The sequence below is a fragment of the Platalea leucorodia genome (assembly GCF_965183815.1).
Source record: "Platalea leucorodia genome assembly, chromosome: W".
In the NCBI taxonomy this organism is placed as follows: Eukaryota; Metazoa; Chordata; class Aves; order Pelecaniformes; family Threskiornithidae; genus Platalea; species Platalea leucorodia.
The window spans coordinates 15,364,494-15,508,672 of NC_138859.1; the positions used below are offsets into that span (position 1 = coordinate 15,364,494).

The 144,179-nt window shown below is 42.9% G+C and overlaps 1 protein-coding gene across 1 annotated transcript; it reads right to left on the reverse strand.

Annotated features, from left to right (window-relative positions):
* Positions 1–22,367: 22,367 nt before the first annotated feature.
* On the reverse strand, positions 22,368–115,212 carry LOC309601640 (ankycorbin-like; the record flags this gene model as incomplete). The annotated part of the gene is made up of 18 exons (XM_082334796.1): positions 115,146–115,212; positions 103,092–103,183; positions 67,248–67,378; positions 48,419–48,507; positions 45,189–45,253; positions 39,135–39,192; positions 38,567–38,637; positions 37,576–37,682; positions 31,602–31,780; positions 30,890–30,918; positions 29,290–29,376; positions 28,554–28,640; positions 27,808–27,865; positions 27,339–27,457; positions 25,297–26,823; positions 24,354–24,503; positions 22,704–22,769; positions 22,368–22,445 (listed from the first exon to the last, which is right to left on the reverse strand). Exons 2-18 carry the CDS (start codon positions 103,125–103,127, stop codon positions 22,368–22,370), a joined length of 2,937 nt encoding a protein of 978 aa, XP_082190922.1. The 5' UTR covers positions 103,128–103,183; positions 115,146–115,212.
* Positions 115,213–144,179: the final 28,967 nt, after the last annotated feature.

The window sequence follows — 144,179 nt, forward strand, 5'->3', positions numbered from 1 at the left end:
CCTCCAATTATTGAGTTGTGCTTTTCAGAGTAAGAACTGACCTCAAGTCTTCCAGAAGGCACCTCTTTTATGACTTTGGCTCCCAGTCCTGACAATCTTTGTGCAACAAAACACTGAAGATGCTAATATTATCTCTTACTTCCCAACACGTTAAGTTCTTTGGTCTCTCTGGCTTTCACATGTTGAGGCCCATCCACAACCATTTGAATCTGTAAGAGCTGTTAAGCACAAAATTCCCCAAAAGGAATTAAGTTCTATAGCTCTGTTTCAAAATTAGTCATGGGAAAAAAACAGTTAACATCTAATTACATATGGATTTATAAGGAAATATATTCTTGTATTCTTGACATCATTGTTTAACCCCAGTCAGCAGCTAAGCACCACACAGCTGCTCGCTTACCCTCCACCCTGCCCTCGTGGGATGGGGGAGAGAATCAGAAAAAAAAAAAAAAGTAAAACTCGTGGGTTGAGATAAAGACAGTTTAATAGGACAGGAGAAGAAGAGAAAACAATAATGATAATAATAATAATAATGATAAAAGAACATACAAAACAAGTGATGCACAATACAATTGCTCACCACCTGCTAACCAACACCCAACCCATTCCCAAGCAGCAATTGCTGCCCCCTAGCTAGCTCCCCCCAGTTTATATACTGAGCATGATGTCATGTGGTATGGAATAGCCCTTTGGCCAGTCTGGGTCAGCTGTCCTGGCTGTGCCCTCTCCCAGCTTCTTGTGCACCTGGCAGAGCATGGGAAGCAGAAAAGTCCTTGACTAGTGTAAGCACTACTTAACAACAACTAAAACATCAGTGTGTTATCAACATTATTCTCCTCATCCTAAATCCAAACCACAGCACTATGCCAGCTACTAGGAAGAAAACTCTATCCCAGCTGAAACCAGGACACTTGACTAGGAAGGGTCTTTGGTGAGGTTAGCGGAGTAGTTAGAAAAGTTGAGATAAGCCCCATGCTGTTTCCTGTAGGTGGCTGTTTTGAACTTCATTTTGTAGCAGCTTGTAAACCCCTAAGAATCCAACAGGTGGGTCTTACAGAAATAAATATTTAGAAATTGTATAAAGAATTATAGAACACTAAACAGTGCTTTTGCTGATAGAACACTAACATTAAACTGAACAAATACAGAATTATTTTAAAAATTTGAGCTATTACAGAATAGAGGCTTGATGCCTTCCCGTTGAGACAGAAACTCATTTTTATATGAATCTGTCTTGGGAGGGGGTGGAGGGGTGGCAGGACTGCTTAGGTAGAAATAGAAGCTAAGGTCCACAACAGGCTGCTTCATCCTCTTTCTACTGTGCTTCTCTCCTTAGCTGGGCTCTAACAACTAACGTGGCAGTGTATTAGCATTGGTAAATCCAATTGTAAGGGCTCTGTAAGGGAGTGAGTTTTGTAGGGAAATGCAATCAAGTGCCCGCAAAGCTCTAATCTCTTTGCGGCATTAATACACAGTGAGAAGTGGGCTTGAATATCCACCAAAAATGTGAATGTCATTCTACTCAAGTATCCTGGGCCTCCATGGAGAAATACACCCAAATGAAGTCTAGAAAGATCTCAACTACCTTTAATAAGGGCTAGTTTTGATGCAATAGCCTCTTTGTAACTGTCTTCATTTACATTTGAAAGACAGGTAATAACTAAAAAAAAAAAAAGCAAAGTGTGAAAGTGTGGTATTATACTTACCTTACTGAATACCTTATAAGTTTATCCCATCTTTCCATCTGCTAGACAGATGCTGCTCATTATAAGGTAAAGTTCAACCACCTTCTCACTAAAGTCCTCATAGGCATCTGCTTTTCCTTTTAAGAAGTCTTTCAGTGGAGTGTAGGCCTGCTAGAAAGAGAAAGATGCAATATATCACATGCAAATATACTAATTTTATTAAATATATCAATTTTTAGGAGGCTTTTTTGAAGTCTTGACTGGTGCATGCTCAATGCACTGCAGTTCACTCAGCCATTCCCAGAGATGAGGTACTTTTGTCAAGCTGCACAACAAACAAATCCAGGAAAAGTTCTCCTTTTGTAACATCAAAAATCTGAACCTCTGTGAGGCTGCTCACCTCTTAGGAAATGCCTTGCTTGACAACATCCATGTGCCAAGTCAGCTGTACTTAGGACATGTCTTATACTTTGCCAATAAGTATGGTCAAGGATTTACCAATAAGTCAAGGATTTTGAAGCACAACAGAATAGAATAGACTAGACTATTTCAGTTGGAAGGGACCTACAATGATCATCTAGTCCAACTGCCTGACCCCTTCAGGGATGACCAAAAGTTAAAGCATGTTATTAAGGGCATTGTCCAAATGCCTCTTAAACACTGACAGGCATGGGGCATCGACCACCTCTCTAGGAAGACTGTTCCAGTGTCTGACCACCCTCTCGGTAAAGAAATGCTTCCTAATGTCCAGTCTAAACCTCCCCTGGCACAGCTTTGAGCCATTCCCACGCATCCTGTCACTGGATACCAGGGAGAAGAGATCAGCGCCTCCCTCTCCACTTCCCCTCCTCAGGAAGCTGTAGAGAGCAGCCTCCTTTTCTCCAAACTAGACAAACCCAGAGTCCTTAGCTGCTCCTCATAGGACATGCCTTCCAGCCCTCTCACCAGCTTTGTTGCCCTCCTCTGGATGCATTCAAGGACCTTCACATCCTTCTTAAGTTGTGGGGCCCAGAACTGCACACAGTACTCAAGGTGAGGCTGCACTAACGCCGAATACAGTGGGATAATCACCTCTCTTGACCAGCTGGTTATGCTGTATTTTTAATGCACCCCAGGATGTGGTTTGCCCTCTTGGCTGCCAGGGCACACTGCTGACTCATCTTGAGCCTGCTGTCGACCAGCACCCCCAGGTCCCTTTCTGCAGGGCTGCTCTCCAGCCACTCCTCTCCCCATTTAGACTTGTGCCCAGCATTACTCCATCCCAGGTGCAGAATCTGGCATTTGGACTTGTTAAATTTCATCCCACTGAAGATTGCCCAATGCTCCAATCTATCTAGATCCCTCTGCAAGGCCTCTTGTCCCTCAAGAGAGTCAACAGAACCTCCCAGTTTGGTATCATCAGCAAACTCGCTAATGGTGCATTCGACTCCTGCATCCAGATCGTTGATAAATATATTGAACAGAACTGGCACTAGAATTGAGCCCTGAGGAACACCGTGCTGGCGACCGGTTGCCAGCCAGATGTAGCCCCATTCACTAGAACCCTTTGAGCCCTGCCCTTCAGCCAGTTCTTCACCCAGCACACCATGAACCCGCTCATCCCACAGTTGGACAACTTGTCCAGAAGGATGCTGTGAGGGACAGTATCAAAAGCTTTACTAAAATCCAGAAAAACTACATCCACTGCCTTCCCTTCACCCACTAGGCGGGTGACCTTATCATAGAAGGATATCAAATTAGTTAAACAGGACTTTCCCTTTGTGAACCCATGTTGACTGTGCCTGATGATTGAATTGTTCTTTAAATGCCTTTCAATAGCACCCAGTATAATCTTCTCCATAATTTTTCCAGGACTGAGGTTAGACTAACAGGTTTGTAGTTCCCTGGGTCTTCCCTCACGCCCTTCTTGTAAAATTGGAATAACGTTAGCTAGCTTCCAGTCAGCAGGGACCTCCCCAGACTCCCAAGACATTTGGGAGATGATCGAGGGGGGTCTGCTGTAACATCTACTAGCTCCTTCAGTACTCTGGGATGAATCCCATCAGGCCCCATGGACTTGTGAACATTCAGCTGATCCCTTACAATTTCAGTGTCCACAAATGGAAAGTCACTGTTCCCACACTTGCAGTCCTCTGACTCAGGGGACCAGGCATACCAAGGTCTATCAGTATTATTAAAGACTGAGGCAAAAAAAGCATTGAATGTCTCTGCTTTTTCTTCATCCCTATTAGTCAGATGACCAAAGTATCAGTCCAATGTTTTCTTTAGACATCCTCTGTGGGATATCTGAAAAGCCAAGGACATGTAGTGAGCAACCCAGACTCAGACTATGTGGACTTAATCTGCATTTAACGCAAGAGGAATTCAAGGATGCTGCGAAGGTCGACTGCGGTTTGGAAGACATGAAACAAGCAGATTAAGAGGAAGAAACTATTGGCTTGCAATGTTGAAAACAAGATATGGGAGAAGCGGGCGGTGCGTGTGAACTATTGTTATGAACGAATCAGAATATCGCTAGTAGCGCATGAACAGCATATTGCCAAACATAGTTAACCAATTAGCGATAAGTTTATGCATGATCAGGAAGGCCAGAAACTATATTAACTAAGCTGTGTATGTAATAAACCGACATTTTGCTTGATCATATTGATCGTGTGCTGTGTCCGTGACTTCCGCGTCAGCAGGTGGCGCCCGAACAGGGACCCTCAGATCGGAGTTGGATTTTCTGACGAAACCGAGAACGGAGGGGGCGGAAGCCGGCCGAAGGTGAGTGCTGCCCCGGCGCTCGGGAAACGCTAGCGCGAAAGGTGGAATCTCACCCTGATCAGGTGACAAAAGAAGAGTCAGCGGTGGTTAAGCTCCTCCAACATATCCTCTCAACGAGAGGTATAAGTTGTGACTCGTCTACTCTGAAAGCATTATTGCTCTGGGCAAAAGGAAAGGATTTGATCCCCACGGTTGGAGTTGCCTTTGATGCTATGACATGGGAGAAAATAGGGGCAGAACTGTGGGAAGAAATAAGTAAAGGATCCAAAGAGGCGAGCAAATTCCCCACTGTGTGGAGACTGATTAATGAAACTTTAAAAAGCATGGGGGAGGAGCGGCAAGTCGCTGCATCGGCATTCGCGGCTTTGACTCCAGGTGACGGGCCCACCTCTGCAACCAGTATGTTGTTTTCGGGTCCGACAATCCCTGCAGCGACCCCGGCCCACGTTGCAGGAGGGGTCCGGATCCTAGCAGGGACTGCAACTGCAGCTCCCACCACCACCGAAGTGCAGTCACCAGAAAAAACCGCTGCGGAGGCTACTCCACCATTGCCCGATGTACCACAGTCGGATCGCCCTCCGAGTTATGATGAGGCCGATCCACCAAATCGACCTCCCTCACCGGTGGCGACCACCTCACTTTACCCTCCTTTGCCACCAGGTGGCGAAGAGGAGGAGGAAAACAATGGTGTTCTAGAGGAGAAAGCTGAATTACAGGAATTGATAAAAAGACTAGAGACTTTAGAAGCGCGATTGGCGGCCCCGCCAGAAAACCCACCAACGTCATTGTCCGCATTATACCCAGGATGGTCAGCACCCAACGTTTTTGCTCCGACTAGGGCACCGGTGGAAACTGGTGCTTTTCCGTCTTTGCCACCACAACAACCATCGGGGGGGGGCGGGGGTATTCGGGCAAGGGATGTTGGTGGGAGGAGTTGGGGATCCGTCAATGCGATGGAAAGGTGTTATCCGAGATGCCATGATAGAGGGACAGTTTTTACCCATGGCTTTTCCTGTTGTAGTTGATAATAACGGGAGAAGTGTATGGGAAGCACTGGACTGGAAAATACTGAAAGAAGCGAAAAGTGCTGTTACTCAATATGGTTTAAAATCACCATATACTCAATCTATATTACAGCACATTTTTTCAGCACAGTTATTAACTCCTTATGATTCTAGAATGATTGTCCAGATGCTCTTACCACCATCGCAACAATTACAATTTTTCCAACATTGGCAAACTGCCTGCGATAGGGCAGCTTCAATACCTCGACAACAAGGCGATCCGTTATTCGGAATCCAGGCTCAAATGTTAATGGGCGCAGGGCCTTTTATGCGACTTGATTGGCAAGCGCAGTTTGCTACCGAGGCATTGCAATTGAGTCAGGAGTTAGCTTATAAAGCTCTTATTAACGTGCACGATGAGAAAATTAGACCTGCTTTTACCGCTGTAAGGCAGGGACCCACTGAATCGTACGGCAAGTTTATTGATCGTTTGCACGCTGCAATTATGGCTCATCCAGATATGGATGAGGGAATGAAAGTAAAGTTCTTAGATATGCTTGCTTTTGATAACGCTAATGAAAAAACAAGAAGAGCGCTCAGTGTGTTGCCAAGAGGATCCAACACAGGACAGTTGCTAGAGGCTGCTGAGCGAATGTTAGAACAAGAAAAGGCTACGATTATGGCCGCGGCTGTAGGTGCAGCAGTGAAGCCGTTGGTATCAAAAAAGCAAGGGGGAAAAAAGGACAAGAAGTGCTTTAATTGTGGAAAACTAGGCCATTTTAAAAAAGAATGTAGGAGTCCAATTAATACTGAGGGTCGGAAAGAAAAATGGTGTACGAATTGTAAAAAAGATAATCACGGCACCCAAGAGTGTCGAAAATCGGGAAACACGGCGCGGAGCGCGCCACACCCACACGTGAAGACACAAGTGCAGGGTGCTTGGACCGCTGCGCAGCCGCCACAGCCGGTAGCGCCGGAGTGGACCTGGCAACAGCAGTAGACATAACCTTAACAATGTCTGAGGTTAAATTAATTGATTCAGATCAACAAGGACCTCTAGGGCATGGGTTGAGTGCATTGCTCATAGGCTGTTCTTCAATATCACAAAAAGGTATATTTATAGTACCAGGACTCATCGATGCGGACTTCTGCGGAACCATAAAGATTATGGTATATACCTTAACGCCACCACTTACAATACCAGCACAGTCTAAAATAGCTCAATTAATACCATTTCATGCGTGTGTCCCTAAAGCGCATTCAATTGTACGTGGGCATGGAGGTTTTGGATCCACAGGAGTACCAAATGTGTTATTAGCAATAGATATTGCCAAGGGAAAACCTGAAGAAAGGGTAACATTAAGACATCCTAATGGACAATCTTTAGTACTGTCAATGTTAATTGACACGGGGGCAGATGTAACTGTTGTCCCTATCACAAAATGGCCTCGTAATTGGCCACTGGTACCTGCAGCTACCAGTGTTGTGGGAGTCGGGGGGGCACAATGCACGATGATTAGCAAATTACTGATAGCATTCAATTTTGAAGACGGTGCCACTGTTACCACAAGGCCATATGTAATGCACTTGCCTGTAGCTCTTATAGGTCGGGATATATTATCCCAAATGGGAGCCAAACTTGTAACCCAGCATTTTTAGGAGCGGCCATGGTTGAGCAGCCCATCTTAAAACTCACCTGGACTACAACAGCGCCAGTGTGGGTAGACCAGTGGCTGCTGAAACAGGAGAGGCTGCATATTTTACAAAATTTAGTTAAAGAACCATTAGAAGCAGGTCACATTGTGCCTTCCATAAGCCCTTGGAACACACCCGTTTTTACCATCCCGAAAAAATCTGGAAAATGGCGATTGTTGCATGATTTACCAGCGGTGAATGCTGTAATGCAAAATATGGGGGCATTACAGCCAGGATTACCCTCCCCTGTGATGATCCCAGAAAATTGGGACTTCCTCATCATTGATTTGAAGGATTGTTTTTTTACTATTCCTTTGCATCCTGAAGATGCAGAAAAATTTGCATTTACAGTACCATCAATCAATAAACAGGAACCGGCAAAAAGATACCATTGGGTGGTACTACCTCAAGGAATGAAAAACTCACCTACTCTGTGTCAAAATTTTGTAGCATGGGCCTTACAACCATTCCGAATGAAACATCCATTTTTACTAGTTTTTCACTATATGGATGATATCTTAATTGCTGGAGAAAAAATGGATGTGGAAGGAACTTTACAAAGGTTAATAGAAACCTTAGAACCGAAAGGTCTTAAAATTGCTCCAGAAAAGGTACAACGACAAAATCCATGGCAATATTTAGGATGGACAATTACTGGGAGCACAGTCAGACCACAGAAGATCATACTCAAAACAGACATTAAGACGCTCTCAGATGTTCAAAAACTAATGGGAGATTTACAGTGGGTAAGGTCAGTTAGTGGAATAACTAATGATGATCTAGCTCCCTTGATGCCTCTGTTGGGAACCTCAACCAGAGCCGATGAACGACGAAGCCTGACGAAGGAACAAGAGCAGGCATTGGATCACATTATAAAAAAGGTTTTGACAACAGTTGTACAAAGAAAAATTAGTGATTTGCCTTTGCAATTTTTAATTGTTAACTCATCACCCAACCAAAAACACTTCATAGGACTGATAATCCAAATAGATAGCCCACGCATCAACATTTTAGAGTGGGTATTTTTATCCTATCAGCCAAAAAATACCGTCTGTACACGGATTGAACTATTAGCTAATATGATCATCAAAGGTAGAAGAAGGATTTGTGATCTGACAGGACAAGAACCTGAAACCCTGTTTGTACCTATAGCACAGAATTATTTAGATTGGCTTTTAGCAACATCAGAAATGTTTCAAATCGCTTTAGCCGAATATCCAGGTACTGTAACCAATAACTATCCTTCCACGAAAATTTTGCCGCTTTTACAAAATCAGGACTTTGAAGACATCCCTTATAGATCAGAAGTACCAGTTGAAGGGCTTACAGTATTTACTGATACTGGTAGAAAATCGAAACGAGCTGCTATTGCTTGGTATGACAATAATCAGTGGAATCATCAACTTCTTACAGGTCATACCGCCGACTCTTTACAAACCCTCGAGCTGAGAGCGGTGTTATGGGCCTTTCAACGCTGGCCCGACAAACCTCTAAATGTAATTTCAGATTCGCTCTACGTAGTAGGAACAGTACAGCGCCTGGAACGCGCTATGATCAAATCACTGAAGAATAACACCTTATATATGTTATTAATGCAACTTTTATTTTTATTGAATCAACGCACTAAACACTATTTTGTGACACATATTCGTAGCCATCAATTTGATCAAGGCTTGTCGATTGGAAACAACGTAGCCGACAAGTTGGTTGCTACCATCTGGAAAAATCAAAATATTAACCTGTTTGAGCAGGCCCGTTTATCTCATGAATTTTTACCTCAATCTGCAAAAGTATTGGCGAAACAATTTGATTTAAAACTATCAATCAGATGCCCGAGGCATCGTCCAATCCTGTCCTGCCTGCCAAAAATCAGGATTCGGTTTAGGTCTTGGGGTCAACCCTCGAGGTCTGGGAGCCCTACAATTATGGCAAATGGATGTCACCCACATCACAGAGTTTGGACGGCAAAAATATGTACACGTTAGCATTGATACTTATTCGCATGCAATCTGGGCCACTGCTCAAACAGGGGAAACAGCCAAACATGTTGTAAAACATATGTGTGCAGCCATCGCTGCTTTGGGGATTCCTCAAGAGATAAAAACAGATAATGGCCCTGCATATATCTCTAAGACATTCGAACATTTCTGCCACTTGTGGGGCATTCGCAGAATCACAGGCATACCACACTCTCCTACAGGACAGGCGATCGTAGAACGTGCACATGCTACGTTAAAATCGCTGTTGCAAAAACAAAAGGGGGGGGAAATAGCCCCTGCTGAACGTCTTGCAAAAGCGATTTACGTTTTAAATTATTTACGGTTAACAGGGGACCGTGAATCTCCTCCAATTGTTATACACCATATGTCATTTCAATCGGGAATACAGAAGATCGATTCAGTATCGGTAAAAGTACGATATCGTGACTTAAAAACTGGAGAATGGAAGGGTCCTGCAGAAATTAAGATGACAGGTCGAGGATATGTTTGTGTTTTGACAGACGAAGGTCCGAGGTGGGTGCCTAGCCGCTGGGTGAAACCATGGAGAGAAGAGTCGGGACCACAACAGGAGTTACCATGATATGTTTTCTCACGTCATTCCTCTCCATCATTGGTAGTGGTCACTCATGGATTTCAGTACAACCACGTAGAAATGTTTGGGTAACTCTAGCTAATAAAACAGGGCAAGATTCAATCTGTTTAGTGGCAGCAAATGCAGGCAACCCATTTATGACATGTTTAGTGGGGACTCCGATTGGCGGTAAAGAGTGGGAGTATGTTTGTAACTCCTCCACCATCAGGCATGCATGCAGAGATATAGCTAACGACGTCAATGATTTTGAATATTAAAAAACAAACTGTCCTGGTTTCAGCTGGGATAGAGTTAATTTTCGTCTTGGTAGCCGGTATGGGGCTGTGTTTTGGGTTTAGGATGAGAACAATGTCGAGGATACACTGACGTTTTGTTCTTGCTAAGTAGTTGCTAAGTGGCGCTCACAGTGGTAAAGGACTTTTCAATTGCCCATGCTCTGCCGGGTGCACAAGAAGCTGGGAGGGGGCACAGCCAGGACAGCTGACCCAGACTGGCCCAAGGGCTATTCCATACCATATGACGTCATGCTCAGTATATAAGCCGGGGGAAGAAGAAGGAAGGGGGGACATTGGGCATGATGGCGTTTGTCTTCCCAAGTAACCATTACGCGTGATGGAGCCCTGCTTTCCTGGGGATGGCTGAACACCTGCCTGCCGATGGGAAGTAGTGAATGAATTCCTTGTTCTGGGGAGCACTTCGGTGCCCATCGGTGCTCATCTGGGAGTACGGTGCATTCGGTGCTCATCTGGGAGTACTTCAGTGCTCTTTCAGGGGCACTTCGGTGCTCATTTGGAACGCTTGCATTTGGATATATTGGATCTTGGCTTTGGAACTCGGTTATTTGATTTTGGGATTGTGTTTGGCATGTTATAAGGACAAGTAGTTGCTCTGTGTTTGCTTTTAGGATTTTTGTTCATTGTATTGGTATGTGAGCTTTTTGTTGTCAAAAGTGTCTATGCTGTCCTGCGCGCCTGTGAATGAGACATACATACTTTGTATTGGAATTTGAGTGTTTTGTCGTCAAAAGTGTGTATGCTGTCCTGTGTGTGTGTGAATGAGACGTACTCTTAGTACGAAGCGAGTGCGGAGTCCCGATCCGCGGTTTCGTTGTCCCGCGAGGGAAACGGCCGGAGACGGACGAAGCGAAAGAAAAAGGTTGTAAGGATGTAAAACAGTAATTCTGTAACCCTCTAAGTGGTAAAGTGTGGACCGTGGAACTAACAGTTAAGATACTGCGGGAATACAGGAAAGAACTGGGACCAATAAAATGGGAGGGTCACAGCAAAGTAAAGAGATACCAAAGAAATCTCCATTAGGTTGCATTTTATATCACTGGAAGGACATAGGGGGTCCTCCTGGAGGAAACGTGAATAAGAAAACTCTAATTAAGTATTGTAATCAGTGATGGCCATTGTATAAATTAGATGATGAAGAGAAGTGGCCTGTGAATGGGACTCTGAAGTATAATACCTTGTTGCAACTCCTGTTATTTTTAAGGAGGGAGGGAAAATGGGACGAAGCTATGTATGCGGATATGTTTTTCACCCTCCGAAATCACCCTGAGTGGCAGAAAGATTGTGGTTTTAATTTTGCCCCCCAAGATCCCATGGTGTTGGCTTTGGAAAAGGAAAATCAGAAAGAGTCAGGGAAGTTGAAGCAGTGTTGTTCAGCATGTAGTATTGGACAGAGGTGTTTGAAGGTGAAAGAGAAACCCAGAAAGGCAGAAGAAAAGTGCCTTTCCAGATGGATGATGTGGATAAGTGGAAGGATGCAGTTAAGGGGTACAGGGAGGACCCAAGCGGGGTTGCGAAAAGGTTTGAGTGGATTACTAAGAATTTGGACCCGGATTGGAAAGATGGGGATCTTATGCTAGATGATATGACTGAAACTGAGAAGCAGCTTGTATTAAAGGCAGCCCGAGCTCATGTAGAAACATAGATTGGGGGACGAGTGTTACAGGGCACGGCCGAAGATCATGTGCCCTCCAGGGACCCGGGTTGGGACCCTAATGATCCAGCTCAGTACCGTTTGTTGCAACGATACCAAACCTGGATCAAATTGGGAATAGAACATGCGATCCCAAAGGCAGTTAACTGGTCTGCTCTGTATGCTATCAAGCAGGGGCAGACTGAAACGCCCACGGAGTTTTTAGATCGCTTACAGGCTGCTGTGAGAAGATTTACTACTATGGAACCAGAGTCAGAAGCTGCCACACAGCAGTTGGTATCTCTGTTTCTGGGACAATCCGCTAATGATACCAGAAAGAAACTTCAGAAACTTAGGGAACCAGATATAAGGAATTTAGAAAAGTTGCTGGAGGAAGCGTGGAGAGTATATCGGAATGGGGAGGGGGAGGACAGAAGGAAACTGGGAAAGGAGATAGTGGCTGCATTAGCCACATTCTCTGTTTTGAATCAAACCTTGTTACCTACAAGTAAACAAAATGTTAATGTTGTGGGAGCAACTGGGCAGGTTGAAAAAGCTTTTTTCTTGACACCATTAAAATTTAGAATTGGAAAGAGTGTGGGGATTCACGAATTTCTCTACCTGCCTGAGGCTCCTAGACCATTACTGGGAAGGGACCTATTAGAACAACTAAATGCCGAAATAAAATTTAGAAATGGGGAAATTGAATTTAAAATACCAGACAAAAATCACATTGGAATTTTAAGCTTGGTTCTTACTGAACCCCAAATTAGAGAAGAAGAAATTATACAAGAAATAAAAGACCAGGTATACCCAGGAGCGTGGGCCTCAGGAATACCTGGAAAGGCTAAAAATGCTGAATTGGTTGTTGTTAAACTCAAAGAAGGGGCACGACCTGTTAAGATAAAGCAATACCCCTTGAAATTGGAAGATAGGGGAGGGGTAAGAAGTATTATAGAAGAATTTATAAAAATTGGACTATTAATTGAATGCTCTTCAGAATATAACACTCCCATTTTGCCCGTCAAAAAGCCTGATGGCAAAACTTATCGATGGGTGCAAGATTTGCGGGCAATAACTCAAATAGTTGAAGATTTGTATCCGGTAGTGGCAAACCCATATACTCTGCTGACTGGTTTAAAGGAAACCTATGAATGGTTTACTGTATTAGATTTAAAGGATGCATTCTTTTGCCTTACCTTGGCTCCAGAAAGTCACAATTTATTTGCCTTTGAATGGGAAAACCCTGATACAGGACGAAAAACCCAACTGACCTGGACAGTGTTACCCCAAGGATTTAAAAACAGCCCTACCGTTTTTGGAAATCAATTAGCTAAGGAATTAGAGACCTGGGAGAGGCCCCCAGGAAATGGGATTCTTTTGCAATATGTGGATGATATATTAATAGCCACAGAAAGGGATGAAGAGTGTAAGGAATGGACTGTGAGCTTGTTGAATTTTCTGGGATTAAGTGGTTATTGATTCTCATTACAGAAAGCCCAAATCTTGAAGAAGGAAGTAATATATACCTGGGATTCATGATTTCTAAGGGACAAAGACAGCTCGGGAATGGACGAAAGGAAGCTATCTGCAGAACTCCAGAACCGACCACGGTAAAAGAATTTCGAACCTTTTTGGGAATGACAGGTTGGTGCCGATTATGGATCTATAATTATGGACTTTTGGTTAACCCTCTATATGAACTGTTGAAAAATAGCCAGACACAATTAATATGGACTGATGAAGCTAAGAGGGCATTCAAGGAAGTGAAACTGGAGCTAATGAAGGCTCCAGCTTTGGGCCTACCAGATGTAACGAAACCTTTCTGGCTGTTCTCGTATGAAAGGCAAGGAGTGGCTCTGGGAATTCTGGCCCAGAGGCTGGGTCCTTATAAACGAGCTGTAGCATACTTCTCTGAACAATTGGATGGAGTAAGCAAAGGATGGCCGGGATGCCTCCGGGCAGTGGCCGCCGTTGTTTTGATTATCCAAGAAGCTCGAAAATTTACTTTGGGACAAAAGATGATTGTGCACACTTCCCACACTGTAACCTCCGTTTTAGATGATACAGAAATCGTAAGCGATAAACAGGAAATGGAGACTGTCGTGCATGATTGTATAGAAACTATTGAAACTGTATATGCAAGCAGACCAGACTTGAAGGAGGAGCCGCAGGAGGAAGCCTACCGAATGTGGTGTACTGATGGGAGCAGTTTCGTAAAGAATGGAGTTCGAATGGCAGGATATGCTGTAACCACCACAGACCGACTGGTGGAAGCAAAGTCACTCCCTAAGGGCACATCTGCACAACGAGCTGAAATAATTGCCCTAGTGAGAGCGTTGGAGCTAGCCGAAGGGCTGCGAGTAAATATTTGGACGGATTCAAATTTGGACGGATATTTGGACGGGGTTGCCTTTGCTGTAGTCCATGCCCATGGAGCAATTTGGAACGAGGACTCTTAACTGCTCAAGGGAAAGGTATAAAACATGCTGATATAATTTTGCGACTTTTGGATGCTGTACAACTTCCATCAGCAGTGGCGATTATGCACTGCAAAGGGCATCAGAAAGGTAACACTGACAGGGAATTGGGAAATAAATTGGCTGATCACGAGGCAAGGCGAGCTGCGGAACAAGGTGAGGTATTAAGTATAATTCCTGAAAAATCTTTGCCACTACCTGAGACAAGCATATGATTTAGATCTTTGTGAAACCACCTCTGACGGTATCTTATGTGGACAACAGTCTCAATTATATGAACCATGCTTATTAGAACATTCTGTTAACAATTGCAGATGGATGATCCTGTCTCTTGATGTGTTTGAAATGTTTGTAGAAATTAATGCCAGACGTGTGTTTAGTGACTAATAACTCATCATCGGTAGTTGAAGAATATCACCTAATCACTCCCTTTATGTGTTCGCATATACAGAAGAACAAGTGGCAATGTTTTGGCTTAAATATAAGTCGTGCAAACATATCTCTGGAAAAATTAAACAAAATCTTGACCCAATAATAACTAAGGAAAAACTTATTGGACTGTCTAGTCAAATTAAAGATGATACCGCCCATCATTGGTGGGATATCTTTTGGGACACTCACCCTCTGCAGAGAAAACTTTGAATGTTCTAGCCCACCCACTCTTGATATTATTGGTGTTTGTTATTATACTAACAGTTATCAATTGCCTTTTGTGGTATAAGCTGAAGAAATTGGCTATGAGAGTTTGGGCCTTGAAAACTTAAGACCTTTGTAAAGAAATTTACAAAGTTTAAAGAAAAGGAGGGAATGAAAGGATTAAAGCCAAGATAGACAAAGCCACTGCATCAAAATGCCTCCTGAAAAGCCTAGGGGCAAGGAGTATATTTAAATATCTTAGTCACTTTTAACTAAACAAAAGAAAGGCCTTTGTGATTTAGGGAGTAGTTAGAATGGTTGTAAGATAAGGGGGCTCCAGGATAATCCCATCTCAGACAACTGGGCCTTGGGAGAACAAATGCATGGAAGATCACAAAAGAAGTCACAGAAGAATGACAACAGCAGCCTTGAAGGACACTGTTTACGTGATCCTCGGACTGAGTTTGCGCAGAAGCAAAGGTCAATCAGCGAACACAGTGAAGAAGACTACGAGCCTTCATCCGAAGACCCCCAAAGACCACCTGAAGACCACCACGGGAGACGACTGCGCATGCGGATCGGACATTTGCATATGTTAATAAGTTCCAGGAAACCTCATGTTTATGTAAATGATTTCTTGGAAATCCTGTGAATATGTAGGATTTTATAGTATATAATCTCTGAAAGTCCACCAAATTGGTGGAGCACTTATGGTGGAGAATCCCCAGTGCTGCCCAGCGCTGCAATGAAGGATACCTGCTTAATAGTAACTTCGTTGCTATTGAGTTTAATTTCAGGGACTCTGAATACTCCGTTTCTCCCTTGGGGAGATTCGGAGTGTGAGGAGAAGCATCCGTGAATTTTTGTATCATTATCACCTCTTGGTGTCCTCTTTGCTCAGACTTTACCTCTCTAAATCCATAAACAAGACATTCTAGTTTTAGAAATACACTCTCAGGGTCAGACCTACACTGAATATTTTCAAGCTGGATTTCCAACCCCACTGGGATTTGGGCTGTTTATGCTCAAGAGCTTTGCTTTGTGGGTATGTGAAAACCAGGGGCTTTTCTTATCACTCTGAAGGTCCAGAAGTAGGTTTTCAACATAAAGCTTTCAAGATATTTGGCTCAGACTAACCTAAGTCTTCCTATATATTGATGTATCTGCATTAGTTACTTTAACATGGTCTAACCAGTTGACATGATCACCAGGACCTTTCCCACCTGTAGTAAGTAACTTATAGCACTCTCATATAGTTTTACTTAAGATATTCAGTTTGGGTAAGGTCCTCATATGGAGGTAGGAGTTCAGTTGCATTTCCATCAGATGGATGAAATGACCACATCAGCCGCTTGTTCAAAGTGTAGCAGATTCCAGCTTGGTTTTTTGCAGACATGCTCTGGAAAAGGAGCAGGAAACCAGACACTGCTTGAAAGTCAGCAGGTATTTCAGTAGCAACCACTGGTGCTGGGCTGTTTGCATGTGCAAATTCCCACTGATGATGACTTTTCTGCCATTTGAGCTATTTTCACAAAAGCCTGCAAGTGACATCCATATGTAGTCTTTTGCTTTTTACGTGCCCCGTGCAAGGAGTAGCGCCTTCTCAGAGACTTTTAATCCCTGGTTCACACCACTTCCCTGGGCAGTCTGTTCCAGTGCCTAACCACTCTCTCCGCGAAGAAATTTTTCCTAATATCCAACCTAAACTTCCCCTGGCGCAGCTTGAGGCCATTTCCTCTCGTCCTATCACTTGTTATTTGGGAGAAGAGACCAACCCCCACCTCACTACAACCTCCTTTCAGGTAGTTGTAGAGAGCAATAAGGTCTCCCCTCAGCCTCCTCTTCTCCAGGCTAAACAACCCCAGCTCCTTCAGCCGCTCCTCATAGGACTTGTGCTCCAGACCCTTCACCAGCTTCCTTGCCCTTCTCTGGACATGCTCCAGCACCTCAATGTCCTTCTTGAAGTGAGGGGCCCAAAACTGAACACAGTACTCGAGGTGCGGCCTCACCAGAGCCGAGTACAGGGGCGCTATCACCTCCCTGGTCCTGCTGGCCACACTATTCCTGATACAAGCCAGGATGCCATTGGCCTTCTTGGCCACCTGGGCACATTGCTGACTCATATTCAGCCGGCTGTCGACCAACACCCCCAGGTCCTTTTCTTCCAGGCAGCTCTCCAGCCACTTCTCCCCCAGCCTGTAGCATTGCATGGGGTGGTTGTGACCCAAGTGCAGGTCACATTTACTCCATAAATGCTAGCAGAGTGCAGTGATTGATTTGCAGCACTAAGGGAGGCGTGAAGCCACTCCACCCAGTCAGGAGGACTGGGGGTTTTGCAGCAACACCAAACTGCAGTGTCTCTGTTTGAAAAACCAGACAGCCGTCCAAGGAGACAGACTCCTCTCAATATTTCATACACAGATCAATGCAGTCTAAAAATCAGAGGAGTGAGCATTTATGTTCAAAGCTGTTGCCGCGAACCGCAGCAGTGCAGACTGAGGGCTCTGGTGCTGGCTCCCAGGCTATGCCTGCCCATGCAGATGCCATGTGGGCAGCTCTGGGGCATGGAGGAGTGAGGCGCTGCACAGTTGTGGTTTGCACTGTGGAAACCTCACCTTGCAAGATGAAGGGCCACCTGCAAAGAGGAGCAGGCTGATCTGGAGACGTGCCAGGCAGTTATTTGCAAAAACTGCTGGTTGGCCTGGGCCAAACCCATGGCAGGGCCCATCCCAGTGTAATGACAGGGGTGGTCTCGTTCCAGCATCTGAGAATATTCCCAGCCGGTTTTATAGACGTAGCCTGATGAACCACCAAGAATGCATTTCTTCTCCCCATAGTTTTACAATAAGCTGTTTATCTCAATGCAGAGAGCTCTGTCTCTCTTAAACACTGCCATCAGCTAGTTGGAGACATTCGTGCTCCTAATAAACTGAACAGAGGCATGAAACAGGTCCCAGAGGAGCTGGGGGTAAACCCAGGCTGTTACCTTCTTGCAGCACAGGGGAGCACATCCCCTGCAAGCAACTGCTCTGCAGAGGTGACTAAGGGTCCTAGAAAGGCTCCAGAGAGGCACTGGCTGCATAGAGCTGCTCAAGGGCAGCTGGTGTAGCTGCATGTCCTCCTCTTCCCTGCTACAGCCCAGACTGGGTGATCATGCATGGCTTTAATTATGCAGATATTTGCAAGGGAACATACTGCCAGAGACCCATTAGCCAAAGCATCTGCAAAGGAAACTGCCAGCCATCAGTCAGATGGTGATGTGATTTCTTCACGTGGCAGCAAGGGCAGGAATTTTAAAAATGTTGTGGATACCACACAGCCACTCTCAGGCAGCACAGGGCTTCAGGGAGGTCGTGCTCCCAAACCCCCCCGCACATGTGTTGCGGGGGACGAGGCAGGAGCAGCACTACTGGGGAGCATGCTGCCTTCCCCTCAGGCATAGGGACCCCGCTACCCCTCCCACTGCGACCTTCCAGCTGGCACCCAGCTCTGCAACATCTGGCCAGCTGTGCTCACACCCAGCTGTGGCCCTGCCAGCTGCTGAATGCAGCACTGCTCTTTTGGGAGCTGCACTTTGAACAACGAGAGCCTAAAGGATCTATTTCTAGGAATGGGTCAGTCCAGACCTTTGTGCTTTGCGTCTTCACTCCCCACAATGTTTTCCAACTGCAAGGGAGGTTCAGAGGGGAAGGAATGCCAGGTTTAGCTCTCTGTCCCTCCCCTACTCTTTATCCAGCTCCCCCCTTGCTCCCCAGCCTCTTCTTATGGGGATGCCTCCTGGTGGGCAGCAAAGCATTTATGGAGAAGCAAATGCATCCAAACATTTTTGGACAGGGCTTCTGAGCATGCAGCCAGGTGGGGGACTGTTGCTGCTTTAGGACAGGGGATGCAAGAAGAGCACTGTGGGTCCGAGCCCAGCCATCACCGGGGAGTGTTTTGGCTAATCTGGAAGGGAAGAGTGACCACACTAGAGCAACAGCTTCCCAGACAAGCACATTTGCCTTCTGATGGGGTTGCCTCCCGAGAGCCACCAAGCACAGGGTACCACCTGCAGCACTGCTCCAGAGCAGGGTTAACAGCATACTGTGAGCATACAGGGCCTGGGGCAGGCAGACAGGAAAGGAAAACAAATGGCAATTCAGATGGGAGATACTAGGCAGCAGGCCCATTGCCTGTGATGGCACAAAAGCCATCAAAGATGATATGATCTGCCCTGCCAGGTGATCCCACCATGCACAGATTCTGCATATCAGTTTGTCAGCAGCCTTCTTCAAAGGAAACCCAGTACTGAGTAGTTTACAGAAATTTTCTACAAGAGGCTAAAGAGCTACTTGAGCCCCAGGATGTAACCAAAAGAGGTGCAATACCTGCCATTTGTGTGTTCTGCCATCAGATAGGAAGATATTATTAGCAAATAAGTTACTGAAAAACTAGTTTCTGAAATAAAACTCAGGAGAGGGAGAGATGATAAAAAAACAACAGGGCTGACTGTAACTATTGCTAAGGTTAAAGAGAAGTATACATATCCATATGCATATATATACACACACATATATATACTTTCACTGTGTGGAATGAAGTGCTAAGTGACAAAGAAAGAACCGCGGTTTTGAAAAATTGTGGGACCACCAATCTGTGTTACTGGTCTAAGGCAGTTTTAAACTTAGTTGGAATGCATCCAGTGGCAAATGGGAAATCTGCATTACCTCTAGCAGGATGTCCACGTGAGAAATGGCTCTGAACTTAGCAATCAGATAGAAGGCATAATTTGCAAAACTGGTTGCATGGGGTTTGGAGTGGATTCTATTCTACCTGACAGATCAAGAAAGTTAATAATCAAGTTGCAATTTCAGGGAGGAAAAGATGGTACATCCGACAGCTATCTAAACTGGAGATATAGAACATATTTGCACTACATTAAAATGGTGTAGTGAGATTTCCCTCAATACAAAAAGTAAATGAAGGCACAAAAAGAACAAAGATGAAAAAATCGGAAATAGTTTATTTGCCACATAAGGAAACTTCTTGTAAATTACATATAAAGAAACTTGCTATGATGTAGTGTATAATTTTCAATATTCCACAAAGATAATTGCAATAAATATACAAACCAAAACAAAGTAGACAACTAAATCCATCAGGCAACCTACAAAATGGTTCATCAAGTTTTATACTTTGCAGCATTAGCATGCTTAAAATCTTGTTCATTTTGAAGTGCTGCAGCAAAATTCTTTTCACATTTCTTTGGAGCATTTTTAAAACCATCTAACTATAAAATACTGTTCAAAATTAGCAGGCATTAGTTAAACCACCCAAGAAAAGTAACACCAAGGTCTAACTGATGCAAAGATGTGATTTTGGGTTTTGTTTTTAAAATCCATTTTAGTTTTGCCAGGGTTAGAAATTATCTAAATGCACTATGAGTCCAGTCAGCCTGAGGCACTGCTGACTCTTGTCATATTATGACTCTATGTAAACTTCATAGATTATATAGCTCTGGAGATTTCTCTAATAGAGACATATCCACTAACAGGAATAAAACAAATACCATAGTGAAGCTGCAAGCTAGTTAGAATGGTTGTACCCTCAAGTGCAGTGTGTTCTTAGAAACATTTTTCCATAGTTTCATACTATACCACATCAGACATTTTTATTTGACTTTTAAATTTAGAAGTGCTGATAAAGGCTTTACTGATGCCCCGGCCTCTAGAAACAACACGTAGAAATTTTTCACACCTTTTTCTGTTCTCTGTCTATCATTTCTACATTTATTGAAACAGCAGGGTGAATTGCATTTTACACTTCACTGCTCTGGACCACACTGACAGACAGGTCTATTATTCCATACAGATCTTTTTCATACTGAAAACACTTCACTATGCTTCACTATTACTGAATACTTGAGGGTATAAAAAGAAACTCTCTAAAACACTATTACCTAAAAATATCTGTTAATAAGCTTAATGCAAACATTATGTAGAAAAAATGGTATAGTTACAAAAAAAAAATCATTAGAAGGCAAATAAAAATATACTGAAGAGAAATTCTTTACAAAAGTGAGGTTAGGAAGTATGAGGCATTAACATTCACTGTAAACATCCTGTGTTCACTAGAATCCCTTGTCTAAAGTATATATTTTTCTGGTTTTGTTCCTGAGCTTCATGGCCAACACTTGCATAGATAGCTAAACCTATCATAAAGGGTTGTTTATATACAGACCTTTCTGTACTGCTTTGTACAGAACTTCAATAAACTAATGATTTTACATTTTGAAATAGTTTCATTCCACTATCAGGCAGTTCAAGGAAACTATGAAGCATGGTATGATTTTTGTGTACTCAGTGCATTGGATGGGTTGGGACAGCTACCTTATGGTGTGTTAATCTTAAATATTACATTAAGAAGTGTAGCTGTTTGATGTTCTGGCTTACCATAAATATTTACTTTTGCTCACTGCTGCAAGGCTCACTTCTGCTCTCCCAAAGTCTGCATATGGCAAAATGTCAGGAATCTGAGTGCTACAACATCAAGCAACTAAATTACTCCCCAGTAACAAGATGCAGCTTATAAACAGTATAGAAGACCTTATGGAGAATTTCACCTTTACCCAGGCAACATGAGTGCTTTCCTCCAGATTAACCTCCCTCTATTTGAGGAAACCAGAAAGTACTTTCAGGGTAAACATGTGTCCTGGTTTCAGCTGGGATAGAGTTAATTTTCTTCTTGGTAGCCGGTATGGGGCTGTGTTTTGGGTTTGGGATGAGAACAATGTCGATGATACACTGATGCTTTGGTTCTTGCTAAGTAGTGCTAAGCTCTCTCTAAATAGGTGCTAAGTGGCGCTCACACTGGTCAAGGACTTTTCAGCTTCCCCTGCTCTGCCGGGGGCACAAGAAGCTGGGAGGGGGCACAGCCAGGGGGAGTGCTGGCCCAGACTGGCCAAAGGGCTATTCCATACCATATGACGTCATGCTCAGTATATAAGCTGGGGGAAGAAGGAAGGGGGGACATTGGGCATGATGGCGTTTGTCTTCCCAAGTAACCATTACGCGTGATGGAGCCCTGCTTTCCTGGGGATGGCTGAACACCTGCCTGCTGATGGGAAGTAGTGAATGAATTCCTTGTTTTGTTTTGTTTGCGTGCACGGTTTTTGCTTTGCCTATTTAACTGTTCTAATTTATTTTACTTCAATTATTAAACTGTTCTTATCTCAACCCACGAGTTTCCTCCCTTTTACCCTTCTGATTCTCTCCCCATCCCACTGGTGGGGAGTGAGCAAGCAGCTGCGTGGTGCTTAGTTGCTGGCTGGGGTTAAACCACGACAACATGACATGGAGTGGCCTAAGTAAAAAGTCTGAAGAACACACTTGGATTTTGGATATGAAAAGCAGGCATGTGTTTAGTCACTGCACACACAAATGCACATGGGAAGTGGTAGAGACAGACAAACAAATCCACCTCACAAACAGCACAATAACACAAAAGCAGCAAATTGCCAATTTTAAATCTTATGTTAAGGCAAATCTAGATAAACACCCATAACAAGATTAATAAAAATGGGGAGTTTTCCTTAGCTTTTTTCTTTACTTTTTCTGTGATTGGCTTTTACACATCGATAAAATTTGTTTAAGCACTTTCTGGACATCTTCATCCATTTGACCCTAGACAAGGGGAGAAAGAAAAAAATATGATTGAATTCAAGCATCTCTCTACTCTTTAAAAAGTTTTACAAACTATTTTTGAGGTACAGTAATTACATCAATTTCCCAAAAGGAAGCAGTGTTAAATTTGTGCTTAAACAGTCATACCTTTTGGATAGGATGTCTTAGATAAAACATGCAAAGTTCTTACTAGATCTGCAGAAGAAACATCTTTCATTAAAATACCAACACTCTGTAACTGACAATATGCAACCATACCTGCACAGCATAGAGAAGATGCATCCTGTAAACTGAGACAATTTCCTGATGTTGTTTCTTTGTTTCCTAGAAAACAGTTAAGCAGAAAGTCGCGGAGCATTCAGAACTGTTGAATTCAGAACTCCCAACTAGATTTAGGGAGCTCTGGGGAATTACAAACCATAGTCTTACGCATGCATGGAAAACCAGCTCAGACAGTACTGTGCCACTAGCCATCCAAAACATAATTTTCTCGGAAGCGTAGTCCACAGAAATGCTGTAATTCTACCCATCCTAGTAAAAAAGCTGGTGAGATGACATCAGTTGTAAGAAGCGCTGAGCTGCAAAGATGTGGAAGGAGCACATACTCTACTTCTGAGCTTATCAGCAACCAGAATTGAGGAAAGCCAACAATATTCTGACAAATCAACTCTCAACTGCAACTGAGCTCTTCCCTGATTTCAGTGACCCATCTGTCAGCTAATGCCTTCCCAGGGAAGAAGAGGTGCTTACAAAGGTCTTAACCATGAAATCCTCAGCTAATTACTATACATTCAAACAAGGAAAGCCAACCTCCTTTTTCATGATCACAGACTGCCACATCCCAGAAGCCATCTTTCCAAATAAACGTGAAGCTGTTAGGAAAGCTAGCCTACCAAGAAGGAAAGAATGCTTCTGTCCTGTTTTAAATCCTACCCGCTTTCCTAATGTGTTGCATATCTTTGCACCTTACACTACTTTGCTGGTCCTTGAGCAGTGGGAGATGAAGGTTCCTTTTGGACTTGGTGGACTGGGATAAGAAACAGCTATGGGCCTTTACACTGACAGGATGCAGTGTTTAACTGTCTGCTTATTTATTTCTCCCCACTGCAAGGGAATTTTTCTGGCTCATATACATATTGACTCTTCTGTTTGTCTGCTGGGGAGGGTAGGAGAGCAGACACCAGGTAAGCCATTAAGGCTGGGGATTTTCTTTTCAGAGTTACTCCAGAGCTCTCAAAGGCCTCTGGTGGACAGTACCTTCTTTTCACCCTCTGCAGTGAATTAAAATGCTCTTTTGGACAGGCAAGCTCTTGGAAATAGCAATTATGGCTCAACCCAGCTTAGAAGACTGGACCTTTCATGCACGAACAAGTACAATCTTAAAAATCTTTAAGCACTTCAGAATTTCAGAGAATAAACTGTGCTCCCTTTAAACACATGGACTTGTTTGATTTGAAACTTCTCACCTTCAGTGACTATTTTCTTCCAAACAGTCAAACTTACTTATTTTAGCTTAAAAAACCAAAAAGACTTCAGCTGATGAATCAATCCACATGTTCCTGAGAAAACACACAAATCCACTGCACACTGTCCATATTTTTCACAAATCAGGGTCTCAGCAGCAGGTCTGGCCACTACATTCCACTACAAGTACAGGAACTTTGCTCCACTATTGATCTGAGGAAATATATTGGGGAAAACAGCTTTCTTTAGTTAGACTATTTCTGAGGAGCAATTTGTGACTTGCAGATTCCTAAATGTTTCAGACCATTATAGAATTTCTGGATGAAAATTCCTTTCCTTGTACTCATTGACTGTGCTCCATTTTAAATAAGGCACGATCAAGAATGGCACACACATCTTGGGAGAACTGGGAATAATGGTGGGTTTATGAATTATCACACTTACAGTCAGTTGGTTTTGCAACTGCTTCACTTGTTGTTGTAATGCCTCCAGCTGCTGGCTTTGTCTTTTGGGGGCACTGGTTGAGTAGGAAAGCTGAGAAAGGCTGTTCAATGCTTCTTTTAATTTGCTAACTTCCTTGGACATTTCATTGATCTAGGGAGGCAAAAAATAGGTTTTTATGAAAAGCTACAAGGCATACTGTATACTTGTGGGTCTCATCTTGGGGGTATTTGTAACTTAAATTTAAGAAGTGGGGAAAAACAAGATGTAAACTCAATGGACAAACAGAGACATCATGTAAGCGAAGGGTTACAATGCTTCTCTATCCCCCCTCCTATCCCAGTCAATTCAAAATGCATTCCTTGTTCTGAAAGCCAGCAATATTTACAAACAAGGATTGCATTTACCACCTTTACAGACACTGCTGCTGAACACAAGACAGAAACATACCAAACATAAGCCAGCTATTCACAGCCAGCAAAATACATAGCTTTTTATAAAGAAATTTGTAGTGACAGATATGGTAGTTGCAGAGTAAAAATAGTCAAGTCATGCTGAGGTTGAGATGATATAGTAAACTCAGAATAGTGAATTTTTGTTCCTTTCTGATATTTTGTTTTCTTGTCTCCTCTGGAATCTCTTCCTGCTGTAAATCCCACTTCTTTGACTTCAGTTGCCTGAATAGTGTGAACCCAACCTAAGAAGAACTTAAAAGAGGTAAAATGAAAGATCATGCATATCTCCACAGAGGAGGGAAACCAACTGTAAAGTCAAACATATTGAAAACTTCTTTGACTTTGATATCTGAATTTTTCGATGGGCAAATGCACTCAGAAGTTATCCCGCTCTGTGACACTTGACACAACATTGTCTATTAGGTCACCATTCAACATGTTTTGCAGTCTGAACTCATGTACTACCCCTTCCACTGTAGTGAATCACTAACCTTTTTATCTTTATCTTCTTCTAGTTTTGATGAGCTTTCAGAATATCTTTTCATTTCAAGAAGATCATCTTGAGCTTGATGGTACTTTTGGTGAAGACCAGCCACCTCCCATTCCTTTGCTTCAAGCAGAGTATGCATACCTTCCTTCTCTTCTTTCAAGTGCAAAACTTCATTTCTCAGTTGCATAGCATCTAAGGACACATTTTCCTTCTCTTTGATTACATCCTTCAGTTTGGATGACAAAACACTAACTTCACCCTCTAATGATGACTGGAGCTTTTCATATGTAGCCTTGGGGACCATTGCTTCATTAATTGCAGCTTTTTCTTCCAGTAATTCCTTCTGTAGGTTTCTTACTTCACTTTCCTTGTTGGTAAGCAGTGCTTTGAGCTCATTTATTTCTTCTTCCATTTCCTTCACAGTATTTCTGAGTGCATTCATCACTTGATGGTGTTCAGTAATTGGCAAAGAGTTTTGTTTCTGAGTGTCTAACAGTTGCTTTAGTTCTTCTGCTTCATCTAATACTTTTGTGTACTGGGATTTCATTTCTGATAACTCATTCTCTGCTTTGTATTTCAAAGAATTTGTTACCTGCATCAGTTTTTCATGTTCATCTCTAGGAATGTAGTCCGAAGCCATATCATCTAGAATTTTTCTCTTCCTATAGTCTTCAAGTTCTCTTTGTGCTTCTTTGTACAACTGAGACAATTCACTAAGTTGTCTGTTGAGCTCATCTATCATTCTGTGCATTGCATCTTTCATTTCTCCAGCTTCAGGACTAGATTCCAACTGTGTCTGATTTGTCAGCTTGTCCTGTAGCCTTTTAATTTCCTCTTGCCCTTCTTTGTACCTCTCAATCAACAATGCTTTCTCTTGATTAATGTTATCAATAACTGAACAATATGAATTCTTTATTTCCTCACACTCTTCCACAGACAATTTGCTTACCACTTTCTGCTCTCTTTCTTCAAACTTTTTCTGTAGCTCTCTCACTTTCTCTTTTTGTCTTTCACTTTCCTCCAATGCTCTCTTCAATTCTTGCTTAAGCATTTCAACTTCTTTACATGTAACCTTCAACCTACTCAGCTCAGAACTGGTTTCTTCACTTTCAGAGGAAACAAGACCCAGCTTCATTTGCCTTTGTACATTCAAAACCTCTTTCACAGCTTCCTCATACCTGTTTTGAGTTTCTTGGAACTTCAGGTTAAGATCAGAACCATTTTCTGAAATGTCTGTGCTATTTAAATGATCTGTTTCTGGGACTCTAGACTGGACCTGAGCTTCTATGTGCTTTCTTTTGGCTTCAGAATTCTCTAATTTCCTCTGCACATCCTTTAAGTCTTCCTGAAGGTACTTCATTTTTACTTCACTGGGGCTTGCCAACTTTTCTTGAATTTGGGTGGCATTTAATGTAGACTTCAGCTCCTGAGCTGAGAACTCACTTTGTCTATCTGTTGTTTGATCAAACTCTGTTTGGGTTGAATGATAAGATTCTATGGTTGAATCCACTTCTTTAGGTGTTCTTTCCTGTACAAAAAGAAACCCGAACAATTGCACAATAAAAACAAGTACATGATTATATTTTTTAGAATAGAGTAAGTGAGGAAATCTTGCCACATCCTACAGAGACAGACAATTAAAGCACCATGAAAAAAAAGTTTTTAGAAAAATTCAAAACCCAGCTTCTCCCATTTAGTCATCTACAGCGAGAGAAGGCAGTAAGTGCCAAACTCCTCTGAAAGTCTGGGCTGATCTCCATAAGCTAATAATCAAAGCTATGCAAATTAAAAGTCTGCTAACACAACTGTTAACAACATCTTTTAGAATGTGGTTATCATAATAAACAAAGTTATTCAGTAATTTATGGGAAAAGTGAGAAGATCAAAACACCGATTTAATCCTTTGGGGCAGAGTGTTTCCATGATCTTACCACCACCAAGCTCGTTAAATTATCTTCACAGCACATCTCTCTAAAATGGTAAGCAGCTCTTTGTTCTGCTAGCAGATTAACAGAGCACTAGAACAGCACAAAAATATGCCACCTGTAATTTGTCCTGTAGCTCCTTATTGTGCAATGTCAAAGAAGCGATTTTTGCTTGCATCAACAGAAGTAGATCTTGCTGGTCAGCTTCAGAACTTACATCTAATAAACTATCAGCACCTTTGAAGAAAAAAACAAGATTCAAAAGCTTTCAAAAAGATGAACTGCTAGCTAGTTAGTTATTCTAACCTTTCAAATTAAACAGTTTGCTCCCATGACCACTAAGTGTAGTGAGCAAGTGAACTGTTCCTAGAAACTGTTTCCCAAAAAAATGTGTTAGATCATCCAATAGAAGCAGGAGGTTTTGGTGGGGAGCTGCTAGTGAAATTACAAAACATTACTCCCAATACTTATTGTGTCTCACATTCTAAGCGGAAAGGCACAGAGGATTTCTGATCAGATTTCAACATTTCACACCACCTAAAACACCTAACCAAATATGAAAATAAGGATTAAGTGTTATTGCATACCTGTTGTGCTGTCACTCAGTCTGTCTTTATTATCTCGATGCAAGGAGCTGAATTTTTCCTGCTGAGACACCAAAAGAAAACACTTTCACAGAAAGCAGATGTAAAGTTGGACAGTTCACCAAAGACATAGACAGTATAGATCTTGCCGGATAAAGCCTGGCAAAGTGGGTTTCTTTTATTTCTGGGGTCTTGTTTAATTGTAGCACGTGGCCAGTATTTCAAGGTCTGCTAAAGGCATTCAAGTTCCATAGCCCAGTTCTCATTAAATGTTAATGAAACATGGGCAACTATCTCATAGATAGTTTGGAAGGCTGCAGCCCTTTTGATAAATAATTGCAATATATTGTGATGCATTAAAAAAAAAAATCTTCAATATCATAAGGTAAAGATCAGACAGAATACACACATCCATTTCCCTGATGTATTTGGTGAAAGGGTCTCTACTTTTTGCATTGCACAATGCCATGCACTTCACTGGTATTAGGTAATGAGCTCTCACAGCATTAATACTTTCATAACCATATTCCTAAATGCTTACTAATTTATGACTAATTCTATTTACATATTCAGTAAACATTAAAGTAATCCACACTTGCTTTATAAATTAATTACATTGAAACAGATTTGGATTCCTTTTTGTTCCTAAAACTCAGCTAATTAATTCACAGGAGACTCTGCAGTCAGCAAACTAGATTATTAAGGGACTTTCCTTCCCCAAGCTTAATAAGAACAGAAAACTTTGATACCTTGCACATTTGGTCAGCAAAGAAAGCCTGCTCTTTTCCAGTCATGGGAGTTGAAGTTGATGAGTGTGGAGAGAACGAATCACTAAGCTGTAAAAGATTTTATATAAATATGTATGTATACATACATGTACGTATACCTCTCTAACACATGCCCATATACACACACACACACACACACACTAAAGAGTACTTTTCCCTGCACTAATATAAGTCACAACTCTAGGTTAGTTTCAAAGAGCAGATCTAATTATTCAGTGCTCTTCTGAGTCAGTATTACATATGCAGTATAGCTGCTATACAGGTAACATTCCTGTTTAACATTAAATCTAACTGTTAAACTGCATTTTGATACTATATAAATCTATTTAACTATTTTATTTTCATATGCATATATGCATATAATAATGTGTACATATATATGTATATTTAAAATATACATAATTATTTACTTATGGAAGTCGGCAAAACCAGAAGACCTTCAACTTTAGATGGAAGAAGCAACTGTACAGTAAAATTTGTACAGCTGTATCTTAGATCATGCTATATTTCAAGCAATTTTCTTAGTCAACCTAACCAACGTGTTTTCATGGTGTCATCCTAATGTCAGGAAAAGCACTCATGGCAAGACAGGCATATAAAATAACATTGACAGAACAAATCCAGCCCACATCATTCACATAATGCTCAAAATGCTTTTCACCCCCTAAAAGCATCTCAAAATTGGTATTTTCTTTACCTGAATAGGACTGAGAGGAGGAGGTGGGGCTTTGCGTTTTTTTGGAGTTCCACTTCTTTCTGAACTTAATTTAGAGCCTTGATCATGCTGAAAGTTTCACCGGCCAGAAAAGGTAGGTTTGTTAGTTTGGTTAGTAAAGTCCGAGCAAGTTGTTTTATAAAAAAAAAAAAAAAACAACAACCCACATTAATATCAACTTTAGCAGCTCATGCAGTGCCTTATCATTTTTTTTTCTATGTATGTAAAGACTACATCTCTACTTACACAAAGATATTAAACATGCCTGACAATAAGAATCTGCCCCCTTGTAATCCATGCTTTGGTGAAAACAAACAAGTTTTAGTGAAAAAGCAGAAGCTGACAATAGGTTTAGCACCAGTGATCTTAAATACTTCCATTCATACATAGTCCAGTCATGTAATTCTTAACAACTACCATCTTTCCTCTCCATCAGCTTCTGCCTGAGCTCCCTGAAAAACCCACCTCTCCACTCAGAGAAGGAATGAACCAATGCATTGCACCCTCATCCACTTTCCAGCCACCAGCAGGTCTACAAGATACTTGCACTCCAAGATATCATGATACTAAATAAAAAAATGTAAGAAACTTATTTAATTGCCTAAACCTGCTGAGATTCTCACAGGTGGGGGTCTCCAGTAAGATGTAACCAGGTATAACCTTGTCATGGTTTTGGCTGGGAGAGAGTTAATTTTCTTCCTAGTAGCTGGTATAGTACTGTGTTTTGGATTTAGGATGAGAATAATGTTGATGACACACTGATGTTTTAGTTGTTGCTAAGTAATGCTTATACTAGTCAAGGACTTTTCAGCTTCCCATGCTCTGCCAGGTGCACAAGAAGCTGGGAGGGGGCCCAGCCAGGACAGCTGACCCAGACTGGCCAAAGGGCTATTCCATACCATATGATGTCATGCTCAGTATATAAACTGGGGGGAGTGGGCCAGGGGGTAGTGATTGCTGCTCATGGATGGGCTGGGTATCAGTCAGTGTGTGGTAAGCAATTGCATTGTGCATCACTTGTTTTGTATATTCTTTTATTATTATTTTCTTCTGCTGTCCTATTAAACTGTCTTTATCTTAGCCCATGGGTTTTACTTCTTTTTTTGATTCTCCCCATCCCACTGGGGTAAGGGGGGGAGGGTGAGTGAGCAGCTGCGTGGTGCTTATTTGCTGGCTAGGGTTAAACTATGACAAACCTTTAATTATGTGTTTTGGAAACAGAGAACTTTTCTAGATCATCTTCTCTACAGTTTGAAGAGATAGGGAGTCCAAGAGCCAAGATCCTGCATTACACATGAGAAAAGTGGATTATCTTCTTGGCACACGTGTGCATACACATACATCCTTCCTTCCTTTTCTCACTGAGGGTGCTGGCTGCTATTACAGAGAGAAGCTAAGTCTAAAAGTGATGTTCCTGAAACACGTTTCTTAAGCAACAAAAACCTTTCACGTTACAGAGTAGTCGATGGCAGTACATCTCACAGTGACATTTACTAGTGCTTCTAGTCATGTCAATTACTGTTTTTTCTTAAGTTACAAGCCTATATAGCCCGAGTATTTTTAAAACTAAAAGGACAAATACCTGCTTTGCTTTTGTCGGTGACTTTGTATCTGTGAAGCAAAAAAGAAATGGAATTAAGAACAGCTATCAAAGAAAAAGTTATTTGCCATTCCTAACCCATCTCTCAGCTCTACTTCCCACACCATAAATGCCTTGTTTGTTTTTTAATTCCTGTCTGAAATCTGAGAAACATGCTTTAATTTCCAAATTCCATTTGAACCATATCCTTTCTCTGCCGCTTTTAGCGTTTCATACTGAGATAAAATTCGAAGGGTTGTGACAATTATTATTCTACTATAGTCTCACACCATTCTTGCACATTAGCTTCCTACTTTAGAAATCCATCTTAGTTTGACCATAAAGCCCTCTGTCTGCACTAGTTCCTTCTCCAACCCCTCTACTGAGGAGCTATATGTTCCACTTACTCTTTCACATAATAAAAGAGAATCTATTCCAAACTGTATGCAAGACTTCATGATGCTGCTACATCAGCTTACCTTTTCTTTCTCCAAAACATCTGTTTTTGCCCTGCTCAGTGCTTTATCCCATGCTAATTATTACCATCTATGGCAAAGACCACATTTTCCTGCTTTTGGGAAGCCTCAGCCAGACCATCTTGAAGATGGCTTTTGAAATTTTTCAGGCTACCTCATGAAGTAAATTTGTTCATTGCTAAACATACATGTAGCCAATTCAAGAAGTGACAAACTGCAGATCGTCATCTCTTACATACCCACATCCTGAGGTAACTTTGATGATAGGAGGTTCTGGATCCCTGTATTCTTGGAGAGCTTGGAGTAATGCAGGGCATTCTGTTCAAAGACATCTACTAAACTGACATCTGCACCTTTCCTAAGGAAGGCTTCCACCATGTTAAGGCTACCAGCTTCACAAGCCATCATCAAAGCAGTTCTGGACAAAACAAATGCAGAGTAAGTGTCAAGACTGTACTCTTTAAGCAGCAGCTCATTTTTTCAGGAAAAAAGTGTGACAGTTATTGCGCAATAAAGTCTAAGATTTTATTAATGTGTATTGACACATACATGTAACTGTTGTTTCTCCTTACAAACACCTGTCTGCCCCTCCCCCTCTTCCCCATACTCCCCAGCTGGACATTCTGCAAAGATCTGGCTTGCTTTGCACATGTCTCCAAACGTTTCTAAAAACGGGTTCCCGACTTTAAGAGGAGACTCATAGATAGAAATGGCTGCAGGATTAAGTCAGACTATCAAATCTCACTGCCACACTCCAATTACAGCTCTGCAAGTGGTAGTACAACAAAGGAAACTTTGTGGTTGGTGTCTACTACAAGTCACCCGATCAAGAAGAGAAGGTTGATGAAGAGTTCTTTCTTCAACTGCAGGAAACATCATGCTTGCAGGCCCTGATCCTGATAGGGGACTTCAACCACCTGGACATCTGCTGGAAAAGTGGCACAGTGAACTGCAAGCAGTCCAGGAAACTACTGGAGTGCGTTGAGGACAAGTTCCTAGTACAGGTGATGGAGAGCCCAACCAGAGGAGAGGCACTGCTGGATCTGTTGCTCACTAATATGGAAGAACTTATCGGAGAGTTCAAGACTGGAGGTAGCCCAAGCTGCAGTGATCATGCCCTGGTAGAATTCTCAATCTTGAGGGGTACAAGACAGGTAAAAAGTAGAGTCAGGACCCTAAACTTCAGAAAGGCAAACTTTTGGCTGTTTAGGGTGCTAGTGCGTGGGATCCCTTGGGAAACTGCCCTCAGAGGCAAAGGAGCGAATGAGAGCTGGGAGATACTTAAAGACAATTTTCTTAGGGCATGAGAGCTCTCAATCCTGACGTGCAAGAAGTTGGGCAGGGGAGGCAGGACCTCTTAGCCAAGCTAAAACGCAAAACCAAAATGCATAGGCAGTGGAGGCAGGGATATACATCCTGGGGAGATAATAAGGATATGGCCTGAGAGTGCAGGGAGGGGATCAGGAAAGCCAAGGCACAGCTGGAGCTGAACTTGGCTAGGGACGTAAAAAATAACAAGAAGGGTTTCTTCAGGTATATAGGACAACAAAGGAAGATGAAAGAAACTGTACCCCCACAATGAGTGAAACGGGAGACCTGGCTACAACTGACATGGAGAAGGCTGAAGTACTCAACTTTTTTGCCTCAGTCTTCACCAGCAAGTGCTCTAGCCATGCCACCCAATTCACAGAATCCAAAGGCAAGGACTGGGAGAATGAAGAATGCCCACCATAGATCAGGCTCGAGATCACCCAAGGAACCTGAAGGTGCACAAGTCCATGGGACCTGATGAGATGCATCCAAGGGTCCTGAGGGAACTGGCCACTATCCATCATATTTGAAAAGTCGTGGCAGACTGGTGAAGTTGCCAGTGACTGGAAAATGGGAAACAACCCCCATTTTTAAAAAGGAAAAAAAGGAAGACCCGGGGAACTACAGGCCGGTCCATCTCACCTCTGTGCCCAGCAAGATCATGGAGCAGGTCCTCCTGGAAACTATGCTAAGGCACATGATGAACAGAGAGGTGATTGGTGACAGCCAACATGGCTTCACTAAGGGCAAATCGTGCCTGACAAATTTGGTGGCCTTCTATGATTGGGTTATAGCATTGGTGGATAAGGGAAGAGTGACTGATGTCATCTACCTGGACTTGTGCAAAGCATTGGATACTGTCCCGCACAACATCCTTGTCTCTAAAATGGAGACATATGGATTTGACAGGTGGACCACTTGGCGGATAAGGAATTGGCTGGATGGTTGCACTCAAAGAGTTGTGGCCAACGGCTCAACGTCTGGGTGGAGATCAGTGACAAGTGGTGTCCCTCAGGGGTCCATATTGGGACCAGTATTATTTAACATTTTTGTCAGGGACATGGACAGCGGATGACACAAAGCTGAGTGGTGTAGTTGATTCGCTGGAGGGAAGGGATGCCATCCAGATAGACCCTAACAGGCTAGAGAGGTGGGCCCATGCGAACCTCATGAAGTTCAACAAGGCCAAGTGCAAGGTCCTGCACCTGGGTCAGGGCAATCCCAAGCACAAATACAGGTTGGGTGGAGAATGGATTGAAAGCAGCCCTGAGGAAGAGGACTTGGGGGTGTTGGTTGATGAGAAACTCAACATGACTCGGCAATGTGCGCTTGCAGCCCAGAAAGCCAACTGTATTCTGGGCTGCATCAAAAGAAGCCTGGCCAGCAGGTCAAGGGAGGTGATTCTGCCCCTCTACTCTGCTCTGGTGAGACCCCACCTGGAGCACTGCATCCAGCTCTGGGGTCCTCAGCACAGGAAGGACATGGACCTGTTGGAGAGGGTCCAGAGGAGGGCCACAAAAATGATCAGAGGGCTGGAACACCTCTCCTATGAGGAAAGGCTGAGAGAGCTGGGGTTGTTCAGCCTGGAGAAGAGAAGGCTCCAGGGAGACCTTATAGCAGCCTTTCAATACTTAAAGGAGACCTATAGGAAAGATGGGGAGGGACTCTTTCTCAGGGAGTGTAGTGATAGGATGAGGGGTAACAGTTTTAGACTGAAAGAGGGGAGATTTAGATTAGATATTAGGAAGAAATTCTTTACTATGAGGGTGGTGAGACACTGGAACAGTTTGCCCAGAGAGGTGGTAGATGCCCCCTCCCTGGAAGTGTTCAAGGCCAGGTTGGATGAGGCTTTGAGCAACCTGATCTAGTGGAAGGTATCCCTGCCCAAGGCAGGGGGGTTGGAACTAGATGATCTTTAAGGTCCCTTCCAACCCAAACCATTCTATGATTTCATTGCTGCTGTCCTTCACATGTTGCTTTTAAGGTAAAACAGACAAACAGATTTCAACCAAAAAGCCAAATAAATCTCAAATCTCTTCAATGAAACTGAGAGGTTGGTTTGACCTCAAATCCTGAGCCACTCAGTTAAAAAAAAAAGTTCATTAGAGCATGATCAATTCCCTCTCCAACTCAGGGCAGCTAGACAGTGCCAGATCCTAGAGTAAGGGTAACATCCAGAAGGAGCGTTTTCCTAATATGTTGCATCTGTTTTTCCTCAATGAATTGAAGGGATCATAAGAGACGTATAGAATAATAACAAACATACAGAAACCCCCACCTTTCAAGCATCCTATATTATCACTTTTAATTCATATAATATTAATACAGAATTCTCCCTTCTCAGTGTGAAAACATACATAATAGGTTGGTCAAGTTCACTGGCAAACACATTTCTCAGTGCAGACATGAAATCAAAAAGTTGCTACAGTGACAATGTTTACTAGATATTAAAATAATTATTGCACTGACGAATTAAACATACTCCCTGTAATAGGTGAGCCCTGGAGAAGTGATGACTGTTGCAGTGCTGTGCTAAAAAGTAGTGCTGAGTGGTAACTTGGATAACACTTTCACAGTGATATGAAATTAGACATGTGTAGTGGGTTGACCTTGGCTGGACACCAGGTGCCCACCAAGCTGCTCTATCACTCCTCCTCCTCAGCTGGACAGGGGAGAGAAAACATGACAAAAGGCTTGTGGGTCGAGATAAGGACAGGAAGAGATCACTCACCAATTATAGTCATGGGCAAAACATATTTGACTCGAGGAAATTTAATTTATTACCAATCAAAATCAGAGTAGGGTAATGAGAAATAAGACCAAATCTTAAAACACCTTCCCCCCACCCCTCCCTTCTTCCCAGGCACAACTTCACTCCTGATTTCTCTACCTCCTCCCCCCGCCAAATGGCACAGGGGGACGGGGAATGGGGGTTGCAGTCAGTTCATCATCACATGTTGTCTCTGCCCCTCGTTCCTCCTCACACTCTTCCCCTGCTCCAGCGTGGGGTCCCTCCCACAGGAGACAGTTCTCTACAAACTTCTCCAACTTGGGTCCTTCCCACAGGCTGCAGTTCTTCAGGAACTACTCCAGCATGGGTCCTTTCCACGGAGTGCAGTCCTTCAGGAACGGACTGCTCCAGCATGGGTCCCCCACGGGGTCACAAGTCCTGCCAGGAGCCTGCTCCAGCGCGGGCTCTCCACTGGGTCACAGCTTCCTTCAGGCACATCCACCTGCTCGGGCGTGGGGTCCTCCATGGGCTGCAGGGGGACAACCTGCCTCACCATGCTCTTCACCACAGGCTGCAGGGGAATCTCTGCTCCGGCATCTGGAGCACCTCCTCCCCCTCCTTCTTCACTGACCTTGGTGTCTGCAGAGTTGTTTCTCTCACATATTCTCATTCTTCTCTTCCGACTGCTGTTGCGCAGCAGTTTTTTCCCCTTCTTAAATATGTTATCACAGAGGCGCTACCACCGTTGCTGATTGGCTCAGCTTTGGCCAGCAGTGGGTCCATCTTGGAGCCAGCTGGCACTGGCTCTCTTGGACGTAGGGGAAGCTTCTGGCATCTTCTCACAGAAGCCACTCCTGTAGCCCCCCACTACCAAAACCTTGCCATGCAAACCCAATACAATATGCTGTTTTCAAAGGTTCTCCCCTTTCTCTCCCAATAAGGCTTCTCCTTTTTCAGTAAAAACTTAACTACTTTTGTGAACAGGAGATGCAAGAGTAGTCACTCTCCTTACCAGAAGGAAAGTAAGAAGTAAAACGGTATATTCCATGTTATATCCTTTTCCTTGCTTCTACACACAGTACTTCCTTAAAAAAGCAAATACAAAAATGCAAGCCTGTACTATCTGTGACAGAAACACCTTCATCCAATTAAACTAGAAACTCTTAACACTGTCTGTTGATTAAACAGTAGAGTGAGTGAGGGGAAGGCAGAGGTCCCAGTGGGGAGCACCTCAGGTTCAAAGCACCGATGAGGCCATTTAAATCAACCAAGATGACAAAGGGGTTTTCTTTAGACAACTTAAAACAAAGAGTGCACTAATAAACTTCGGAGTGATTAAAAACAAGTTAGGGCCCAGTCTTATCCTCCCAGTTGTTGCCAAAGAACAATATGGGCATTGTGTCACATAAAATAATCAAGACTGCTATCAGGTGTAAGTGCCAAGTCTTCTCAGCATCCTGCTTTACCTTCACAGTTTAACTAACTGTTTATAAAACAGTACATAATTTTCAAAGACTCCTGAACTTCACCAATATCATCAAAACAAGTGAATTTTTCATTATAAGAATGTTGCTTCTTAAAAACAGTTTTCTGACACACTATTAATGCAACAAATCTCTAAATGGCACCTTCTAAGACGACAGAATCTCCACTATATAGCTTTACTGTATTTTTCTTTTGCTGCTGTGGCTGCATTATGGCAGAAAAAAGAACCCTCCACGGATGTTGCTCCTAAGTAACAGTTTTAGGATTTAAATTGGAGAAACTAACTCACGCCAAGAAGAGAGCAGCATTTAAAACTGGGACACGTACAAAGTGATGTGTGGGTAAGTGCTATCAATCAGATCTTTGTAGGAATTATTTAAAAATGGGATTTACTGCTCTGGTAGCCCAAAGGAAAAAAAAAAAAAAAGTCTTACAGGCACATCTAGTTTTATAGTTGCATAGTTTCTGTTTCACCTTTCCCTTTAGGCAGAATTCTGTAAGCCTTCTCAACAATCAGGATATGCTGTCTAGTAAAGGAGGCATTATTTCACATAACAAGAACTATTTTGGGAAGGATTTGGAAAGAGAGTTTCATTTGATAGTCAGCTTTGGGGAGAAGTATTTGGAAAGAGAGTTTAATTTGATAGTCAGCTTTGGGGAAGAATTAACATGTTAACCTGTTGTACCTTCCATTTTTATCTCTGGTGTTGATGTCTGCTCCATGATCCAGAAGGTATTTGCAGACTTCTGTATGACCATTTTGTACTGCAAGCAGCAGAGGTATGTTCCCATTCTATGGATGCATTTAAAAAAAACCAAAACAACTATGAACAATAATCCATCCACTTACAAATATCATTCTGAGATTTAAAGGTCAGCTACAAACTTTCCTTCTACATAGCACAAACAAGGTGCTATCATTACATTTTTCTCGTGTACCATAAATGTAGCTGGGTTTACTTTAATTACTTCTTTGACCATGGGGGATGCAAAGCATTAGCATGCTTTTTGCTGTCTGTACTCCCTTTGCTGTTTGCTTAATGCTATAACATGATTTTGGAACTACAGAATACCTTTACGTAGCTCCACAACAAAAATGATAATTTTACTAACTACAAGACAAAAATACAAAATTTCACATAATCACAGAATAACTTAGTTGGAAGACACCTTTAGAGGTCATCTGGGGTTTTTCCCCCTCTGCCCTCAATCCAAAGCTAGGCAAACTTCAAGTTACAGTACATTGCTCAGAGACTCATTCAGTCAAGTTTTAAGCATCTCCAAAGCCAGAGACAACATGACCTCTCTGGGTACCAGTTCCAGTGCTTGACCACCTTTGTGAGCATTTCACAGCACTTGGCCACATAATGGGCCTTTTCCAAAGCCTACTGGAGTCAATGGGAAGACTTTTAATCATGTTTTGAATATATCAGAATTGATTCTAGCTACTTGTACCAATGCCTCAATTTAATGAGCAGCAAATCCTGCCACTAATGTATTAGATTGTGAAGTACTTCCCCACCTCTGCTATAGCAAGCTGCAAAAGGAACTTTCTCTGCCAGGGAAATCCAAGAAGAAATATAAGCATAGTATTGCTTTGAACTGCTGCACCTGAGATTGACTGGAGTGGAGGGTGGTAAAAGCTTTGAAGTACACAATGGGAGAAGAGGTACGTACCAAATCTTTGACATTAATTGGACATTTGTGTTCACACAAAAGTTGAACTGCCTGAAGACAACCACATGCAGCTAGAAAAAAAGAAAAAGAAAAAAAGACAAGCAAGAAACTCCATTAAACCCCATTTTCAAAATTTGTGTTCTGCACTTCCACTTGCAATACTGCAGCATTACAGCAGGGTCTAAGAAAAACAAATTAAACTGTATTTCTCTGTTTTAAGAAGGAAGGAGAGAAAGACTGAAACATGAACAGCAAGCTGTATGCAAAAATATAGCCAATATTCATGGTCCAAATTAGCATGAGAAGATATAATCTTCAAGGACTGAAATCAGAATCAACCTAATCTTAAGTATTACAATAGCTCTGCACTTGCAAGTGTGAACTTGTTAACTGTAACTGAAATTCAGTATTCACAGTATTTATCTAAAAAAATACCTGAAATTTGTAAACCATCAGGTGGAGTCACTAGATTTATGCAATTAGAGCCTAAAAAGCTCCACCAGGCTGAAGAGCTAGGAATATCAAGCACAACAAAATAGACAGTACAAACTTTCAACAAAGTTGTTACCTGCATAATGTAAAGCTGTTTTCCCCAAACTGTCAGTGCTGTCTGCTGGACATTTACTCTGCACAGTTCAAAAAGGAGAAGAAAAAGAAAAGCAATTAGAGAAACACCAAGAAAATAAAACATATGTTTGATGCTAAGGACAGAGTGCTGAACATCTTTGAGAAATGTTTTATGAGCTACTCCAGAAAGCTCAGTCCATATAATAAAAAAAGAATACTGAAGAAAGGCACAGCTTTCCTCTCTACCAATCTGGTCTCTCCTTTCTTGGTACCATCTTATACTGAAGCCATAGGAAACGCTCATAGTGAGGGAAATATCCCTAAAAAATGTTATAGTTTTGAAACTATTTAAATCAGGAAATAAAAAAGGAAAGAAACTCTCTCCCTTGTCTCACAAAAACTCCATATTTTACATTACAGTAAGAGCTAAAGCAACCACGTTCTAAGGCAATTAGTCTTGATTTATTTCTGTCAAAGGCAATAATGCTTCATTTTCATTTGTAAAAACTAAAGTGTCAACAATCCAGTTATATTTTGTAGTATTATAAGCCACTACCTACTACTGATCAATCTAGACTTTGAAGTAATAAATAAATGAATAAATAAAATTACAAATCTTTATCAAGACTTGTTTTGCTACAGAAGATTTTAGTTTTAGTTTACAGCAAAGAAAGAAAAGACATCACCCTGAAATAACGGGCTTCTAAAACATTAAAGCTTATGACCTTCAAATGTAACACTGCCTCCAACACTTCTATGATTTCCTAGGAAAACAGGTTCACATAGATTACTGCATTCTGTAACAAAAATGTCAAGATTCTGCCTTTGTAAAATAATTATTTAGCCTGTTTTAATTCAACTCTAGCATGTTAAAATTAGGCCTCAGTCGCTGAGGCGAGCAGCTCCGGGGCCGGCACGATCAGCAGCAGAGCGCTCTAGCGCGGTGCACAGGGAGATTTCCCGATCCCGGGGAGCCTCAGGGGAGCTGAGAGAGCCGCCAGGAGCCCGCAGCTCGCGCGACAACAGCTAACAAGACCTGAGCGGGGCCAGAAGCAACAGTGACCAAGCCCCCCACACGTATAAAGGAAGCCCATAGGGAGCGCTGCGAAAAGGGCAGACAAATAGGGCGTGGCAGTTTGCGTGGAAGGGCACTGAAGCTCTGCCAGCTCGACCAGAGAGCAATGGTCTCCGCTTAGCAGAAAGCCACGGCCTCGCTGGTCTCCGCACCCACCACAACTGACACAACTGCCCAGAGAGAACTCCGGCGGGAACATGCTGCCACCCAGGTGTCAGGCTGCAGGGTATGCCCTACTCTTATGCCAGTATCGGATGGCAGCAGTGAGCACACCTGTGGGAGGTGTGCCCAGGTAGAGGAGCTCCTCTGCTTAGTGACAGAGCTCCAGGAGGAGGTGAGTAGGCTGAGGAGTATCAGGGAGTCTGAGAGAAAGATAAACTACTGGAATTGCACCCTACCTTCCTTGAGACAGGCCCAAAAGGCAGACAGGACACATGATATGGAGGACTCCCTATCCTCTCTCCACCTGGCTGAACACAGTGACTTAAGGGATAGGGAGAAATGGTGACAAGTTCCTGCCTGCAGGGGGTAAGACCTACCCTGCAGGCATGTCTCCTCTGTGACTGCCCCACCTTCTGAGGTGCCCTTGCATAACAGGTATGAGGCTCTGCAAGTGGAACCAAACAATGATGGGGATGATGGCACATCCAGCTCGGAGGTGTCGCCAAGGTTAAGTCGGCCTACACCCTGCATCAAAACAGCTTCCACAAAGAAAAAAAGATAGGTTGTTGTCATAGGAGACTCTCTTCTGAGGGGAACAGAAGGCCCAATATGCTGACCGGACCCACTTCTTAGGGAAGTCTACTGCCTCCCTGGGGCGCAGGTTAAAGACGTGAAGAGAAAGCTTACTAACCTGGTATGGCCCTCAGATTACTACCCATTATTGGTTTTTCAGGTAGGCAGTGAGGAAGTTGCAACTAGAAGTCCAAGGGCAATCAAGAGAGACTTCAGGGCCTTGGGACGAGTGGTTAAGGGTTCAGGAGCACAAGTAGTGTTCTTTTCTGTCCTTCCAGTTGCAGGGAATGATGAGGGAAGAAACAGGAAGACCCAGCTGATCAATACCTGGCTCTGAGCCTGGTGTCACTGGCAGGATTTCAGGTTTTTTGATCGTGGGTCAGTTTACACGACACCAGGCCTGCTGGCGACAGATGGGGTACATCTGTCTCAAAGGGGGAGAAGAATCCTTGGACAGGAGAGGAAACAGTCTAGGAGGTTCCTGGAGTGTGTGGAAGATAACTTCCTGACACAGCTGGTGAGGGAGCCAACTAGGGAAGGCGCCCCGCTGGACCTGTTCTTTGTGAACAGAGAAGGACTGGTTGGTGATGCAACAGTCGGAGGCCATCTTGGACATAGTGACCATGAAATGATAGAGTTTTCGATTCTTGGAGAAGTAAGGAGGGGGGTCAGCAGAACTGCTACCTTGGACTTTAGAAAGGCAGACTTTGTCCTGTTCAGGAGCCTGGTTGACAGAGTGCCTTGGGAGGCAGTCCTGAAGGGCAAAGGAGTCCAGGAAGGCTGGATGTTATTCAAGGAGGAAGTCTCAAAGGCACAGGAGCAGGCCGTCCCTATGTGACGAAAGACGAGCCAGTGGGGGAGAAGACTGGCCTGGCTGAACAGGGAGATTTGGCTGGAACTCAGGAAAAAAAGGAGAGTTTACGACATTTGGAAGAAGGGGCAGGAAACTCAGGAGGACTACAAGGATGTTGTGAGGTTATGCAGGGAGAAAATTAGAAGGGCCAAAGCCCAACTAGAACTTAATTTGGCTACTGCCGTAAAAGACAATAAAAAATGTTTCTGTAAATACATTAGCAACAAAAGGAGGGCTAAGGAGAATCTCCATCCTTTATTGGATGCGGGGGGAAACATAGTGACAGAGGACGAGGAAAAGGCTGAGGTACTTAATGCCCTCTTTGCCTCAGTCTTTAATAGTCAGACCAATTGTTCTTGGGGTACCCAGCCCCCTGAGCTGGAAGACAGGGATGGGGAGCAGAATGAAGACCCCATAATCCAAGGGGAAATGGTTAGTGACCTGCTACACCAATTAGACCCACACAAGTCTATGGGACCAGATGGGATCCACGCAAGGGTACTGAGGGAGCTGGCAGAAGTGCTCACCAAGCCACTTTCCATCATCTATCAGCGGTCCTGGCTAACTGGGAAGGTCCCAGTTGACTGGAGGTTAGCAAATGTGATGCCCATCTACAAGAAGGGCCGGAAAGAGGATCCAGGGAACTACAGGCCTGTCAGCCTGATCTCAGTGCCAAGGAAGGTTATGGAGCAGATCATCCTGAGTGCCATCACATGGCACGTAGAGGACAACCAGGGGATCGGGCCCAGTCAGCATGGGTTTATGAAAGGTGGGTCCTGCTTGACTAACCTGATCTCCTTCTATGACAAGGTGACCCTCTTACTGGATGAGGGGAAGGCTGTGGATGTTGTCTACTTGGACGTTAGTAAGGCCTTTGACACTGTCTCCCACAGCATTCTCCTGGAGAAACTGGCTGCTCATGGCTTGGATGGGCATACTCTTCGCTGGGTAAAAAACTGGCTGGCTGGTTGGGCCCAAAGAGTTGTAGTGAATGCAGTCAAATCCAGTTGGCGTCCGGTCACGAGTGGTGTTCCCCAGGGCTCAGTACTGGGGCCAGTTCTGTTTAATATCTTTATCAATGATCTGGATGAGGGGATCGAGCGCACCCTCAGAAGTTTGCAGATGACACCAAGCTGGGCAGGAATGCTGATCTGCTGGAGGGTAAGAAGGCCCTACAGAGTGATCTGGACAGGCTGGATCCATGGGCCAAGGCCAACTGTATGAGGTTCAACAAGGCTAAGTGCTGGGTCCTGTGCCTGGGTCACAACAACCCCATGCAACGCTACAGGCTTGGGGAAGAGTGGCTGGAGAGCTGCCTGGCGGAAAAGGACCTGGGGGTGCTGGTTGACAGCCGGCTGAATATGAGCCAGCAGTGTGCTCAGGTGGCCAAGAAGGCCAATGGCATCCTGGCTTGCGTCAGAAATAGTGTGGCCAGCAGGACCAGGGAGGTGATTGTCCCCTTGTACTCAGCACTGGTGAGGCTGCACCTCGAATACTGTGTTCAGTTTTGGACTCCTCACTACAAGAAAGACACTGAGGTGCTGGAGCGTGTCCAGAGAAGGGCAACGAAGTTGGTGAAGGGTCTGGAGCACAAGTCTTATGAGGAGTGGCTGAGGGAGCTGGGGTTGTTTAGCCTGGAGAAGAGGAGGCTGAGGGGAGACCTTATTGCTCTCTACAACTACCTGAAAGGAGGTTGTAGGGAGGTGGGGGTTGGTCTCTTCTCCCAAGTAACAAGCGATAGGACAAGAGGAAACGCCCTCAAGTTGTGCCAGGGGAGGTTCAGATTGAATATTAGGATAAATTTCTTCACCGAAAGGGTGGTCAGGCACTGGAACAGGCTGCCCAGGGAAGTGGTTGAGTCCCCATCCCTGGAGGTATTCAAAAAACATGTGGATGTGGTGCTTAGGGACATGGTTTAGTGGTGGACTTGGCAGTGTTAGGTTAATGGTTGGACTTGATGATTTTAAAGGTCTTTTACAACCTAAACGATTCTATGATTAAACATTCCTCACACGTACAAACAGCTTATATCACAAAGCCAGTCCACAGAAGTGAAAAAGCAATCCAAAGAGCATGAATTACTGGAGAATATTACCAATGGGTTTGCACTTACAAACATATTTAGAAATCTGCATATTATAATAAAATTAGCAAAATATCAACAAAAGCACTCTGTGGTTATAGCTGGTAAGTGAACGGGCAGCATATATTTGGTATTAAACACACATCTAGTTTCTTAGTTGATCATGTTGATGCATGTGATACAATCAGCAACAGCTTGATGTCTCTGTTTTTGCTCTAAATGGGTTTGCATTAGAAGTAGTAGGTATTTGCAATGATATCCCAAAGAGGGGAGCCTCAGTAGTTAATGATAACCCCTTCCAGGTGTGCCGGAACAGGGGAGTCAGCTTGCAATGAGTCTGGAGGTGGGACTCAGTGAAATTGGACCCAATATTGTCAGAGACATTGACAGGGGTCAGTCACAGAACAGTTGGAGAGCCCTGAGGTAACTGGGGAAAAGGAATTTGGAAGTTGGGATATGGGATCCATTCTCTTTCTGTACCACTGTGCTGGAGCGGGGTTATTATTCATTATTTCATCTGTAGTCTGAGCCACAGTCATACTGATAACTCCAAGCTCCTAAAAGTCTGTCCCATTCCTCTGATCACCTCCACCAAAACTCACCTGGCTTTCTGAAATGGAGCAGAGATGGACAATGTCTCTCCTTGCTTACTAACACACATCTTCTGCCTCAACACCATGGGAATCTTCTCTTCATCTTCACTTTTGTTCTTATTTTCTTTCCCCATTCTTTCTACTCCCTTTCTAACCCCTCACTATACTTTGCCTCATTTCACTGAGGATTTGAGTATTTCCATATTTTAGCATCTATACTACTTTGGTTTCTTCTCCCTTTGACTCTAAACTTGACAGACATTTCTATGGTCAACAACAGATTCTTTAAGTTGCACAGACAGAAAGCATTCCAGTAGAACAATATCAAAATCCCACCACAAGTGAAAAATTCTTTTCCCCTATACCTCTTAACCCATCTACTTCCAAGCCATCCAACCACGCAGCCAAAAGACAGGAAGTTAGACAGAAGCTGCAACCTGCTTGAAACTCAACACTGCTATGTCAGATCAGCTGCACAGGGAAAACCCTATTTGTGGACCACTCAGGGAAGATACCACACTATTTTCTATCATCCATTCACAGTGCCTAAAAGGTCTTTAAACTCAAGCACCTCTCTTAATTGCAAGGAGACAGGACAACAGTATAGGAGTGTGATGTGGATTATTAGCAGGAAATGCGTCAATATCTAGTGGAAGCAATCTAAAGGAACAAAAGAAAAACTTCAAAAATCAAAATTAATTTCATTTTTACTTTACCTGAAGTAACCTCTTAATGCAATCAGGGTGGCTGTTCTTTGCTGCAAGATGTAAAGCACTGTGACCTAAAAGAATAAAAGCAAAACAAATTAAGTATTCAATCACTCCAAAGCACAGATGTATTGGGTTTGCATGGCAAGGTTTTTTAGACAGGGGGTCTACAAGGGTGGCCTCTGTGAGAAGATGCCAGAAGCTTCCCCCATGTCCGACAGAGCCAATACCCGCCAGCTCCAAGACAGACCCGCCGCTGGCCAAGGCTGAGCCAATCAGCAATGGTGGTAGCACCTCAGTGATAACATATTTAAGAAGGGGGGAAAAAACCCCAAAACTGAGCAATGGTAACTTCAGCCGAAGAGAGGAGTGAGAATATGTGAGAGAAACAACTCCGCAGACACCAAGGATCAGTGAAGAAGGAGGGGGAGGAGGTGCTCCAGGCGCCAGAGCAGAGATTCCCCTGCAGCCCGTGGTGAAGACCATGGTGAGGCAGGCTGTCCCCCTGCAGCCCATGGAGGTCCACGGTGGAGCAGATATCCACCTGCAGCCCATGGAGGACCCCATGCTGGAGCAGGTGGATGCCTGAAGGAGACTGTGACCCCATGGGAAGCCTGCGCTGGAGCAAGTGCCTGGTAGGACCTGTGATCCCGTGGAGAGGAGACCATGCTGGGGCACGTTCGCTGGCAGGAATTGTGACCCCGTGGGGGACCCACGCTGGAGCAGTCTGTTCCTGAAGGACTGTACCCCATGGAAGGTACCTGCACTGGATCAGTTCATGAAGAACTGTAGCCCGTGGGAAGGACTCATGTTGGAGAAGTTCATGGAGGACTGTCTCCCGTGGGTGTGACCCCACACTGGAGCAGGGGAAGAGTGTGAGGAGTCTTCCCCCTGAGGAGGAAGGAGCGGCAGAAACAACATGTGATGAACTGACCGCAACCCCCGTTCCCCATTCCCCTGCGCTGCTTGGGGGGAGGAGGTAGAGAAAATCGGGAGTGAAGTTGTGCCCGGGAAGAAGGGAGGGGTGGGGGGAAGGTGTTTTAAGATTTGGTTTTATTTTCTCATTATCCTACTCTGATTTGATTGGTAATAAATTAAATTAATTTTTCCCCAAGTCGAGTCTGTTTTGCCCGTGACAGTAACTGCTGAGTGATCTCCCTGTCCTTATCTTGACCCATGAGCCTTTTGTTATATTTTTCTCTCCCCTGTCCAGCTGAGAAGGGGGAGTGATACAGCAGCTTTGGTGGGCACCTGGCATCCAGCCTGAGTCAACTCACCACACCCACACTGGAGCAGATTTTCTTGATGGGAACAGCAGCCCATGGAGAATCCTCATGCTCTTCCCCTGCTCCAGCATGGGGTCCCTCCCACGGGCTACAGTCCTTCAAGAACCACTCCAGCGTGGGTCCCTTCCACGGGGTGCAGTCCTTCAGGAACGGACTGGTCCAGCATGGGTCCCCCATGGGGTCATAAGTCCTGCCAGGAGCCTGCTCCAGTGTGGGCTTTCCACAGGGTCACAGCCTGTTACCTGCCTGAATAACAGTCTGTCGTAAATATATTCTGCTTGATGCAGGTTTTTATTTTATTTTCTCTATCCTTACTTTTCACGTGTTGTGATAGGAACAAAATGGATAATTCAAAATCTTGCCTTTGTCATGGAAGAGTTCAGGCAGATAACAGAATAATCTTAATGTCTAGCTTCATATATAGGAATGACACAAACATTGTGTCAGACTATATACCTTGGCAGAAGTAAGTCTGATTGCACAGTTCTGCTTTGTTTCTTAAAAAACAATTTTTCTGTATTACTCAGCCTCCCTTGCAGAGAGATGTCTGTCAAGTGTCTTCATGATTTCTGCCATTTGGCAATGAAAAAGGAACCCAGTGCTAAGAGCAAAACCAGCTAAATTCACCAGCTACCACTACAACAAATTGGTATCATCCACGGAGTGCATTCAGAAGAGGATTCAGAACACATGCCTACTTAGGTTTGCATCTCACAGACTCCCTTTTCTGTTAGTTTACTTAGCATCTGTGAGCTCATATTTAGTTATGCAATACAGTGATTTACTGACTATGGATTTATGATCAAAGATTGCAGTCTCTCCTCTAGTTTCATCTTACAAAGCATCTGAAAAATTAAAGAGGCCAAGACAGCAAAAGAATAAATTATCCATGTAAGGAAGAAAGAAGGAGCCAAGATTTAGTACTCAATACAGACAGCAGAGCCACTTGTGACAGTAGAATCTCACTGTAAATAACATGACTATTACAGACAAGGCTTTTCCTAAGGAATACTGAATCAACACTCTCAGGTGAGAGCAGACAACCTCTTATTATCCAAACAACTAATAAATCCTGAGGCAAGATGAAGTATGAATTCTGAATAGTAGCCTGTATCAGGTACATATATTCACTTATCATTATGTATAATCTGAATGCTTCTTCCAGTATCACAGACACTTCCTTATAAAGGCAAATCATTTCCATGTATGACAGAAATTCCCTCAGGCTGCAATTGGTGGCCAAAACAGACCCTGTGAGCCCACCATTTACAGATCATTACTGAAGAGACAGAACGCTGACAGCTCATTCAGGTGACTGCTAGCCAGAGAAAATGCTGGGCACAGATTCCACAGATATGTCAACTGAAATCTATTAAGAAGAGTTTGCCAGTTTCAAATTCAGCTTCCATCATTCTCCTAGTAGAGTAGTAATTAAGGCATAGGACTTCTGAGGGCTGAAACAGCATATTTAATAGCTCTCAGCTCTGTTTTGGCCTGTATCAGCTCTTTTTACTATGTCATCCTGAGGAAATGTCTTACTGCAACTCCTGTACAGTTAATGGAGTTAATAGCTTGGATACACATAAAAACAACACTGAAGATCTTGATTTAACCTATGCAAAGCCTCAAATGAAGTTAACGAAAAGAGTCGGGGGAGGGGGATTTAAAAAAAAAAATCGAGCAACTATTTTGCAAGTGGAGTCCACTATAAATGCTGACATTTATAGTATTAGGGCAAAAGTTTTCAAGAGCTTTAGAATCTGAATTCTATGTGCAGAAAAGCAAGTATGCCTACACCTGCAAATGTTACAACTGCTTTTCCTACACAGGGAGGGGGGGAGGTGTGGGAGGGAAAAGCAGTGTTGTCAAATCTGTGGTTGCACGCTGCGCATCAAGAACTATATAGGCAAATTGAGAGTATTATGTTACATTTGTAGGTTCACAGAGGCATACCTGCACCATCTTGGGCTGTCACATCTGCACCATGTGTCACCATGATTCTGAGGCACTCTGCATGCCCTTTCGTGGCTGCCAGGTGAAAACTGGAAGAGAGCATTTATATGTCACTTTTATTAAGACCTCCTTTCTCTTTCATTCACAAACCAAGTACTGGCAAGTTCTCCCCTCTCTGTCCTTAGATCTTTTGGCATCCCTCCACTGCTTCCCAAGAAGATAATAGCTCTCAAAGTGAAAAGGCACATCGAAAAGCTTTTGTAGTCATACTTTTACACAGGCTGCTGTCTCATTAACCCATGCTGTATACCTTATGTACATCTAGTCCTACACAATTTCTAAACTAATGTCCCTAGTGATGTAATATATCCCCACAGAATGCCTGGGTTTGGGGAATTAATGAAGAAAACATTCACAATGACTGACTTTGCTTTAGTCGTATCCTGATTTCCTCCTCTCAGTGGACAAAATTTAGTTCCTCTAAAAGGTGATTTAGTTCCTAAATTAAACTAAATCAAGTTCTGCTTCTGAACTGTCCTTTACAGAGCCCATCTTTCTTCTCTGTAGAGAGGAAAAAAAAACCCTCAGTGTTTGTGAATATCACCTGGAGAAATCAAAGCTACTGGATATTTGTTAGACTATGCTAGAGATGTATTTTTTTCAACTTTTGGTTTTACTTTTCACCTCAAGCATCTGCTTGTTTGAACAGTGGGAAATTGCAGAGGTTACCAACCACACCATGGCAGGATGCACTTAACAGCATCAATTACCAAAGATATAATTACAGAACAAACCAAAGAAGTTACACTGAATTCAAGCCTTTTTACAGCTGAAGGTTCATCTTTGACATCCTTAGCACCTCAAGATTCACAGCAGTCCTATACATATGCTGCTAACTTAATTTTGCTGAGAAGCAAAACCGAAGGAAAATCTTCTGAAAACAGAGAAGTTTATATCCTCTTGATGCATATCATGCCAACGTAGGCGAGTCTCAAGATATAGTCACAGTACAGACAGACATACTGCTTCCCCGTGGGTCCTACTAATATCAGCTTGATATACAGAGCTGTTTTCCAGTGGGAGTAATGTAAAAAACAAATTCAAGACCAACACTTCCAATTACTATTAAATTGCATGTGAAAAGTTGTGACTTTCATGAACATGCCCCAAACTGAAGCCAGTATTCCTGGGATGTTTTCTAATATCTTATAAAGGAGATGTTAATTTTTAACATCATGCACCCCTGTGTTAAGGGTTTTTTTTCCCCTGGAATCTAAAGGGAATGTTACAAATCACATAGCCACACCAACTACTGTATTTAAAAGTTTATATTTTGAACAACTGCTTCCTTTAAATGTTAAAGCTAACACTGAAAGCTCAACCTGCTAACCAGGGAAACTAAGAATGAAACAGATATTTCTGGCACAAAGTATGTGAACTGCAACACTGTGTTTCTCTAAGCTGTATACTTTTCTTTGCAGCCTTCTTGAAAATCCAGCAGAGAAAAAAACCTACAGACAAGATCTGGCAAAGGGCAGAGAATTAATCAAAACAGGAGAGCTCCTGGAACGGAGTCCTATATCAAGTACAGCAACTACCTCACTTCCTATAAGGAGTCCTTCCACATTGGCTGCTGCTGATTGCAAATGGCAGACAGGCAGCGCTTAAGCTTTGAACCATTCTCTGCAAATATAAAAATATCCTGTGTGCTCATCCTCATGCTTATTACTGCCATAAACAAACCGAAGAGTTCACTTCCAAGAGCATAAAAAGCACTGCTGTTGGCTGTTCTCTAGTCATTCAAAATCAAAACTTCATGTATTTGGTGACCAATGCAAAGTTGTGTAAACATTCTTCTTTAGAAGAGGAGGTTTCTCAGGCTCTGGGAAAATGGCTGGGGGAGGGGTGCAAAAGAAGTCTGACAAATTCCAACACCTCTAATTTAGCCAGGGCAACGTACCAGCAAATACTAAAATACATTCAGATACATTTGTGTAGACACAATACAATCAAAGTCACTTAAATATTAGGAAGGCTGTGAAGCATGCACTTGGCTCACTTACATTTGACAATATTCATAAGAATAATAAATAACTGAATAATAATAACTTGGCTAAATCTGGGACACTGAGGTTTTACGGACAGACTGTGTAGGATGGTGCCAAATGCAACATGAACACACAAGTGCAAAAGCAGTTTTATTTAGGTAAAATCAGACTGCAAAGAAAGCATCAGAGAGAGATGAAAAACTTAACCCCTTTCAGGCTACGCACCTATGAACACATCAGTCCCACCAACACAAACAATTCCCATGGCAGTTCTCAACAAATCATCACACACGCAGATGCTTCGTTTCATGCAGCTGAAAATATTTTCAAGTAAGAAAGGCCTGGTTAAAAATATTTCTTCTCCCAAATTGATGGGATGAAAGAAACATCATCTGCAAGCAGCACAGGTGGTGTGAAAGATGAGAGAACATGTATGAAGGATGTAAAGATCTAATGAGAGCAAAAATAGAGAAGCTATCTGGAGAGTCCCGTGAAAAGAGAAGATGATAAGGTTTAACTCACAGTCATTTTATACAGTGACCAAAGCCAAACAGCATTGGACTGCTACAGATCCATCCCAATTGCTTGCTGTGGGTCCCCTCCCCACGTCCTTGTACTGCTACCATCTCTCACATAATCCTGTAGTGAGATGTTTTTTCTTAATAATCTAGAAGCAATTGGGGGGGAGGGGGGGAGGGGGGACATGGCTAATTAGCTGCTGGTTTAGTAAACTGAACTCGCTCACCAGGAAATCAGCCCTGCTCATGAGAAAGAGGAGAATGACTCCAGACTAGGATGAACCTATTATAGTCATATTTAAGTCAGAGTATTTACAGAGCACTGGGCAAAAACTAACCCTTGAGGAGTAATTCTAACTGATTTAAAATTTAATAGCCCCTACTTTTTTTTCCTTTGTTTTTTTTAAACAAAAAAACCCTTTAGTAGTAGATACTGAGGGCTCCTGTGTAGCAAGGGAGGCTCTTGAAACAAAGAAGCCTGTAGACATTAATTTCAGTACAGAATAATTCTTCACAAGCTACATAAACTTTCCCAAAATATTTGAGGCAAAAGCAGCAGGTTTCTAAACACTGGAGTTCTCACCATCTGGAAGCAGTGGTGCATTTTACTTACATCTTTCACAAATAAACCTCCCTTTATATGAAAGCAAAAAAACTTTTCTTCCCACTTCCTGGTTGTGCAATGACTTAGGCAAACAAAACAAACAAAAAAACACGTAAGGCTTGATTTGGAGCAAGGGCCACACTGAGGGTTAGACTCTCACTCATACTAAAATCCCATTCTAACATAGTTAATTTTCCCTTCACAAAAGATAAGCCTGTTGTAACCACTTATAGCTGCATCTTGATACCCCAGCCTGAACTGATTTTGTCATTAGTGTACCATTTGAAGTTAACTATTGCCAGGGACTACAGGGCAAGCTGACCCTGGAATTGTTAGAAGTGATTTAATGAGAAACTTCTAATCAGGAACGGTCGAACCTTGAAGAAGAAACAAAAGACTGATAAAGAGGAGTCTCCCAGTCACGGAGCTGGAAAGTTAGTTACAACACAAGGATTAAATTATCTAAGGAGGACGCTGTAAGACAGTCAAACAAGGAAATACCAAGATAAGCATGAGCCACTAATAAAGCCGAAGTGAGAATCACTTGAACCATGAGTGAACTATTCTAATTAACATAGTAAAACCCACACCTCCAGCAATAAAGCCCCCGGCCCAAGCAAAGACCCCTACCCACTGAGCATGCTCTGTAAATTTAAAACACACTGTACCTTTAAGTAGGAGACGAGGCTTGCGAGAACCAATAGAAGCAAGGATGAATAAACAGAATTGTAAAAACACTGATAACAGCTACTCAGAATGTATAAAATGGCACTGTACATTAATCAAGGTGTGCTAGCTTTGTGGAGTTACCACCTAGTAACCATCTCTGCGCAGACATGGAATAAATCAATATCTCAACTCTGTGCGTTATTTGGCTTTTTTGCACACCGGGTAAAAGAACCCTGCTTTTGGGACAAAAATTTGAGATAGATTTCTTTTATTGCTGTAAAACATTACTCTTCCTGAGGGGCGGGATGGTCTTTTATTATTGTCTCCAGACTTGTCAGTGAGTCAGAGGAGCAGCTACCCTTCCAAGTGGTTTTCTCACTGCATCCAGAAATGAAGCAAGTCAGCATTTGAGACCCACCTCTATAGCAGCTGATAAACATCAGTTAGTTGACACTGCTTTTTCCTACTGGAAATGTAGAGGTCCAGTAACTACTCAATCCTTAACAAGATTAAAGAAAAAATGAAGTTCTTCAGGAAGAACACAAAGCCTGGTTGGAGTAATGTCCTGGTTTCGGCTGGGATAGAGTTAACTTTCTTCCTAGTAGCTGGTATAGTGCTGTGGTTTGGATTTAGTATGACAATAATGTTGATAACACACTGATATTTTGGTTCTTGCTGAGCAGAGTTTACACTAGTCAAGGACTTTTCAGCTTCCCATGCTCTGCCAGGTGCACAAGAAGCTGGGAGGGGGCCCAGCCAGGACAGCTGATCCAGACTGGCCAAAGGACTATTCCATACCATATGATGTCACGCTCAGTATATAAACTGGGGGGAGTTGGCTGGGGGGCAGCGATCGCTGCTCGGGGACAGGCTGGGCATCGGTCGTTGGGTGGTGAGCAATTGCATTGTGCATCACTTGTTTTGTATATTCTTTTATCATTATTATTATTATTTCCTCTTCCTCTGCTGTCCTATTAAACTGTCTTTATCTCAACCCGCGGTTTTTACTTTTTTTTTTCTGATTCTCTCCCCCATCCCACCATGCGCGTGGGGAGGGTGAGTGAGCATCTGTGTGGTGCTTAGTTGCTGACTGGGGTTAAACCACGACAAGTAAACAGCCTTGTGAGTAAGAGGGAACACACAGCAAAATTTCATCAGATACGGGGTTAACTGGAGAACAGTTGCAAGATTATCACCTCAAAGTCCCATCAGGTATAATTTTTATGACCAGAAATGTTACTCAAATAACATTTTTCAGATGCACTGAGAGATGCTTTTTATGAATGCTTGGTGACTGAACAGAGTGGACAGCTGTATATGACATCCCTGAACTATTTTAAAGAGCAGATTTCTTACAGATTGGAGATGTCAACTGGTGAAGCACTTAAAACTGTCCTAAACAAGCCCATCCCTCATTCAGGGCAAAGGACCTTTTCTGCATTTTTGTTTTAAAGTCAAGCTAGCAAGGGAATAGAGATTTCTTTAATCGGTGCCTGACAGACAGAGCACAAGAGTTCACATAAAGCTGGTCTTTGCTAAGAGGCTAAGAATGAGTGTTTCCTGAAATTATTTAAATACCAGACAGACTAACTTAAATAGAAAAGTGCTGTAATTCTTACTACTTAGCTCACATAAAGCATTTCTTTACAAATAATTTCCCCACAGGTAGAAGAACAGGATTAATCCACCTTTAGAGGTTAGACTTGTAAAAATGGAGCTAATTGAGCTTGCTGAGGTGATGTTAGTAATAGGACACGGGTCTGCCAAATCCAGGTTCTCTACTTAACCATTTACATAGCTACATCCTGCAAAACTGAGCACAGTCCTCTTACTGAATGTTATTTTGACAGCTGGCTTAAAACAACTGGGTGGCCCATATATCTAGGGAAAATACCACAAAAGTAGAGTGGAACATGATAAAATAAAATTAAAAAAAAAAAAAAAAGTCTTAATTTAAGACAGTCGCTTTCTAACTAGGAAATATTCTTTTGCAAAAAGAAAAACAAAATAAAAAGAGCAGAAAAATTACACCCTGTCAGGGGGCTCCATCTGTGTTTAGCAAGGTCACGCTCCAGAGATTTTTTTCAGGGCAGAATTAGCATTCTCTGTAACTCAGAATTTCTCCAGGGCCTGAAAGTAGTTTGACACTGTATTTACCAAAATCAAAATCAAATGAAGAACATGGCTGAATTATGGATGCTAAGTGAATACAAAATAGCAAATACAATATTATGACAAACATGGAACAAAGTCAAACATATATGCAAGCATACAATACTATTATTCTCTCCATTTTAATCTGAGTGCTCTGAAAATATTTTAAGTGCAAGAATGTTTGAAATACACTATGAACTCACATACACTCATTGTCAAGGTTTATTTTGAGTAAAAACATCCCTCCCCAAAGCAGATCATACTTCTTCATTTTCTAATGTATGTCAACTCTTTGTCGACTTTCAAAAAGTCTGACTTGTCTGCCAACAGTTTGATGATTTAGTTTCCCGACTGACCAATACCCTCACACAAACAAACAAGATGATTGATAAAATAAAGATACAGAGCTGTTTGGAGTCTTTGTAATGCTGACTAAACAAATATAGAAATGGAAGATATTCAAGGTTCGCTGCTACCAGATCAGACAGGCAAGTGATTCGTCAGCTATCTCAGTCAGGAAGAGACCCAGTGATAATCTGGCTGATTTTCTCCACTGATTTGAGCTTTTACATGTTTCAGAGGCAGCATCTAGCTTACAGTGTCTATAGTGATATTCATAGACAATATTATCCATCAAAGCTTCAATTCCCACTTCAATAACAACATCAAAAATAAATATATATCTGGCTTTTGATTGTTTTCCACCACAGTGGCAACTAAGTGGCAGAAGTGCTAGAGCATGCCAGAGACCTGACCTGGAGGAGAAAGGACCATGAGTACCACTAGAGCAGCATATTCTGTGCATGAAGTGCCTGCAGTCACTCAGGAGGAAGTCCAGTGTGGTCTCCTCTCACATGTAGCACGATGACCAGTAATTAGAGAAGAATACAGTTTACTTTTCTGTGAATGGTTTGGGATTTTATCAGCATAAAAACAGTGATGAAAGTAAGCCTTTTACACAAAACAAAATTTTTGACACATCCTGAATCTAATACATAGAAAAATAATCACCTTCAGATTTAAAGACTAGGAAAGGCCCAGAATGGTCCTGAAACTGGAGGTGTTTTCTGCCTTCCTCTGCCAACCCAGACAGGGCTCTCAGCAAAATAGTAACTCTCTGTTCCAGCAAGGATTATGTTTCTATGACCAGCACCTGCCTGGTTCTGCTTCTTCCTTGCACCAGCACATGTAGGTAGGTACCTGCATGGTTGGTGAGCTGATACAGGGAACAAAAACAGTTGAAAACCCATGCTGCTTTCCACTGTTTCATCACACAGTCACAGGTGTACGCATCCTGTCAGTGCAAAGGAAGGAACAGGACCACGACAGCATCAACTCAGAGCAGTTTAAGCTGACATAGACTTTTGCACGGCAGTTCGTGCAGGCAGGGCTCTGCAACCCGCCTGTAGGTCCACAGCCCAGGGAAGTGCTCTAGGCCTCTGGCAAAATGGTGGGCACTTGCCTCAGGGCCAAAACCACTGTTCCTACAGAGAAAGGCCCTGAGACATCTGACGCATCCACCCAGATGGATCTGGTAAGAAAGGAAACATCAGTACAGGCGGTAGGTTGTAGCACGTGCCCAAACTCTTCTCCTGATGAAGAGGTAAGTACCTGCATAAGGTGCGCACAGGTCAATGATCTGTTACGTCAGGTGGCCGAACTGCAGGAAACAGTTAAAAGGCTGCGCAGTATTAGAGGAGCCGAGACAGAGAGAGATAGGTGGCTTCAGAGCCATGTTCCTGTGGTGGACACCACCGAGAATGAGGCACCTTGGACCCTGATGACTCACAAAAGCAGGACTCCACATCAACCTGCACCCTCCACCATCACAATCAGAAACAGATATGAAGCCTTAACAGCTGAGGACACCCATGAGCAAGGCCTGCAAAGCCCCCTGCAAGGGGAAACTGTACCAGCAACACACAGTGGACACCGTAAAAAGAAACGACGAGTACTCGTAGTGGGTGACTCTCTGTTGAAGGGTACTGAGGCACCCATCTGCTGACCTGACAGGGAGTCACGAGAGGTATGCTGCCTTCCGGGAGCTAAGGTTCAAGACGTGGCCGAGAGGGTGCCACAACTCATCAAGAAAACAGACTACTATCCGTTGTTACTATTTCACGTAGGCATGAACGACACTGAAAGCCGAAACCTGGGTAAAATCAAGGAAGACTTTCAAGCCCTGGGGGTGCAAGTGAAAAACATTGGTGCCCAAGTTACCTTTTCTTCCATTTTGCCAGTTCGAGGGAAGGGGGTAGCCAGAAATAGGCGCATAATGCATATCAACTCCTGGCTACGTGGCTGGTGCCGTCGTGAGGGTTTTGGCTTTTATGACAATGAGGCATTCTTTGATGATTATAACATGCTAGGGAGGGATGGAATCCACCTGTCTAGAAGGGGCAAGGGAATCTTCAGCAACAGGCTGGCTAACTTGGTGAGGCGGGCTTTAAACTGAAGGACTTGGGGGCTGGGGTCCAAAACAGAAATGCACATGCCATCACATCCAACTGGGGAGTAAGTCAGGCCAACCAGAGCGACGACAAATGTTCCTTAGCTGTCTCCCAAGATGTGTACCAGAAGAGCAACCACCTCAAGTGTATGTATACAAATGCACACAGTGACTGGAGCTCCGTGCCCAGTCAGAAGGTTATGATATCATAGGAGTAACTGAGACATGGTGGGACAACTCACATGACTGGGGAATCGCGATGGACGGTTATAGGCTGTTTCGCAAAGACAAGCAGGGAAGAAGAGGTGGAAGAGTCGCACTCTATATTAAGGAAAACCTCGAATGTATCGAAGTCAACTACAGTGATTGTAAATGCTCTATCGAATGCCTCTGGGTTAAAATCAGAGGGGTCGTCTCCAAGCGGGACCTTACAGTGGGCATCTGCTACCGACCTCCAAACCACGACGATAAAGCCGATGAAGCAATATTTGGGACACTAAGGCAAGCTTCTGGTCAACAGAACCTGGTTCTCATGGGTGACTTCAACTACTCAGACATTTGCTGGAAGAACAATACAGCAGCTTGCATGTCATCTATCAAGTTCCTGGAATGCGTAGAGTACTGTTTCCTCTTACAAATGTTAGATGTGCCAAGCAGGAAGGAGGCACTGCTGGACTTGCAATTCACAAACCAAGAAAACCTGCTTTGTAATATCTCGGTCAGTAACAACCTTGGCTGCAGTGATCACAATATTGTGGAGTTCGGGATCCGGCTGAGCATGCTGAAGGTTAGCAACAAGACAAGGGTTCTAGATTTTAGAAGAGCAAACTTCAGCTCGCTCAGAGCTCAGTTGGGAGGGATTCTGTGGGAAGCTTCCATGGAGGATAAAGGAGCCAGCGAGTGCTGGGAGTTCTTCAAGAATGCTCTCTTGGAAGCACAAAACCAGTTTATCCCCTATAAAAGAAAGGGAAGGAAGCGGAGCAAGAGGCCCCCTTGGCTCAGCCACGAGCTCCTGGGTCTGCTTAAAACCAAAAGAGATGCGTACCAGAGATGGAGAAGTGGAAGATTATCCATTGAGAACTACAAGGGCATTGCCAGAGTGTGCAGAGATGCAGCTAGAAAAGCAAAAGCTCAGCTTGAATTGGAACTGGCCAGAGATGGCAAAAATAACAAGAAAGGGTTCTTCAGGTATGTAAATTGCAAGCAGAAACAGAAGGAAAACATAGGCCCACTGTTAAACAGGAGAGGTGAATCAGTCACCAACAATGCTGAAAAGGCAGAGGTTCTCAACACTTTCTTCACCTCTGTCTTTACCAACACTGTTGGATCCCAGGCACTGGGAATGAAAATCCAGGAGGATCCAAACATAGACCCACCATCAGTGAAGGAGGAGTTAGTATGTGAATTATTACAGGAGCTTGACCCCTACAAATCAATGGGCCCTGACGCCATCCACCCGAGGGTGTTGAGAGAGCTGGCTGAAGTCATTGCAGGGCCATTCTCTATAATCTTCGAGAAGTCGTGGAGATCGGGGGATGTCCCAGAGGACTGGAGGAAGGCGAATGTTACCCCTATCTACAAGAAGGGCTCAAGGGAGGATCCGGGTAATTATAGGCCCATCGCTCTTACTTCAATCCCCGGGAAAGTTATGGAGTGAATCCTCCTGGGGGCCATCACAAGTCAAATGAAGCACGTGATTGGGAAAAGCCAACACAGCTTCACCAAGGGCAGATCGTGCCTGACAAATCTGGTGGCCTTCTATGATAGAGTGACCTGCTCGGTTGACATGGGGCAAGCAGTGGACGTTGTCTACCTGGACTTCTCCAAGGTCTTCGATACGGTTGCCCATGGCCTCCTCCTAGAGAAACTGATGCATTATGGCCTCAACAAGAGGTCTGTGCAGTGGGTGAGGAATTGGCTGGCGGGCCGCACCCAAAGGGTGGTGGTAAATGGCTCTTTTTCAAACTGGCAACCCATCACAAGTAGGGTCCCCCAGGGATTGATATTGGGCCCAACGCTATTCAATATCTTCATAAGCGATCTGGATAACGGGATCAAGTGTAGCCTGATGAAGTTCGCAGATGACACCAAATTGAGTGGGGAAGTAGACACTCTGGAAGGGAGAGCCACCCTGCAGGAAGATCGGGATAGGCTGGAAGAGTGGGCTAACAAGAACCTTATGAAGTTTAACAAAGACAAGTGTAAGGTCTTGCACCTGGGAAAACATAATCTGGGAGTGCAGCACAGACTGGGATCCACCTGGCTGGAGAGCAGCTCCGTGGAAAGGGACCTGGGGGTCCTGGTGGACAGGAAGCTCAACATGAGTGAACAGTGTGCTGCTGCGGCCAAGAAGGCCAATAGGATGCTGGGTTGCATCAACAAGGGCATCACCAGCGGAGATAAAGAAGTCATTATCCCACTCTACTCAGCACTTGTCAGGCCACACCTGGAATACTGTGTACAGTTCTGGTCCCCGTTATACAAAAAAAGATGTGGACAGGCTGGAGGGGGTCCAGAGAAGGGCCACCAAGATGATCAAGGGTCTGGGAAGCCTGCCGTATGAGGATAGGCTGAGAGAGCTGGGTTTGTTCAGCCTTGAGAAAAGGAGGCTTAGAGGTGATCTCATCACCGTGTACCAGTACTTAAAGGGGAGCTACAAAGAAGATGGAGACTCCCTTTTTACAAGGAGTCACATGGTGAGGACAAGGGGTAACGGGTACAAGTTACTCCCAGGGAGATTCCGATTGGACACAAGAGGAAAATTTTTCACAATGAGAACAGTCAATCATTGGCATAATCTCCCCAGGGAGGTGGTTGACTCCGCTACGCTGAACACGTTTAAGGCTCAGCTGGACAGGGTGCTGGGCCATCTTGTCTAGATTGTGCTAGAAAGGTTGGACCAGATGATCCTTGAGGTCCCTTCCAACCTGGTATTCTATGATTCTATGATACTATAAAATCTTCTGGAGTACAAGCAGGTTAAGATTTTAAGAAAGTTGATATAGGCAGGTATGGATTTACTAGGAACTGTGGGAGATTTTTTCCCCTCTCTCCCCCTTAGCACCAGCCACTGCAAAGTGAAGCAATGCACACAGCCTGTGTTCTCCTATCTTCTATTTAAACATGAGATGGCATCTGCCCTTCCCCAATACGCACAAAACCCTCTAGCAAAAACCCTACATGCTGCTTCTGTGTTAGCATATATTATGAAACAGCTTTCAAAAAAACCCCACACAAAACAAAAAAACAATACAATGCAGTTTTCATATAAAGTTTCCAGCTTTGCCCCATAGCATAAGGAGTCTTGTTTCAATCATACACACCTCGAGGTATAGGACATTAATAAAAGGCAAGCCTGCTGAACAGCTGTTTTCTTAATAGGAAAGAAGCAATTGCATCATGCAACACAGGAGCTGGCAAGCTACAGACTCCTAATTTTAGCCTTCAGACTCAGCAAAAATATCCACCCAGCTGCTCTTCAGAGAGATTTCTAGGATCCCCAGAAGCTTTATACTTTTCATTCTTAGGTTGTGTTCCAGTAGTTCCATTTTCATACACAGTTTTCTTTGGCAAACTCTATTACCACAAACTCCCACTTCAAGTCTGAAACGTATAGACTTTTCTTCCATGTACCATTAATTGTAAACATAAGTGCTTACAATTTAAATTTATCATGTGAAGTTTCCTGCAGAGCATCTATTTTTAAAGCCCCTCAGTAACTAACATCAGCAAATTACAACAGATATTCTCCCAAGGGTGAGCTTCAGGGCACTCCTAGGTGTTGACAGAAAGTATGAAGTTTTGAAATGCTACTTTTATTTTTGGTTTTGTAGGGTAGGAAAACAGGCAAAGTAGAAAAAACACTTAAGTCTTGAAAAGCTTAAAGAGCCTAGAAATGAGAGCAGTCACCTGTGCCTCTACAGCCAAGTTCAGAGGGATGGAAGAAGGCAGAGGAGTGGGGAAGCTTCCTTCTGATCGTTTCTTTAAAAAACACATCCCACATCTAAAGCCCAAAGAGGTGCAAAGTTAGCTTCTCAATATATATACCTTCTGGCAAAACATCTTTTTAGCATAGGGTGAAATCCCTGAGGATGCCATGGATATGTCCAGATCAATGTAACTTCCTCCCTGAGTTAGGTAAAACCATCTACCAATCTGCTGCACTTTCTTGCAAGGCCAGAATAGAGTTCAAAGTTAAAATTAAGCCCAACAATGAGAGCAATGACTAGTGTCTCCCTCAGCCTCCGTCCTCCAACACAACCCACTTGGTATTGCTGCCTATGGGCCAGCAAAAGCTAATAACCACCTTAGTACATGAAAAGTCATGAAATTAGAGCAAGGAAATCCCAAAGCATGTTAGCATAACAAGAGGCCAGGAAAAGGCTGGAAAGGCTGAGAACAACTGGGTAAAAGTTAATGTAAGAAAATATTTTTGTTGCATAAAAATCCAGCAAGGCTTAAGAACTGCATACAGTGCTTAAGAACCAAAGAGCATGGATCTCCTTATGTGACATTAGGGATGTCGACAAAATATAGCTCAGGATTATATGTGGTGTTTGAAGTTTCTGTGACTTTTACACTTATTATACTTCAGATCTTTTCAGATTTGAAGCAACAGAACTATTTGGATTTTTTATTAAACTGTATAAAGTGAACTTCTCTTACTTCATAGGGGAATTACAAACCGAATGCAATAATATGTACTTACAGCAATTAATCTACTAGTAGCACATTCTTCAGAGACTACTGGTTAAGATGACCTTTTAACATTTGTTTTAGAAACTCTTTAAATGATTATGGCAATATATTTTTATTTAGCATTTCAGAATAACTATACTAAAGCTTTTAAGACTCTGCATTTCTGCAGAAGAGTAGGGACTGGAACATAGACACGTGCAGGAACGGCCAACTTCAGAGCTTTCCTACATTTTCCAGTTAGTATTTTCCTAACACAGAATGCACCTGTAAAGCGGATAGCAGAAAATGCAGAGTGATATATAAACCAGATGATAAACAAGCAGCCACCAGCATATTCTATTGCCTGAGACTTCATTTTGAAGCTAAAAAAAATTAAAGAAGTCCAATGTTTGCATGTTGCTCTGTTTTAGCTGTCTGTTCCCTTTCCCTTCCTAGATTGGAGTACTTTTTTAAGCCAGTAGCAGCCAGTTGGTGTAATTAAAATCTACATGTATAGCTCATTTGGTTGCATAAGTCTTTGAAAAACATAAACCAACTGCAGCCCATTATGTAGATATAAATCTGAAAAACAACTACAGCCTTAGACCTGTCCCCTCCAGCCACAGAAAGCCTGGTTCTAGCCTGACCCATGAGAGGCATGCTTCCCTCATGCTCCCCGCCAGCTCAGATAAGAGGAGTGCAAGGAGCAGCCACAACATTCGTCACGCGGAAGTGGGGCACTGGGTTCTGCTTCCACGTGAGCCAAGCTGCAGCTGTTTCAAGCCAGGCATACAAAAACTTCCAACCATCTAGGCTATGCTCTGATCCAAGCAACTGACAAACTTCTTGAAACCTGGCCAGGTCTGGTAAAATCTGGGTATTTGGCAACTCTGCGAATGGAGCTGCTTTACAGGGAATTCCAGTGGCTGCCTGATGCTCATTACAGGTTTGGCCAATCCCACCCGTGAGCAGGAGTGGAACGGGCAGCTCACAGGCTATCTGAACATGTGTACAGGGGCCCTTCAGAAGGCAACTTGCTTTCTTCTGAGATGACAGCCCTACTAAAGAACATTAATTTCTGTCTCTTCAGAAGATGGCCTCACTTTTTTTTTTTTAATAACATGAAGGTATAAAAATACTAAAATGTCTTACAAAAATTTGCTTCAAAAATGCATATAATAGAACTTGAATAGAACGTTGTTGATTTCAAGTCCTGTCAAAAATATAGCTAAGAACTAAAAATTAGATCATGGTGCATCTCCAAGTCTAAGTGAGGGGTCATGTACTCAAAACCATCAGAAATTATCTACACAGAGTTTCAGTCAAGAGACAGGAACAAACCATTGACATGAATTCCACTCCACAGATCTCATTTAAAAGCCTGCATGATTCTCAATACAGTAATGTTTGCATGAAATGTGGATTTTTTTCATGTATTGCAAAATTATAAAATCAAAGTTAAGTATTGCTCCTCCATTATGGAGATACGAGCATTTCCTCTCACTGTACATTAACAATTGGCTCATACTGAATGTAATAGAAAGTTAATTAGCCCAATTTACTATCCTGGCAGAGGACGGTTTCGCCCAACCATGCCCAGATGTTTCATTAACATTTCTAAGAGTTAGACTAAAGTGGAAAGTAATTTTTCAGGAAATTTAATATCAACATATTAATTGAATTATATTCATAACAATGCTGCAGGGGAGAGGAGGAACAAAAAGGAACAATCAGGATTTGAACCTGAAAAGAACTTCAGGAAAGTTTTGGAAAGACAAAAGCTTTTACACCCAAATCTCCCATGGAAACAAACTTCAAAAGAAATTTTGGAATAAGAACCAGATTTCAGCCATCTGTTAGCTAGAAATAAAACACAGGTAGAGGTCACTGTGGTCTTCTTTATTTTGTCCATGCTCTGAAACCTAGATGTTGTGACCATCTGGACCACCATAAATTAAATATCATGATAAAAGTAAATAAAAAAAAATATTTTCTGTCAGGGATCATATCAGATCACTGGAACACCAATGAACTCCATTCCTAGAGAGGTGACAATCCTCAGGCACTAGACCCATCTTGCAGCTCCTATCCTGGTACAATTTTCAAAAGACAATATGCTAGTATGCTTTTCTACTTAAGTGTTTGGGCAATTTTAAGAGATGACACAGTCTGTGCAAAAGAAACATCTTCTAGAGCATGGTGTTAAACTGAGGACCCCCAATGTGCACAAGAAAATAATGTAGAGACTGCTTGAATTTCAAAGGTCTCCTAGAGGATTTATAGCAATGTGGAACCAAGAAAGGGAGGATGTTAATCAATTCTTCTTCCATTTCATAGGCACTAGGCTCACCTGACTTCTCCAGTTTTGAAGATCAGCTATCTAAACCATTTCTATGGCTTGCTTTCTCAACTACAACAGTATAACAACTGTAGTAAGTCTGTATTCTTCCAATAGCTACCTTTAAGATAAATATTATTACGTACAAGGAAAGACTCTCAAAAGTTATTTAAAACCTGATTTATTTTTTGAACAGTGATGTCCTTTATGCCACTCATCCCACCTCATTATATAATAAAATGGGCAAAGGAGTCCAGGAAGGCTGGATGTTACTCAAGAAGGAAGTCTTAAAGGCGCAGGAGCAGGCCGTCCCCACGTGCCGTAAGACGAGCAGGCGGGGGAGAAGACCGGCCTGGCTGAACAGAGAGCTTCAGCTGGAACTCGGGAAAAAAAGGAGAGCTTACCACCTTTGGAAGAAGGGGCAGGTGACTCAAGAGGACTACAAGGATATTGTTAGGTTATGCAGGGAGAAGATTAGAAAGGCAAAGGCCCAGCTGGAACTTAAACTGGCCACCACCGTTAAAGACAACAAAAAAAGTTTTTATAAATATATCAGCGACAAAAGGAGGGCCAGGGAGAATCTCCCTCCTTTGTTGGATGCAGAGGGAAACTTTGCCACAAAGGATGAAGAGAAGGCTGAGGTACTTAATGCCTTCTTTGCCTCAGTCTTTAATAGACTGGTCATCCTCGGGGTTTTCAGGCCCCTGAGCTGGGAGATGGAGATAGGATGCAGAATGAAGTCCCAGTTGTTGAAGAGGTGGCAGTCACTGACCTGTTCCTCCACCTGGATGTTCACAAGTCCATGGGGCCAGACGGGATCCACCCAAGGATACTGAGGGAGCTGGCAGAGGAGCTGGCCAAGCCACTTTCCATCATTTATCAGTAGTCCTGGTCAACCGGGGAGGTCTCAGATGACTGGAAGTTAGCTAATGTGACACCCATCTACAAGAAGGGTCAGAAGGAGGATCTGGGGAACTACAGGCCTGTCAGCTTGACCTCGGTGCCAGGGAAGGTCATGGAACAAATCATCTTGAGTGCCATTACGCGGCACGTGCGGGACAACCGGGGGATCAGGCCCAGCCAGCATGGGTTTATGAAAGGGAGGTCCTGCTTCACTAACCTGGTCTCCTTCTATGACAAGGTGACCCGCTTAGTGGATGAGGGGAAGGCTGTGGATGTTGTCTACCTGGACTTTAGTAAGGCCTTTGACACTGTCGCCCACAGCATTCTCCTGGAGAAGCTGGCTGCTCATGGCTTGGATAAGTGCACTCTGCACTGGGTAGAAAACTGGCTGAATGGCCGAGCCCAGAGAGGGGTGGTGAATGGAGTCAAATCCAGTTGGCAGCCGGTCATGAGTGGTGTTCCCCAGGGCTCAATATTGGGGCCGGTCCTGTTCAATATCTTCATTGATGATCTGGATGAGGGGATTGAGTGCACCCTCAGTAAGTTTGCAGATGACACCAAGTTGGGTGGAAGTGTTGATCTGCTGGAGGGTAGGAAGGCCCTACAGAGGGACCTGGACAGGCTGGATTGTTGGGCCAGGGCCAACTGTATGAGATTCAACAAGGCTAAGTGCCGGGACCTGCACTTGGGTCACAACAACCCCATGCAACGCTACAGGCTTGGGGAGGAGTGGCCGGAAAGCTGCCTGGAGCTTTTCTTTCAAAACTGAGAAAGCAGACCTGCTCAGGCTATTTCTAAGTTTCCCAAAGTACTGGAAACAGAATGAGAGTTGACAAACTGTATTTCTGTATCACAGCAATACTATTTTTATTCATTCTCTCTCAAGCTTTCTTTTAAACCACTACACAGAAATACCTAAAAAAGTAAATGACAATTAAATGATTATATGGAACAAGCAAAAGCAGAGATCTTCATAGCATTAATTCACATTTGTTCCAAGCAATTAAAAGAAGTACTTGTATCTGCATTATTAGTAACTGCATCATTAATATAAATATATGGTAATCAACTTCTTTGTAGTTGCAAATAAAGAGGAAAAAAAGGGGAATTTTGTAGTGTATCCCTGTAAAGCTGAAAATCATTGCACCAGATCCCTACAGTTACAACAATCCCATTTCTTAGAGGTAAGAGGCTTGTGCATACTCATTGATCATTTCAGTCTTGGTTGGTTCCCTAGAAAAAATTCATAGTATCAAATTATATATGAAACTTGCAAAATAGGCGTTACACTGGATACAGTGCAGCTTAAGAATCTAGCTCTAAAGTTATGTTGACTGTAAAAACATGAGATGCTAGACATAGCTGTAATTCAGAAGATTCAATGGAAGTCATGCTTTGATTATGTTCAGAAGAAAAACACACGTATGCAACTTCTTTAAATTAAAAACATATTAAAGTGTGGAGAAAGCCCACTTGAAGTAATTAGAGGACTTGGACTTCTGCAGTAAGAAGTTGCAGGTCATTATGAGTCACTGCCATCATTCAGTTTCCTCAGATGCAGAACAGGAATAGAGCAGATGTAGGAAACAAACAGACCAAGCAAGAAACAGAGTGTGACTCAATAAATGTAACCCAGAGGTAATTCGTTAGAACTTATTATTTGGTGTAAGCTGCCTTGTGCTGCCTTTCCCAAGACTAGAAACTGTTTTCCTTTCTCCCCATCTATCCAGAATTTTATGAAGGCTTTGGTTCTGTCATGGGATACCTATTTCTCATTTATCCATTTAATCATCTTTCTATGCCATAAGAAAGTTAAGGATAGCAATCTCTTGGCTGTAATTTTCTTACTGGTGTCTTTTATCTTCCACAATTCAGAATGTTTACAGGAGAACAAGAGGAAGAATATAAGAAGAAAATGCTATATATGAAATATATTGAAACTGCAAGAGGAATCTTGTTCACTCAAAACTTTCATTGCCAAACTTCAATCAAAACAAGGAACAGTTGCATGAATCATTAGCATCTGCAATATTTTAAAACCCAGTCACCATAGTTTCAGTTCAAACTAACCCATTAGAAAATTTATCTTCATTTCTATGTCACTAAACTCATGTGCATGGGAAAAAATAGTCCCAAAGATTAATGCCTTTTGGAGCACGCAGTCTGCAGTGTGCTATGAAATTCCCGAGTTCCAAAATGCCCTGTCCTAAAATGGCCCCAATCTACCCAGCAATCCAGCTTCAAGTTACCTCAATGGGTTTGTGATTCTAAAATGGAATTTTAAATGTAGAATTACAAATATAGACTAACAGAAAGAAACTTTCCAGAATGTATTGTGCTTCAGGTGAAAAAGAAAACTTAATTTGGTCTCCAGAATGGTCTCTGGTTCTTAATTCCTGTGGCATGCACATCCAAGGCTGTTTTTTCCCCCTCCCTTGTGCTTAAATCACAAGTTTAAGTTGGACTTACGCAGTTTTGCCCTCACTATCTTGTTTGGTGGTAATGGCTCCCTTTTTACCCAGCAATGAAGCCACTTTCTCAGGATCACCATTCTCCACTGCCTGCAGCAGCCGATCATCATTCTTATTCCACTCATTGGTCTGAGGTAAAAGAAAAAGAAGTGAGAAAGATTATTAGTACCACCACTGTGCCCAGGCTCTCCTGAATGATCCTGCACACATTTATTACCATTGAAAGCTGAAACAAATGGAGTGGGGCAGAGTGCAGGAGAGAACTGATTGACTTGATTTATACCATCAGTTTATGATTAGTCATTAAAAAGTGCACAATAATCAAGCCAAAAGAAGAATGCTCACAATACCTTCAATGATCACCATCAAGATAGGTCAAACTGTCAAAACTGCAGCTCCATCAGGCACAGACACACACTTTAGCAGCGGTTACCAACAGTAATTGTATTGACAGTTGTTGACTGTGTGGCTCCTCTAAGCTTCCTCTATGCACAGGTTATTTCCTCTGCAAACCTAGGGATGATTCTATGGTTGCAAGATACTAATAAAGTAGTTACTATACACTTGGGGCTGAAAGTGCCCAGTAAAAATCCTTCATCACTGGGATCACACACAGTGTGTTTAGTTGACAAATTGCTTTGAGTCCAAAGATAAACCTTCATATCAAAGCCCATTTTTTGTAGTTTAAGCTTGCATTACCTATTTTACGCAGTTTTCTCTGTCACAAAGTGAACATTTTCCTTTCCAGAGGAGAAGCTCAAGAATTAAAAGATGTTAAAAAAGGTACCGACTTTTTTCATCACCACCACGTCAGGATATTAAACCTCAGTTGTCTTTGAGATTACCAGTAAATGTCACGCAAGAAATGACAACATATAACAATAGTTCTACTTAGCATTTGTACACAGTGTTTTCCATGTGCAAAGACCTGAGTAAACATTAACTGGACAACTGTGTTTCTTTATCTTTGGCAGGCAGCCTACAGAAGATGATTTAAGTGACCTTGCATTATTGCAAACCTACTGGAGACAGTGTTATCTCCACTGAAATCAGAACTGCAGGGAAGCTGAGTAGCAAACTGAAATTCTTGATAATTTCAAACTCAGCAACTCACTGTCTGAAAAGGAAAGGAATACTTAAAGATTGGCATCACAAACAATCACATGGCAAAGACACTGAACACTGCTATATCACAAGGTCATACACGAAAGTCTGCATGTGATGGACTTCCCAAGAGAGTCTTAAAACCAAGAACAATCCTATTGTAGGGAATGCATTCACTAAACAAAACATCCCTCAAACTTAAAACAACAGACAATGGCTTTTCTCAAAAGAATGGCTTACCTGAAAACATTATAACTCAGGGGTCAGTGATAAGTGGGTAAGTAGCCTACACCTTTCCCTGCCCTCCATCCCCAATTTAGAGACTGTATTTGCCAGTAGCAAACTTGCGTGGTGGGAGTGGAAATCTCCCTTGCAGAGGGGCAAGATGTTGCTGAACTTATCAGAAACAGCTTGTCCAAGTCTGTGGCAGCAGCTCCCAGGACATTCAGAGCTTAGCAAATGCCAGAACTGCTGCCTCCAAGGCCCCTTTCAATTGCTGCGGCTCCAGCTCTTTTCTGTACCTTTCAAAATCTGCCCATGGAGCATATATGGCACCAGTGGCATTGCAAGCTGACCTCTGTTGCACTGCACTCCACTGATGCAGTGCCCTGAAGGCCATGCCAAAAGATGTAATGTTCATTAACTTTACCACAAGTAGTCTTGACCTCTAATTAAGTTGTCAAAAAAGCAAAGCGTGACAATGGCTTTGAAAGTAATTTATAGCAATAGTATCTAAATGTCACTAATTGCTACAACAGAAATAGTTTTTCCAGCTTCACTTGGCCATCCACATTCCCTATTTTAGGTGACTGATGGCTAATAATATTAATTATTTTTACATAAGACAAAACATTTGCAGCTCACAGCGCTTACACATGCATTTTTAAAGGCGAAACAGTAGCAGCAATGCAAGTAACCTGTGAATATTTTACAACCAGAAGCGTTAATCCATTGTCCTCTTGCTTCTTGTGCTACTGTGCTGTGGTGGTGCATCTTCCCCCCCCCCCCCCCCCCCCCCTTTATGATCTCAGTAATTCCCATCAAGACTTGACCTTTGTGCAATGAGTTTGACGGTTAAGCGTCCCTTGACCATATCAGGAACTCTTGCATGGCTAAGGTGGGAGCAGCGCTGACCGTACCAGGAATAATCAGTCACCCCCGACAGCCTTGGAACATATCTTATCTTGGTCGTAACTCGGGCGGATCAGTATGGGTGGATCTGTACCAGTGTCACTGGAATTTTTGAGAACTCCAGTAATTACTGACCCGGATTGTGACAACAGGATGGAAATTTACTGATGCCTAAAGTCAATCATCTCACGACCCTATAAAACAGCAGTACCAAGTGAGACCCTTTGAGCTCTCCTGGACTGCAGCAGGCTGTGCCAGCATCTTCCTCTGAGTGGGATGCCTCTCAGAGTTTGCCAACTCTTACGTTTGCATAGTACAGAGGCCTGGCAACAGGACCTGGGCTGAACTCTGCCTGCCCCCCCCTTCGAGGCTCAACCTTCGCTCATTGAGACAATATTTGAAATGAGTATTTCACTGAACTCGAGGGGAATTTTTAACAGGTACCTTTATATGCATATTGTGTGTGTGTGAATCAATTCAAATATTGTAGTAAATCCTATCTAATCACTTTATAGATGCTAAATTAACCAATGATTAATTGCTGCTAAATTCCTGTGATTGTCTCTTTAACTGTGAATAGACCTTAACCTGCTGCTAGCTATTTTTTTTTCTTTATATATATTCCATTCATTTAATAAGTAATAGAGTGAACCTTGCCATTGAACTTTGTTAAATCACACTTTTATAAATTTCTATTAAAATCACTATTTGCAAATATCTTTGACAGTGATACTTTAAGTGACCTAACCACTCATCCGTGACATGTGCCTAGTTGGGGTAATTGTCCACGCAAAGCGCACGAGGTCTGTTTGACACTGGAGACTGTATTTGTGTCAGACCATGAATTCCGTTTGAACAGGAGATAAAAGCACCATGGGGAAGGCAGGAAGCAGTTGGAGTGAATGAACAAGGAATGGTAACAAAAGAGTAATAGTAGATTGTCAGTAAACTTTGATAATTACCCATTCATTGGGTGGCTTCTGTGGATAAAGAAATGATTATTATCCAAGCAAACCATTTTTTCATGCTGAACCCCAGAATAATGCAACTGAACAGCAAGTCACTCAGCAGGGCGCTTCTATCAGCCAGTGAGGCTGCGCGGAAAGCTTCCTGGCAAAAAGGGACTATGAGCTGTGAAATTAAAGGGTCTTTCACCAGCAGAGAAGGGGAAAGATGACCTGACTGAAATGGTAATCTGAGACTACAAGTGGGGGGGGGGGGGGGGGAGGTTGTACAAAAATGTTAGTGTGGTCTTTGCTTAAATAATGACTGGAATTTGCAGCAGGCTGTGAGCTGTGCTCCAAGAAGGCAATGAAAATGGAAAGAAATGCATTTAAGAGTTTGCTGTTTTGCTGAGATATTTGTGTTTCTTGTAAGTTTCTTGGGTTTTGTGGGGGGATTTTTGACAAACCTGTGTTTGCTTTCACAATTTCAGACAGGCTTTAAGTACAGAGTAGCCATACAGTCAGCATAGGGAATCTGCACAGTTAATAGAGATAAGCAGCCTCTTCATAAAAACTGTGAGATTTCATTTCTGTAAGAGTAAGAAAATGAAGAGGCTGAGCCCAGAAGTCTGCAAGGGAGGCCAAGAGAGCATAATACAGTCCACAGACCAAGGAATACACATCTAGTGAGCTTAAAGGCACGTAGTGGAGTTCTGCGTGGGTTGGGAGGCACACAGCTCACAGATGCTGCTCATTTCACTTCCTAGTAAAAGCCACGATGTATTTTTCCTTCAGATACTACTTTTAAGCCTTTTAACAAGATAAAAGAAATCAATCTTGGGCCACCAAGATGATCAAGGGTCTGGGAAGCCTGCCATATGAGGATAGGCTGAGAGAGCTGGGTTTGTTCAGCCTTGAGAAAAGGAGGCATAGAGGTGATCTCATCACCATGTTCCAGTACTTAAAGGGGAGCTACAAAGAAGATGGAGACTCCCTTTTTACAAGGAGTCACATGGTGAGGACAAGGGGTAACGGGTACAAGTTACTCCCAGGGAGATTCCGATTGGACACGAGAGGGAAATTTTTCACAATGAGAACAGTCAATCATTGGCATAATCTCCCCAGGGAAGTAGTTGACTCCGCTACGCTGAACACGTTTAAGGCTCAGCTGGACATGGTGCTGGGCCATCTTGTCTAGATTGTGCTAGAAAGGTTGGACCAGATGATCCTTGAGGTCCCTTCCAACTTGGTATTCTATGATTCTATGATTCTCTGAATCTTTGCATTTGAGAAACAGTGAGATTTCCTGTTAACATCATATCTAGGTACATCAGGGCTTCTATATTCTTTTAAGCAATCACTGCTGTTTTCAAGTAATCAATTTCATTCCAGTGGAGATAAAGGAAAAGTGATGAGCAAAAAGCTCACAACATGCGAGGCATTAGAACAAAATAAGAAAAACTACATCTAAATCATTAGTAACATACAGCCAGAGCATTGGCAATATGTCCAACTACTGCCCATTGTTTATCACCTCGCACATCACTGATACAGCAACTGGAGATTTATCTTTACTTTCAGATAGTGAAGGATGTAGAAGTAACCACACCACATGCAACTGATCATTCTCAATAAGACAGAAGAAGGTAAAGCCAAGAATTAATTGTGTATATTTGTATAAATGAAACAATGTTTATCTTAACACAGGAAAAAAAACCACAACATAAGGGACTGTTTAAAAATAAAAAAGCTAAATCAATCCTGTTTGAAGTGACCATCTCCCATTGTTCTGCCTTTTCTCATAGTTCTAAAGATTTGAGCTACAATGAACTCATATGACTGTTCCTTCTCATCTTGAAATTACTCAGTAAATGTTACTAAAACCAAAATACATCTAATAGACTACTGTTTACTGCTGTACACATGGCAGCTCTTTCCTTCAAAAAAAAAATCCATGGGGTGTCAAAACACAGACTTAAAAAATCCCCACACTTCTCAAATAGTTATCCAAGGACCACCAAGAATCCTCAGGTTTTCCTTACACTTAAAAATAAAAATATATAAACAAGAATCTGATCATCAGCATGAGACACATGGAAAAGACTGCTTTCTAACAAAGTTTTAAGATTGAAGAACTACTGAATCAACAGATTTTAGCTATGTATCAAGGTCAAATTGCAACTCACATAAGGGACATTTAGCCTTTCAAGTCTTCAGGATTTCTGCTGCACAACTGCTTCACAGTCAGTTGGGAAAAAGAGAAATCATGAGATTTAAAGTGAAATCGGCTGGGCAATCTAATCTCACGTTTTATCTGGTAAATATATTTCAGTGATAAGCAGGCTGTAAGATACAGGGACAATGCCAACTATGCAAGCAAAGTTTGTTTATTCAGCTATTGTGTTGACTGTCTTGCAGTCTGCAATACTGTGTTAGACACAATGGTCTGTGAGGATCAGAGTGTGCCTAATGACCAGGGTATACATCTGAACTCTCTGGTTAGTGACAGAAACAGCCTGTCAACTTTCAACATTCAATGCCATACACATACCACTTCCTTAGTGGATTGTTTTTAAATTCAGCACCACTTATTTATTGGTATGAGTATGTGAGCTGACTACATCCACCCAGATTTTTAGTAACACCCTCCAGTTTCTGTTGATTAGTAAATTTAGTCAGAGAACACAGGTACTTGATGGATCTTCTTGATCCAGATGGGCAAATGGACATCCACCCTGCTGGAACCCACTCAACTGCAACATTACCTCACTTATTAGGACTGGCACTTTGTAGACCCATGGATCCATCTTTCCTCCTGTCTACTGCTAAACCTCTCCAAACATTGCTTATCTTGCCACTTCTGCATAGTAAGCTGGTTTTCATTAATTTTAGAGCTGCTGCCCTTTTCTCCTCACCATTATTTTGCAAAGGGGAACAGAGACACAAAGGCTAATTATGAAGTCTGCAGACAAGAACAAAAATTTAACACCAAGCAGAACTGCACACAGTCCAGAATTACATTAATTGATCAGTGTTACCACTGCTGTAAGATGTATTCATAAGGTACCAGCCACCGTGGCACCTTATTTTTGTATTACAAATATCCACATGATATCACAGCTCACAATGAAAGCTGTTTCCCTTTTTTTTTTTCTACTAGCAAGACTAAAGTAGATTACTTGACAAAGCTCCACCATCTTAATATTCTCCACAAGCACCAGAAAACATCTTAGATGGTTGTTTTTAAAACCACTTCACATTATTTCTTATACCTACTAGAATGCCATTGTAGGAAGCAATACAATTTTAAAATTTGTAACAAAATATATATTAAAATCTCAAAACTATTCAGAGTAGAAACACAGTCTATTTATAGTTGAATTTGTCATTCTTGTAAAGGACACATCCACTGTTACTGGGTTATAGCCTTCTATTCTGAAGCCCATGACACAGCCAAACAAAACACAGTGCATACAGAGACAAATCCCTATTCCAAGAAATTATTTTGTTTGGAGTCTTCAAGGGCTCAACTCAATCTCTAAAAGTACTTCATGACTACAAAAGAAGTCAAAAAAGTTTCACTATCTATCTGATCTTCATGAGGCCACTGAAGGATGTTTGTGCCATGGATTGACCTCTAGATCTAATATTTGTCAGTCTCCAAAATCAAATATTAAAGCAGCAAGCTTAGCTGCTTAAGCTGCTTAAGCTTAGCTGCTTAGCTGCTTAAGCTGCAGCAAGCTTAGCTTAGCTTGCTGCTTTAACTTCCATGGGTGCAATGAAGGATAATACAAGAGTCATAGGAAAGTTATACCTAAGATATATTCCCAGTTGGACTTCAGAAATTGGGAAAGCAAGCAATTGTTTTGCATGAAAATAAAATCCACTTCAGCAGCCAGAGAAGAGCACGTGAGATTTCACACCACCACATCTTCCCACGTTGTTTATCCTCCACATCACATGCACTGAGAATCACACAAGTCTTTTATGCATCAGACTCTCTGTATGCGGAACATCAACTGCACACACATGGCAGGCCTTAAATAAAAGGACAGAAAGAGCAAGCAGGCACTCACCCTGGTTTCTTCCCTTGGGCCTCATCTACAGAAGGAGCTCCATTTCTCTACAGGGATGAATAATAACACACACAGCCCTATGCAGATTTTCTGTTCAGCAGGCATTGATGGCCTCACCTTTCATCTGATCAGGGCCACAGCTGGTACACTATCCTCCAGGCAGCCTGTGGAAACTCGGCTACTGCTGCCCCAAGCTAGTGCTGGGGTTTAACTCTTGCCTGTTTGAACAGTGATTGAGATATCTGCCATCTGGCACAAACCACCCCAGCTCAGTATTAATGGACCAGTCTACACAAAGAGCCCTCTCATTCTCATCTGAATATTCTTATCCATGTGTGATTTACTAGAGCGCTAAGCGCTATTGCTACAGTGCTCTTGCTAATTTGGATCTCACCAAATATGCTAGGATTATTCATACCAGATGACAGAAGCCACAGACAGACTTTTTTTTTCCCCCCCCTTAAAGATTCACTTGGCTCCTATTAATTACTTCTAGGCTGGATTATATTTGCATGCCACAATCATCAAGTTACTCTTTTCTTATCAGAGAGAAGTGCCGCCAATGGTTTGACTGTTGTAGTCTTGATCCCACTCTGTGAGGAATACTGTTGCTGCTACATCAAGAAACCCTACTTAGGGTTGCCTAGCTTATATTCTGATTTCTTCACAAGATCCATGAACGTTTTCTATAATGAGAGAGCTCAGCAGCTCAACCTAGAGATTTTTACCTTCCCAGTACAAAGCCACTGCAAATTAAAAATCTACAATGAAACATGCACAAAGCATAAAATCCTGAAGGGCAGTACAGTGCCCATAGTCTCTTTGGAGACAGAGCACACAATCCCATGTAAAGTAAGTGGGCCTGCTGTGCTACCAGCCCCTTTCCCATCATCGAAAACATCCCTGTTACAGCCATAACCTCTTTGTCAGGGTTCATGGAGGGGCCAACATGAGAGAGAAATGCCTAGTAATGATATAAATCTTATAAAACATTTCCCTAAAGCCACCCTACCCCTTTGATGCTTACAAGTAGAGCAACCTGACAAATATCCCTAGATAGTCACACTGCCTATTACGTTCTGTTTACTCCACATACTTTTCAAAGATTGAGACTGCACACCAAGGCCATGCTGGATTCTGTGGAGTGCATCTAATGCAACAACTATGAATGAATAACTGCTGAATTCAGACTGTTCCCAGGAGCAAATGGCCAGTCAGCAGCAAGTTAATTCTCATCCTTTTCAAAACATGCTTTTTAATAATTTATGTGAAAGAGTGGAGTGAGAGAGAGAGAGCAAGGATTTGTAACAGTTTTTAAGTCTTCGAAAAAGAAATGATAACGCCTAAGAGCTTTGTGGGTCATGACAAAAAATGAAAAGAAAATGGGTTTGTTGTTTTTGTTTGGTTTTTTTGGGGGGGTTTGTTTTGTTTTGTTTTTTTAAAGAATCCACATCACATACCTTTGGGGTTCCCTTCCATCTCATGAGATATGAAACCCAAAATAACATACAAGCATCTTTTTTGCATCCTGTAACAGCATCTTTAAGAGATTAAGTTAATAACTGCAAAGGATTATATAAATAATAAACTGAAAATGGGGTAGTTTTCATTGCCAGAGACAGCAGAAGGTTTCCAAATTTTTTTGGGTTAAAAAAGCCAATATATTTAACAGTCTTTTGAAGATGCTAATATAATCCTTCCAAAACTGAAGAGAACAGATGACTCAACCATATGGCCAAGTTCCACTAAAATTCTGTCTTGTAATCATAAAATACGATGTAATGTAATTTGGCCCCAGGAGAAGGAAAGGCATTAGACACATGTGACATGCACAGGCATTCCCTGGATCCATCTGGTTAGCTATTTTAAAAAGGTATTACACAAATAAGCAGGGTTTTTTAGAAGTCTCCAAGATAAATATTCTTAAGCCTTCTCTTGGAAAAGAAGTGGGTATTGCTCTTAAAATCTACATTAATGCATCAACCATTATTGTTACAAACACTGCTCAGCTAAATAGGTATAATGAACTACTTACTTGTTACATCTTTCTGCAGCAATGCAGCTTTAAAAAAGTTTGCCTTTATAAACTTTATAAACAGATGCCTTAACTAAGCATGCAATGTCTAACAGGTCTATGAAATCCTCCACTTTTTATTGTAGGTAGTTTAAATCCACCCATGACTCAAGTCAGGCTACCAGAAATAAGCAGCAATAATTTCATTTCTCATAGTGACAAAACTAGCAAGGGAAAATTACTGGGGACTGAGATATAATTACTCCAAAGCCTTTCTAAAACCGCCATGTTACAATTCCCCACTATGTAATAATACCTTGCTCCCCAAAAGAGACAGGGCCCTGGCAGCCACTACAAGTGCATACACTGGGTATCCTTTTCCCTAAGAGTGTGCACACTTAACCACACTGGCATAAAAGTTTAGAGAACCAGCAGAAACTAAGAAGCCAAGTGACTACACAAGTGAGGCAGGAAAAGCATCCAAGTTTCCTGACTTCCAGTCCAATCCCTATCAAATCAAAGTGTTAGGAATCATCAGGTAAGGCATAAAGAAGAAAACAGAATCACCATGGACTCTACACCAACTGTACATTCAATCTGTTCACCAATGTGCAGTATTAGTCTCTTTCATCTGTAAAATGGCATTAGAGCTGGAAAAGGTTCAGAAGTTCAAAGAGAATCCAAAACAGCACCTGTATGAAGAACAAATAGGCTAGGGTGCCTCAGCCTCAAAAGAGAGGCAAGTTAAGGGTGATATGAAGTTGACAAGTCAGTAATATGGGGAAGGTGGATGGGGATCAACTGTTCAGTATCTTTTCCTCCACAGCGAGGGACCATCACATGAAAGCGGGACCAGGTCAAAACCAAACAAAAAAAAAAGTCAATAGTAGACTTGTGGAACTCCTTTCAAAGGATACTGCAGATGCAATAAGTTTATATGGGTTCAAGGAGGGACTAATCATGTATTAGGTAGAAAGATTCACTACAGATTTAGAAGAGAGATTCATTCAAACCACAAGGAATGAATTTCCATGTTCAGGAAATTGCTTGAGCTGAAAATAGTCAGCAGCTAGGAAAGTATTATGGAGAAGTGTCATATGCACTTGCTCAGTGCTTGCTCTTCCCTAGATATGCACTGACAGGCACTACTGGAAAAAAAAGACTAGGGATCCTCAATCTGAACCAATAATTGCTGTTCTGTTCTTAACAGAAATCTGTTCATCCCTGTTGCTTTTTGCATCACAGCTCCTATTCTCTCTCCTGCTCTGCAGAACAAAAATCAACAACAGTCATACTGGCATCTGTACAGCCTGATGGGCACCAGGACCAGGTCACGCTATAAACACTGCCCTAAAGAAGCAAACCACACATGATGACACTCCTTTTCTTCAGTAGTGAGATGAAAAGCAGAAAGAAAAAACAAGCATTGCTACCCCTCATCTGTGTTTCACCTCAGCAACAAGTACACTTCTAAGGAACCTCTGTGCGCAAGCAACCTGTATGCTATAGGTCCCTTATGTCCTTCCCAAGTATCCAAAGATAATGAAGAAAAACAAGGCAGTAATCTTGAATTCAGCAGGCCAGCTCTATATCACCAGTCCAACATTTTTAACGCAACTGCGGAACAAAAATGATTTAAAGCCACCAGATTTGGCCATACTGCCTTAACCACTGAGAACCACTCAGGCGGAAGGCTGGAATGCTTTATAGAATCATAGAATTGTTAAGGTTGGAAAAGACCCTTAAGATCATCGAGTCCAACCATTAACCTATCGCTACCAAGTCCATCACTATACCATGTCCTCGAGCACCACGTCTACCCGTCTTTTAAATACCTCCAGGGATGGGGACTCAACCACTTCCCTGGGCAGCCTGTTCCAGTGCCCGACTACCCTTTCGGTGAAGAAGTTTTTCCTAATATCCAACCTAAACTTCCCCTGGCGCAGCTTGAGGCCGTTTCCTCTCGTCCTATCACTTGTTACTAGGGAGAAGAGACCAACCCCCACCTCGCTAGAACCTCCTTTCAGGTAGTTGTAGAGAGCAATAAGGTCTCCCCTCAGCCTCCTCTTCTCCAGACTAAACAACCCCAGCTCCCTCAGCCGCTCCTCATAAGACTTGTGCTCCAGACCCTTCACCAACTTTGTTGCCCTTCTCTGGACATGCTCCAGCACCTCAATGTCCTTCTTGAAGTGAGGGGCCCAAAGCTGAACACAGTACTCGAGGTTTGGCCTCACCAGTGCCAAGTACAGGGGCGCTATCACCTCCGTGGTCCTGCTGGCCACACTATTCCTGATACAAGCCAGGATGCCATTGGCCCTCTTGGCCACCTGAGCACACTGCTGGCTCATGTTCAGGCGGCTGTCAACCAACACCCCCAGGTCTTTTTCTGTCAGACAGCTCTCCAGCCACTCCTCCCCCAGCCTGTAGCGTTGCATGGGGTTGTTGCGACCCAAGTGCAGCACCCGGCACTTAGCCTTGTTGAATCTCATATAGTTGGCCCCGGCAATCTATGGTCTTCTATTACTTCTATTACTTCTATTGTATGGTCTTCTATTACCCCAGCCACCCATTCCTATAATCTTCTGGCAAGAGCTTTTAATGGTAACTTGAGTCAAGGATTGAAGTCCAAACTGAGGACGGGCTGCAGCCACACTTGTAAATCAGGGATTGAATAAAAACCTAAGGATGGCTAAAGCAGTCATAGAATCATAGAATATCTCAAGTTGGAAGGGACCCATAAGGATCATCGAGTCCAACTCCCTGTTCCTCGCAGGACTACCTAACACTAAACCATATGACTAAGAGCATCGTCCAGATGCTCGTCGAACTCTGACAGGCTTGGTGCCGTGACCACTTCCCTGGGGAGACTGTTCCAGTGACTGACCACCCCCTCAGTGAAGAACCTTTTCCTAATGTCCAACCTGAACTTCCCCTGACGCAGCTTCGTACCATTTCCTCATGTCCTATCGCTGGTCACCAGAGAGAGGAGATCAGCACCTCCCCCTCTGCTGCCCCCCCTTGAGGAAGTTGTAGACTGCGATGAGGTCACCCCTCAGCCTTCTCTTCTCCAAGCTGAACAAGCCAAGTGACCTCAGCCACTCCTCATAAGTCTTGCCCTCGAGACCTTTCACCATCTTGGTCGCCCTCCTCTGGACACACTCTAATAGCTTGATGTCCTTCTTATATTGAGGCACCCAAAACTGCACACAGTACTCGAGGTGGGGCCGCACCAGTGCAGTGTAGAGTGGGACAATCACCTCCCTCGACCTGTGCTCCCTATGCTGTGCTTGATGCACCCCAGGACCCGGTTGGCCCTTCTGGCTGCCAGGGCACACTGTTGGCTCATGTTCAACTTGCCATCCACCCAAACCCCCAGATCTCTTTCCGCAGGGCTGCTCTATAGCCTCTCATCCCCCAATTTGCACATATAACCAGGATTACCCCGTTCCAGGTGGAGAATTCGGCACTTGCTCTTGTTAAATTTCATACAGTTGGTAATTGCCCAGCTCCCTAGTCTATCCAGATCTCTCTGTAAGGCCTCTCTAACCTCAAGGGAGTCCACAGCTCCTCCTAGTTTAGTATCATTGGCAGGCAAACGTACTTAATGTGCATTTGATTCCTGTGTCCAGATCATTTATAAAAACATTAAAGAGCACTGGCCCTAAAATTGAGCCCTGGTGAACCCCACTGGTGACTATCCGCCAGCTTGGTGTAACCCCATTTACTATAACTCTTTGAGCCCAACCCATCAGCCAAACGTTTACCCAACATATTATGGACTTGTCTAGCTGTGTGCTGGACATTTTGTCCAGAAGGATACTGTGAGAGACAGTATCAAAAGCTTTGCTAAAATCCAAAAAGAAACCACATCTACTGGCTTCCCTTCTCCACAATTTTACGAGGCACTGAAGTGAGACTGACAGACCTGTAATTACCAGGGTCTTCCTTTTTACCCTTCTTGAAACCTGGGACAACATTTGCCAGCTTCCAGTTAACTGAGACCTCTCCAGACTCCCAAGACCATTGAAAAATAATGGATGGAGGTCCCGTGATATCAACAGCCAGCTCTTTCAGTACCCTGGGATGAATCGCATCAGGCCCCATAGATTTATGTGCATCCAGCCAGAGCACCAAGTCTCGAACAAGTTTAGGGTCAGCTGGGTGTTTATCATCTCCCCAGTCACAGTCTTCCAACACAGGGCTCCAGGGGTCCCAGGGCCCATCATCGGTGTTAAAGACAGAGGCAAAGAAGGCATTAAATGGCTCTGCTTTGTCTATGTCCCTATTTGTGAGGTGAACCACCTCATCAAGTAACAGACCAATGTTATCTCTCATCCTCCTTTTGCTGTTGACATATTTAAAAAAGCCCTTTTTGTTGTCCTTCACAGTGCTGGCCAGCTTGAACTGTCATCGAGCTTTGGCTGCACGAATGTTCTCCCTACAGTGGCAAACAGCATCTCTTTAGTCCTCCCGCGTAGCCTGTCCTTGCTTCCAATGTCCATACACTTTCCTTTTCCGCCTAAGTTCTAGATGATGATCCCTGCTTATCCAAGCCAGCCTTCTGCCCTGCTTGCTTGACTTCCAACACTTTGGAATTGCCTGCTCCCATGCTCTTAAGAGATGGCTCTTAAAAAGTGACCAGCATTCATGGACCCCAATACTTTCAAAAGCACATTCCCAGGGGACCTTACTAACTAGCTCCTTCAGCAGCCTGAAGTCTGCTCTCCCCATATCCAGGGTCAAAGTTTTGCTGGCAGTTTTTCTCCTATCTATCTCCAACAATTTGAAACTCAACTACTTCGTGGTCACTGTGACCAAGACAGCCACCAATCACCACTTTGCCCACACGAGTCCCTCTCTGTTTACAAACAACAAATCTAGCAGGGCACCTTTCTTAGTTGGCTCCCTTAGTACCTGCACCAAGAAGTTATCTTCAGTGTGCTTCAGGAATTTCCTGGACCTGCTTGTGTCCGCTGTATGATATTCCCAGTTAATGTCCGGGAAGTTAAAATCACCCATAAGGACAAGGGCAGCTGATCTAGAGATATCCCTTAATTGCTTGTAGAATAACTCATCGGTGTCGTCGTCCTGCCTGGGTGATCAATAGTAGACTCCCACAACAACATCCGCTTTATTTGCTTTCCCCTTCATCCTTACCCAGGGGCTCTCAACTGCGTCATCACTAACTGCAAGCGCCATACAATCCAACCCCTCCCTTACATACAGCACCACCCCCCCACCTTGCCTGTCCTGCCTATCCCTCCTGAAGAGCCTATAACCATCCATCACAGCACTCCAGTCACAGCACTCATCCCACCAGGTTTTGCTTATGCCAATGATGTTGTAGCTCTGGCACTGTGTTGTGTTTTAACACCAGTCAGCAACTAAGCACCACACAGTCACTCGCTCGCTCACCCTGCCCCGCCCCGCCCTGCCCTGGTGGGATGGGGGAGAGAATCGGGGGGGAAAAAAAAGTAAAACCCGTGGGTTGAGATAAAGACAGTTTCATAGCACAGCAGAGGAAGAGGAAATAATAATAATAATAATAATAGTAATTGTAATAATAACAACAACAAAAAAAGAAAATACAAAACAAGTGATGCACAATGCAATTGCTCACCACCCGCTGAACGATGCCCAGCCCATCCCCGAGCAGCAATCACTGCCCCCCGGCCAACTCCCCCCAGTTCATATACTGAGCATGACATCATATAGTATGGAATAGCCCTTTTGGTTCCTTGAAATACCCTCTCCTGAGGTAGTCTATGCCAAGGATGCACGGGGCCTCTGGGCCAGTCACAATGGGGTGCTTTCGCCACTCATTCCCAGTTAGGCTCACTTCAGCCTCCAATACAGTCAACTGTTGGGATCCCCCTGTCACTCCAGAAATACAGATGGGTTCTGCCCCTTTATAGCTTGATGGCATGAGGGTACACTGTGCACCGGTGTCTACTAAAGCCTTCTACTCCTATGGGGATGTGCCAGGCCATCGAATCCACACAGTCTGGTAAACCTGGTTGTCCCTTTCCTCCACCTGGCTGGAGGCAGGGCCCCTCTAGTTCTGGTCATAGTATCTGTTACTCACTTCTTGTAAATACGAGTGAGTAGTTCCTTCATTACAGTCAGGAGTAAGATCAGCCCTTCTACTCTGTCTGGGTAACTGCTCAATGGAAACTGGAGCAGCAACTTTCCTGGAAGAACCCCCTTTTGTAATTGTTTTTCCTTGCAACTCACATACCCACGCCTCTAGGGTTGAGGTAGGTTTTCCATCCCACTTCCTCATGTCCTCTCCGTGGTCACGCAGGTAAAACCATAGGGTGCCCTGCTGGTGTGTACCCTCTATACCCTCTCTCTTGAGCAGAAGAATGCTGACTCCTAATGGCTGAGATACTGGTCCATACAGGTGGAGAGTAGGACCTATTCTCTTTGAGTTGCTGGAACTCCCGGGACAGTTTCTCCACAGCCGAGACAAGGGAGGAAGAGAGAGAGACTTTCTTCATGTTGTCGGAGTTGGCCAGCCATTTCATCCACCATCTGTCCCTCTCTGTCTTTCCAGGTCATTACTGCCAATGAGTTTGCGTGCGATACTGGTACGCAAGGTGTCCCTCCCTGTCTCCCCCATAGACTGGTTCTCCAAGGAGAAGAGGTAAAAAGTGTAATTATTAATAGTTTCTGAGAGATGGCTCCCAAAGTACAGGGATGACTGCAGCGCTGAGTACAATCTCATGACCAATAATTTTATCATACCATAAGCCAGTGTTACACATTACAGCAAAGCAACAACTTTAATCCAACTACTAGAGGTGATAAACAGCACTACATGGAGTGCATACGGCAAGTAAGGTGTTACATAACACAACTCTGAGAGCAAGCACAACAACTCTGAGAGCAAATAAATCAACATTGCAACCAGCGACTATTAAACTAGTATAATGACTGCTTATCACAAATTTGTTTTAATACACTCTGGTCAGATCTGTCTTTATCTCGAACCCTTCGAGCCCCACGTTGGGCATCAAAAAGGACTGTTGTGGTTTAACCCCAGTCACCAACTAAGCACCACACAGCCACTCGCTCACCCTCCCCCCGCCCACGGTGGGATGGGGGAGAGAATCAGGGAAAGAAAAAAAAAAAAAAGTAAAATTCTGGGTTGAGATAAAGACAGTTTAATAGGACAGCAGAGGAAGACGAAATAATAATAATGATAAAAGAATATACAAAACAAGTGATGCACAATGCAATTGCTCACCACCCAATGACCGATGCCCAGCCTGTCCCCGAGCAGCAATCGCTGCCCCCCAGCAAACTCCCCCCAGTTTATATACTGAGCATGACGTCATATGGTATGGAATAGCCCTTTGGCCAGTCTGGGTCAGCTGTCCTGGCTATGCCCCCTCCCAGCTTCTTGCACACCTGGCAGAGCATGGGAAGCTGAAAAGTCCTTGACTAGTGTAAGCACTACTTAGCAACAACTAAAGCATCAGTGTGTTATCAACATTATTCTCATCCTAAATCCAAAACACAGCACTATACCAGCTACTAGGAAGAAAATTAACTCTAGCCCAGCTGAAACCAGGACACACTGGGCCAAAGCTTCTAGCTCCTCTTGTTTACTCCTCATGCTGCATGCGTTAGTATAAAGACATTTCAAATGTGCTCCAGTGAACTCAGCACATCGTGGAGCAGACTGAAGGACCTCACTAGCACACTGTCCCTCAAACACTGGCATGCTGCCCCCAGGCTTATTTCTAGCACCTTGAGTACTGTGTTCAGTTTTGGGCCCCTCACTACAAGAAGGACATCAAGGTGCTGGAGCGTGTCCAAAGAAGGGCAAGGAAGCTGGTGAAGGGTCTAGAGCACAAGTCTTATGAGGAGTGGCTGAGGGAGCTGGGGTTGTTTAGTCTGGAGAAGAGGAGGCTGAGGGGAGACCTTATTGCTCTCTACAACTACCTGAAAGGAGGTTGTAGCGAGGTGGGGGTCGGTCTCTTCTCCCTAGTAACAAGTGATAGGACGAGAGGAAACGGCCTCAAGCTGCGCCAGGGGAAGTTTAGGTTGGATATTAGGAAAAACTTCTTCACCGAAAGGGTAGTCAGGCACTGGAACAGGCTGCCCAGGGAAGTGGTTGAGTCCCCATCCCTGGAGGTATTTAAAAGACGGGTAGACGTGGTGCTCGAGGACATGGTTTAGTGGTGGACTTGGCAGTGTTAGGTTAATGGTTGGACTCGATGATCTTAAGTGTCTTTTCCAACCTTAACGATTCTATGATTCTATGATTCTAGTGAGCCTGGTTTTATCCCTTCCCCCCTTCAAATCTAGTTTAAAGCTCTTTCAATGAGCCCTGCTAATTCCCGCACCAAGATCCTTTTCTCTGTTTGAGAAAGGTGCACTCCATCTGTCACCAGCAGTGACGTGTAGACTGACCCGTGACCAAAAAACCCAAAATTCTACCGGTTACACCAGTCACCAAGCCAGGTATTGATCAGCTGGGTCTTCCTGTTTCTTCCAACATCATCCCGTGCAACTGGAGGGACAGAGGAAAATGGTACTTGTGCTCCTGAAGTCATTCTGACAGAGGCTGAGGTCACATCTTTACTATGAAAGGATACAACTTCAGTGGACTATCATCTCTTACGTTATGTATATTTTATACCATGCACATCCAGCTATAGAAATAATGAACTATTTGTTGAACACAAAACCATTTTGAAAGTTAAATATCTTGTTTATGTACCTAAATATGGATTTGAAAAGGAAGCTCTCAAGGACTTGGCTGGGATGTTAGCAAATTTTTTTTTTTTTAAATAGTTGAAGTGTCAGTTACCATGTATCAACTTTGTTTTATCCTTCTAAAATACTGCACTCAAAAAAAAAAAAACCCCAAAGGAAAATCAAGGATTTACATTTATTTACAATACTGCACATAGTATTTCACAACATCCCTGCAATTACATCTGAGAAATCAAATTTTAAAGATTTTGGCCCAGTATGCTGTTTAAATGGGAAGAGACTGACAAAGCTAAGAAAGCGAAGTCAACCTCCTGTTACTTTTCCAGAAAAGGTTACAGTGAAGATACTGCTGTAAGCAAAATATGGGAGTAATATTACTGTAGTGACTACAGAAATTACAGTGAAGTGTGAACAGAGAAGTCCTCCATAATCTCACCACAAAGCATCACTGTCCACTTGAGAAAAAAAGAACAAAGTGCTCTTCAGCATCTCCAAAGAACTCTACAAGGCCGAACGATTATGCACTGGAAAGTGTTTCCTTAGGAGTGAGGAAAGTTTTAGCACACGCTCTGCAAGTCACTATAAATTAAACCTCTGTGCTGCAGCTGTCCAAGGCTTTGTACTCAGCTGCTGACAACACGTTGCCTCAGGCTGCTTGCTGCATACCTGCCCAGCCACTGAACTGGTTTTACTATGCTCCCCCCTTTGTAAAACTGGGCTGTTATGCTCACTACAGGCTGGCCACCTCCAATGCCACTTTCATTTAGAACAAATGCTGTAGATGAAACAAGGCATCAAACACTGGGCCAAGGCTACATGATTGCTGGAAGATTACCTGCAACCTCCACAGTGTGTTAAGAAGAATAGGGAGAGTTTCATGCACTAGCTTTTCACACTGGAAATTAAAACAAAGGGTCAACATCAGGTATAAATGATGGAGGGAAAGGAGAATTCCACCGTCCCAGTTCAGTTTTGGTTTTGGCTTTTTTGGGTGTTTTTTTTGTTTTGCTGTGGGGGTTTTTTTGGGGGGTGGTTTGTGTTTTGTTTTGTAAATGAAGGCAACAAGCATTTTGGCAAAAGAAGAAAATTTGGAGAATATTACATTATTTGGAAATAAATTAGAAGTTTTAGACCAATATTGAGCTACATGAGTAGCTAGCCACTTCCTTAGCTTTGTTTTATTTTAGAATGCGTCATTCTTTTATTTCTATGCCTATGCAAAAAGCTTTCTAAACATTTAATGTCAAACAGGAAAACTGAAGTGGAAAGTGGATGACAGCCAGTCTGAGTTTTATTAACACACTCCATACGTCCTGACACACTATACACGCTCTGAATTACTGCAAGCACTATAACCAGTCATGCCACTGCTATTTTAAGAGACATCATATTTTGCAAACAGAAATGATAGAATTTCAATGTAAAGTCCAAAATAACATATTGTGTTGTTTATGATCCATGTTGTTTGCATGAGACTGCAACACACAATAAAAGGGCAATAAAAAAATCCATGCATGTCAGTAGACCTAGAAAAATTAGGTGCTGTAGTGCAGCATTTTAATTATTTTTAAACCATCAAAAATGATTAAGATGTATTTATTCAGTTTGACAAAAAACAAAACAAAAAAAAAACATACAAAAAACCCAACCAAACAAAAACACACGCTTGTAAGACTTCAGGTTTCATTATATATTTCACTGGCTGCATATGCATCTCCCACCAGAGCAAGTCAATACTGTTTTTTAGTCGGCTGAAGGAGAAATCACTGGGGAGACAAGCAAAAAAAGATTTATTCTCCATCCCAGAAGTTGAGCATGTTTCAACACATGGTCTCTTCTGGCCCTGGGAGCTTAGGACTGAACTCTGAACCCTTTCAGAGAGGTGACAGAGCCTGTCTCACATGGATGATCTCTAAATAAAGCACTAGTCCATAAGCAGAGAGCTAATTACTTGTGTTCAATAGTAAATGATGCGTTTCTTGCTACTGCACCAAGGCAGTCACTACCAGCACTTGTTTTAGACAGAGCTATTGAGTTATGCCAGGAAAAGCCTGGTTACCTCAGAGACCACTCCAAGACAGCTCTTGCAGAACTCACAAGATGTATTTTATCAAAATGTATCTCTGTTGAATACAGTCAGTCAATTTCTATGATCTATTTCAATGTTTTCAATGGAAAGCACTGATTGCAGAAGGCTCCCCTTCCTCTAGGCCAAAATGCCAAGACTAAGCAAGACAGTCCGATATCTTTGCCTATTATACATAATTACAGACCTATTTTTAGCCCTCAAAGATGTATTTTTCCCCCATCATCTAAATACTGTAAAGTTGTACACAAACATAAGATGTTTTTTTATTCATGACTTGCATTCCAAAAACTCAAAACAAGCATCTAGTTCTTCTCAAGATAAAAATCGTTTTTAAATTCTTTCTGGTTTTAATTTCTTTTAGTGAAAATGCTCTAAAGAACAGAGGGGTAGGAAAGGAGAGTATTTCTGTTCATATTTTCTGAGTTAGCCCCCCCCCCAACTTTCACCCCCTTGCAGAAGTTCACGACTGTTAAAAATTAAAATGTCTGCATTGCAGGATGAGCCATTATAATTCAACACATGCTTCTTTGGTAGAAAAAAAAGCATGTTATTGGAATAGCTCTATTATGGGTCAGGAATGTAAAGCAGAGTTCATATTTCAGATGAAAATGGAAACCAGAGCTTTTTTTCTTGCAAACCCAACTCAGCTTTCCAGTAACGAAGGAAAAATAAGCCTGTGCAGTAAGGTTTTTGTAGTGTCCTGCATCAAGCATTTAAGTATACTAATGAAGAGGTCACTGACTGCTTGTGTTTTACAAATTGCAGCATTGTAAAGACCTGTTTTTACCACTGAATGCAAGTTTTCAACATTTGCTTTAGAACATACTTTCCTGCTCCAGTCTTTGCGCTGCTGCAGATGACTCAATGGGCAATCACATGCTCTATATCATTCCAGAGAGCATCCCAGGCTCGCAAAATAACTGCACTATTGAAACACCACAAGTAGAAACAGTACAGCTCAAATGAGATGGTATCACAAGTATGTATTCTATTCCTCAAAGCTATGCAGACTGTGGTTTAATGCGTTTTGCTACAAGTCCCAACACCTCCCCACAGAAGAGTGCAAAATCTCTTTGCACCCAGTCTCACAACTGTTTTGATTTGTCTACTCTAAACAAGCCTTTCTTGCACTTAGATTCATGTGTGTGCTTAAGATAAAAAGATTATGAAAGTCACTACATCTGTACAATATCAATGTCAATACCCTGTAGTGGAATATCTTGCTTGCTGGTCTCCTCAGAAGATAGATGGGGAGCCAAAGGAAGGGAAACAAGACCAAGGAGAGTTCATTCTCACAGAAAGAGCATCTCCCAAGCTATCCAACAGAATTCATGTTGCGGAATTTGTCCAACCCTCACTTGCATTTGTCTAAGATGCAGGAATCTGGCAGACTTGCTAATAGAGTAGCATATCTTGACTGTTCACTACATTACAGCATCTTGTTCAGGTAACAGGCTTGTGGGAAAAGCTCCTGAGGAAGCCAAGAATGCTATACCTATCTCCCATACAGAACATGCATGTTTTGCATGTAAGCCATCTACTCACTGCCTGTTTTTAGACAAAGTCTCCTGAGATAAGGCACCTCAATACATTTTTCCTCTAAAATCTTTACTGTTCTAACAGGTTGGAAGAGGCAGCAACCTGGACAGAGTAGACACCAGGCAGTCAGCATTCCTGAAAGCTTCCCAGAGTGATGCAAATGAGAAACACTTGCATCTTCGGACATAAAAAGTCTCGATAGTCTCCATCCCTGAAGGGTGAAACAAGACTATGATAATGACAAAATACCCTATTCTAACTCTTTCATTTCTTGCCTGCATCAACAGTGTAAAAGTAGCAAGAAATAGGATGTTTTGAGAACTTACATGGCACATCTTGCAATGACAGTGACAGAATATGACTGTACCCTTTGGGCAGAGGTTACACCTATCAACATAACATGCAAGATGTAAGGTAGAAAGAAAAAAAATACTGCAATGTAGCAAAAGGTTGAGATTATTTATTTTACAAGAAACTATGCAGTTAAATGCACGTCAGAGTTCAAATTATCCTAACATTTCAGGGCCCCAGTCATGGCTGAAAGTACCATTGCACAAAGCACTAAAGAAAATCTATCCTTGATTATTCTCAAATTGCAAGTGTAGCCAAATGCTTGCTGAAATAAAGAAGTCTCCAGAACAGCCATGTTAAGTAGCTTTATTAAATAAAGTTGAATACAACACTACTTTTAGACTTCCATCTATTTTACAGAGTGGAATTGGATCTCCTAACAAGTTTATTTAGCATAGACAGAAACCACATCCCTATTCTTGAATATAAATTGTCAGCTTTAAAAACTGGTCCCAGCTGGTAGCTTTCTGTTAGCACTGCTGGTATTCGTGACCAAATGTCAGAGAAACCTACAACCCTTGGTAAGGCTAGTTTTAAAACTCAGCAATACAGGTTTGAAGGTCCTGTTCTTGTTCCAAAGTTATTTATTTTGAAATAGTTTTGAATTTGGTGCCATTTTGTTCCCCCCCTCCCCGAAGATGTTTATGCAATCATTCTATAACAGTACACCTACTCCAAGATTACTGAAAGCTAGGAAGCAATCTCCAAGATAAATAAGCTCATCCAAGTTTCATGAAAAACAGCAATTATGTAGACAAGAATAATACAGTGCTTTCACCAAAGGCTGCAGCATGAGCTTAGCTGTTTTGTTTGATCTGTCAAATGCCAAACAGCTAACTGCACTACCCGTTTTAGCAATTTGGAACAGCCCCAGCAGACACTGCCTGATGCCTGGCAGGCACATGGGGGACATGGGAAAGAGGTGCCTCTATGCACATGTCAGAGAAAGAGCAGAAAGGGCAGACACTAAAGGCCTGAGTGGAAAAAACACAGATACTGTGATGAGGTGGAGAAGGAGAACAAAACAAAAAAAAAAACCAACCAAACAAACAAAAAAACCCCCACACCACACCACAAAAAACCAAACCCACAAACCATGCAAAAAAAAAAAAACCAACAACAAAAACACCCACACAAACAAACCCACAAACCATGCAGGGAAGCCAGGCTCCAACTAGTTCTGCTGCTCACAAAGGGCCTTGTGAAATATAAGAAATCTAAGACTGACTGACTCTGCCTAATCTCAAGAAACATTGCAAAATGCTCATATGATGTTTCTTAAAGGGGTCACTTTATTTTCTTACAACTTTTACAGAATATGTGGTAATATTTACAACATAAATCAGGTGGACTCTTTACTAGGAAAGGAGGTTTAAATTGGGGGATCAAGGAGGAAGGTAAGGGAGATCTCTAAAGGAATGTGTTTTGGACTTAACACCAACAGCAGCAACTCCACCCCATCATCTTGCATATAAAAATCAGTTGATTAAATCCCTTAAAAACACTTTATTGAGTCACTGAAGATAGAGAACTGCATGAACACTACAGAGTTAACTACACTGCTTTCAGCTACAGGAAATAAGATTCTCTCCCCGTCATTCTCATCAGCTGAAATTATGTTCTTCCCAGCAAGTGCAGTGCATGGCAGGCCTGGCAAGCTTACATATTAAAAGATTGAGACAGTTAAGTATCAAGTAAGAGAACAAAAATTAACGTCAAATGCTAATTTTCCCCACCACTAGGCTTTCTTGTAACAAAGATTAAGAACATTGTAATTAACTTTGCTCATGAAATGCTATGTTCTAAAATTGGGCCTAATTAGATGCAATATAATTCTTGCCAGAAACAGATAATGTGTGTCTTTCATCAACTTGGGTGACTGGAATTTATTAATGTTCGACAAGTCCACATAGAACAAATTATGTTTACCTGCTGCTCCACAAAAAAGCACAGCGCCTCTTTTAGGTATGATCAACTGTATTTGGTATTTTATGAGAAAGAAATGTGTCTTTCATTTTAGAATAAAACTTTATAAGACGAGTACCCCTCAAACTGCAAGGGCAAGAAGAGGGAATAAAAAAAACAGCACTAAGCATAGCAAGATCCTGGGCCACTACTAGCTTTCTGTGGTACAAATACATAATAAGCTTGCGGGGAACAGCAAAAGGATATGGAAAGAGGGAAGAAGGCATGGCTTCGCAATGATGCTTTTCATTATAGCAGTAACAACAATTAAGATCTATTGGTAAGCATAATGCCTCAAGGACAGTGTGGAAAAAGCCACATGAAGAAATGCCAAAAACATCCTCAAAGCTGCAGTAGGACAATGGAGGCCCAGGCTGATGGTAACTCTCTCCGAAGTTAGTGTCTTCTGAAGTTAGTTTAGCTTGAAATAGTTTAAAACTCCACCTACTATCAGCTAAAGAGAAAACAAGGAAGAGAACATGGATGATGATTCATGTCATTGCAAGCTCCTATTTTTCCATTTCAAATAAAACTCAGGCTTCATGTCAATAGACTTTTTTTTTTCCTTTTTCTTTTTTTGTTTTTTGTTTGTTTTGCTTCCAACCAAGAACTTTTCTCCAGGGCTCAGCAGTGGTAGGCGATCTCAAATGTCCCGACTCTTTTCCCACAGAGACTGAAGTGACCTCCCCACCTCTGCAGGAGGCAAGCAGTGTTAAAGATCCAGTTAAGGTATTAAGCAGACTTTGCCAGAGTAGTCCTGAAGTAGAAAGAAAAATGGTAGGCTGCCTCCTCTCAGTGTCTCCTCCTACCAAAACCAGCCCAGGAACAAACAGAAAACTGAACAGAAAAGCAGGGAGAAGGAGGGGTGTAACACCAGAAGTTCTATCATTTTGACATACAACCCAAAGCTGCAACAAATCACGTATTTGATAAGGATTAATTGCATGGAAAACTACTAGTCAACTTATCTAGTTTTGTCATACTTGGGTTGATATCCAAGTTTGAAAGAGCACAGGATAATGTCTAATGTGACTATTTAAGAGCATTTTAAAGATAAGCAGTAAGTTAGTTTTGGAACTTAAACTTACACATGTGTGTTTGAAATGACTCACAAAGAGACAAGACTATAAAAATTTCACATCATGCACACTCTATGAAGGAATTTAGTACATTTCTGTTTCAGCCTTGCATATTCAGTGTGGTAGCATTCTGGCAAACACAGTGAATATTTGCAAGATTTGCCCTATTAGCATGCCTATAGGTACAACCATCTCATACACCACTAGTAACAGCCACGTTGGGTATGAAAAGATTTATGAGCTTTTAGACTAGAAGCCAGGTGTTAAGACAGTGTTCATTACATCTCTTCAAAGTCTCAGAAAGAGATGACTTGCTCTAGCAAGTAACCTTCCCCATAGAGAAAGGGACTTGCCTCACCTATGAATACTAGGAAGTCCAAGATCATGCTGTGTACAGGTCACCACACCTCCAGAAAGTAAGCTATTCCACTTGCAGTTCTTTGGAATATCTACTTCCAATTTCTCTTTTCTACAAGGAGATGTTCCTTTGTGTTTCTTAACTGGATATTCAAGGTGATAAGCAAAGCCATCAAGGAGATATAAACATAGTCAAATATTTCAGTGAGTGTACTGTAGAGAAACACTTCAAAGAAATCCAGGGTTGGGTTTTTTGTTGTTTTTTGGTTTTAATAGTTTGTAAGAGCATGGATTTGGCAATATTTGGCAATATTTAAGTTGTTTTTTCAATTTTCTAGACTTACTTCCTTTTGCAGCAGGAGACTTGAAGAAAAAAGAAAAAAAGACTGCTTTGAAGAAAAACATAGCTAGAAACAGAAAAATTAGAATTCATTGAATAAAGTGAATAAATTGTACTGCATAAATTCAAATTGCAAATTCCTGAAAACAGCGGTAATGATTGGAAATTGTGATGAATATTCTTGTTACATTAAACTATCACCATTTCTAGTGTTAATAAGATAGCATTCCCACCACTTCTAACAGATCAGAGATGCATATAGCAACATCTCAGTTCCCCCACACCTGGTCTATATATAATTGTGTTTAAAACCCATTCAGTTTTCTTCTTAAATTGCAGGCAGAGGAACTTGAGTGATGTAACTTAACACACTGAAACCTTCACCTATTCTCAACCCAGAAATGCTCACAGCAGCTGAAGCATGCAATGTGAAATAAAGCTGGTTAAAAGAAAAGGGAATTGGTTAGGTAATAGGGGTTTCTTGGCATTCCTTTGAACCATTTCCTGTTCACCCTTCTAGAGTGTAACACAGCCCTAAGAAAATACATCTGACCTCACTCTTCTCAGCTGCATTAAAAAAAGTTTTAAAAGTAATTTAAATATCAGATTGCACATTCATAAACTTAAAAAAAAAAAGTTACACATATTATTGCCTTTGTCTTCCAGTAAGACAAGTTGGGTTTTTTGTTTGGGTTAGATTTTCCCTGGGAGACAAGGTCAACAGACTAGGGCACTTCCTGTCTGCAGCAATGCGTGTGCTTATGCAGACATGAGTCTTCTGACAAACAACTGATTTATTTCAAAGAGGGGGTCATTACAATCATGGCATATATCAAGATCATATTCTTTCCTACTTGTTTTGCTTAATCACTATGGATTACTCAAACATACTTGAAAAGAAGATGCATTTCAGCTGTGTGTGAAAACTGACAATTCATCCAAAATCTCACACACACACTGAAAACAGAGGAGGTGGCATGCTCTAGGTCTGATTGTGATCATGCATTGATGAAAACTGGGAGCAAATCTACTGTAAACAATTGAGCTATTAAAACATAAAAGATCTGGTCCTGCAAGGTCCTGAGCACCTTGTCACCAGGAACATAGGCCTCTGCTTTTCAGAAAAGATCATTAAAGGAGACTATCATCAGGGCCATTTATGGCTTCCATATTTAAAATCACCCCTCTGAATCTTACTGATGGAAGTGTCCATGCAAATCTCATGCAGTCCTATCACACATATTTGGGACAAACTCAGTGCCATGCAAGGAAGGTCAAATCTCCAGCAGTGTGTAACAGCAGCACCTCAGCTAACTACCCACAGATTTTAAACAGCAGGAAACTCAAGAGAGAGATAGAAGTTTACAACAACAGCCAGCAGATATACCAAGGTCAAAACAGTCTGAAGAGTCTCAAGCTATGTAGAGCTGAGAAAGAAGTAAAGCCAGGCATAGTAGAAGCTGGTTTTCTCTCCTTAAGAGAATTTACACAGCCCCCATATTTCCACAGTATTCAAGCACTGCAGAATTACTTTTCTATCCACCACAATTACCCCATATAAATATTCTTACACACCTCCCCCTCATTTTAAATATGTGAAACTGGGATAACAAGCACCTGCAAAAGATTATGGAAACCTGCATTGAAAGATGAGGTGTTGAGTCCTTCTTCTAATCTTCTAACCTTTCCTTCCTTTATTGCACTAGCTTGGCAGTTATGCTGTTCACCTAGGAGCTTAAGTCAATTCTGATGGTAAGATTTACAGTACCCATTCCCCTCCCTATAAATGAGACAGTACCAAGTTTGTTTATGGCCACCTTCAGTACATGTACAAGCTACTTAAAATTGGTTTGTTTGTTTTTCTTATGTCAAAGAATGTAATTTCATAATTGTGTTTGCTGTATGTACAGAGATGAAACAATCCTACATTCATAAAACTGAAGCTACTAAGCACTATATAGTTAATTTACAGACCAATGACAAAACAGGAAAAACAACAACTATTAGTGTTAAAAACAGAAACATAAATCTGCCTTGAATGCAGTCATTAAACCTATGAGAGTTATCCAGGAGATGGGAGAGGGGAATGAGTGCAAGAATTGTTATTGCAGAAGAGCAGGAAGAAATCTGTCATTAAGTAGTATTTATGCATCATTTCTAGGTAGCAGACTTTTTTCTGTTAGCTTATAGACAGACACAACCTGAGTCACCGCTGCAGGAAACAGGCAACTTAGCATTTCAAGGACAAATTATAAAGTGACTTGATCTTAATCTAAAAGTATCAGGATACATTAGAGAAAACAAACAAACCAAAACAAAAAAAAAAAAAAAAAAAAAAAAAAACAAAAAAACACAACCAAAACACCAAACAAACCAGATTATATATCTAAATTCCAGGCATGGGAACTCCCTTGTAGGGACTGGGAAAAAAATAAATCATGGCAGAACAACTACATTCTTATGCTACTAGAAGAAAACCACTAAAAAACACCAAGTACATTTCAGCCACATGTTAAGTTACTAAATTCGCCTTCCTGGTCCCTGAAGAACACTTACCTAATGTTCTTCCATTTCATATCAGAAAATCCCAGACTGGACTTGGTGCCTTCCCTTCAACAACACTGCACAGCTACACAAAGTAGATAATATGTATTTTACAAGCTGAAACAGCAGCCATAGTTGCTTATTTGCCCAAAACCGTGCAATGAGTTAGTGAATGACAAGAGCCTGGAAACAAGCTTCTATAGCCATAGGATCATCCCATGTTCCCCCAGCTAGCCTAAATTAAAATAAAAAAAAATAAAGCAGGTTTGGTGGTTACCACCTAATATGTAATGACTAAGCAAGCATCCACACTTAAAAAAAGAGAGGGGGGGGGGGGAGGAAATACCATACATTATCCCAAAGTCCTAAAACCAGCCATCCTGGCACGCTCAAAACACAGAGGCAGTGTTCAGCTTGCCAGGCACCGCTAGGGCTGGCAGGGCAGACCAGTGTTTGTGGCCAATCAGTGACTAATCAATGTTTCCTTTCACACAGCCTCCAACCCTTCCTCCAGCTTTAGATGAGTGAGTGAGCAAGAAGTCTGGGATAACAAAGTTGACAGGCCTGGGCAGGCAGCACCTGGGAAAAGGAGACACCTTTCCCTTTCCCCAACCTATATTTACAGAAAAATCATTAGCCCCAAATCATTCTGTGTTGGTAAGAATATGACTCTAGGGCCAGTAATAAATGGGAGATATTATTCCTCACATAATTTGGGGCACAAGCATGGGTGGAGATGGAAGTCAAAAGGAAAGCACAGCACAGGAGCTGCATGTCATTTCCTTAGTGCAGTGGTTCTGGGACAAACACAGGTGCGGAAAGCAGAGCCCAGATGAGGGCAGTGTGCTACCAACAGGACAGAGAAACTGCAAGTGGATGAGTGAGATCAGCTCTGCAGGTTTGATCTGACACTCATTCAGCCCCAAAGCTTCTTCTGACTTCAAACACAGGGTTTAATAGAGTTGCACTTGCTATACAACTACACTATAAGGCTGGCTGATTAGAACTGCAACTGTCCGTGATCAACCCAATCTGTGGATGAACACTACACACTTAACAGACATGGGACTAGCACCAGACAAAGGAATCATGAATTTATAGCTGACAATGACATTACAGACTGACAAAGACTAGCTGGGAACCCAACCAAGATGTTCTCTACCATACTCCACACTATAATCCTGTTTTTGAATAAACACATAGTTATTTCCTAAGTAAGCCAACTCCAACCCAAGTTCCTCTACTACAATTTCAAACACTACAGCACAATTCTCATTTAACCTATTCCCTTTCCTTTCTGTCCCAACCATGGGAAAACATAATCCAGGAGTGCAGCACAGACTGGGATCCACCTGGCTGGAGAGCAGCTCCGTGGAAAGGGACCTGGGGGTCCTGGTGGACAGGAAGCTCAACATGAGTGAACAGTGTGCTGCTGCGGCCAAGAAGGCCAATAGGATGCTGGGTTGCATCAACAAGGGCATCACCAGCGGAGATAAAGAAGTCATTATCCCACTCTACTCGGCGCTTGTCAGGCCACACCTGGAATACTGTGTACAGTTCTGGTCCCCGTTATACAAAAAAAGATGTGGACAGGCTGGAGGGGGTCCAGAGAAGGGCCACCAAGATGATCAAGGGTCTGGGAAGCCTGCCGTATGAGGATAGGCTGAGAGAGCTGGGTTTGTTCAGCCTTGAGAAAAGGAGGCTTAGAGGTGATCTCATCACCGTGTACCAGTACTTAAAGGGGAGCTACAAAGAAGATGGAGACTCCCTTTTTACAAGGAGTCACATGGTGAGGACAAGGGGTAACGGGTACAAGTTACTCCCAGGGAGATTCCGATTGGACACAAGAGGAAAATTTTTCACAATGAGAACAGTCAATCATTGGCATAATCTCCCCAGGGAGGTGGTTGACTCCGCTACGCTGAACACGTTTAAGGCTCAGCTGGACAGGGTGCTGGGCCATCTTGTCTAGATTGTGCTAGAAAGGTTGGACCAGATGATCCTTGAGGTCCCTTCCAACCTGGTATTCTATGATTCTATGATGATTCATTTGGAGATGCTGTAGGTTGTTTCTAGAATATCTGCAAGTTATCTAGCCTCATACACACTGCCAAGGCTATGTACTTTCCCATCCAGAGCTAGCCGATCAGCAGACATCCCACAAGAGCCCAGTTATTCCTTCTCACAGAACAGTTTAAAGAATCATACAATGGTTTGGGTTGGAAGGGACCTTCTTAAAGATCATCTGGTTCCAACCCCCCTGCCATGGGCAGAGACACCTTCCACTAGGCCAGATTGCTCAAAGCCCCATCCAACCTGGCCTTGAACATTTCCAGGGAGGAAGCATCCACAACTTCTCTGGGCAACCTGTTCCAGTGACTCACCACCCTCATGGTGAAGAATTTCTTCCTTCTATCTAATCTACATCTACCCTCTTTCAGTTTAAAGCCATTACCCCCTTGTCCTATCACTATGCGCCCTTGTAAAAAGTCCATCTCCAGCTTTCCTGTAGGCCCCCTTCAAGTACTGGAAGGCTGCTATAAGGTGTCCCCAGAGCCTTCTCTTCTCCAGGCTGAACAACCCCAACTCTCTCAGCCTGTCCTCATAGGAGAGGTGCTCCAGCCCCCTGATCATCTTCATGGCCCTCCTCTGGACTTTCTCCAACAGGTCCATGTCCTTCTTATGTTGGGGGCCCCAGAGCTAAACGCAGTACTCCAGGTGGGGTCTCACGAGAACGGAGTAGAGGGGGAGAATCACCTCCCTCGACCTGCTGGTCACGCTTCTTTTGATGCGGTTACCAAAATAGTAACTGATCCTACAGCTTCAACTGTCCCTCGTCTCCCCTCCCTTTCAGACCTTTTCTTTTTTCCTTCCGTTTTCCCCTACCCTTATCTATCAGTCTTTACTTGCCTTCTCCATTACATTACATTCCTAAGCCAGGTAATAGATAGCCCTACCAGAGGGGATGCAGTACTGGACCTGGTGGTCACCAATGTAAGTGAGCTCATTGGTGATGTCAGGATTGGAAGCAGCCTCGGCTGCAGTGATCACGCACTGGTTGAGTTCACAGTCCGGAGAGATAAGGGTCAGGTGAAGAGTATAGTCAGGACCCTGAATTTTAGGAAAGCAAACTTCCAGCTCTTCAAGGAGTTAATCAACAGGACCCCCTGGGAAATGGCCCTCAGGGACAAGGGAGCAGAACAGAGCTGGCAGGTCTTTAAGGACGCTTTCCATAGGGCACAAGAGCTCTCGATCCCCAGGTGCAGGAAATCAGGCAAGGAAGGGAAGAGGCCAGCATGGCTGGGCCATGACCTGGGGGGTCAAACTAAAGGGCAAGAAGAGAATGCACAGGCAGTGGAAGCAGGGACTGGTATTTTGGGAAGAATACAGGGACACTGCCCAGTTGTGTAAGGATGGGATCAGGAAGGCCAAGGCTCGGCTGGAGCTGAACCTGGCGAGGGATGCAAAGAATAATAAGAAGGGCTTCTATAGGTACATTAACCAGAAAAGGAAGGTTAAAGAAAGCGTACCCCCTCTGATGAGCAGAAGTGGTGAGCTGGTAACAACGGACGAGGAGAAGGCTGAGGTACTCAACAACTTTTTTGCCTCAGTCTTCACTGGCAACCTCTCTCCTCACACCTCCCAAGTCAATGGACCATTTGATGGGGATCAGGGGAGCAGACGTCCTCCCACTGTATGAGAAGATCAGGTTCGCGACCACCTGAGGAACCTGAACATACATAAGTCTATGGGACCTGACGAGATGCATCCCCGAGTCCTGAGGGAATTGGCTGATGTGGTTGCCAAGCCACTCTCCATGATATTTGAAAAGTCATGGCAGTCAGGTGAAGTCCCTGGGGACTGGCAAAAGAAAAACATTGCACCCATTTTTAAAAAGGGTAGAAAGGAGGACCCTGGGAACTATCGACCTGTCAGCCTCGGCTCTGTGCCTGGGAAGATCATGGAACAGATCCTCCTAGAAGCTATGCTGAGGCACATGGAGGACAGGGAGGTGATTCGAGACAGCCAGCACGGCTTCACCAAGGGCAAGTCCTGCCTGACCAACCTAGTGGCCTTCTATGATGGAGTGACTGCATCAGTGGACGAGGGAAGAGCTATGGATGTCATCTATCTGGACTTCTGTAAGGCCTTTGACAAGGTCCCCCACAATATCCTTCTCTCTAAATTGGAAGGATATGGATTTGATGGGCGGACTGTTCGCTGGATAAGGAATTGGCTGGATGGTTGCATCCAGAGGGTAGTGGTCAATGGCTTGATGTCCGGATGGAGATCAGTGACAAGTGGTGTCCCTCAGGGGTCCGTTCTGGGGCCAGTGCTGTTCAATACCTTCATCAATGACATATCGGGATCGAGTGCACCCTCAGCAAGTTTGCAGATGACACCAAGCTGAGTGGTGCAGTCGACACGCCTGAGGGATGGGACTGTCAGTGAATCAGGTAAGGTACAGGGGAGCCGAGCAGCAAAAGTGCGAAGTGCAAAGCCACAAGAGGAGTCACCCTCCCATCTAAGAAGAGTCATGCTCCCATCTCTCAGCTGTGGACTATATCAATTCCGCTAAATATCAGAATTCGCAACCTTATTTACTTGTGTGTTCCCGCAAGTCCTTTGCTGGCATGCCCACCCCTGTGCTTTTTAGGCCAATAATATCAAGGTGTGATTTGACAAAGCAGCTAAGCCAAGCAACAGCTGCAGAAAGGGAAGTCCTGCCGCTCCTCCTACTTTAACCACTCCTCTCAGGGCTGACCCTACAGTGAGACAGAGCAGGGAGTTAACCATCTAGAACTCACCCCACAAAGTCATTTTCCATCACTATGTCCCTGAACTGACTCACTGCAGGGTCAGATACCCTCAAAACCAGAAGGGCAGAGATGAAAGAAGAGGGAGCAGGGACATCTCTTTTGGAAGCTGCAAGACTGGTATAGCTATAGCACCAAAGCAAAACCCTGCATCAGGGACACAGAGATATATGCATGACTATCAGCAGTTGTGCCCACTTTCAATTCAGCCACCTCAGAACAGCCTAGAGAGCTTTAATACATCAGTGAAGTTTCTTATGCGGTCTTCATTCTAGCATACAGTTTTATGTTATCAGCCTTACTGCTGGAGAAGTGTTTGAGTAATTCCAGTCTCCCACACACACCTTTAAGACTTATTCCTATTCCTCCCCCTCTTCCTATTTTTTATGCTGATACTGAGGCTAAAAAGAAGGGTAACGTTCCCTCCCCCAAGACACCTCCAGTTCTACGGAATAAGACATTAAAGACTTCCTCCAGAAAGAAATACAAGGGAGGTAGGATGAGAAAAAGAGTCCCTCCATCCCTGCTGACTTTACCCTTATCCCCAATCTGAAAGCAGTTACCACATTTTATAAATTGAGATACAAATAAGACTAATTCCAATTAAAACCATCTCCTCCTCATAAATTATAGCTAAGAGAAGAGAAGGCTAATTTTCCTTGCTTATCTTGCACAAAATATAGAACAGCTCCTGTTGGCTGTTTTGAATTATGCCCTTAAGGTTTGGCTTCAACACAGAGGAAGCCAGACTGCCACAGATTTAGACTGTTGTGCCCTTAGAGCTACATATCTAAATTTTAGGTATCTGAAAAATCCTTTGTGGTCAACTTTGTCTCCAGCCAGTAGACAGCAGTAGTATCAAAACAGCAGTTACTTTCAGATTCCACTTGGTTTTGGGAAGAGGTATGAGTAAGTTATCAAGGATAAGTAAGTAATAAGTGAACCAGTACAATTTATAACAGTGGGTGGACTAGCTACAGCAAGATCTAGTTGCATCACGCATGTCACAGCCTTTGCTCTGGAGCAGCAGCCCCACCAACTAGCATAAAAGCATGAATAAAATCATCCTAACACACAGGCACACCTAACTTCTATAATACCAAGTGTGTTCATACATTAGCCAAGGGACTGTTCTCATTACTCAAGCAGATGCCTATGAAAAGTTTTACTAGTGTAGGTGAACTCAAATAGCAATTGCTGCTATTTGTCACAACAGCAGCAACAATTTCTAATCACAAAATTCTAGCAATTCTAGACTGAATGGCATATTCAGTTAGATGAGACACTAGAGACTTGTGACATGATTTTTATTTGTTGTGAAGTGGCATGAGACTCTGTGCCACTGGCTGATTCAGTCTGGTGACTAGCAAAAGCCAAACACTGCTTAAGTAGTTAAAAGGATTATACTCTGCTCCCAAAGGTTGTTTGACATATTTAGCTTGGTTATAGAGCTGGTCTTTTTAGGAAGAGCTCTTGCTAAACTGAAGGAGTAGAGCATCCACCAATGCTGCTGCTAGGAAGCCAATACCACAGCTGCCTGCAACCAATGCTAGCCTGTAGCTCAAAAGACTTTTTAAGCAGTAATCAGCACATCTGCAGATCACACCACAACAGCATCTCTTCCTTCTTCCCAGCTACTGAAGTGTGTTACAAGCTGGCTAAAGACACTACTCTAATGGTGTGCCACGAGACCATCTTTACATCAAAGCACAGCCTGTACTACTCCTGAGTGCAGTGTGTAATGATATTCCTGAACATCAAAACTTCTAAAAGAAGCTCCATTTTCAAACCTAATGCATCTTCACCAAACATGGCTGCTCTGGGATCCTGTGGGAATCTGGCCATGACAAACAACAATGCATCACTTCTTTCAAAGCAGCACACAAATTTAGGATGAAGGATAGAACATTACATTCTTCACAGATCATGGAGATTTGTTACAACTTCCACACAAAATCTGGAAAGTCAATTAAACACAAAGTCACCTATTTCACTGACTGCTCACTGCACTATCACATGAGCATTAACATTAATGCATGACAAGAAGCTGGAATGAGTAGTGGTAGGAAAAGAAAGACAAGGACAGGACTGGACTACAGCAGTCCTGCTGCTCCAAGGGAAGTATGCTTACTATACAAGTTCAAGCTTGGGTCTCCACTATTACTACTAACAAGAGACAATATATGATGTGCAACCCAACATCTCTATAAATGCAGTTCTGAAGAGGCTCCTGTAGGACCTCCATATTTATGTCTGTCATCCTCACTGCTCAAGCCTCATATCCACCTCTCCTCTGGCACTGGAACTGATAAGCCACAGCTGGTTCCTGTATTCTTGCTGACAAAGAAACCCTGCCACAGACTGAGGAGAACTTTCGTTAAGTGCTCAAACACCACACTGATAAGAATGGTATTATGCTTAGACAGAAATATGATCAGGCAGTGAAGTCCTTACTAGGCTTAATCCTGTATCCGGAACAAAGTTTCAATCTGGACACCAGCACAATCTAACAGAAGTTCTGCAGACCCCACACACGTGCATGATTCAGTTATAGGGAGCAAGGTAGTGAAATATTAATAGTTTGCATAACAGAATTGGACTCCAAATAGAAACAGCCTACTCCATACTGTACTCAGCTGTCACCTTTGTGCTTGGAAAAAGTTTTTCTTCTCTGTAATTCATTAACCTACAACCTTATCAAGGTGGGAGCGAAGAACTTGTTTCCAGCATGGAAACCAGTGGTCAAACCAAGCAAAAATACTTACGTCACTCTTCCTGAACTTTGCTTTTAAGCTCTTCATGCTGATCACATTCAACCTTCCAAACCTTTGAGGAGCTTTTTATCCTTCTTCAATATCTAAAGAAAAAAAGAAATAAAAATAAGATTCCAACTTGATACTGTTCAGTTCACTGGCAGCCAAGTCTGAATTGAATTTGCATACCTATATCACCTTTTGAGGGTTTAGCCCTCAAGCTCTAAACTTTCTGTTTCTCCAAACTTAAAAGCAAGCCTAAGTCTGACCACAGAATAATAGAGCAAATCTTTACCAAAAACTCAAATGTGTATCATGTTATAGTAGCTACTTCTCGCCATAATTAGATCACCAACATGTTCATGTACATTACATGTTCATGTAAGCAGCTTTCTCTGCCCACTGCCTATTTTAACATTATCATCAGGGCAGCCATTTGTAAAGTGGAAAAAGCAGAAATAAGTATGCAAAGTCATTCAATTAAAACTTCACTATCCTACAACTGTGGATGTGCACTGGGTAGCAGAAGTACCACACTATTGTATGTACAAGTTTACCCACTAACCAAATTCAAAAGTATACTTGAACCATGCATGACACATACTAATACAGCTCAACACAACATAGCAGATGGAACCATCTGAGCAAGAACAGAGGTTATCACTGGAAGAACTGTATTCTTGGAGTCATGGCTAGTTTTAATTTGACAATGTACTATCACAGGCAGTCATGTTCCTACTTCCTTTCAAATGAAGAAAAGCAGCAGTTGCACAAACATATATAACCAAAATTACAGACAAGCTGCAAGCTCTCACAGGGAAACAGGAAGCAAGTACCTAGGGCAAAGTTTCCTACAGAAAGCTTCAATATACAACATATTACCAATCCAAGACAAACATAATGGCGAACAGCATGTTAAAGTAGCATGGCAATGTGTTATTTCCTAGAGCGCAATAGAAAAACTTAATGAAAGAGCAACATACTTCTGGACTGGGCAAAGCCTTCTATAAAAAAATGTTCCAAACTTCTAGTTTTACAGTATGCTCACTCATCTACCCCCCTCATCTACCAAGTTTTAGCTGCTATACAAATTCCTTCTGAAGGAACAGTTTAAAGTAAAGGATGTTCAGCTGTATAAACTTCTTCCCTCCACCCTAGAAAAAAAAAAAAAGAAAAAAAAATATTACAAGTCTATCCAGATAAATAAATAACTGAAATGAGGACTGGAGCATAAATTCAAATAGGTCATGCAGGGTCACTAATGTTTTACATCACTCTTCAGAAACAGTAGATCACAGTTTGATAAGCAAAGTGAGATTCAATTGTTTCATAAAAGTAAGTCCCTTATTATTATGAAGCAAGTTGCTATGTTCTACATGATCACTCTACTATGAGTTAAGTGTAGAGTATATACAAATGCTTCCACAAAATACAATGCTGAGCACCATTCAGGAAGAACGATTAGTGCTAAGTAAACATGTCATTTAGTTCAACCCCATATTTATCTGGCAGCCATTTAAGACAAACACAAGCACATTTCTTAAAAAAAAAAAAAAAACCAAACAATCAAAAAATCCCATACACTATATACACACAAATACATTTCCCACATAACACACACCTCCAATAGGTAATCTGGATGGGATAATTCTGTATGCTATTAAAATATCATTAAAACTAATTAAATTACTAAGTCTAATTAAACAGTCATTCTGAAGTCATATCAGATTCCTGACTGCTTTCAGGTATATGAATGGGGGGTTTCATTTGAAGTTCTTGCTTTTCATCTCAAAGAGAATGGGTTTGTGGCATTTTAATTCTTTACCATGCAAAAGGAGAAGAAAAAAAAAAAAGTTGCAGAAGCTTTTCACTCCCTGGCTTAAGTGACAATTTCTTAGCTTTTTCTTGGGCTGAATGGAATATTTGTAAAATAGTAACAAAAATATAACAAAACCAAAAAAAAAGCAAGTTTTGAACAACCAAAAAGAAGGAATTATTTTAGGTTGTTCTGAGACAAGCATACCACTTTATTTCTGCTACACCTACTCAAACTTTGGAGAAAGTGTGAAATTGCACAACAGCTGTCATAACCTGCACTGGAAAGGAGCCTGAACCTCAGCAAGAGCCCAATAATCTCCTAAGTTGTTCTCTAGCATCACCAAGGATTATGAGCATTGCAAAGACCAGAAATGCCAGGGTACAGAGAAGAAAAATGCCATTACACTTATCTGGCCTTTTTTTCATACCATGCCAGCAAAAAAAAAAAAAAAAAAAAAAAAAAAAAGGAGAAGAAAAAAAGAAAATGGAGGCCAAAACCCCAAAATGTTTTTAAAAATTTTGGGAAAAACAGAACAAAACAAAACCACAATTAAAAGGAACTTTAAAAGCTGAGAAACATCATACAATATCCAACAAAATCCAAAACTTAACAGGACTATTTTAAAAGTTAAACATATTTGACAAAAAAAAAAGTAACCAGTTTAATTAAACCATTTAATAAAATATAAAGAAATCCTTTGCATGGGGAAGTGAAAACAAGAAATCTGTCCTCTCATCCCTTCTCACCCCCTCAGCATTTTTGGTTCTCATGAACGAAATATTTATTATAACTCCCATGAAAGATAAAGTACTCAACTAGAGGGCTATGGGGGAAATGACAACTCCTTGTAGGTATACGCACAGAACAGCTGCAAAGCTGGACTCTCTTCTATGAGGAACCTGTAAATACAGTCTAATTAACAAGCTTTGCAAGCACTCCTAGCATGAGACTTTTCCCCCTTTTGAGGAAGGAAGAAGGGAGGCGAGCTGTGTTTCTGTTAGAAGCCAACTTATTTTTCCCACAGGACACTTCACCTCTTGCGTAAGTGCATTTTATACACTGAACATGAAACTTAAGTCTGCAGCATAATTAAAAAAGCATGCATAAGCACACAAAAACAGCATTCCTGGGTTTAGTGTGTGTCACATCTGTATTTTTCCATAAGAGAGAGTTAAACACAAACATTAAGATTACAGCTTGTGCATCATAATGCCCATAATCCTTCAGCTGCAGAGATCAAAACCCATGAAGCAGTAAGGGCTGCCTTTTCTTGGCACTGTTTAAAGGAGGAAGTCACCTCTCAAAGGGTGTAATTATTGGAATTGATGAAAAAAAGAGGTCAGCATCCTAATTTAGCACAGCTTTATGACAACTGTTCATTTGCCGGGGGGGGGGGGAATAAAGGAAGCACCATTAATACACTACTGTTTTACAAGATAGGAAACTACTACTAGAAATTCACTAGGGAGCATCAGGACACTTCAAAACAGTACTTCTGCAGTAAATCACAGGTATTAACAAGAAGCAATCTCTAATAGCTTCATTTCTCTGCTTTCAGAACAAGTGTGATAATAAATACCGAGCGCTGTCATTTTGTAGCTGCAGCAAGTTAGCAGTAGAGAAGTGCTTAACTCCAGGGATTCTCAACAGCTAATGCTCATCACATGCTTTTAACCATTAGCTCCAAAATTAAATATCTAGTCCTCTATCTCATCTTCCTTCAGCTTCATGTTCAGAAATAGCTTTCAGGAATACAAGCCACAGAAAACATCTTTAGGTGGGTGGTGAACCTATCTAGCTAAAACAAGAGACACTGAAGTGGCGGTAATCTTCAGCCTCAATTTCATTGAAACTGTGTTTTAATATACAATACAATCTTTAAGTTTAAACATAGGAAACATTTGAATAATCTTCCCCACTTATTTACAGTGAGATTCATGCAAACCACAGTAAACAACCATACTGACATTTTTTTTCCTTTCATTAAATTGCATTAAAATCAGAGCAAGGTCTTTCAAACAATGTTACAATTAACTCCTTGAATGGCCAAAGATCCAGTGATGCAACAGTAAAACAGCCTTAGCTTTACTAAGTAAAACTACAAGTTTACAGTAAAACAGTATGCTATGCACACTGTGCATGCCAATGACAGTTACCCTTTACTGATAAGTGAATGCTGAATTCAATTAATTTTAGGTGTCAAAAATCTTGCACCTCTTTCAGAACACCCTGAGAAGCCTCCATCTCAGTGCTCTTCTGCAGCAAAGCATCATTCATAATGTCAACTAATTTCCCATTCCACTACCAAAAATACTTAAAAATTTTTTTTCACCTTGTGAAGTTACAGAAAAGAACTAGAGACTCCATGCAAGATCTGGCAACATAAAGAGGAAAAAAAAATAATGAAAAAGGGTCTGGAAGAATACCATTGCTGCCATACACTTACATCTCCTTTGTGTGAATGCACCTACACTCACGGGGGAAAATAAGGGGCCCCATAAATATCTTCTCCCAAAGCACTACACCTCCATTTATTCTCTGGATGACCACTTTCTTTCTAAATCACAAGCCCTGCTCTGACCCAGGAGAACAAGCCTTTGCGGCAGCCAGCACTGCAGAGCAGCCAGAGGCATCCACAGTACTAGCATCTCTTCTGCTGCCCACCTTCAGTACCCAACTTGTCAAACGCTTCACATGCCTGAGCCCCCCTGACCTACTATCCAATACCAAGAACATGCCCAAACCCAAGCTTCTCCTTAGCACTGCCAAAGCCACTGTACCACCTGGAGGCATTAGCCATTGCCCAGCCTCTTTGGTTGTTTGCACATGAATACAGCAAGCCCATACTGTACTAAAAAAATCCACCCAACACTTCATCTTTGACTACCTTCTCATTTCCATCTAGCTGAACATATTCTTCACTCTATTTCTCAGGCCAAAACAGAGAAGCACATACAATGTGACCAAAAGCAATGGGAACATTTCTCCACTCTTTATCAGCTCAGCTCAGTTTTTCTGTCTTGAGTAAGCCATCCTCCTATCATAGGAAAAGTCAAATGGAACAAAATTTTATTAAACTTAATGTCACCTATAAAGACAAATAATTCTTGCCTTAGTTGATCTACTATTACTTACTAATGAAAACACACTGAAAAATGAACTGAGAAGCCCAAGTACTGCACAAGAGTGCGAGTAATTTATACATAGTAAATCCCACTCTAAACAGAATCAGACATCAGAGATAGCAGGGGCCTTGGATAACTTTGTACAATCCCTCTATCTGTTCACAAATCACTGGCAAGGATGTGCTGAACCGTACAAATTTAAGCATTTGAGCCCAAAACTTAGAGCTCCATAGATACTGCTTCACTAACAAATCTACAGCTATGGCTCCGCCCTCCAGAATGCTTTGCATCAACTCTCTACTCTTACACTTCCCCTTGATATTCAGAATTTGCAAATGTTTAACATCATTTTTAAAGGATTCAGCTTAAGCAGTACCAGCCTCTGTGGATGTTAAACAATCAATACAAACCCATGTAGGACTGTCGATGTGGGGATACGGCAGTTTGTTAAACAGTGTTTTCAAAAACATTTCTAGACAGCTAGGAGAAAGCTTGCATCAACAAGGCCTTGGACACAGTGAACTACAGGAGAAGTTTAGAGAGAAAAAAAAAAAGCTACATTGCCCTGATTTATTTAGAATATCTCAAGTTGGAAGGGACCCATAAGGATCATCGAGTCCAACTCCCTGTTCCTCGCAGGACTACCTAACACTAAACCATATGACTAAAAGAGCATCGTCCAGATGCTCGTCGAACTCTGACAGGCTTGGTGCCGTGACCACTTCCCCGGGGAGACTGTTCCAGTGACTGACCACCCCCTCAGTGAAGAACCTTTTCCTAATGTCCAACCTGAACTTCCCCTGACGCAGCTTCGTACCATTTCCTCATGTCCTATCGCTGGTCACCAGAGAGAGGAGATCAGCACCTCCCCCTCTGCTGCCCCCCCTTGAGGAAGTTGTAGACTGCGATGAGGTCACCCCTCAGCCTTCTCTTCTCCAAGCTGAACAAGCCAAGTGACCTCAGCCACTCCTCATAAGTCTTGCCCTCGAGACCTTTCACCATCTTGGTCGCCCTCCTCTGGACACACTCTAATAGCTTGATGTCCTTCTTATATTGAGGCACCCAAAACTGCACACAGTACTCGAGGTGGGGCCGCGCCAGTGCAGTGTAGAGTGGGACAATCACCTCCCTCGACCTGTGCTCCCTATGCTGTGCTTGATGCACCCCAGGACCCGGTTGGCCCTTCTGGCTGCCAGGGCACACTGTTGGCTCATGTTCAACTTGCCATCCACCCAAACCCCCAGATCTCTTTCCGCAGGGCTGCTCTGCAGCCTCTCATCCCCCAATTTGTACATATAACCAGGACTACCCCGTCCCAGGTGGAGAATCTGGCACTTGCTCTTGTTAAATTTCATATGGTTCAATAGCTCTCTAGTCCATCCAGGTCTCTCTGTAATGCCTCTCTACCCTCATCCACAGCTCCTCCTAGTTTAGTATCATCGGCAAACTTAATGTACATTCGACTCCTGCGTCCAGATCATTTATACTCATCGTATCATGGACTTGTCTAGCTGTGTGCTGGACGTTTTGTCCAGAAGGATACTGTGAGAGACAGTATCAAAAGCTTTGCTAAAATCTAAAAAGAAACCACATCTACTGGCTTCCCTTGGTCAACTAGATGGGTGACGTTGTCATAAAAGGAAATCAAGTTGGTTAAGCAGGACTTTTCCCTTGTGAACCCGTGCTGGCTATGACCAATGACTGTGTTGTCTCTCAAGCGTTTTTCAGTAACTCCCAGAATAACCTTCTCCATAATTTTACCAGGCACTGAAGCAAGACTGACAAGCCTGTAATTACCAGGGTCTTCCTCTGATCCTCCTTTTGCTGTTGACATATTTAAAAAAGCCCTTTTTGTTGTCCTTCACAGTGCTGGCCAGCTTGAACCGTCATCGAGCTTTGGCTGCACGAATGTTCTCCCTACAGTGGCAAACAGCATCTCTTTAGTCCTCCCGTGTCGCCTGTCCTTGCTTCCAATGTCCATACACTTTCCTTTTCCGCCTAAGTTCTAGATGATGATCCCTGCTCAGCCAAGCCGGCCTTCTGCCCCGCTTGCTTGACTTCCAACACTTTGGAATTGCCTGCTCCCATGCTCTTAAGAGATGGCTCTTAAAAAGTGACCAGCATTCATGGACCCCAATACCTTCAAAAGCACATTCCCAGGGGACCTTACTAACTAGCTCCTTCAGCAGCCTGAAGTCTGCTCTCCCCATATCCAGGGTCAAAGTTTTGCTGGCAGTTTTTCTCCTATCTATCTCCAACAATTTGAAACTCAACTACTTCGTGGTCACTGTGACCAAGACAGCCACCAATCACCACTTTGCCCACACGAGTCCCTCTCTGTTTACAAACAACAAATCTAGCAGGGCACCTTTCTTAGTTGGCTCCCTTAGTACCTGCACCAAGAAGTTATCTTCAGTGTGCTTCAGGAATTTCCTGGACCTGCTTGTGTCCGCTGTATGATATTCCCAGTTAATGTCTGGGAAGTTAAAATCACCCATAAGGACAAGGGCAGCTGATCTAGAGATATCTAATTGCTTGTAGAATAACTCATCGGTGTTGTCGTCCTGCCTGGGTGATCAATAGTAGACTCCCACAACAACATCCGCTTTATTTGCTTTCCCCTTCATCCTTACCCAGGGGCTCTCAACTGCGTCATCACTAACTGCAAGCGCCATACAATCCAACCCCTCCCTTACATACAGCACCACCCCCCCACCTTGCCTGTCCTGCCTATCCCTCCTGAAGAGCCTATAACCATCCATCACAGCACTCCAGTCACAGCACTCATCCCACCAGGTTTTGCTTATGCCAATGATGTCATAGCTCTGGCACTGGGCCAAAGCTTCTAGCTCCTCTTGCTTATTCCTCATGCTGCAGGCGTTAGTATAAAGACATTTCCGATGTGCTCCAGTGAACTCAGCACATCGTGGAGCAGACTGAAGGACCTCACTAGCACACTGTCCCTCAAACATTGGCATGCTGCCCCTAGGCTTATCTCTAGCGAGCCTGGTTTTATCCCTTCCCCCCTTCAAATCTAGTTTAAAGCTCTTTCAATGATGAGCCCTGCTAACTAACTCCTGCGCCAAGATCCTTTTTCCCCTTTGAAAAAGGTGCACCCCATCTGTCGCCAGCAGCCCTGGCGTCGTGTAGACCAACCCGTGATCAAAAAACCCAAAATTCTGTTGGTGACGCCAGTCACGGAGCCAGGTATTGATCAGCTGGGTCTTCCTGTTTCTTCCAACATCATTCCATGCAACTGGAAGGATAGAGGAAAACACTACTTGTTCTCCTGATCCCTTAACCAGTCGTCCCAAGGCCCTGAAGTCTCTCTTGATTGCCCTTGGACTTCTTATTGCAACTTCATCGCTGCCTACCTGAAAAAAATCAGTAATGGATAATATCTGAGGGCTGTACCAGGGTAGGAAGTTTTCTCTTCACATCTTTAACCCAGGCCCCATGGGAGGCAGCAGACTTCCCTAAGAAGTGGGTCCGGTCAGCATACTGGGCCTTCTGTTCCCTGCAGAAGAGAGTCTCCTATGACAATGACCCATCTTTTTTTCTTTATGGAAGTGGTTTTGATGCGGGGCATAGGTCAACTTAACCTTGGCGACACCTCCAAGCTAGATGAACCATCGTCCTCATCATTGTTTGGTTCCACTTGCAGAGTCTTGTACCTATTATGCAAGGGCACCTGGGAAGGCAAGGTAGTCACAGAGGAGATGTGCCTGCTGCACCAGACAGGAACTTGTCGCCATTGCCCCCTATCCCTTAAGTTACCACATTCTGCCAGGTGGAGAGAGGATAGGGAATCTTCCGTATCACGTGTCCTGTCTGCCTGACAGGTCTGTCCCAGGGATGGTAGGGTGCAGTTCCAGTAGTCAATCTCCTTCTCAGACTCCCTGATACTCATCAACCTACTCACCTCCTCCCGGAGCTCTGCCACTAAGCTGAGGAGTTCTTTTACCTGGGTGCACCTCTCACAGGTGTGCTCACTACTGCCATCCGGTACTGGCATAAGAGTTTCATAGACCAGCATACAAATTCTTTTTCTATCGTAAAGACTGAACAAACTTGGCTCTCCACTTTACCCATCCCCCCTATAAATTCAGTTGGAAAAAAAAAAAAAAAAAAAAAAAAAAAAAAAAAAAAAAAAAAGAGAAAGCCACACACATCTTGTTTTACAGTATTTTGAATACAAGCAATGGCTTCCAGGCACAAAACTATGGCAGCTTTAGAAAATATATGTAAGCTATTACAGCATTAATCTAAAATGCAGGATCTGCTTGCAGAGGAAGGGCTTGAGTAAAGATCTAACACTTCCCAGGCAAATGTACTAACCATCAGGCTGGAGGCTCTCCCCTCCAGAGGCGATCTCAAGTTCAGCACACAGACTACCACCATCACCTCCAGGCATTACTGGCCATCCTGTTCTGGATCTCAACACAAGGGAAGGATGCTTTCTTCCACTGGTATGTACTTCCACTTCAGCAGTCCTCGGCAAGTATCTAGACTAACTGCTAGCCCTAAGTGCCAGCGGAGATCTTCAGTTGCTTCCACACTTCACCAAACTCGCATTTGCCTCAGGCAGTTTGACAGTGATAAGCTCTGCTATAGTTTTTTACCTGAATTATAGCTATTTGCACTACTTCCTCTACACCCCAAAAGCGCATTAGTAGATGACCCTCAAAATATAAAGAGCAGCAAGGACTGACAACTCTGAAAACAAGCCCCAAGCTACCTCCAATGCAGAGCTATCACCTGTGTACATTCACAGACACCTAGACAGCAACTCCAAGCAATACAGGAGAGAACAGGCTTCTCAGACATGCAGGAAATATGCACACAGCAGGAGAGCCAGTTATTCGAATCTATAACCCCAGAAGACATTATGGATTGCTATACTCCCACTTTGGGATTTTTAGTAGTCTACTAGTATCTCTGCCACTAAGCAAGGCACTAAAGCTTTGAATTGATTTGTTCTAGTTTTGTTTTTTTCAAGTTATTTCAAGCATCATCCCTATGCAAAAAGAACCAGCCCACAATCAGCTCTCAAAAGGAATGTGATTAGGGTATTGTTGCAGTAGGATTTAGAAATTGCCAACATCTCGCACAAGAGCTTAGCTTTCATGTTTCTCCAGGCACCGCTTCTCCCTCAGAAGAAGCACAAACTCCTTATCAGAGAAGGGGAGAAGAAAAGTAACATAGTGAGGAACATTTAAAAAAAGAAAAAAAGAAGGAAGAAGAAAGAAAGAAAAAAAAGAGAGAGAGATGAGACAAGTGAGTGAACCCTCTTGTGAAATGCTTACATCGCTTCATGAGACCAGCAGCCTCCCACCTAGTCTCTTCTCCACTTGATGTTATCCATCTGTTAGTTCAGGGAAGGAGAGGGGAAGAGGTAGCTTTTTATTGCTTTGCTAGTAGATGCACTCTTGGAAGAGAGAAAAGAATAGCACAGGGCCAATATTTTTAGAGACTGGAAGGACAGACATCTGCTACTGCACAGTGACTTATTGGCCTCAACTCAAGAGCCCTGAGCTCATATCAAGCCTCATTCTACTCAAATGCTCTTCTACTCTGGTTCATATGGCTGTTATACAATTCTTCTATTAGTAAATAAAATCTCATTGAGAGCTTTCCATGAGTGTCCCAAGACAAGAGCAGGTCACTGACAGATATTTACTAAATTAATTTACTCCTAGTTAATCTATGACATCAGAAGGCCTTTCTAAAATGATGTATGGGTATTTTTTGGCATTTGATTTTTTTTTTTTTAAATAACACACACTAATCTGCAACCCGCTAGGATTAAAAAAAAAAAAAGGAAGAAAAAGAGACTACCGCTTCTACTAAAGTAGCACTCACTCCAACTAGACTGCAAGTGTTTTATATCAGTCCTGTAATAAGAACGCTCACACTCACTACAGAAACAAACTAGAGAATTTGTTAAGAACCTGCAATGCTGATAAAGCAGAATTTAACTAGTTTTTTCACAGGAAGAAACTTAAGAACGTCACAAGTAGCAATGGCAAACTGCAGAAGATTTGTGCTGCCAAACGCTGTGCAAGAGAAAGCAAAATATTTAGCGTGCTCTGTTGGAAGTTAAAAGCACGGGTTCCTAGCTAAACTTGATGCGATTCCTAATGCAGACTTTTTTTTTTTTTTTTTACAGTTACAGAAAATCTTGATCTTTTAAGCCCTCGCTGTCATAGGAACGCGTAGCCCTCGTGCGCGCCCGCGGAGCGGAAGACGCAGCTGGCAGCGGCGCGGGGGGACCCGGCAGAGCCCGGCCCAAACGCCGCCCCCCGGGGAGCCCGGTAGCCACCCCGCCCTTCCCCGATCTCCCACTAAAACCCAAGTGGTTGAGTGCTGGATAGTGGAATACAAGAGAAACCTCCCCACACGAGCACCGAGACAACGCCGTCCCCAGAGCCACCTTTTTTATCGGAGCGAGGCAATCTGAGGGTCGTCGTGTCCCCCCCGGGGGTGGATTTAACTCCTGCCAGGGCCCCCCCGGGAAAGGGAGTGAGGAGGCAGCACTGCTGCCCCCGGGGCTCAGCCAGACCCGCGCTGTCAGGAACCGGGCGACCCCCCTCTCTGAGGCGGCGAAGGCGACTCCCGCGGCTCCGTTAGCTCCTCGGGGCCGCTTGGGGCCGAGGGACCCGCGGAGACCCCCGGCCGGGCGGGTAGGAGCGAAGGAGAGCGAACTGGCGCCGGCCTGACCGCACCGAGGCGCTACCGCTCACCCCCGCAGGCAGCTGTCACCCCCGCCGCGCACCGGGGGGAGAGAAAAAAGAATAAAATTATAGATAAAGTAAATAAAATGAAACAGCCAAGCGGCAGCGAGTCACGGACTGCCCCCCCAGTGCTCTCCACTCCCCTGCACTGGGGAAACGGGGCTCTCCAGCAGCGCCGGGGGAAGAGAAAGGAGAAGTTTCCTCCTGTTGCGACGCGCAGAGGGTTTTCCCCCCCAGGCTCCGCTGGGGAAGCGCCCACCCGCCGCCAGCAACTGTCCCCCACGGACGGCGGTGGGGGCAGGTGGGCGCCGCACACAAAACCCCTATTCACAACGCCCGCCACCGTGCGTGCGTGCACGCAACCTCCCTCCCGCCGAGCCGCGCTCACCTCATGGAGGAACTGCGTCCCGCTACAGTCGTCTCCGCCACCAGGAGCCACGCCGCTGCTAAAGGGCGGAGCCGTACCACCGCGCTCCCCAGGACACTCAGCCGCTCCACGCGGATAGGGCGGGGGAGGGGGTGACATCACTCCACAGCCACGTGACCGCGGGGCTCCGCCCCCCCGCGCTCGCAGAGGAGGGTCACGTGGCGGCGCGCGGATCCGCCCGTCCGTTGCGCGGCGGTTACTGCGCGCGCGGGGCTTCCGCCCTGAGAAGCGGGTTGCTGAGGGGAAGGAGTGGGATGACGGTGCCACCCCGTGGAAGGGTGGAAAGAGGGAGTTGTCACCTGGGATGATGTTGGTGGGAGATGCTTCAAGGAGCCCACCCTGCTCGCCTAGGGCCGGGTGTGTGGGAAGGGTATGTGGGGAGTTGGGTTCCAAGTCCCTTCTGCCTCTGGACGCCTTCTGGCCTCCTCGGGAAAAAGCTGAGGGGACAAAAAATCAAGTTCTTCAAGGAGCATGAGTGCTTCAGCACATGAGAGAAGTCCTGCACTTCAGTTCCCTCCAAAGCTTCCCTGTGTGTTGAATTTCCCTTCCTCTGACCCCCAGGCAGGAAGGACTGCTCCAGAAGAAAGAGAACTGGGACACTTGTTTAATTGTGTTTGGTTACACAGGAGCTTAGAAGTTAGAAAATCACAAGTGGGCTTTATAGTGGGCTTTACTGCTTCATTGGATGTGCTCCAGAAGTCTCTTTCCTGTGTAGGCCAAACCCCTCTTCTCAAAGTTGAACCTTCAGAGCACCCTTTCTCACATCCTCTGGCAAGCCAATGTCAAACCCCTGTCCCACCTCCATATCTCATCAAAAAGATCACAGTTGCCTTCCAGACCCTGTGCAATGGAACTCTGGACACTTTGTCTACAAATTGTCCTGTTAAGTGAGTTGGTGAGCCTCTGCCTACTGTCCGACCACGAGAGTCCTGCCGGAGATGTTAGCTGTCTTCCCATCATGTCATGCCCACCTACTGGTCCCACTCACCACAACCATGTTCCCTGCCTGAGAAGATCTCCTTTAATCTCTGTGGTCACTCTTATCTTCTCCATTCTCAACCATATCCACACCTTCCAAAGTGGCAAACAGTACAGGGAGGAAATGAGCACTTTAAAACTTTAGGTCATTATTGTAATAGTGGCAAGTATTGTTATTAAACAAATTATCACCAGAAGCATACTTTCCTCTGCTAATCTGCAGTCCTTACCTTGGCCAATTTGCTTTGCATGTGTTTTACCTTTGAGAACAGCCATAATTGTGCCAGTACTGTTTCCTCTCTTTTTTCTTATAAAACACACGTACACCAATGTTAATCTAATATAGTTAATGCTGAGAATTTAATTTGCACAGAAACAATAAAAATAGGAAAATTTCCCAGCAATGCTAGCTCAGCAGCTACAAAACATGTTGCAATTATTATGCAATTATTTTTAATTCCAATTATTTTTAAAAGCCAAATACATGTGTACAACATGGTTAGAAAGTCTCCTGCCTGCTTCACCAGCAAAATCCCATGTAATCATGTGTGACTAACATGAAAATGATTTAATATGCGAGTACAATCTCTTACATTTTGAATAGTTTGACCATGTTGATTTTTTATTTCCATTCTCAATGCCAGCATATCATAAAGATGGGGTTTGGGTATGTTTGCATGGGATGGTTGCTTATAATGACACATGAATAATAAACAGTACATTTTGGCTACAGTATTATAAAATATTCAGATCTTGAGAACTGGGAAATACAGTATTTACTAGTTCCCAGAGAAGTATTGTTCATCGTCTGGTAAACTGTGGTCCAGGATAAAGGCTTTGGGCTTTGTAGTGGCAGCTAGCTTAAATTCGTTAGACCAAACTGATCTGTCTGACAGAACCTGACTGCCCCCTAGGTTAGTCTCCTTGCACAGAAGACTACTTTCTTCTCTCCCCTCCCTTTTGGGCAGGGCATTGCCTCTCATTCAAAACACTCCTATGTAATTTTGTGGCTGAAGCCTCTGAGGGCAGAGCACAAGACTGGGGGGAGTCAGGAGATCTCAGCTCTATTCCTAACTTTGCCCTCAGTGTGCTGTAGGACTCTGCGATAGTAATGGTTTTCCACCTGTGCTTCTACTGTCTATATACAGGGTGAGAACAACTCTTTGAGAGTTTTAATAAATGCTCAGCATGAGCTAACAAAAGTTGTTAGTAAGATGGAGAGAATCTAATCTGCAAGAGGTAGAAGGTGGAATACATCCTACACAAGCAGCTTCTCTCAAAATCTAAGTGTTAGCGCATCGGCAGTGTGATGCCCTTCCCATGCCCCTCCGTTCCTTTGTACAAAAGGCATGAAACTAGGATGGGAGAGGAAGAGAATATCCTCTTCTGCGCAACCTCTCCTGGAAAAGCTGGGGGGGTTGCAGCCAGTTTTGACTTCAAGTGGCTGCCCACCATGGTGAGGATGTGATGAAACCATCCATGCATTCCTAGCTACTTCTTCAGAAGGGAGAGGCCTGGAAGTGGCTTAAAGATGTCTTTAATCACACTTATCACTCTGTTTGCACTGTCTTGATAGCATCTGCTAATTAGCTTACTTGGCGTTATTAATTTTTTTTTGCTGCTTCTGGCTACTGCCTTCTGCAGAACACAAAGAGCTGGTCACATCTCCACTTAGAAATTATTTGCAAAGGAAATCACACTCTTGAGCTGGTTGATCACTTCCCTGCCATCTTTCAAGCAGCTTAAACCTGTTCTATGAGCTGTGAGTGCCACATGTTCTCTTCCCTCATTGGACTTGTTCTGGTCTGATTATTTACAATATGAATATAATTTGTTTTGCTAATCCTTGCTGTTATTTTTTGCTGAAGGACAATTTAAAGAAAGTTTGGGTTTAGATTTTGAGACATGATTTTGTTCCCAGGCTGTTCTTTGCTTACAGTAAAATATTTTTTTCACCCCTTGTGACAGATGTCCCCCATAAATGCAGGAATCTCTGTGGCAACAAGTGAGAGAGAATTAAAAAGTATGTTTTATATCTGCTCCCACCAGAGCGCTTTAATAACTTGTTAGCACAGAAAGGAGGTACTTGATGCCTCTTCACAATATGGCATGTTTCAGAAAACTTGGTTGGGAATTTTTTTTCTTTACTGTTTCTGTGCTGTTTGTATAGCACCAGCAATGAGCCTGACAGGGTCAACACCAGAAAATACTAAAAATTGAAGAAAGTCACAATTGGAGCTGCTCAGACAGGGCTCTTAACTGAGACAAAATCTTGAGAGAGAGGAAAGCCTAACTAGGGACTTATTTTCCTTTGAAGTGATCTTTCAAAGGCTGAAGGAAAAATCCAGAAATAGTTGCAGGGAATTGTCTAGATTATTTCAACTTTCACTTACTAGATGGATATTTCCTCTGCCTCCACCAGCCTTCCTTCTTCCTCATCGTTTTTACATCTATGCTATCTTCTTTGCACCTTTCTGCATGGAGTTCCAGTTTATGACACTTGTTTGACCTCTTTATGGTCCCAGGTGACATTTCTAGGAAAGCTCCAGAGAAATTCAGTTGTTTTGCCCTTGAGATTCTTCCTGTGCCTCAGGGCCCTCCTTTGACGTGGCCACAAGAGTCACCACGAGTCTGGGCTGCCCTCAACTGGGCCCTGTAAATCTGTATATTCCTCCTCTGTCATAGCAGCAGAAATCAGGAGCAGAAGGAGGAGGCCAGGCTGTTTGTGTCACTGTTGCTAAATCCTCCTCCTTGGGGAGCCTGCCTTAAACAGCAGCCTTACCTGAGCAGGACCGAATGGATCAGCGCTTGAGCAGGTTCTGGTTAGGAAAGAGAACAGTCCTCCAGAAATATAGCTTACTCTTCTCTCCCTATGACATCATCTGCCTCTGGATATATTTTTCAGTTTAGTTTGTAGCCACTGGGATATACAAAGGGAATTAATGCAATCCTTCTTAACTACAAAGAGCAAAAATACTCTTCTTTTTTCCTTTCACTTTCTCACATTATTATGGAAATTTGTGCTCGCATGTTAGTCTTTGATATGAATGTGCTTTCTGTAGGTTTAACTAGGAGAAAAATAATTTCTTGGCCTTTTCAATAACATCCAGTGTAAAATAAGTTTATCTTGTACATCTTCCCTGTGAGGACCACAGCTTGGAGCTGCAAGGCAGTGGGCTTGATGATCTAATGCAGCTTTCCCACAGAGACATCCTCAGAATTATTCCATAACATATTTCATTCTTAAATTATTTTAAAAGCGCAAGTCCATGGAAACAACAAAAGAGGATTATGCACTCCTTACACAGATTGTGCCTAAAATGGCAGTGCATCTATGTGAATAATTTAAAAAGGAAGAAGTGCTTCATTTCTTCTTATAGAAAAGCTCAGCAAGTAGAAAGGCAACCGTCCAAATCAGCAACAAGACCTTTGGAGGAACAAAGCTTTGTTAAAAGCCTATCCCAGAATCAACAGGGCATATTTCAGGTCTCTATACCATGAATGAACTGGTTTTGTGTAGCATCCTTTGCTTTGTTTTTTCTAACAGAGTGCCTCATTCTCACCTGCACAGCCGCTCCTGCACAGGGCCATGGGAATTCTGTGTGTTTCGGCTTGCTCAACTTTTCCCCATTTTTCTGCAAGCGAGAGAGAGAAGATTTTCTCTCTGCTTGGCCCCACAGATACTCAAGGAACAGCTGGGGACCAAGATAACTCATGAGAAAATCCCATGCTTCCCTGCAAGCTTGAGGGTTGAGACTTCTGTAAAGCCTGATGGGAACGTCTGTGTGAAGTCACCAGACTACCAGAGGCTAGGCAGAGCATACCTTGCAGAGAGCTGTCTTCAACCCCTCCGCAAATATAAAGGGCTCTTTGAAGGCACGCTACTGAAAGTCCTGAAAGGCCATTTGCCCAGGAATAACCAAGAAGAAGATTATACTAATCTGAGGATCACTAAAGAGTAAAATCCCTATTATTCAATTACACTGGAGAGCACCTTGATTATGTTGTAATAGCACAAAAGTCAAAGCAGTTCCCACAGGAAGAGGCAGTTCCATGCCATATTTACTCCACACCATGCAGGGAGCTGCTTTGTCTCTACTCTTGCTCTAGGGTTTCTATTCCATTCAGGATTTGTAAATCAATTTCCTCTTCCCATTCAAAATGAAGAAATCCACATTCCTGCATATTGTATATGACTATTTGTATTACAGAGAAACCAAGCATCTTGCAAATGGCATTTCAAACTGCTTATTTTTTTGTCTTTGCTCCTTACAAGATTTCTTAATGTACTTGGCATCTGCAAGCTGAAACTTCAGTTCTGTCCCATGCTGTACTCCCATGACACAATTTCTGCTGCTGATTTTGTTGTGGAGGTGCAACAGCCCATATGCATTCTATCTTTGTTGTTACTCTTCCAGCTTTTGAAAAAGAAGTTTCTTTACATCTCCAGAAGAACCAAATCTCACTATATCAGTCATCTGTTTTGTTTTTAAAAATGCTTCCTCTGATACAGAGACTTTTATATCATATTTTTTCTTCTATGAGTCTTCATTTATTTTGAGGCTTTAGGATCTTTCTTTTGTATGTATAAATCAGAACTTGTTAAAAAATAGAAAGGAAAATCCAAGATTTCTTTCCCCTGTATAACTATAATCAAACTAACAATTTGTTTGGGTCTGATTCATATTTGCATGCAAAGCCCCCTGCCTCTGCTGGGGTTGGTGTAAATGAGCGTCAGACCTTCCTTTTTACTTCTCAGAGATGGCTATAGCATTTTTCCTGGATCACAAGAAAAAATATCAAAGGGTTGGAAAGTGAGATGGGATCCAAGGTTAACTCTGTGATTTAGTGTGGAGACCTTGGAGATTTCTGCACTTTGCACAAGGACAGATATAAATCTTATGTAATCCTGCTCCAGCAGAGAGGCTTTGCATAAGGACTTATACAAATGAAGCACCTGATTACCAAATATGTAGCAAACACATAGGAGTGAGAGTAAATCTTTGATATGCTGTACCAGTTCTTAGAGATCATGACAAACCAAAACATCACAGAGGAATGCAGTTGTATGTAGAAGATGATTATAAATATGGACCCATGGGCAGAGTTTCATGAAGTGATGAGATCTGGGTTCGGCATTATCAAGGTTGAAAAAGCCAAAGCCATGTTCTGCAGAGAGCTGAACCAGTATTAATTCACTCCACTCAATAGAAATCATTCATACCTTTTTGAAGTGATTTCTTTGAAGTGATTTCTTTTGTCCAGCAGAATTTTTCCCATGTGGAATATTGCGTATCTGTACAATGCCATGGCTGAAATGTCCTCCATTCTCAGTTTTATACTGTGCACTTGCTCTTTTGCTTGAATGTTCAGTCTCAGACATTTCATTGCCTACTGCCAAAGTAGCCTCAATCCATCTGTTCAGCAGGTTCCTCTGGCCTTGAGGGAAGAAATAATTTTGCTGCCATGGAACGACTCACAGGATCACATCATCCTGTGTGAGGGTTGTGTCAAAAAGTCAGTGGTCACCATCTGGGTGATCCCCCCTTCTCCTTCCCACACACTCATCCATCCTTCATGACCAGTTGGGGATTCATGTGTCCATGACTGAGTCTAGGCCAAATCTCACCCTTCTCTCCCAGTCAAACACATGCAACAGAAGTCCTAACATGCTCTCACCACAAACCCATCTGCTGCTTTCCAATTACACCAAGCATACTACCAGCCTTAATTTCCTAGGAACCATTAGGACTCGCTTCTCTGCCTCTCCTTCCAGGTGGAGATCTGGGACAGACAGATAGGTCTGGCTATCACCAACACTGTCCCACCAAACAGACTCTGTCTGGTAAGGAGAAGGGGAGAGTTTTGTCTCCCAGAACTTGGTATATGAACCACTTTTATTCTCTTGCTTAGAGAGCTGGCACCTGGGAGTGAAGACACTCAAGCAGTAATCATTTTTCTTCACAGTTGGTGAGAATTTGGGAGCTGAAAGAATGCAAAAGGACTCAACAAAATGAATGGTCATGACTGTGGGAGGGGGCCAGCAATCCAGTACAGGCTTGGAGCCTTTCCAGAGTGCATTAGCCAGCTAAGTGGATAGTGGAATACCCAGCAATGCACTCTGTGTGCACATCAGCGTAAACACCAGGTGGCAGCTGTGCTGATCTGATGCCAGGTTAGATGTGCTCAGATTTAAGGCAGATCAAGTTTGTAGAGAGGTGCCTAGCCATGCACAAATCCACTAATAATTATCTTGAAACCATGGGCTGTTATAACTGATGGTATGCAGAGTTCCTAGAAGTAAGACTCCTATCTCCAACTTTTATTTGGGATCAGCAACATCTTGGAGTGCCTTACTGTTGTCTTTCAATAAACAGAAAGTACAGATTTGAATTCGCTCATACTAGTTCTTCCAGTTTCAAACTTTTCCTGGGTTTGAACTGCTGTCCAAGAAATGAGAACAGAGCACCTTTTTTGCAAGAGTTCTAACGTGTGCAGAAAGGTCTGATCTTACAAAGGGGTCTGGTGGTACCCACCTCTGAGGAAATATGGAGCCCAACTCTGGAACCTGTTAGCTTTTGCCCTGGGCACGGGAGTCTGTTCTTGCAGGCCATGACAGAGAGAGCGCAGCTGACAGTCTGGTGCTGCTTCCATTTCCTTTAGCTTTCAGGTTAAACAAACATCATTAAATATAAAAAATGAACATTTGTTTCTAGTCAGTTGCTAGTTATTTCCTTCTGTTGCCCTGGAAGGAAAAATACAACTACTGAGAGATATGGATACACTTTATTAATCAACTTTTAAGTGCATTTTAAAATAAAAGCCAAGAAACTGCAGCCTCAGGTTGAAATGATTACTGGAAGGAATGGAACCATTTACAATAAAATGTAATAATAAAACACAGAAATTAATTAAGATAGAATTGTTTACTTGGGCACTTGCTTGCCTTTTTATTTTATTTTGCAATTTTAAAACACAAATCTGTTTTGTAAATAAATAGTGCATACCTATTAGCAGTAAGGATGTTGCCGATTCCATTTTAAGTAGTTGAATAACAAAGGTATAGCTGCAATTGGATACTGAAGAGTGGAGACAGATGGATACAGCAAACATTTTTTCTATGAACATTAGATAGTTGGTGCTTGTTGGAACAAAGTAAATACCAAGTACCTTAAAATAATTTTTATTGCCTTTTCTCAGCATTTGTTTCTGCAACTGTTTGTGAAACCAAGAGTTTTTTGTTTAGAAAATTCAAAGAAAGGAAGAGTCTTAAGAACATTTATGCATATGAAGGCTCACAGAATGGCTTGTAAACCATAATTTTCTGTCATTTTATCAAAAAGGACTAGTTTGCCTTCCCCCTTTTATCACATGAGCCAAATTTTGCCTTCCAAACTCTACAACAGCATAATTTTCTCTATGGAGTTATCCCTGAGGATAGCCCCATAATTGAACCAGATTGCTAAATGGTATATTAAATTTATTCATTGTAAATATTTTAAATGAAGATGCTAAAACCTTTGCATTTGGATATATTTGTATTTTCTGTCATTAGTTGGGGCTATATCTGTTCTCCATCCAGAATTTAATTCCTGCTGGGGCAAAAGTCTTAGCCTCTGCTATTCTGACTTTTGGAACAAGTTTCATATACCTCTTTTTGTCTCATTAAATCTCCAACAAGTTTCAATTCAGCTCAAAACACATCACTTACTTACTTAAAATTTCATTCAATCACTCTTAAATTCAGCCTTCCTTGGTATTTTTTCCCAAATCCTGCATATGTTTTGCTCTGCTCCTCTAGATGTTGTAAGTCCAGTTTGTATATGAAGTAGTATGCAGAATGAAATTGCAGTCACATTCACAATGATTATATCTGGAAAATGTATTCTTCAAAGGTTGCAATGAGATGCTGACTGGTGAAGAAGACAATCTCTGGTACTGACTTCATCCTTCAACATGTTCTGTGCTTTGAGAGATTTGTTTGCAGCACTGCATTTTCTGAAGAAAGCAAATAGGTTCATTTGCTTTGAAAGTCTTTATTAATGTAATTCACGGAATGAGAAATTCCCTTGGGAATGGCAGTCTTGCCTTTGAATTTCATTTTCATTTTTATTTCTGACAGAGCTTTCATGCAGCTTTTGAACTTCCCTTCACCTCTCTTTGTCAGCATCATTCCTTCTCAAGACTCTGCTGTCAGTTCCAGGAACCTGACCTTCCCACCTGCCGTCCTTCAGAATATATCAAATTGTACCTTTTTTCCTCAGTAAGGAATGCATATTATACAAGTGAATAGAAGGTCTCAGTGAGAGACATCTTCCAAGCCAGGATGATAGCAGCCTATGTCTGCTTTAGCAAGCCATTTGGTGCATGAGGGGAGGATCAGAGCAGTTGGAGCTGAAGCCCTGTCACAGGAGAAGAGTCAGAGATCGCTCAGACAGATTTGATCTAGTAGTTAGTTCTAATCAGTAAATTTAGGTATGTAAAATATTTAATAAGTACAGATGGATTGGCAGTCAATACTCTACTATTTACTACACTTAAAGTTAGTATGGGATACAGAAATTATCACGTAAGCTTACTATATGTATCTTAAATGTTACATGCATGCAAAAAATGTCACCAACCCATCGATGTCTGGTGGCAGGTAAGGGATCTCTCAGCCTCGAGGGGTAACCTTGAGAGGCATCCCTACTCAAGGGGAGATCACCGCCACGCAGCCAGCTGCTATGGAGGGAGAGCTCAATGGTCCCTGATGGCTGCAGATATTTATAGCGTAAAGTGGTTGATTTGTAGTCAGAATTTCTGCTGTGTTCTTGCATTTTCGGCCACTTATCAGCCCATTCTCCAGCCAAACTGGTTTTTTTGGGGTTTGGTGCTGAGTTCTCACTGATAAACGCACACAATAGGATTAACTTTGATTAGGCCTACTTGCTGAGCATCTGCTTGGACCAAAGTTCAGTTAGTTCAAACAGGAGGAGCGCATCCATCACAGGCCCCCATATTTATACAACATGCAGTTGGGAGTTTTTCCTTCAGACAATGTTCAGTCTGGTCTCCTGGGCAAAGCATCCCCAACACAGGTGGTTCAAAGACATCCAAAGTGCAAGTCATTGATTTAGACCCATATACCACCCCCAGGAGCTGGAGCATGTTTAATGGGCATCTGGGATGGAGCTGCTTCCAAATGTTATTACTATACACCAAAGTTGCTCTGCAAGTCAAACCAACATGATGGGTGATTCACTCTCAAGCCACACCAAACCAAAATATTGTAGACACAGTCAAAGCTTCCTGACTTCTTTTAAATTTATTTACTTTAACTTGATTTAGGAACCAGAACCAGGACAGTCCCTTTATCTTGCTACACAATAGCAAATGCCTGTCCAAAACCCCTCTCTGCCTGTGAGGAGGTAAGATTGCATGATACACATCAGTGTATGAAAGCTGTATCAAATTAAATTGAATCCATGCCATGTCAATATGCCTTTAACTCTCATTTCAATTCATAGAATCATAGAATATCTCAAGTTGGAAGGGACCCATAAGGATCATCGAGTCCAACTCCCTGTTCCTCGCAGGACTACCTAACACTAAACCATATGACTAAGAGCATCGTCCAGATGCTCGTCGAACTCTGACAGGCTTGGTGCCGTGACCACTTCCCCGGGGAGACTGTTCCAGTGACTGACCACCCCCTCAGTGAAGAACCTTTTCCTAATGTCCAACCTGAACTTCCCCTGACGCAGCTTCGTACCATTTCCTCATGTCCTATCGCTGGTCACCAGAGAGAGGAGATCAGCACCTCCCCCTCTGCTGCCCCCCCTTGAGGAAGTTGTAGACTGCGATGAGGTCACCCCTCAGCCTTCTCTTCTCCAGGCTGAACAAGCCAAGTGACCTCAGCCACTCCTCATAAGTCTTGCCCTCGAGACCTTTCACCATCTTGGTCGCCCTCCTCTGGACACACTCTAATAGCTTGATGTCCTTCTTATATTGAGGCACCCAAAACTGCACACAGTACTCAAGGTGGGGCCGCACCAGTGCAGTGTAGAGTGGGACAATCACCTCCCTCGACCTGTGCTCCCTATGCTGTGCTTGATGCACCCCAGGACCCGGTTGGCCCATCTGGCTGCCAGGGCACACTGTTGGCTCATGTTCAACTTGCCATCCACCCAAACCCCCAGATCTCTTTCTGCAGGGCTGCTCTACAGCCTCTCATCCCCCAATTTGTACATATAACCAGGACTACCCCGTCCCAGGTGGAGAATCTGGCACTTGCTCTTGTTAAATTTCATACAGTTGGTAATTGCCCAGCTCCCTAGTCTATCCAGATCTCTCTGTAAGGCCTCTCTAACCTCAAGGGAGTCCACAGCTCCTCCTAGTTTAGTATCATCAGCAAACGTACTTAATGTGCATTTGATTCCTGTGTCCAGATCATTTATAAAAACATTAAAGAGCACTGGCCCTAAAATTGAGCCCTGGGGAACCCCACTGGTGACTGGCCGCCAGCCTGTTATAACCCCATTTACTATAACTCTTTGATGGAGTGAGATTGCCATCATAGCAGAATTTAATCTACAGAGCAGCATCTATTGCCTTATACAACTGGTATCCAAAGAAGCATTGGTCCATTAGGAATGGCTTCATGCTTCACTAGTCCAAAAGGTTAGCAAAAAGTATGTGATGTCCTCATAAATGGCGTAATTGAGCTAATAGGATCATTTGTTTAAAAAAATTCTTAACTATGTTGCAATTAATACCTGAAATCAGTAAGTAAAAATGATACAGCTTATCAGTCTTTATTCTTTTGGGGTTTTTTTTGCACTTTTTCCTGTCCTAGATGGTTAGAGAACAGTCTCTTCCCTTCAGTTTATTGTCAATTTGTGCTTAGTCTCAGGGTAAGAACATTAGCACAGAGATTTGCTTTGCGGGCTTCATGCTGTACGTGGGAATTGTATTTATTAACATCAACTTTTTTCTTTCATGAGGATGTTTATTAGTTGAGAACTTTGTGAAAAATTACAAATCTTAATTTTGTGCCAATTTAATACAATAAATTGTCTTCTCTTTTACATTTATAAGGCTGATTTATGTTGTTTATTGCATGTAAAGTTCCTTTAATGTGGATCCAATTACATTTTCACTGTTTTACTTGCCTTATTGTAAATAAGAACCTATCCATATGCTCTGTTCTTTCCTTCAGCTAATATTAAGTAGGTATCTGGTCCTGGAGCCTGATCTGCTTTCATTTACATGGTTACAGCTCCCAGTCACATGAAACCAGTACAGAGATTGGATCCTTAGGTATTATCTCATTATTAAAACTAATTATGGGAGAGTTAACAAAAGCTGAGTAAGCTGAGTAAGCTAAGTAATCATAAGATCATGACTGTGTCCTTTACCAGCATTCCAGCCATACCAGTATAGATGGCAGATTGGACTGCTTCTTTTCATTGGTTGCAGGTTTTTAATTCTCCTTACAAACTACAAAATACAGGCTTGGAATTTACAGTCTCTAAAACAAAATAAAATGAAGTGAAACCCCTAATAATCCAAAATCTGGATTTACCATTAACACACAGCTACTTATGTGATTATATACTTGCTTTTTGGGTTAGGTTGCATCACAAAAGACCAGCTCAAAACTGGTTAAGCACACAGCTAAGCCAGCCACATCTTTGCACAGAAATGTTATAACACTTGTTAGCAAAAGGAAATTATGCTTATAAATTGTACTGTCAAGAAGAATTCTTTTTACTGCATATCCCATCAACTAATGATTGTTGGAGTATTCAGGAGCTGCAGAAGAGGTTTATTACTACTTCCTGGTCCTTGAAATTTGCAAAGGGCAAGCATTCATTTACAGAATTAAAATGAAAAAACACAAATGGCTAGTGTTGATAACCATACTAAAAGTAGTTAGGTGCCAATCCTGGAAACATTTACTTACTCAGGTAGGTTCTTCTCACACAAATAGTTCTATTAAAATAAAATGGATTACAGATATGAGAAAGGGCCAAGGTGCATAAATATCAGAAAAATAGCTAAAACCTGTAGCTATATGTGTATTATGTCTAGTTGAAAGCATTCCAACACATAGTCATATTCTTCAATCTTTTTATTTCATGAAAATGTATCAATCTATCTAAGCTTTTCCTTTCCCTGCTAAAAAAGTGATCTGAAGATGTGTAAAAGAGAGTGAATGCTTCTCATCAAATCTCCAGGTAGTGGCAGGTTGACACTCTATAGATCAGCTAATCAATAAGATCAATTTATGTTTAATTTAAATTTTAATCAGTAGGAACATATCCTAAGATTTTATTGCTCTGAGATGAGATGAAATCCATAAAAAAGAATATATGAAGAACATGAAACACTTCTATTGAATATTGGGACAGTGTCTATTAAACTGAAAATTTAGTGTATAAGATTCTTTCATAGACTATCGCCTTGGGGTTATAAATCAAGTGTGCGGAGAAATCCTTTCTAGTGTCAAGAGCAGCCATTAGACATCATTTATGCTGACAGTTCCCTTCATTGATCAGGGGAAAAATTGGGTTTCATTGCCATGCATGCAAAGAAATGCCCTGCATTCAAAACCTTCTGTTGGTGCATGTGTAAATTTTTGAGAGGACTCTGCATCCATGAGGTTTTTTAAAACATTTCCATTAGTAATGACAATAATTGATGAAATAGGTTCCTTCTCTCCCTTCTCCCTCCCCCCCACCTTTTGTCTTTCAGTCCCCAGCCCATTTGCTCTCTCTTTGTCTGCGTTTTTTCCTTTACACATCCCCTTCATCCCTTTGCCCTCTTCCATGACCTGTGTTTTCTTTTCCCTGCATGGTTCACTCCCCTCTATTTGCCTCTGTTTCTCCCACTCTTGTTTTAAATCTCTGTCTCTCTCCTCAACAATTCTCTCTCCCTCCACCCATCCTTTCTTCCCAGGTACTGTGTCAGAGAGGGCAGTCTTAGTGATGTGATTCAGTTTTTCTAAGGCTGCTGATCATGGATCGGTCTTTTTAAAGACTACATTTTAATTAATATATCTAGATTTATACTCAAGCCTGAGTACATCTACAATGAGAATAGTTATATTATAGACAGATATAGAAATAAAGAAAGCTTCTGTCTATCAATCTGACTAATTATCCAAGCTATCACTGCTCAAAACATACTACCTTCCCAGAGCCCAGATCTCCTTGCTTCCTCCCATTAATTACCTAGGAAAGCAGAAGGGCACCTGAGCATGCCCTGAAGGTCAAACGAACGTGAACAAAATCCTAAAGCTGATGATAAATTCCCACTATCTATCAGGCCAAAGTGGGCATGATTTCCAGGGCTGAACAGAACACAGTTTGCCACTGGGCTTCTCCAGCCAGCTCATCGGGTAGCTATAGCTGACCTCACGTATACTTGCAATTTTAGTTATTTATGCATTTGGAACTCAGTTGCATTCATATTAAGCCTTCTTTACGTTGCTCTGCCAGTGAAGGGGGACCTCTGAGTGGCTGTAAATTACATTAATATCTCAGACTGATGTGATGGGGCATTAGAGCAAAGTGATTGACAGCCCCTGGAATTCAGCACAAATTCAGGAAGGAATTTTCAAGAGCAGATGGATGCCTTTCCAGGAGATGAGCTTTAGCTGTTGCAAGTTACTGGACTGGATAAAAGATTAACTGAGTGAAATTCTGTGACACGGGCTACATCTATGTTGAGATTGAATGCTCACGGTAGTCACTTATAACCATAAAAATCCATTCATCTTTAAACTTTTTTCTGTAGATCTTTACTTTTTTGTTTGCTTGTTTGTTTGTTTGCAAACAACTCTAAAAGATACAGCATTTTTGCAACAGTAGGAGAATAAAGATACAGTAATGTTCTTTGCATGATTTGCTTGTTACCTTTGAACAGGATTTATACTTAAAATCATGAATAAACTTTTTAATAGGAGGAAAAATTGTGTGAGGTACTGTCAATCTGAGCATGATAACCTTGTTTTGTATTTATAAACTCTGATGTTTCCAAAGCAGATTTTGAACAGAAACTTCATGTTCATACCCAGGTCACTGATAAAAATCATTGCTATTCAGGGTTATGATTAACTTAGTTCTGTGAGGTACAAGTCCTTGTCCTTTCCATTCAGCTGAGATCTGCCTCTGTCCTTCCACCCCAGCCTCCTCTGTCTCTGAGGAGTAATGATCTGGGAGATAGGAATACTTGATAACTGTGTGATTATGGTCTGAATGCTCTATAAATGTTTTTAAAAGCAATAATAAAAATGCATGAGTAACAACAGATAACCCCAGAAAACCTCTCTTATTGCTATAAAGACATCATTCAAATGCAGTTTCTTTTTCTGTCAACAAAAAGAAGTTCCTTAGGAATCTAGGTCTAGACTGGGATTTCCTAAAGTTTTCGTCCTGGATAGATAAGCCGAATGGGTATGGTATTAGCTAGGGGCTGCATCAGAAAATTCTCCTGCACAGCCTCAAATAAAAGATCCCTCTGTGGCTGTTACAAGTTTTTGCAGACTGCGAGTAGCCTGGGAGAAGGAAAAGGGGTTGGGAGAGCATGTTTGGAAACCCTTAAGCTAATTATAACCCTGATCCGGATCAGTTATAAAAACACAAAGGTCATTCTCCAGCAAAACCTCCATATTGGAGTGAAATAGCATTGTATCTTTGAAAAGTGGGGAGGGTTTTACTTAGATCATTTCCATAAATACTAGAAAAATGTGTAGAGTGTGGCCTCCCAAGCAATTGTATCAGCTCAGCTGGAGAAGTTGTGAGCTGTGAACCCATGTCCCGGGGTGGAGTGTGCAATGGGGACTCTTTATGCTGGCCTTACCACTGAGGAAAAATAGGAAAGATGTGTAACTCTGCCCTAAAAATTGGTCTGTGTGTGTATTTTTGAGCTGTGTGTATGTTTGGTTTAAGAACACAGAATAATCAACCTGAACTTTAAATGAAAACTTGTAGCACAAATTTTGGGGCAGAGGAAGAGGGAGGGAGGAGGTTGAAAATGTATAGTTTCTGTTAATACTTTTTAATCTCCTTAACAATTAAGCAGGTCAGCAAAATCAGAAAATATACAGCAAATATTTTTCTTTTATGTGCATACATGAACAGAAATTTATTACAGCCTGTTTGTGAGTATAACTGTATCCAGCTAACATTGAGATTATATTATAAAGTGGGTGTGGGAGTTTGTTTTCTGGGTGTGAAAGTACAAATAATACTCACTGGAATATAAATGACATCTCAGTTCATAAGTGTGCACCAAACACAGATTCAGCATTTATTATTTCTTTTTCTTGTTGTTCTGCTTTCCAAATGGGCCCTTTCAAAATTTTTCTTCTTTTTCTCCCTAATCATGTTTCATGGCTTTTCTTTGTGGCTCCTTGTCCCTTCTTTGTATATTTTTCTTACACACTGTCCAATTTCCTCCTTTTCCTCCGCTGATTTCTCTCATTACCTCTTGCTAGAGGTGTTCTTCTTAAAATAATAATACAATTATAAAAAAAAGTTTAGTCAAATCCACATAACCATACATTCCTACCATTTTTACACATCCTTCACTTTCTTCCATTCCCTTGGCCTATCTGTGACTTTACAGAGCACCCTATAGTCACTGCATGTGTATCAGTGAGCCATGCCCGAAAAAGCTCATGGCCAAGCTGCCTGTTGGGAGTGGTAGCTGCTCAGTGCTGACGATTGTGTAAGGGTGAGCATGGTCTGCCATAGACCTTTGTAAACACAGGTTGAAGCCATGCAAACACTGTAGCAGAATGAAAGATTTTGGTCCAGTGCTCAGGTCTGTGCTTCAGCTGTTTACTAATTGTTAGTTTACTAATGCAAATATTCCAAGTTGCAGGAGCCCAGAGGAAGTTGTTTTCAAGGTGTGATTAATACCCATTGCTGTTTTTCCCAGCTGATCCTTATATCCAGTGTGGATGCAAAGTGAGTGCATGAGGTTCTCCCAGAATTTAGACTATAAGGGACATCTCCATCTTTTGGATGGAAATCTGCAGCTGATGCAGCCTCACTCATTACACATTTTTCACAGCAACTAGTTTCTGCCCTGGTTTTGTTACTTTCTTAAACATACTTCTGCAAAGTATACTTAATGAGGGCAAAAGATTTTAGTGCATTTTTTACCAATAAGTGTTTCTTAGTGTTTGATAATTGCTTGAGCAAATAACCTTGGCCATAGCCAGTAACTGTACAGAGTCCCAAGTTAACTAGTGAGCTGGAGCTGATCTATTATCTATATTCGGCATTAAGATAAAGGGGATGCAGACATAATGTGTGTGCAGAATTGACAAACAGAAAGGAGAAAATGGATTTCAAAAACTGAATAAAACAGTAGACATGGCATTTCTACTGAACACAGTGCCATAAAAAGAGAAAGTATTATGCAACAAAAGTGGAAGAAATAAGGGAAGGTCATTCTTCTGTGTTTTATGGGTGTCGATGCACATCACTGGCACCAGCTGTGAAGAGGTTCTCATAGGCTGGCTTCTAGAGCCCACCTATGAGTGCTTTCATAGAATCATAGAATCATAGAATCGTTAAGGTTGGAAAAGACCCTTAAGATCATTGAGTCCAACCGTTAACCTAACACTGCCAAGTCCACCACTAAACCATGTCCTCGAGCGCCACGTCTACCCGTCTTTTAAATACCTCCAGGGATGGGGACTCAACCACTTCCCTGGGCAGCCTGTTCCAGTGCCCGACTACCCTTTCGGTGAAGAAGTTTTTCCTAATATCCAACCTAAACTTCCCCTGGCACAACTTGAGGCTGTTTCCTCTCGTCCTATCACTTGTTACTAGGGAGAAGAGACCGACCCCCACCTCGCTACAACCTCCTTTCAGGTAGTTGTAGAGAGCAATAAGGTCTCCCCTGAGCCTCCTCTTCTCCAGGCTAAACAACCCCAGCTCCTTCAGCCTCTCCTCATAAGACTTGTGCTCTAGACCCTTCACCAGCCTCATTGCCCTTCTCTGGACACGCTCCAGCACCTTGATGTCCTTCTTGTAGTGAGGGGCCCAAAACTGAACACAGTACTCGAGGTGCGGCCTCACCAATGCCGAGTACAGGGGCACTATCACCGCCCTGGTCCTGCTGGCCACACTATTCCTGATACAAGCCAGGATGCCATTGGCCTTCTTGGCCACCTGGGCACACTGCTGGCTCATGTTCAGGCGGCTGTCAACCAACACCCCCAGGTCCTTTTCCACCAGGCAGCTCTCCAGCCACTCCTCCCCCAGCCTGTAGCATTGCATGGGGTTTTTGTGACCTCCCAGGTCCTTTTCTACCAGGCAGCTCTCCAGCCACTCCTTCCCCCAGCCTGTAGCGTTGCATGGGGTTGTTGTGACCCAAGTGCAGGACCCGGCACTTAGTCTTGTTGAATCTCATACAATTGGCCCCGGCCCAACAATCCAGCCTGTCCAGGTCCCTCTGCAGGGCCTTCCTACCCTCCAGCAGATCAACACTCCCACCCAACTTGGTGTCATCTGCAAACTTCCTGAGGGTGCGCTCGATCCCCTCATCCAGATCATTGATAAAGATATTGAACAGAACTGGCCCCAACACTGAGCCCTGGGGAACACCACTCGTGACCGGCCGCCAACTGGATTTGACTCCATTCACCACCACTTTGTAAGAAAGAGACTGAATATAAATTAGTATATCCTCATTGTGCATACTATTTTTTAAAAGTCCTTCCTTGATGTTCTGGAAAAGCAATTTAGAAAAGCCTCTCTGTCCATTCAGTGCAATCATAGTCTCCATAAACAGAAATTCCTGACACGTTGAAATCAATCTGCCTGTGATACTCCTCCCCCATCACAGACAGTGCAGTAAATTCTGATTTGGTTCCAGAGACCTGCCATAGAGAACTGCTGTTAGAGTCCTTACAAGTTCCAGTGTCCTCATATTATGAGAAACGTAAAAGGCAGTGACACCAGGAGTCTGCATCTCCTACCCGACCATGGGGGAGGTGGGTGAAAAGGGAGTTCCCTGTCTGTAGTTTCTAGCAAAATCAGATAGTTGTGTGTCAGTCTAATTACAGGAGGGAATTGCTGACTTCAGCTACAGACCTTGCCCTCTGTCAGTCCCTTTTTCCTTTTCCTACAGCCCCTGAGGCTCCGTATCTTGTCATGCCTACCCAGAAGGTGATCAATAACGTATTTGCCTTACATTGATTCAATTCCAGCCTGGCCACAGATGACAGCAGCATCGACAGAGAAGGAGGAGGCTGCTTTGGGAGCAGAATAACTATTTCCAGCCCTGTATTGGGTTTGCGTGGGAAGGTTTGGGGGGGGGGGGGGGGCTACAGGAGTAGCTTGTGTAAGAAGCTGCTACAAACTTCCTCCATGTCCGACAGAGCCAGTGCCAGCCGGCTCCAAGACAGACTTGCCGCTGGCCAAGGCTGAGCCAATCAGCAACAGTGGTAGCACCTCTGTGATAACATATTTAAGAAGGGGGAAAAAACTGCTGCACAACAGCAGTCGGAAGAGAGAGGAGTGAGAATATGTGAGAGAAACAACTCTGCAGACACCAAGGTCAGTGAAGAAGGAGGAGGAGGAGGTGCTCCAGATGCCGGAGCAGAGATTCCCCTGCAGCCCATGGTGAAGACCACAGAGAGGCAGGCTGTCGCCCTGCAGCCCATGGAGGTTAAGGGTGCAGCAGATATCCACCTGCAGACTGTGGAGGATCCCATGCCGGAGCAGGTGGATGTGCCCCGAAGGAGGCTGTGGCCTCGTGGAGAGGAGCCCGTGCTGGAGCAGGCTCCTGGAAGGACCTGTGGCCTTGTGGAGAGGAGCCCATGCTGGAGCAGGTCTTATGGCAGGACCTGTGACCCCGTGGGGGACCCACGCTGGCATAGTCTGTTCCTGAAAAGGACTGCACCCTGTGGAAAGGACCCACGCTGGAGTAGTTCGTGAAGAACTGCAGCCCGTGGGAAGGACCCACGTTGGAGAAGTTCGTGGAGGACTGTCTCCTGTGGGAGGGACCCCACACTGGAGCAGGGGAAGAACATGAGGAGGAAGGAGCAGCAGAGACAATGTGTGATGAACTGACCACAACCCCCATTCCCTGTCCCCCTGCACCGCTCAGGGGGAGGAGATAGAGAAAATCGGGAGTGAAGTTGAGCCTGGGAAGAAGGGAGGGGTGGGGGGAAGGTGTTTTAAGATTTGGTTTTATTTTCTCATTATCCTACTCTGATTTGATGGGTAATAAATTAAATTAATTTTTCCCCCAAGTCGAGTCTGTTTTGCCTGTGACAGTAATTGGTGAATGATCTTTCCCTGTCCTTATCTTGACCCAGGAGCCTTTTGTTATTTTTTTCTCCCCCTGTCCAGCTGAGGAGGGGGAGTGATAGAGCAACTTAGTGGGCACATGGCATCCTGCCAAGGTCAACCCACCACAATCCCATCACCCTCAGCTGGGAAATACACACATTTTTTGAGTTATGAAAGCCTGGACCCTGCTGATAGCAGGTATTTAAAAGCTGCATATCTTGATGCTTGGGAGGAAAACCAGAACGAAACTAAATGACAGACAACATCTTCTTATCGCTTACAATCAAGAGTGCTTGTCTTGTGAAAATCATACGATTTTTGCTTCACCTTTATGCTGGACAGACAGGCACACACAACCTATAAATGATCTGCTAGAAAACTCCCAAATTCTTAAGGCAATAGGCAAGTTAGTCTTGAGCAATATCAGATTAATCCATCCCAAATAAAATAGAAATGAAAGCCACAGAGCCTGACTGCATTTTAAAAGGGAATTTTAGCTGCCAGCCATATAATTATGTTTACATGTTTCTCTACCCAAAATGCAAGTCATAATACATTGGTGAAGCAGGAAACTTTCACATTCCACAGAGTCCAGACATCACAGAAACAACCGTGAAAAGTTCACGCGGCAGGTCAGCTTGTCCTGCATTGCTTCAGTCAGGCACTATGCATTTGTGAACTGGGAAACTCATTGTCAGTGCAGCCCTGCCAGGGCTGCAGACATGACAGAAAGTGTGCCAAAACACTGCTTAGGGCTGTGTGGGTGTGCAAGTGAGTTGCTGTTTAAAACCATTAGCTGTCTAACATGAATGTATTCACGATTAACTGAGAATATTAGAGTTAAATAATCCCTGCTTAAGCTGATTTTCAGTTGTCAGATATCCTTTATTAGAGATACAGTACAATTCTCAGCTTGTCCCATTTCCTTGACACAGCAGTACTTAAAAATTATAGAAGTCAGTCTAAATTCCTAGTATCATGAATATAAATTCTTCATGGCAAAACAAATAAAATTCTTTTGCTTTCCAGGCATGACCATAGACCTATTTAGCCTTCAGCCTTTGTTATTCTGAGTAAATTCATCAAACAGATGGTTTAAATTAGAGAGGAGCCAGAATCAGAAACCTGGATCTTCACCAACACTCTGACCTCAGGCATGTTTCAATTATTTTCCAAATCTTTCAGATGGGCCACTTTCTATAAAAAAGACCAAACCCAAACCCTTGATCTGGACATGCTGAAACTTTGCAAAAAGGGATTCAGTTTCAGGTCTAAACAACATAGCTTGAGCTTGCAAAGAGTTGAACCCAACTTTGTCATTACAAAATAATGACTTCGGGTGACTCTATTTTGGGGTGTTGGATATGAGATAAAATTAAGGACCTTGATTTTTTGAATGTGGGTGCTTGAAACATTTTGAACATTCAGTTATTTTAGAGAGATTTATACCTCAAATCACTTACCACTGTTTAAATTGTCCATTACATTACAAGCTAAACTTCTTGTCCATAAAAGGCTGTTACAGTCTTTCAGCAGAGCAGTCTATACTTGCTTCCAACTGTCCTTAAAATAGCACTGCACCAAGACTTTTGCTGTAACACTCTTGCTGTTTACTGGCCTTTCCCTGTTAATGGCTGTGCTTTTTATATGAACACAAAACATATGTTTTTCATTTCCTTAGAATATTAAGAAATCTTTTTACAGAAACTGCTGCCTGAGCAAATTACAAGTCTATAATATTTCTATTAAGAAATATTACTTTCCCAATGTCGAGTGCTTTTGGTGGTGTATTATGAAGTCCAAAAACATGGAGTGAAAATTGTTCTTGTGACCACGGAAGCATTTTAGATTTTTCCAGTGAGGCCCATATCCAAGTCATTTAAACATATTTGCTTTATGCTTCCTTTTTCCCTTCATAAGTTATAGGGATATAGAAGAGATACAGATTTCTTTCTGAAGAATGTTGTCTAAATGGGAGCAGAATAACTTTTACAGGACTTATGTTACACTTCGCCTTACTGGGGAGAAATAGGCACATCTGGATGGTAGCCACATCAGCAGTCCACAACTACCTCAATGTCTTTATGGGGATCATTGCTGGCCAGAACAGGTTAAAGCCATTGTTGGTTTTTGAGAACCTGGTGGGGTAAGAGACAGGAGAAGTGAAGAGAGATGCAAACCCTCATTCACCAAAGTGATTCCTCTTACTTTTGCTCCCCACAAAGGTCCTTCTTTTGGGAACGAAATAACTCTGTTGGGCCCAACATAGTGAAGCAAAGTGTCAAAAGTTTAAAGCTGCCTTTAGTAAAACCTGTATTACAGACTCAAATACATGGCCTGAGAGCCTGATTTACACATGCGTGCAGGTTAGGAAGTTGTTGGCTTTTTTATACACATATTGTAGGTCCACTGGGCATGTTGACTAAACAGCCTGTGTCCCAGCTTGCTGTGAACTGCAGAACTTCTCTGCATCACAGGTGAAGAGGTCACCGTAAAGGACTCAGGTTCAAGCTGGTCGAGTTCATTACCCAGTTAGCACTGGGTTTGGAAGGAGAAAATAAGAAAGGACTAAGGCAGGAACTGTGTGATTGGACTTGAGGGGAAGGCATCTCTGCATTAAGGTCTGCATGGGCTAATGAACAAAGGTGGGTACCAGTGGAGCTGGGAAATTCAAGCTCTTAGATCTTGATTTGATTTGACACTAGTTGTGAAGGGAAGGGGAAAGTCTGATCAAGCTGATTAGGTTGGGATGGGACTCATCCCAAGGGACTGCAAAGGGTTAGGGCTGATGCTAGCAGGGACAGGCAGGGTGACCGTATGCTGGACACTGCGGCAGGGCTTAGATTAATCCCAGGAGAGTTCAGAGATAGTGTTTTGGTTGTCAGGAGCTGATGAATCGGGCTGTGGTTCAGAGGTGGTGCTGAGCTAGGGGAAGCAAGTAACTCACCTGTGTTTCAGTCTGACTGTGCACACGTGGCCTGTGAATCCATTTGTTTAACCTTTTCACTTGCCAAGAGTCAGTAGCCAGTTGGTTGGTCAGATTTCCTATATCTCTTGTTCTCCTGGCTGGCTGTGATTGCCTCTTTATCCAGCCCTCAAGTCAAAGGAAAAGAGGGGATTTGGAGGAGAAAAGGGAAGGTGGAAATATTGTGTGTGCAGGGAGCAGGGAAAGAGAGGTACAAGCAGTTTTTACTTGAGCATCCATATTTTGTGCCAGTGTTGGATTTTTTACCAGTGCATCCATTCAAGTGAGTTAGGGACAACTGCTCAATGTATTTAACTGTGTCTTCCAGACCTGGTCCTTGAAAATGCTTGAATCGTGCTGTGACAGCAAACAACCTTTCATTTGGTAGACTGGATAAAAGTAACAGTGATGCACAAATCAATCACTTCTGCCTTGGAAGCAGAATCCATAACTTCATCTCAAATTTGTCTCTTCCAGAACTGTTTGACATGCCATCAATCTGGCTTCTGCTCCTTTCACTCCACTCACCAGACACTCCTCAAAATGCTGTTCTCCCTTGGTTTCATTGCTCAATTCTCTCCTGGCACTCCTCAGACCTCCCTGATTTTCCACTCTTATTTTGTGGGTTCCTGTCTTTGCCCTCTCCACTGTATCGGGCTTCACATTATCACCCCTTCTGTCTTTCCCCCACTTTTACCTGCAAATCAACCTCTCCATTTCTGAGTCAAACCGTAGATGCTTTTCCCAATGGCTACACCTGCCTAACCAGTTCCTACCCATGCTCCTGGTTGTGTCATCCTCATGTCTCCCTGTTACTCATGCTAAAACAACTGTTTATGGTGCCACATGTGATGTTACATGTTGGAGCGGGTCAATGAACTCCTCTATGCTAAAAGCGTACATGGAGAAGGAGAAAAAGGGATTGCCCATTGCAATTCACTTCAACGCTCCTCAGGCTGCTGCATGGAAACAACACAGTGGCAGTACTGAGAGGAATGAGTGCTGGGAGCGCTTGAAAACCACAGGCTTAACTTGGCTTCCTTCAGACAAGCATATTGCTCTGGGCATCTGCCTGTGCGGTGTATGGTGAGTGGAAACAGTCTTGCCTTGCCTGCATTTGGGGCTACCTGGAAGCTGTGTGACTGGGTTTGTGTGGTCCAGAGTTCAAACTAACGAGCTCCATTAAAAACAGGTCATACTGAATTGGCCTCAAACCACCCTCCCCTGTGCTTCGTCTGTTCTTCTCACCACTGACATGGACAGAACTGAATTCCTCTCTCACCAGCTCTCTTCCTCACACAGCTCACAGCACAACAGGGGCTCCAAATCAACTGTCCCCAGCACATTTTTCCCGTGATTTTGTGTGCATTCCTTGGATGTCAGCCTCATGGACTTAACGCAGTTTGTGAGTGCTGATGCCTTACAATGGTACTACCTAGCAGATCCTGCTAGCTGCTTCACTTCTATGGAAAAGTGTTTAGCATTTAATAGGGATGAAAATAATAGTATTATATAGAAACAAAGTTGGAAATGTCTGGGATATACCCAACAAATGAAAATTCAATACTGAATGAGAACCTTCCAGGCAAACTTTTAGCTCCATCTAAGGCATTTAATAGAAAATTTTATCCCTATTATAAAATGCTATAGACTGGTTTAAATATTTTGTATGAAGGCACTAACCTTCTGTGAAATTCACTTGGCCCTTTCCATAACGTTTCTCAGCTGCATCTATTTAATATTCTCATTCTGATGGACAGGGTTTTCTGAAGATGCTTATTCTGAAGATTCTTATTCTAGATTACACTTTCTGTCCACTGGTCTAATGGCAAAATTAAACAGAAATCTTAAAAATATCAACTGATTGGCATATTGGTGAGAAAATATCCAGAGTTAAAGACTAAAAGGTTTCTGGACTAAAAGGACTGGAATTCTTTGGCATGCCAACAAAGTTGCCAGCTGGCTATAATAGAAGAAAAATGAGCAGAGCATCTGCAAGATATTTACAGCAAGGACAGAGGGAAGAGGGGAGCAGTCTTCAGAGTTTATCAGTGGTATGCAGAGGTCAAAACGTTTATCAAACCAATTTGATGTGAAAAACCCTAATGAGAAAGGGATTTTGAATATTCTGAGCAAGTCCCAGGCTGTTGAGTTGCATCTTCCTAAGTGCACTTCAGTTCCCTTAGGAACTGGATGGAGGGGAAGGAACTGGATGGCAACTGGTTTCAGGCATGTGACTTTCAAGGAGTAGTGGCAATTCCTTGTTCTTCATGCTGTGCCTACACTGCTTGCAGCTGCAGTGTACATTAGAGCTACTTTCTGGCTGCTCTCAATGAAGTTAATTAATCCTGAGAGACCAAAACCACAGCAGGACTAGACTGTGTACAGTCTGGTTTCCCTCCTCTCCCTGCCCTCTTTTCCTTGACAAACTGCCCTACCCTGAGGCTGACCTGAAGCTCAGGTAGATGAGACTCCCTTGACCCCTCTGCCTTCAGCTGCTTGAAAACACCTATATAAAAACCTGTAGTAAAGTGCTTGAGTTAAATGCGTATGATCAAGTTTGTCAAAATTAGTAGGCCACGTACCTGACCTCCCGTAAAAATTACATTAACTTATTCACAGCATCCTGCTGGTAATTTCAATCCCGCAAAACTAAAACCAAATAGAGGTTGTGAGGTGGCTTTTTCGATTAAAAAGCTACTGGCTGCTCAGTGTGTGGCAAGCCTAGGTAAGCGACAGGCGGACAGGAGCAGAACAAGATCCTTCCCTGTTCTTCAAGCACCGCACGCTAAGCTTTCTTGGCATTTACAAGTCACTGTATTGCCCACCTAATACCCTGAGATATGTGTTTTGAGAGAAGAGGGACTGTGGAGAGCTTTGGAGCGGGCAGCCATGGCTGGTCTGTGCAAGGCATTGCAAAGCCTTGAAGACTGGTATGCAGGATGCTTGCAGCCCCTTTTCTCCACCTCTGGTGGAGGAGGTTTTAATGGGGAATTTAGTCTGAGAAAACAATGACAAATGACTGGTCTGTGGAGAGGGGATTAGGAAGAAGGGGAGAGGAGAGAAAAGAGAAGATAATAGAGAAGGAATGTTGTTCTTGGAAGAACATTTTAAAGAGGAAGCAAATCATGTAACAGCCATGGGCAATACCACTTGCATCTTTCATAAAAACAAGGGAAACCAGCGCTATGATTCACCTCATAGCATGATATCACCAGTTTTGGACAAAGAGGCAGTGAGGGTCAGGGCTGGTTGTGCATCCGTGTCTCTTGGACAGTCACAAGCCTTCTGCTCCCCTTGTGATTTGATTTGCCTGAGAAATGAAGTCACATCCCTGGGACTATCACTCCACAGCGCAGCTTACCATGTAAGATGGCTTTTTCCCTACATTCCTCTCGAAAACAGGGCATAAAACCACTCTGAGGTTCCACAGCATGCAAACAGCCCTGCTCCACTCTAGCTCTTCACAGGGAAGAGGGATGAGTGGTGCCAACCCAGGGAGCAGAGTGGCCAGGCACGCCTCTTTCCATACCTATCATATTGCCATTGACCCTGTCCACAAAAACTTTGCGTGTCCATTAAAAGGAGCCTCAGCTCTGATCTGTACCAGGCATGCAGGAGCCACACAAACTTTTCCGCTTCCTCTGAGGTCAATGCCTCCTGCTCTGTAACGTGGTTCCTTGGGGCATAGTGTTGCTTCAAAGTACAAATTCCACCTGGAAGGGATCTGATAGCTCATTGCCTGGCAGGAGTAATTTCCTTTAGATAAAATGCATTTTCTTTTTTTTTTTTTTTTAAACTTGGCAGGGACAACAGTTTCCAAAGCAACTTTGTGCATGGAAGTGTTAACACAGAGTGTTTTTCTGTTGCTTTGCCTGTGGAGTCTCAGTAGGAGCCATAGGAGTAGACTGTTCAGACGGGGACTTCACAACAGAAAGACTTGTCTCCTGTGAGCAGCTCCACAGGGTGTGACTCTGCTGAGCCCCTCAGTGTCTCCACACAGAGCAGCAAAATCTGTGCCACTGCCCTTGTCCTTATGGTGTGAGAAAAACACTGCCAAATATAAATAGGAAGGCACATCCAGCACTGCTGAAAAGGGAGCTCCAAGAGCTATTAACTCACTTATTTAACTATTCTGCTGGTTTTTTTTCATGGATCCTATATCCCTGTTCCATGAGGTTTTTCAGTGACCTTTTTTCTTGGTGTGCCACAGACTCCAGGGACAGGAAGGTAAATACAGAATAACCTGGCATGGACAAGCCTGTCCCACTCCAATATGGGCTGCCAGGGAACATCACATCCCAGCACAGCTACGACAGGAGCAGGCAGCTGAACAGCCACTGCCAAACTCAAACAAGAAGCGTGGGGTGGGAGGTAGCGCACAGCAGCCTTGCCACGCTGGTCTCTTCCCCCACCACAAAGGATGACCTAAGTCTCTCTCAGAGGCCCACATAGCACAGCCTGCTTTTCCTTCAAGGCAACCACAGAAAGATTTATTTGTCTAAAGAAAAGGGAAGCAAGAATTTTAACTCCTTACTACTATAACAGGTCAGTAGATTGTTCCCTTATGTAGCTATCTACCAGGTGGTCTAAGCATCCCAAGCTAGAGAGCTCTGGGACCATGGTATGCTTTTATTTAACTCTGCCTTTCCTTGAAAGTGATGGAGACCTCCCCCATCACAGGCAGTAACACCTTAAATCACTACAGCTGTTCCAGAAATGATTGGGCCCTGGCAGCTATTGGAGATTTTAGCTATATGATCTCCCCAGTTTCAATACAGCTGTGCTGAAATATCTTTGCTTTGGTTTGTGCTCCAGACACTCCCAAGCAGCAGCTCACCCTTGTTTCTTAGGGGCTAAGTCTATACCCACACTGTGTCCCTTGCAGCACTAATCACAAGCCTTTTGCTTATGCTGGGACATTTCAATTTCCATCACAGACTCCAGAGAAACTGCCACTGTCCATTGGCTTTATCCTTCCGCAGCTCTGCCACCTTGGCATATGTCGCATGAAAAATACAACCAAAGCAAATATCAATGCTGCAGGAAATGTGCTTGGTGGTGCGAAGGCATCGTTCTGCTCTCTGCCTCGATCCAGGAGCTCTGCTCTTCCCCTCCATCCCACTGCCCCCATCTTTTCTGGGCCATGACATTTTGCCTACGTAACCATCCTGCTCCATACCTTATCCAGCAAAACTGGCTTCACTTGTTTTTAGCAGCTTTGCCCTGAGCTAGGCAATGGGCCATTATTTATTATTCTGTAAAACCTGTTGAAGCTTTAAGAAGGTACACAGCTACATTTCTATTCTGCTGCAGAAAACCTTGCTCCTCTGCCAGGAGGTCAGAGACTTCTTGACACATGCACTGTTTCTTTACAGCTGCAGTGGAGGGGAGGAGTGGGGCTGGGGTGCAGACTCTACACAAAATGCATGCAGAGGAAGCCCTGGTTTTAGGCATCTTCTTATTTTCCAGCATTTCAGTTAGGTTCCTTGTTCAGTGTCTGCATAAAGTATCTCACAGTGTGTTTGTTTAACCGTGACAGCAAGTGGTGCTGGGGGACCACAAAATGCATTTTTCTAATAATAAACATTCACCATTCTGTTAAGTGACTATGGAGCATACATAACTTAGCCTGGATTTTCTTCAGGTCCAGCTGCCTGGAGCCCTATTTATCCTCCTCTGGAATTTCTGCTAATTGTGCTGAGAGCCGAGACCTCTGTTTGGACTATGCTTTTCCAAATACACGAGAAC